This window comes from Salvia splendens, chromosome 10, assembly GCF_004379255.2.
Source record: "Salvia splendens isolate huo1 chromosome 10, SspV2, whole genome shotgun sequence".
In the NCBI taxonomy this organism is placed as follows: Eukaryota; Viridiplantae; Streptophyta; class Magnoliopsida; order Lamiales; family Lamiaceae; genus Salvia; species Salvia splendens.
Window position 1 is genome coordinate 27,695,564 of NC_056041.1, and position 144,179 is coordinate 27,839,742.

Sequence of the window (144,179 nt, forward strand, 5' to 3'; positions counted from 1 at the left end):
TATACTACACTACTGATGATATGGATTTCAATATCCACTAACACTACTTAAACTATCGTTTATCTTTCTCCTTCTCTCTTACTTTAAACTTTATACATTATACATGTGCCGAATAAAATGTTCACACTTTTAACATCGGATGAAGTATTAGTTTTGGCATTCTTAAAATATATTCTCTCCATCTACGACGAAGTAATATAAGTTAATTCGACTCGAGTTTTAAGAAATATAAAAATTATTAATAGAAATAGTTGTTGAATATAGAGAATTTAGTAGGTGGAAAGGCAAAGCCTTTGGCCTTTCATATGACCAAGGTGTTATATGGCCTTTCATAACACCATAAAATGCTTTATGTTTATTTTATCATTATTGTTTTTTATTATGCGTATCTTATTTTTATTATTTTTTATATACAGTTTATTTCTGTATTTCTCATTTTTAATGTCTTTTTAGAAGTTTCATTCAAATCGTCTCTTTGTGTGTTCGATCTCTAAACACTATTTTTGGCATCCTATATGATTATTTGAGATAATCATAAACGGCTTCAAACCGCTATTGCTCGTTTATGATTATTTAATTTTTGCTTTTTGCTTATATGTTATACCTTAAATTCTCAAAAAAGAGCATTGTATTATTCGATCTGTGAACTCCGTCAAGTTTGGTAGTGCCTAACGGGTTTGAGTTGCTTATTGTCTCTTGATTTACCTTCAATGCATAATATTTTTAATGGTATTTGAACATTCAGATGTAATGCATAAGGAACAATTTCGTGACTTATTGATTTACCTTAGTTTATGAGTTTTCATAATTTCATAAATTGTATACAAAATTAGATCTACATATTTTCATATATAAGCGGCACCTTTTATAATTGTGTTAATCTTTTATATTTCCATGCTTTCATATATCATCCTAGTAATTTCATGTTAACAAATCAAATAAGGGTAATTTAGTAAGAAAATAATAATTAATAAAAAACGGTTCAAAATTTAAGGGCATTATGTATATACTTCATTAGTCCTATAAAATTTGGAGACGACAGAATTATTAATGCGAAATTGATAAAGTATGAGAGAAACAGAAAATAAAGGTAATTCTAGTAGTGCTAGTAACAAATGATAAACTGACCTTATAAGGAAGAAAAACCTACCAAATATAGAAAAAATACTATTTTTGTGGACGATCAAAATGGAAAAAAGAGACTATTTATATGGGACGACGAAGTACAATTTATTTATCATTATTCAATCTGGAGATACATATGGTGATTTTGGTTAAAAATAACATCAATGTTGAAAGAGTCGACAATGTCAGGAAGGAACAACAACGTTGTCATAGGACATGTAACTGCAATTAGTAACACTCTTCCTTGTTGACTAAGCATGACAATGCCACATAAAGTACTCCGTGCGTTCCACCCTAAGTGGAACATTTCTATTTTAAGTAATGTGTCAATTAGGCTGGGACATCCCAAAAAACATGTAGTATTGACACATTTTATTAAGTAATGTTAAACTTAGGTTGGGACATTCCAAAAAACATTTTACTAATCGATGGTATGAATTTACTACATTTTACTAATCGGTGGTTTGAATTTAATCAGTAAATATTGTAAAATTTCATCATTAAATAAATGAATTTTTTTTATTATTGTGATACTTAGTTGTCGATAAAAAGTATTTGGACCCCAACAAAAAATTTCTGGCTTTATCACTCCGTGCCCAAATCAAATATGACTCCTATTGTGGGACGGAGTGAGTACCAATTAATTTTTCCATATATATAACTGCTATGATATAAAATTATACAATATTATTTTCAATATTTGGCATCTTCAATCAGAGAACTCGATAATTTCACTGCATATGATAAATAAATAAATTGTAGCGCTCTAACCAATAAGAGGAATTGTTCGAAAAAAACGTGGAATGGGGAAGTGTGATAAGTTGATGAGTCATATGATCAGGGAAGAGATCATAGGAAGATTTTTACGCAGACAGACAAAGAGAGTATATTTCTTAAAACTTGTGGCAGATTAAAAGGTTACAAATTTTAGATAGTGAGAGTATAAAATTTGGACAATATTTGCAATCTAAAACAATAGAGAATAGCTGTAGCACAAGAATATACATTAAATTCAAACCATCGATTAGTAAAATGTAGCAAAATCTCTTTGCTGCCAGTCATCTTCTTCTTCGTAGAATAATTGCAAGGCCATGGTTACAGCCCTGCAGTTCACACGAAAAAGAGAAGTCAGGCTCTTATTATCACATCCACAGACTAAACTGGGGGAACGTGGACAAACTTTCTACAAAAAATAGCAGCAAGAAGTATAAAATGGCTGCCTCTATAGAAACTTGTTATGCGCACACGCAGAACACAGGATTTTGATTGCTAAGATGAGCCAATTGATGGATCCATGCTCTTCATACAATAATACTTGCATAGATTCGGTTTCTCATAGAAAAACTATGCATTTGTTTTTGGAAAAACTTCTTCAACATATGCAAAAGTAACACAGGATGTGTAAGCTAATTAAGATAATGGTAACAGAGCCACATGGTATACAATATCTACATCAACAAAGTAGCCAATTCAGATAATAAGGCGCAAGCCCAACATTTTCTTTACGAACTAACTATTGATGAAAATAGAAAATCCAGGTGCTATAAAATTGACTAAAAATCACCGAACATCCTCACATGTTATCTTTAAAGTAACAGGCATGTAACTTCACATTAGCAAGATCAATAGAAGCGTGTGCATATCTCCACCATATCTTGCCCATAAATTCTAAAAAATATGAAGAAACCAAAAGTAATGACGGCAGGAGCAGTAATTACATTACTGTATTGTAGAGCATATTTAGGTCAGTTAATGTGCTACTTCTATTCACATTTATTTATTGATTTCAAAAGGTTTGGTTTTGTTGGGTTGCTTGAGAAAAGCACGCAAAGGGTTTTCAAATACTTGACAATGAACAGCTAACTACATGTTCAAGACAGCTACATAAGTTCAAAGAATCTATTATGGCTTTAAGATCTATACATCATATGCTCTCAACCAAACACAGCCTCATGAAAATATAAACAATGACAGAAGTTTCTTCACATAATTGTCTCAATTAATAGCAATTTGAATATCTTAGGAAAACAATAACGCTTCTATCATCCAAATTTAATCCAACAGACTATTTTGATGTAATTACAGTAGAACTGAGCAAAATCCTTCCTGCAATGTTGAATGAGTGATTTGAAATCAATAAATAAACCGCAACATTTTTCTTTTTCACTGAATTAATAATGCCAATCATACAAGTAAAAATGATAACTAACATAATCAAACAAAATTAGCAATATATGAACAAACAGCAAAAACAAATTAATTCAGTAATACCTGTCTCGGTGGAGGAAGAAGGAGGTGGCGATTCTCTACGAAGCTCCTTAACAACGGCGGCCAAAGATTCAGGGTTGATGCCCATCTCACAAAGAGCGATCAGAACCGAAAGCGTGTGGCGGTCCAAACCAGTTTCCAGAATGTTAGACATGTGAAACGCTAAGTCGAGAGAATCCCGAGCAGTTCTAGCTGCCTCCGGATCCATTCCCTGCACCAATTGTTTTGCTAATTACATATTTCCACAATCTATCAAAATTAAATTGGGATCCGAGCAATTCCACGAATTGGGGATAGGGTTTTGAGTAAAAAAATCGCAATCAAAAGCAGGTTCATAAAAAAATGAGCTATACATGCGTATTCAACATACTACGGATAAGTTTCGCCGGTGAGTGTGACGGTCTACTTTCAAATCTCCCGAGAGAAAATGATGAATTTGGGAGAAACTGCTGAATTTTCGATTTACAAGCTTTTTGTTAACAATAAATATGACTGTATATTGTTAATTTTTTTTAAAAATTATGGTCTAGCGATATAAAAGTGGAATTTCATTATTTTCTCTCAAAGATATCAACTCCCAAATCATAAAATAGACTTACTTTACCATTTTTAGCTGCCCAGAAATTAGACCAAGTATGAAAATGGACAATTTTAACTAATTTCACACCATTTATTGTGGACCATCCAGTCCATTAACACTATTTTTATTATTTTTTCACTCTATCCTTCTTACGTTTTCTATCTCTTTTTTTATTTTACTAATTGCACATTTAAAATTATGTCATTTAAGTTTGTCAATTTTTTAAAGACGGAAAGAGTATTTTATTACTATTAAGATTACTATAGCCTTGCGAGATTCATACATAGTACATTCCAATCATATTCAAAATATAAATAAAATAGAAGTAGTATTATTAAAATTACTATTGGTTTTTTCTATATAAAATTGTTTTAGAAAAGATAAATAGAGAAAATGGTTAAATTCTGGTCGAAACCACGATTTTCAAAAACGAAATTATAAATAACCAAATTTCTAGGTTTAAAAATCATTCCACTTGTCTTCTCTTTGGTGAAAAAAAGGATAATGTGGGCAACTCATTTTATCCATGTGAACAAAACAACAATATGTACCTAAGCTAGAAATAACATTGTTTTGTTAAAAACCCATTTCAATAAATTAGAGCAAAATTCTTTGTTTATTCCTTCCATCTCCCAACTCATACATTTCTTCCTTCCAACTCCATTTGAAATCTACAATTCTTTTCTTCCAATTTTCATTTCTTTCTTATTCTTCATAAATTATTGCATTGGGTAATGTTGACCCCGTGCTTTTCTTAATGTTCACCCTATTGTCATCATATGGTAGATCATCGAGTAGATGTATAAGGAATGTCCCTCATCTATGAATACATCAATCACTAGTGATATTAAAGATTTCACAGTGTGATTGAGATTTTCTGAATCTAGAATGAATTCTCTCTGACTTCTCTCTAGAGATCCTCTCTCTCTACTTTCGTCTTCCCTCTTCTCGCTTTGAAGCTGATACTCTTTTGGTTGATTAATCTTGGTTGTATTCCTCTTATCTTCAACGGTTTGAGTGATTTTACCTGGAAAAATCCACCTTGTTTGAATATTCGAAACCTGTTCTTATTTCGCTTTTTTCGAATCTGGAAATCGCCGACGCACTTGAAGGGTTCTTCCAGCTTTCCGGCGGCCCCCCTCCACTCCAGTGGCAACGGAAGTCATCCTTTGTGGTGGCTGACGGCGTGAATTCTTTGGAGAGGGGATGAATCAGTTTGGCGGCGGCTCTCTTCGTTTTCCGGCGGTTGTGTGAAGTGTGGTGTTGATAGGATAAACCCCCTATCGGGTAGATCGGCGATCGATAGATGTTTGTCGCGGGCAAGTGCCCGTCGAGCAAGACACGTTTCTCACTTGGAGAAGAGAATGAACGATAATATTGATATTCTTGATTGATTTCTCAAATGATTACAATAACTCCTATATATAATGCTAATAATAACTTAATGAATAAGAAAACAAAGATATGGAAAAGATATGCAAATCCTAATTTATCTAACTAATAATGCTCGTATCAACTCCCCCTCGGTTGAAATCCACCTTGTCCTCAAGGTGGGAACTCGACAACCAAATCTAATGCTGTGCGCGGAACGTCTTCCGTCGGGCAGCGGCACAACTTTGGTTCGAGATGGTGGAATGCATAACTAGTTGCTGTGCGCGGGTGGATTCCCGCCGGGCAGCGCCGTAGCTATGGTTCGATCGGTGTGGCTAGTTGCTGTGCGCGGTGGATTCCCGTCGGGCAGCGACATAGCTGTGATTCGATCGATATTTTGGAGGGTGAGATCTCAATGAAAGCACCAATTTGATAGGATAAACCCCCTATCGGGTAGATCGGCGTCCGTAGATCGGCGATCGATAGATGTTTGTCGCGGGCAAGTGCCCGTCGAGCAAGACAGGTTTCTCACTTGGAGAAGAGAATGAACGATAATATTGATATTCTTGATTGATTTCTCAAATGATTACAATAACTCCTATATATAATGCTAATAATAACTTAATGAATAAGAAAACAAAGATATGGAAAAGATATGCAAATCCTAATATATCTAACTAATAATGCTCGTATCAGGTGTTGAGCTTCAATTGACTCCATTGAGCCTTTCTTTGTCTCCTCCGACGGAAAAGAAGGCAGATTGTTTAAGGCCGGTACTTTGCTCTCACCATGCAACTAGAAATGATTCCTTACTCTCGTGTGTTCGCCCATACAATCAAAAGAAGGTTATTGTGACCGCGGATAATTCGCTACACCCTGTAGTAAATGAAGGCCAATTTTGGGTTCAGAAGGATGCCTCTCTTGAGGATGTCTATCATGTTCCAGACTTGAAGAAGAATCTTGCATCGGTTTCTCAAATTGTGGATTCTGGGAGGACTGTTCTTTTTGGTCCACATGATGTGAAAATTATTTCCAATATAAAACACCTTGATGCTGATGTTTTATTTACTGGAAAGAGAAAAGACTCGCTCTATGTATTGTCTGCAAATGAAGCATATACTGAGAAAACAAGTTAATAAGATAGTGCCACACTTTGGCCTGCTCGATTAGGCCATGTTGGTTTTCAGTTATTGCAGAAAATTTATGAGAAGAAGCTTCTTGAAGGTGTTCATGTGTTCAAGAAAATTTATCTGGATGTGGTTTGTTCCGGCTGCCAATACGGAAAATCACATCGACTCCCTTTCTCAAATTCAAAGGATAAAGCTTTCGCCGTGCTGCAGCTCCTTCATTCGGATTTGATGGGGCGCACAAAAACCCCAAGTTATCGTGGCTATCGTTATGTGATGGTTATTGTGGATGAGGTCTCTTCTTAGAACAAAAAAGTGAGGCATTCTCCTAGTTTGTTCAGTTCAAGGAGCAAGTGGAGAAAGAATTTGGGCAGAAAATTAAATGCCTACGCACTGATAATGGAGGTGAGTTAGTGTCTGATCAGTTTATGAATTATTGTATAGAAAATGGTATTCGACGTCAGATGACTTGCCCCGAAACTCCACAACAAAATGGAGTTGTTGAGCGTAAATTGACTCATCTTACATCCATTTGCTTATCATGAATACATGCAAAGAACCTTCCAAGAGATTTGTGGGAAGCAGCAATTCAGTCAGCGAGTTTTGTCGTGAACCGATTACGTTCGTGGTCAGGTACAGAACCATGTCCATATGAGTTATTATATCATCATAAGCCGAATGTGAGTCTATTTCGAGTTTGTGGTTCGATTTGATATGTCCATGTCTCAAAGTCTAATAGGACTAAGCTTGATCCGAAGGCAAAGCGTTGTATTTTTGTTGGCTATGACACTCACAAGAAAGGATGGAGGTGTATGGATCCAAAAACAAAGAAAGTTGTTGTCTCTCGTGATGTGGTGTTTGATGAATTTTCATCTGATCAAATTGATGCAAAATGACAGAAGTGTCACAACTGATCTTTTGCCTATTCTTGACGATGCTACATCAAGTGATAGGGGGAGTGCTGCTACTTCTCCTGAAGAGGATTTGTAGCAAAATGAGGGGATAGAAGCTGAAACTCGAAGGTCTGATAGACAAAGAAGACCACCTGCTCATTTAGCTGACTATGAAGTCGAGGTAAATCTTTCATCGGTGATTTATGCATTTCTAATGGGAGAGTCATGCGATGATGAACCAAAGTCTTATGATGATGCTAAAGGCGATCCTAAATGGGTCGCAACAATGAAAGTGGAAATTTTGGCTCTAATCAAGAACTGCACATGAGAACTTGTTAAGAGGCCAAAATATATTCAACCTATTACTTGTAAATGGGTATTCAAATTGAAGAAAAAAATTGATGGAACAATTGATCGTTATAAAGCTCGTCCAGATTATTTTTGTCATAATGTTGTTATGTTTTACATTTAATGGATGTTTATTGCATATTTAAATGTATAAGCGAACGTAACAAAGTCTAAGTCTTTGTTTTAGTAGACCGGTTGTGGACCGCGTCCAATTTAAGGTAACACGGTCAGTTCTGAACAAAGAAAAATAAGAATTTCACAACCTAGATAGGCCAAGACTACCTATCGTGAAAGGTTGCAATGTCAGTCCGATTATTTCTAAGCCTTATTGAAATAAGATGACATTGGTGTGGTATAGCACTGAATTGGATCTAAACGGCAAGACGAGTCTTTATGCTATCTACTGAAAGACGAGGTCTTGATAATTAATTTCTTAATCAATGTACGTTAGCATTGAGCATATGATATTGAGTATCTACTACTTTGACTTACCAAAGGTGCGAGTTTTTCGTCACCCAATGATCCAAGTATATTGGGTAGTGGTGATCATTATCTAGCGGTGCTAGGATTGCTATTATGTTGAATCGTGCGCGAGGAGAGTCTCGTTTGATAACATCCATAAGAGGAGCTCGAAACAGTGTTTTATTATTCGGAACCTAGCTAGTTGGAGTTTGATTACTCTATGAATAATAAATAAGAGTTATTGTTGTTAGGGTTTGTAAACTAGAAATCACCTTTCGAGTGATTGAATACTGTAAAACTCTAATTATTATTTTCCAATGAATGCAACAGATTATTTTTGTCATGATGTTGTTATGTTTTACATTTAATGGGTGTTTATTGCATATTTAAATGTACAAGCGAACATAACAAAGTCTAAGTCTTTGTTTTAGTAGACCGGTTGTGGGCTGAGCTCAATTCAAGGTACGCGGTCAGTCCTGAACAAAGAAAAATAATAATTTCACAACCTAGATAGGCCTAGACTACCTATCGTGAAAGGTTGCAATGTCAGTCCGACTATTTCTAAGCCTTATTGAAATAAGATGACGTTGGTGTGGTATAACACTGAATTGGATCTAACAGGAAGACGAGTCTTTATGCTATCTACTGAAAGACGAGGTCTTGATAATTAATTTCTTAATCAATGTACGTTAGCATTGAGCATACGATATTGAGTATCTACTACTTTGACTTACTAAAGGTGCGGGTTTTTCGTCACCCAACGATCCAGGTATATTGGGTAGTGGTGATCATTATCTGGCGGTGCTATGATTGCTATTATGTTGAATCGTGCGCGAGGAGAGTCTCGTTTGATAACATTCACAAGAGGAGCTCGAAACAAGGTTTTATTATTCGAAACCTAGCTAGTTGGAGTTTTATTACTCTATGAATAATAAATAAGAGTTTCTTGCTAAGTCCACTCTTGGAGATTAAAATATGTTAATTAATTAAGTCCATAGCAGACATTGATTAATTAATGGATGTTTCTATCTTAAGCACGGGAAATGAACTACACACACAAAAGGAAACCCGGAATACTTGTAATTTCGGATTTGGAAAGGCAGTGCAATATTACTTCTGTAGTGGCTGCTTGTAATATTCCAGTATAAGCTTGTAATAAATTGTGGGTTCAATTTAATTAGTAAAAAGCTAATTGGGTGAGTCCATGTCCAAATTCTTCCTCAGATCTCTGACTGGGCCCAATATGTGACTTAATATAAATAGGAGAATAAAGGAGACAGAAAATACACCTTTTCCTAATCATAATTTTCGTCTCTCTCCATCTAGAGAGAGAATCGAAAATTGCTCTCCTTCCTTGAGCAGTTTTCTGTCTTCGTTATTTAAGCCCTAGTACACTGGTGAGATTTTCCCACACAAATATCAGTCTACAGTCCGGGACACCAGTCAGAAGATCCGAGGTCGAGTTCTCAAGATCTTCACGTAGACAACACGCAAGCCATCTTCGATTCTCAAGTGAAGCAACGAGGTAAATTGGCTAACTCTGTAGTACGCATATTTAAGGGATATTTTGTGCTAAAGCATGTTTATAATTCAAGTTGCGAGCATGATACATGTGATAATTATGCGAACAGAGTTTGTCTGAATAATCTGCTAAATAGATTAGTTTTGTGTGATCCGTTAGAACGCACGCTTCCGCTGCCAACCCCTTCATTTGGTATCAGAGCCAGTCTTTGGCTCTGATTATTTGGATTTAAATTTTATGAAATTCATGTATGCATGTGTTATTTGATAATGAAGCATGTTCTTGTTGGTTTTTGTTTAATTTTTATGCATGTTGAACGAGAACTGCTGAATCGAACAAGGGCTCGTACGCGCCGCCGACCGAGACCGAACCCTAGGCGGCGCCCGCACCAAGGTCGACACCGAGGCTGGCGCGGTGCGGCAGTTCAACCGAGAACCAGCCGAGACAGCGAGACGCCGAGAGCCCAAACCCTAGGCGGAAGGACCGAGACGAAGCTCCAAACCACTGGGCGAGACGTGCACACCTAGTCGCGTGACGTGTGTCGTTGGAGAGGGAGCATCGTGTCTCGGTTGTGTCGAGACAAACGGTCGAGAGGAGGCGCGCCACCGTGCGCTCGTCTGGCCGAGACGCTCACGACACCCGACGGCGCGGCTGGCCGAGACGCCGCCACGGGCCACATGCCACCCGACGCGACTGCGTAGGCCGAGAGCAGCAGCTCGCTGCTGCCGTCACCGTGTAGGATAGCCTACTGATATGGCTCGTTTCATGCATTTGTTATAGGATAAATTTGTGCATTTTCGGGGAGCTAACATATGTTTCTGAGTTCAGGTGCGTAAGAAATCCGCCAGGCCTAGGAAATTGTGCTAATTGACCTGGTGGATACAATCAAGCAGAATTTGAAGTGAAATAACCGAAGCGTCAAACTGACCTAGGAGAATCAAGAAGATGGCGGCAGAAGCATAAGTGAGAGCAAAAGAGCATATTTTGAAGATCCTTTTCAAGGGCATAATAGTCAAACCAACAAGAAGGCGCCCTAGGGATCAGAGCCTCACCTATATAAAGGGACGAACATCCAAAGGAGAGGCAGCTCCATCCTTTCTTAGCTCACTCTCCTGAAAGTTCACTTCAAAGTCCTGTTTAGTCTCTGTGCGCTTGCTGATGGGGTGAAGTTCCGGTCGTTGTGGTGGTGTTTACCATTTGTTTTAGCTGTGTTCCACCGTCTCAAGTGGGCGAAGAAACAATTACTCCCTCCATCCCACTTTAGGAGTCCCGGTCACTTTTGCACATCCATTTTGTAAAAATCATAATAAATAGTTAAAGTGAAAAAATAGTAAAGTAAAAGAGAGAATAATGTAGACAAAACTCTTCTCTACCTTAATATCTCTCTTACTTTACCATTTGTCTACTTTAACTATTTATTACTCCCTCCGTCCCACTTTAGGAGGCCCGGTTGCACACTCATTTTTTTAAAATCATAATAAATAGTTAAAGTGGAGAAATGATAAAGTAAGAAAGAGATTAATTTAGAGGAGACTCTTCTCTATATTATTCTCTCTCTTACTTTACGATTTCTCCACTTTAACTATTTATTATGATTTTTATAAAACGAGTGTGTAAAAGTGCCTGAGACTCCTAAAGTGGGACAGAGGGAGTATGATTTTTACAAAACGGGTGTGCAAAAGTGACCGGGACTCCTAAAGTGGGGCGGAGGGAGTATTTACTTTTCGTCTTGGATAATCTCTTGTTTTAAGTATTTGCAAGTTTTAACTCCGTAGTTTGTGGATTCTGACGCTAGATCTTGTGTTTGAATTTATATTTGACTGCTATGGAAGTTTTTGTTGTTGTTGTTTCTTAGGATCTCGTGGAGTTGATGTTTGATTTTTACTATTTTGGATGCGTTTAACAATTGTGGGTTGTTTGAGGTTGGAATCAGTTGGATTCAAGTTGGTGTTGTGGATCTGAGTTGAGGAGGATGGATCTGGAAGTGGCAACGTTGAGATCCGTGTTGAATTTAAGTTTGAGTTTGTGGATCTGATATGCTTTGTTCTGAATCTACATGGTTCTTGCTTGTTACTGTTCGTTTTCAATTCTGCTAGGTCAAGTAGATTAGATCTGACAGTTTCATGCTTGATTTTCATGTTTGAGTCTTAATCCGAAGTTTGATATGTTCCATGTGGTGTTTGGTGCCCTGTTATACTCTGTTTCTGCATTGATCTCGTAAAGAAGATGAAGTTTCTTAGTAGTTAGAATCAGATATGCATCTAGAGTTGTTCTTTTCTGCTTTTCGGAGCTTTTCATGTTATTAGGTTAGTTAGAGAAATTGGTCCCCACTTACTTTTGCATATTTTCTGGTTATTTCGTGAAAAACTCAAAATGATCATTTTATTGTAGGTGTTTTCTGTTGCTAGCTTAGATTAGATCGTTCGTTTACGTTTGATGTTCATGCATACGTTCGTATTGTTCTTGTCCGCTAGGTCAGTTAGATAGAATAGTCTTTCAATTTCTTCCAAGTCTAGGAGTTTTAACTTAACCCACTGAGTTGCGTGGCAGCAGCCGAAAAATCCTTTCCAAAACATCTAAAACGCTTTTGTAACACGTTCTTCCTAGTGGGATCGATCCTTGCTTCCCTATACTAGCCAATAATATAGTGGGTTAAGGTTCTGATAGCAGTTCTGAAAGTGCACCCAACAACACCCGAATATGTTTAGTATCCGCTAGACCCGTCGGTTTAGTGAATTTTCTAGACCTATTTGCTTGCTTTAAATTAAGTGTGCACACATAGAATTATTCTGAAGAACGTTAGCTCATCACCGCGCTACCATCTCCTCTTTTAAATTACAAAAACTCGGGAACCCTAGTAAATCGGTGTGCATAAATTTGATAGAATTTTTGTCTTAGAGTTCCCTTCTCACTTCTTCGGTGCAATTGCAGATAAAACTATGAGAGAAGGAGAGAACACGTGGAGGCTCATTCATATGATTGTATAGTATTTTCTTTATTTATATCATACGGTAGTTCATCATTGAAGCGTTTCTTTGTTCACATTCAAAAAAGAGGTGCTTCGGAGAAACTCCCTTGCTCTGGCCGCCGTTCTCAAACCAACAACACGCATCCATCTTCCCCCTCTATCTAAACCAATTTCTTCCCTCTCTTTTGTGCCCATCACCCGTAGCAAAAATGTCTAGGTAAGGAAGTCTAGAATTTTGTTCATCTGTTGAATTTCCTTTGTATTTAAAGCTGTTTCCATTGCCAAAGCAAATGCAAAGATATTTTTCTTCAATTTGTTGTGTCAATTAATTGATTTCTAGAGAAAAACTGTGAAGTTATTTTTTCCATGGTATATCATGGTGATATAATTGATAAAGAGATTTGTCCGATGTAAATTAGGACATATTGAATGCTTGAGGATCCGGATATGAATCTCGTGGGATCGAATATAACAAAGTTTTAATAATATATATAATATTGTATTTAAAAATTACTAAAATAATAAAAATTAAATAGTTCTATTTTTATGGTACATTTCTAAGAGTTTTCATATCTACAAATTACTCCGTATAAAATTGTTGAAGTAAAATCACGGGTTTCAATAATTTAAATATTTATTCATAAATTTATATTTAAATATTTTAAATAATAATTTATTGGTTATTTATCAATAATTTGAATAAAAAAGAATTGAAGTAAAATCATTGGTTTTAAATTATTTTTTATAAATTGATATTTAGATATTTTAAATAATAATTCCTTGGTTATTATCAATAATTTGAATAAAGAATCACAATGGATTGGCCATTAAAAAAAATGAAAATTATGTATAGAATTAGAAGGGGAATGGCCATTAAATAACAATCAAACCAATTTATTTATTCAATTAAATGAGTCAACTTTTTAAGTGTGCCCTCGATTTGGAAAAAAGGAAGAAACGGTTCGTCTTCCTCGACTCATTTAGTGAGCCCTCGATTTGAAAAAAAAGGAAGAACAACGGTTGTCTTCCTCGATTCTAAAAAAGAACCAGATCTGAACTTTTCTGCCTCCGGACTTCCCCATATTCCTCCTCTATTCTTCACAACGATTTTTCTTATTCCTCTCTTGTTAACCTTCAAATACTGAAGGATTCGGAGGGGGTGGACCTTCCGTGGGGTCGGAGGTCAAAGGTCGATTATTCAAGTTTTCCGGCAATGCTCGGTGGCTGGCGGTGGGGTCGGCCGACCCCACGAGACCCCACCTGGGTCCGTCAGTGATTATAGTCCGAGTAGAATGGAGAGTCAACCCGCACAGAGAAGCCTCTCGCTAAACCTCCGCCGCCGTTCCTCTCAACAGCCACCACGTCTTCAGGTAATCAGTTTGTATTTTCTTTTTTTTCTTTGTATAGTTTAGGTCAATTTGTTCATCATTTTGGGGTTTGTGTTTTAAAAGGATTGATTATGTTTTTGCTTAGTTTACATGGTTAAGGTCAGTGTGGCTGAGGGCTGCTGAATCCATAGTAGCATCACCTAATTTAGTATTGTTACATTGTGCATTTAGAGTTGATTTTGAGAAGAAGAAAGGTTGAGTTTGACCAATGAACACAACAAGATCCCCTCTTCTACTTGTAATTACTAAAATAAGGGGAGCATCTTTATCTAGATGAGTAGGGCTGTACCTAGTAGTGCTGCCTTGAGCATTTTCTTTGTGTTGGATAAAGTCCGTCCAACTTTGAGAAGTAAATGAATTTGTGTGCTAATTTGTTAATCCTTGTTCGAATGAGTTTGGCTAGTGGCTAAATTTGCCTAGTTTCTTTGTCAGCTCTTAGAGTGTGACCTGTTCGATTAGAAAATGGTCTTTGCTTCTCCTTGGTGAAATCTGATTTTTTTCACCATCTTTCTGCATTGATAGATGTTTAGGCCAATCTGATCAAATTCTGGAATGTTTAATTGCATAGCCAGTGAAATAACCACACCAGCCGGTGAATATGGATTACAAGACCTATTAATACACCAGCCAGTGAAAAGGTTGTGAAAATGAATTTATGCTGCTTCTAAACAAGACCAAGTGCATTTCTTATATTTCCGTCTTTTACTCTCTCTCTTTGATCTGTTTCTGGAAGAAAAGTTAATTAAGGCTTTCTTGTGACTTTTGTTTCACGGGTAGGTTTCATGATTTAGTTTAAATAAATTTGGAAGCCTTTATCAAGATTAAAGAAATACATAGGCCATGCATGTTTCCGTGTCGTGTAATCATTGATGCCTATCATGTCTGAAAAACATACGTACTTTTAACCAACTGGATGATGAAGTTCCTTCCAGTGTATACTAAGTGGGTCCTAAATGGTAAGGCCTTATGATTTACAGTGTGGAGAGTTACAATGGTCTCTTGATATTTTCTCTGTGCTGAACGTGGATTCTGTTGATGTTTTTTCGGTTGAGTGGGATTTACTTATTAGAGCAATAATACTAGCAAATAACTGATAAAAATTTGTTCAAAGTGTTATGTTAATTTAGTTCATTGTGTATGGGTTTGGAATTCATATTGTTTGTATTTTGTCCTTGTTGCATTGTAACTTTGTTTACATGCAGTCCAAACGATTGATATTTTCTCTGTGCTGAACGTGGATTCTGTTGATGTTTTTTCGGTTGAGTGGGATTTACTTAATAGAGCAATAATACTAGCAAATAACTGATAAAAATTTATTCAAAGTGTTGTGTTAATTTAGTCCATTGTGTATGGGGTTTGGAATTCATATTGTTTGTATTTTGTCCTTGTTGCATTGTAACTTTGTTTACATGCAGTCCAAACGATTGATGGGGAAACAGATAAACAAATTTCTGTTTGGAGAAAGCACAGAGACGTTGTGCCACTTTTTCTTATGCTAGCCTTTATGCGCAAGGTCAAATGAGCTCTTTGTGCTAAGCCAGGCCACTTATCACATTCACAACGAGTTTATGAGGTGATTCTTTGACAAATTCTAGGACATCTAGTTGATTCACGTGGCCAGATATATAGTCTCTAGTTCATCTTTGTGATCTTTATTTGTATCTCATTTAATTTTGTCATTTTATTTGCAATATTTTTCTGTTTTCTAGGCCAGAATCGGTGCACCCACCCAGAGCTCAAATGCATTTCCACTTCTCCCCCCCGCTTAGTCAGGAGGTGGATTTTCCAGGATATTTGCATCTCTACTTCTGACCAAATAAGTGGTAGCATTTACTCATCTGGCCTTGTTAGCACTGGAATTGATGCTATGCCCCAGACACTGGAAATTGGCTGACGATATAGAACCTGTTGGATCCCAGATTCCCATACAAGGTTAGTTTCATTTATGATTTCTTTTGATTTTCATATCATTTATTAATTATTAGTTGTTGTTTTCCTATGAGTAAACCCTGCGAGCAACAAAAACAAAAAGTAATCAAATTAGTGAAATTATGGTAATCATTTTCAGTTCCTTCATCTCACATTTCAATTGGCGATGGTCCACAAACGCTGAAAACGACATCATTTCTTCAGTCTCTCATGCTTTGGCCAGCTACTGATGGAACCTTCCAGTTATGCAAAAGTGAGTACATTCTGTTACATATCAGTCATTGTTTGCTTGTGCACTTTTTTACCAGGCACTTTATTAATGTAGGAACCTGGAAATGCTGATCCTACTAATGCAGCTCTGTCTTCCGAGCATCCTGGGACAAAAGCCACTTATAACCTTTGGTGATGCATTAGATATGTACCGTACCATCTCAGAGAAGGTATATATACTATGTGCCATAACTTTTTAAATGTCAGTTACTTAAATCTAGTGCCCAAAAAATTGCCTCGCTTATGGTTGGACGGAGGGAATAAAAAATTACAAACTACAGCTATAAGTTTATTTTACTATTCTCTTAGTTGGTATCCTCCAATATGTTGATGTCAACTTATTATGTGGTATTTTTTTTTCTAAAATGACATGGTGGATTGAGCCTAAAACTTTTAGAATGCTGACTTTTCCAACTCTTGATATGATCATGCGTTTTACCTAGACTTCAATTGAAGAATCCACATCAACATGGTATCCTCCAGATTGTTCTTGTTTTGCTCAAATTGCGCACTAATTCTCCAATGATGCATTGTATAATTTCATATGCTGGCCTTGGTTTAGATGTGGGAATGATGTCAATCCTACATTGAATGTAAAATTAATGTTCAAAATGTATTTATTATTTTGTTAAGATTTATATGTTTTTCCTTGTTATTAGAATGAGTTGTTTGGATGATAAAACCTCATTTTCATATATTTCTACATATGTGTGCCTGCATTAGATAATGAAGCACTAGTATGAATGAAGCACTAGTATGAATAGCAGCTGCCAAAAAGGTTACAAATTCTGTTGGATTCTTTATCTAGAACTTGCTGTCCAATATATTAGGTTGCATTTAAGTTGATACTTTTGAATATGCACTTATTTGTTACTTATGTTGTGCTTCATTTCTTTATTTTTATTTATCAGCTGATTTATATAATTGAATTTGTTTGTTTTGTATTTGTTGTGTAGGAGTTGAGGAGGAGCTAACTTCTAAAGGGGTTATTAGTGTAGACTTCATTTTTCTCAAGGGTTGATCTGCAAACTTAGTTGTTGCTTACTAACTTCTGGAGTCCTAGGTTTCCCATGCTTCAAATAAGTGATAACAGTGTTCTTTGTTGTCCGATTTCTTGAGCTAAGGAGAGAGAACTATTCCGGTTTTGAAAAATTAATTGAAAAAGTCATAGGGCCGATCGACTGAATGAGAGCTTTATGAGTTGCAATCTTGTTGATATTGGTGCATAAAAATGATTTAGGCAATAGGAATAAAAGCCTCATATCCAAATTATCACATGCCTGACCCAGCATAAACCCCTAGTGAGCCAGTTTGAGCCCAAAAGCCCAATTTCTTTGTTGAAAATTTTAAAGTCACTATATCAGCTTACCTATTATATCCATTTGTTGGCCTATATTTTCTTCCCTAGTCACCAAAATTAAAGTGCTAGCACATCCTTGGGAGGGTATTATGGTGGCAAGATAAAGATGGAAGTTTTGGACCATTCATTGGTGGTATTCATTTGTACTGAGATACAAGGTGAGTGAAAAGCTCTCACTTCAAACGAAAATAGAATCAAAAGGTAGCCTTTCGTGTTTAGAAAAAAGCCAAGGCTAGAAAAAAAAAGAAAAAAGGCAGCCTTTCATGAGTAAAAAAAAAGCCAAGGCTAGAAAAAAATATATAAAAAGGCAGCCTTTCATGTGTAAAAAAAGCCAAGGCTAGAAAAAATAAATAAATAAAAAGGCAGTCTTTCTTGAGTAAAAAAAGCCAAGGCTAGATAAAATAAATAAATAAAAAGGCAGCCTTCTTGAGTAAAAAAAGCCAAGGCTTGAAAAAAAATATTGAGCGAAAAATAGAAATGATAAAAGAATGCTCAAAAGAATAAGTTGACTTGGTTAGATGGTCGAAAAATCTCATGTTTGGGGTGTTGAGCTGTGAGAAATTTGTACGCATTGACTGAGATGTGAAAGATGTTGTGATGGATGTGCTAGTATTTTAAGAATGGTGGTAAGCTACTTAACCATATATTATCCCACCTTTACCAAAAGCCCCTTTACATCCCAATGAATAAGACCTTTTCATTTATGCATCATATTGACTTGTGAGCGATGAATTTTGCTTGAATTTGGGAGAAAGATCTTATGTGCTTAAAATAAAGAATAGCCGGAAGAACTTCTCTTTAGGAATTAGTGACGATGGTTTGAGACTCCCAAGACACAACTCGAGCTTATATTGAAGCATGGGATGCCTAGGTCTTAGGGAATTAGTTCGTGTACAATTCTTGTTCGAAAGTTTTACCCGCGAGTGAATTCATGGTCGACCTAATTTCCCTACGGATTCGTTGGTGTGACTTGAAGGAGAGGATTATCTAATATCTTATGACTGTGCTTTATTGTCTAACTTGCTCGAGGGCTAGCAAGACTTAAGTTATGGGGGTGTTTGATGTGAGTGGGTAATTGTCTAACTTGTTCCTCGGAGTATACAATGGAATGGAGGGTAGCGTATTACTGCTCCAAGTCAGTTTTGCCCACTTTGATATTAAGTGTCTCTCAGTTCATACTAAAGCCATCAATGAAGAACTACTGCAAAATCTTTCTGATGCTCTACATTTTTCTCTACTTGATAAAATTGGAGTTAGCCTTGCTGGGTCCAAAATCTGAAGATCACGATACCAGGATGTGTGGTTAGTCATTCTCTTCGTTGTACATACATTTAGATATAATTTTTTGTTTAGTTGTAGGAAGTGGAATGCATACAACAATTTATTATTTTTATTTCCTTGGATTCTTTCTACATGTTTCATTTAGATATAACCCTTTTCTTGTCTGTATGTAGGAAATAATTTCAGTTTGAGTCAGATTAAAGAGCTGTGTGCCAATCCTATTGTATTTGAGGCGACTGAGATGGCCTCTCTAAGCATTCAGATTCATTCTTGCAAATGTTATCTCTTGGGCAACTAAGGTGCTTTCTGTGATAGTTCCTCGTGCAAAAATAGACTAGAATTTCTTAGTCGATCTGAAGGCCGAAGCCCAACTACGTGGAAATCACTTCTTCAGGTGCTTTCAGTGATACTGCCTGATGCATAAATAGACAAGAATTTATTTTAGAAACTAATTTTTTACCTTTATGCTTGTTTATATTAGCGTTGATAAAAACGCACCGCACTTGGGTGAGCAAGATCTGGGGGCGGCACGGTGGGGGCAAGTCGTGGGGCGGCAGGGGGCGACTGAGTTCTTAACTTAGAAGAAGCGGGGGGAAAGAGTAAGCCTTCTTTGCTTAATCTTCTTCTTCTTGGTTGTAGCGCCTATATTTTCTACTTATTTGATTCAATTTTGCTGCCTTTTGCAGCTTTGTAAATCTATTACATATATTATAGTTTTGGGTATTATATTGTGCATGGTGATTTCCTACTTTTTCTAATCCACTTTTTGCTACCTTGCATCTATAATTAATATATACTACCTATTATCTTATTTTTTTGTGTCATATGCCGTGTACATAAATGTGCTATATTAGTATTTCTTTGATATATAAACCCCATTCATTAAATCTTGGCATCTTAATATACCTGTTAAAATGTTTCACAGGCTCTTTCCCAAGGACCCTACTAGACATGTACTTTGGCATTCGGTTTGCTGTACTTGCATCTAAAAAAGAAATCATGGGCCTTGGAAGCTGGATGAGCACTCAATTAGTGTCAAATATAGATGCTTTCTATGAAGTTAGTGTTTTCTCTTTTTTAAAATCCCTACCTATTAAGATCCCAGGACACAAAGAAAAGCAAGTTAATGTCTGTTGTTGTGTAAAGAAATCATTATGTGAGACTAATTTTAGAATTTGCATCTGCCAGTGCCATCTTATGGTATGTTATGATTGTAATTTCATGCTCCGGGTTATGTGCATGCCTCCAGGAATAGATCAAGTTTCTGAAAGATGTTCAGGACCTCTCTCCTAGTCACATTCAACCTTTGGTTCGCTTTTGAATATCTTTGTGGAAGCTTGTCCCGCTATTTTAAAGGTATCGCGACACACATTTTCATCAATTTTGAATACCTTGTTGGAAACTTGTCCCACTATTTAAATGAACACATCATTGGATGATTCTTGCTTGTAAGAGATCAGTATTTCAAAGTTCTATGTGTTGAATTTTATGGCCAAATACTGATGCTAGATATGATGGAGATTGCCTCTAGCATTTTAGCATTTCGTTAGTAAATGCATAACAGTCTATATACGAGTATATGTTTGCTAATCTTTTGAGGAATACAATTTTTTTTCAAAGTACCCTGAAAGGAAGCAGTACTTTTTGGTTAGATCTTATATACTTATTGTTCTAAATTAATATATCGTAACTATTTTTTCTGTTCAAAATAGTTCGATGTTTTTTCTGGTATGAATCTGGGCATGAAATTATTGAATCCACAGTCTGGTTTTGTTGTTGGATTTGTCATGATGTTTAGCCAAAATTTCATATACTATATATACTGTGACATGTTGTGCCTCTTAGGCTATGATTTCTTTTTCTTATGTATGGTGTTGGATTGACTTAAGCATGAAGTAGCAGGTTCAGAATTTTGAAGTCAATTTCATTGTATGAGAACTTCCAAGAAAACTAAAAATTATGCTATGGATTATGCAATCATAGCAGAGGAGTCATATGTGAGCACTTCCAAGAAAACTACAAATTATCTCTGTTGGTTTTCTATTTATTACATTAACTCTCCACTTCCTCTGATCTTTCTCATGATTTTAATATTTCTTGCGATGCCAGAATGTAAACAGCTTGTTACCACTTCTATGGCTGCTGACTCCAAAAATCATATAAGCTCATGTAGGAAAATCAAATTAATGATTGGACATATGATACATATTGGAGAAGTTTCCTACATTGCTTAACTTTACAAACAATTTTCCTGTAGTAAATAATTTAATTACTCTTTCCGATTCGTTGATGCTGAAGGGTCCTTTTTTTCAGTAGTGTATATAACAATGTAAATACTAAAGAAGTTATGTGATTTTAAATGGCAGGACTAAGCCATGGAGCCTGATGAGAAACTTATACTAAATGCAGCACATTTGATGGTATCAAGGTTGGCAGGAAGTCTTTTGCTAATGTAACCTTTAAGGTATAGATAACCTTTGCTTTATTACTTTCCTGTGTTAAATGTTAATGATCTTGTGAATTTGTCAAAACATCACTTTATATACCTTGCGTGTTGATTGAAGAGGCCCTTACATTAAATTTAGGAACCTTTACTTGGTTCGTTATCAAGGGAGCTTAGAAGGTCACTTCAGGGCTTGGCCGTAGCAACTGATCTTCTAGAGAAGTCATTTCTGCTGGTAACTAATGATAATATCCTTTGCATCAATGTCTTGATTTCCATAATAACTATTAAAGCAAAAGAAGTGAGGCGATAAAGACTTGTTTGCATCAACGAAATTAATTGGTTTTAATTAGAAATAACACCGATGAATGGAATCCATCCACTGATACACATCTTCCTTGATTGATATCCGCTCTGGAAATGTTGTGATACACCCAAAATTTTAATTATTATTCCAGCAATTGTGTTTGTCTACGACAGTTTGATCAACTAGCACGGGACCAAGTTTTCTATAGATTGCAAACTAACTTTCAACGCAAACAAGGGAGTATTTTGTTTTCGCTCACATTCATTTTCTCGTCCTTCACTAAAAGGACAATGTTAGGATTAAGATTTGGGGTAAGGGTGTTTGTGTGCATGCTATATTATGTAGTTGTAAATAATTTGATTAATTTCTCTCCGATTTGTTAATTCTGAAGTTTCCATTTTTCAGTAGTGTATATAACAATGTGAATACTGAAGAAATTATGTGTTTTTAAATGGCAGGACTATGCCACAGATCCTGATCAGAAACTTATAAGAAATGCAACACATTTGATGGTAGCAAGGTTGGCAGGAAGTCTTGGTAATGTAACCTGTAAGGTATTGATAACCTTTGCATTATTAGTTTCTTGTATAATAAGTATTAGCAAGTGATCTTCTAGACAGCTGGTGAATAATGATAATCTCCTTTCCATCTCAGCATGTGATTTCCAAAATAACTATTAAAAATAAAACAAGAGATACGAATAAAGACTTGTTAGAATCAACCAAACTAATTGGTTTTAATTAGAAACACCATACGACTTAGCAGGAATCACGATCAGAGTTGACACTGATGAATGGAATCCATCCACTGACACAAATCTTCCTCGATTGATAACCGCTCTGGAAATGTTGTGATACACTAAAAATTTTAAATAATATTCCAACATTTTTGTTTTTCTAAAACAGTTAGATCAGCTATCGAGGGACCAAATTTGCTTTGGATTGTGTACTTGAGTTTGCTCGTACTGCTCATCTAATTTCTGCTTATGTTCATTCCAGGTTGAGTATAAAGCTGCGTAGCAAGCAGAACTCGGTCCCGTGTTGATAGCTCTACTTCAGTGTTGATCAAGTTCCACAGATGTCCCCTGTTCTTCAGCAATGAGGTGTTATAGCTGTAACCACTACTCGTAGGATTTTTATGCTAGTACACTTTGAGCACACAGTTTTGTAGGGACTAACGCGGAGTTGTCCTAGTTCTCACTTCTGGTATAGGGGGGCACCACCCCTTACTTGCTTTCTACGTAAACAAGGAAGTATTCTATCTCCCTTTATATTTTCTTGTCCTTCACATTGAGGCTAATGTTTAGAATAGTTTTGAGGTGTGGGTGTTTGCGTGCATTCTTTTTTTTGTGGTTGTAATTTATCCTATTTGTGTGTGTATGCAAGGTTTTCTCTATTGATTTTCACCATAAATACTCTTTTATGGGTTATTAGTGTAGACTAGTTTCTCTCAAGGGTTGGAGAACTAAGATTCCCTAATTTAAAAACCTAACTTTTTAATATTTTAATATGTGAAAATAAATTTGTGCTGCTGAACAAGACACGCTGCCGAACAAGACCATGTACATATCTTATAGTATTTTCTATGGTCTCTTGATATTTTCTCTCTGGTGAATGTAGAGTCTGTTGATGTTTTTTCCGATAAATGGGATTTACTTTTTAAAGCAATAATAGTAGCAAATAACTGATATAAAAAATTTGGTAATAGATTGTGTTTATTTAATCCATTGTCTATGGGTTTGGGATTCATATTGTTTTTATTTTGCCCTTGTTGCATTTTAACCTTGTATACATGCAGTCCAAACCATTGATGGGAAACAGATAAACAACTTTCCATTAGGAGAAAGTATAGAGAATGATGTGCAACTATTTTTTATGCTAGCCTTTATGTACAAGGTCAAATGAGCCCTTTGTCCTAAGCTAGACCACCTGCCACATTCACAACAACGAGTTTGTGAGGTTATTCTCTGACAAATTCTAGGACATCTAAGTTGATTCAGGTTGTCAGGTACATATTATCTATTTTCATCTTTGTGATCTTTATTTGTGTCTCATTTCATTTTTTTCATTTAGTTGTATCATTTTGCTCGTTTTCCAGGCAAGAATCGATCCATCCAGAGCTCAAATGCATTTCCAGTTTGACCCTCCGCTTCATCAGTAGGTGGATTTTCCTATCAATTTGCATCTCTACTTCTGACGAAATGAGTATTAGCACTGGAATTGGTGCTATGCCCCACACACCCGAAATTGGCTCTGACGAGATAGAACCTATTGGATCCCCGATACCTCCAAGGTTTGTTTAGTTTATGGTTTCTTTTGATTTTCTATAATTTCTTAATTATTAGTAGTTGTTTTCGTATGAGTAAACCCTGCGAGCAACAAGAACAAAATTAAATCAAGTTAGTAAAATTATGGTGATCGTTTTCAGTTCCTTCACCTCACATTCAATTGGCGATGGTCCACAAACTCCAGAAAATGACATCATTCCTTCATTCCCTCCTGCTTTGGCCAGTTATTGATGAAACCTTTCAGTTATGCAAACGTGAGTACATTCTGTTTATATATCAACAATTATTTTCTTGTGCACTTTTTGACCTGTAAACTCTATTAATGCAGGAACCTGGAAATGCTGCACATCATACTAATGCAACTCTGTCTGCCGAGCATCCTGGGACAAATGTACCATACTATCTCGGAGAAGGTATATATACTATTCGCCTTAACTCTTTAAATATCAATTTCTTAAAATCTCGTGCCCAAAAAATTGCCTAGCTTATGGTTGGACGGAGGGAGTACAAAATTACAAACTATAGCTATAAGTTTATTTTACTATTATCTTAGTTGGTATCCTCCAATATATTGATGTCAACATATTATGTTGTTTTCCTTTTTCTTAAAGACATGGTGGATTGAGCATAAAACTTTTAGAATGCTGTCTTTTCCAACTCTTGATTTGATCATGCGTTTTGTCTAGAATTCAATTGTAGAATCTACATCCAACAAAGTATGAATGATATGTAATGAGCTAATTACTTGTCTAATGCTGCATTGGTTTGCATCATGGACATTAGATTCTTATATAGGTAAATTATTGCTGTTTGCAAAGAACCGAGCTTAAGCAGATTGTTCTTGAGTTGCTCAAAATATGCACTTATTCTCAGGACAATATTTCCGATGATGCACCATATAATTTCATAGGCTGGGCTTGGTCTAGAAGTGGGAATGATCCTACATGGTATGTAAAATTTATGTGCAAAATATATTTATTATGTTGTTAAGATTGATAATGTTTTTCCTTAGATATTAGAATGAGTTGTTTTGATTATACAATCTCATTTTTATATGTTTAAACATATGTTTGCCTGCTTTAGATAATGAAGCACAAGTCCGAATAGCAGCTGCTGAAAAGCTTACAAATTCTGTCGGATTCTTTGTCTAGAACTTGCTGTCCAGCATATTTGGTTGTTTTTAAGTTGATACTTTTGAATATGCACTTTAAGTATTTGTTGCATTTGTTGTGCTTAATTTATTTATTAATATTCACAAGCTGATTTGTATAACTGATTTTGTTTGTTTCTGTGTTTGTATTTTAGGAGCTAAGGAGGAGTTAACTTCTAAATGAGGCAAGATGAGAGAAGAAATACCTAACCCCCATTACCTAACTTTCAACGCAAACAAGGGAGTATTTTGTTTTCGCTCACATTCATTTTTCTTGTCCTTCACAAAAAGGACAATGTTAAGATTAAGATTTGGGGTAAGGGTGTTTGTGTGCATGCTTGATTATGTAGTTGTAAATAATTTGATTAATTTCTCTCCGATTTGTTAATTCTGAAGTTTCCATTTTCAGTAGTGTATATAACAATGTGAATACTGAAGAAATTATGTGTTTTTAAATGGCAGGACTATGCCACAGATCCTGATGAGAAACTTATACGAAATGCAACACATTTGATGGTAGCAAGGTTGGCAGGAAGTCTTGGTAATGTAACCTGTAAGGTATTGATAACCTTTGCATTATTAGTTTCTTGTATAATAAATATTAGCAAGTGATCTTCTAGACAGCTGGTGACTAATGATAATCTCCTTTCCATCTTAGCAAGTGATCTTCTAGACAGCTGGTGACTAATGATAATCTCCTTTCCATCAATGCGTCTTGATTTCCAAAATAACTATTAAAAATAAAACAAGAGATGCGAATAAAGACTTGTTAGAATCAACTAAACTAATTGGTTTTAATTAGAAATACCATACGACTTAGCAGGAATCACTATCAGAAATGACACCGATGAATGGAATCCATCCTCTGATATAAATCTTCCTTGATTGATAACCGCTCTGGAAATGTTGTGATACACTGAAAATTTTAAATATTATTCCACCAATTTTGTTTTTCTACAACAGTTAGATCAGTTATTGAGGGACCAAATTTGCTTTGGATTGTGTACTTGCGTTTGCTCGTACTGCTCATCTAATTTCTGCTTATGTTCATTCCAGGTTGAGTGTAAAGCTGCGTAGCAATAAGAATTCGGTCCGGTGTTGATAGCTTCCAGAGATGTCCCCTGTGCTTCAGAAGTGAGGTGCTATAGCTGTAACCACTACTCGTAGGATTTTTATGCTAGTACACTTTGAGCACACAGTTTTGTAGGGACTAACCCGGAGTTGTCCTGGTTCTCACTTCTGGTATAGGGGGGCACCACCCCTTACTTGCTTTCTACGTAAACAAGGAAGTATTCTATCTCCCTTTACATTTTCTTGTCCTTCACATTGAGGCTAATGTTTAGAATAGTTTTGAGGTGTGGGTGTTTGCGTGCATTTTTTTTGTGGTCGTAATTTATCCTATTTGTGTGTGTATGCAAGGTTTTCTGTATTGATTTTCACCATAAATACTCTTTTATGGGTTATTAGTGTAGACTAGTTTCTCTCAAGGGTTGGAGAACTAAGATTCCCTAATTTAAAACACCTAACTTATTATTATTTTAATATGTGAAAATGAATTTGTGCTGCTGAACAAGACACGCTGCCGAACAAGACCAAGTACATATCTTATAGTATTTTCTATGGTCTCTTGATATTTTCTCTCTGGTGAACGTGGAGTCTGTTGATAATGTTTATTATGTTGTTTAGATTGATATATTTATTATGTTGTTTAGATTGATAATGTTTTTCCTTAGATAATAGAATGAGTTATTTTGATTATACAATCTCATTTTTATATGTTTAAACATATATTTGCCTGCTTTAGATAATGAAGCACAAGTCCGAATAGCAGCTGCTGAAAAGGTTACAAGTTCTGTCGGATTCTTTGTCTAGAACTTGCTGTCCAGCATATTTATGTGCAAAATATATTTATTATGTTGTTTAGATTGATAATGTTTTTCCTTAGATATTAGAATGAGTTATTTTGATTATACAATCTCATTTTTATATGTTTAAACATATATTTGCCTGCTTTAGATAATGAAGCACAAGTCCGAATAGCAGCTGCTGAAAAGGTTACAAGTTCTGTCGGATTCTTTGTCTAGAACTTGCTGTCCAGCATATTTGGTTGTTTTTAAGTTGATACTTTTGAATATGCACTTAAGTATTTGTTGCATTTGTTGTGCTTAATTTATTTATTAATATTCACAAGCTGATTTGTATAACTGATTTTGTTTGTTTCTGTGTTTGTATTGTAGGAGCTAAGGAGGAGTTAACTTCTAAATGAGGCAAGATGAGAGAAGAAATACCTAACCCCCATTACCTAACTTTCAACGCAAACAAGGGAGTATTTTGTTTTCCTCACATTCATTTTCTTTTCCTTCACAAAAAGGACAATGTTAAGATTAAGATTTGGGGTAAGGGTGTTTGTGAGCATGCTTGATTATGTAGTTGTAAATAATTTGATTAATTTCTCTCCGATTTGTTAATTCTGAAGTTTCCATTTTCAGTAGTGTATATAACAATGTGAATACTGGCAGGAAGTCTTGGTAATGTAACCTGTTGTAGTGTTGAGAGCTCTACTTTAATGTTGATCAAGTTCTAAGGATGTCTCATGTTCTTCAGCAGGGAGGTGTTATAGCTGTAACCAATGCTCGTAGGGTTTTTATGCTAGTACACTTTGAGCACACACTTTTGTAAGGACTAACCCGGAGTTGTCCTGGTTCTCACTTCTAAGTGTTTCTACGCAATGGTTTTCGCTCATTGATTTTCACTAGAAACACTTTATTATACGTTATTAGTGGACTTAGTTTCACCAGAAACACTAAGATCTCCTAATTTAAAATACCTAACTTATTAGTATTTTAGTAATATGTGAAAATGAATTTTGATGATAAAATCTCATTTTAAATGTTTCTACATGTATGCCTGCTTTAGATAATGAAGCACAAGTGTGAATAGTAGTTGCCAAAAGGTAACAAATTTGGTTGTGGATTCTTGATCGAGAACTTGCTATCCTACATATTAGGTTATTAGGTTGTATTTATGTTGATACTGATGAATATGCACCTTTAAGTATTTGTTTACTTATGTTGAATTTCATATGTTGATTTACATAGTTTATTCCGTTTTGTAGGAGTCAAGGAGATGTTAACTTCTTTGGAGCCAAGATAAGAAAAGAAATACCTAACTTCCCACACAAACAAGAGAGATCTCGCCTATCACATAAAGGGAAATGTTAAGATTCATTTTGTGGGTGTGGGTGTGGGTGTGGGTGTGGGTGTGGGTGTGGGTGTGGGTGTTTGTGTTTGTGTTTGTGTTTGTGTTTGTGTTTGTGTTTGTGTTTGTGTTTGTACCGTGTGGCCTTTGTATTTTGTGTATAGTAATAGTGTAGTGTGTTAGTGTAGAGTGCGCATTGTTTGTATTTTTTATAGTGTATGAACCGTGTGTATTTTGTGATTTTGCATGTATCTGTATGTGTTTGTAGTTCATGTAATTTTATGTGTGTATGGGTGGGCGTGTGGTGTATGTTGTGTGGATTGTGTTTATATTGTAGTTCAATTTGCCATGATATACCGCCATTACTTCGCTATGGCAGCTATTTGACAACATTGGTGTTTGGTGCGATTATTTTGTCTGCAAGTACGGTGTGTATTTTGATTAGTGTTTGCAGTTTGTGTTTTGAGCATGTGTTTGTATTTTTTGTATATTGTGTGCGTTGTGTAGTGTGGGTGTTTTGTGTATATTATATGTACCACGCGTATTGTGTAGTTGTGTGTATATTGCGTGTAGTATGTATTTTGTGTATAATTGGTATATTGTGTGTAGTTTATATAATTTGTGTATATTTTATTTATAATGTGTGTATTTCTTTTATATGTATTTTTTTTGTATGTGTGCAGTGCATGTATTTTGTGCTTAATGTTTGTTCTATATATGTGTGTTAGCTACCTCTCATTTTGTTCTAGGATTTTTAATTTTTTTATACTGCGTAGTGTGTAGTTGTGTGTATACTGCGCATATATTTTGTGTATAATTTGTATATTGTGTATAGTTTATATAATTTGTGTATGTTTTATTTATAATGTGTGTATTTTTTGATAGTGTGTTTAGTGCGGTGTTTGTATTTTATGTATAGTATAGGTATTTTGTATATAGTGTATTTGTAGCGCAATGTTTGTGTGTATATTGTGAAGTGTATAGTGAGTGTTTGTATGTTTTTGCAGTGCATGTATTTTGTGTATGTGTTGCGCATGTGTGTTTTTTGTGTAGTATGTGCAAAGTGTGTATATTGTATAATGTGTGTTGTGTTTGTATTTTTCCTATTTATTTGTATTTTTGTGTATCCTTTGTGTTTTCTTTTACATTGTATACTTTGTATTTTTATAGTATGTGTGTTTGTATAGTGTGTACATTGTATGGAAACATTGTGTGCAACAGTGAGTGTTAGTGTACGTATTTTGTGTGTAGAGTGTTTATATTATGCGTGTTATATACTTTGTTGTATTTTGTGTGGTGTGTGCAATATTTGACTATTTTGTGTATTGAGTGTGTAACACAGTATATGTATTTTTTGTGGTTGTGTGCAACATATGTAGAGTATGTAGTGTATATGTGATTATTTTGTGTATTGAGTGTGTGCAACATATGTAGGGTATGTAGTGTGTCTACGTTGTGTATGCGTGTGCTCAATGTATGTTTGTGCACGTTTGTGCATCCCACGTATTTTGTGCATCCCACGTATTTTGTGCTTAAAGTGAATATAATGTGTATAATATGTGTACTTTGTGTATAGTTGTGTGTAATGTATGTATTTTTTATATAGCTTGTTTTTAGCATAATGTTTTGCACTTTGTATGGTGAATTTTGTGTATAGTTGTGTGTAATGTATGTATTTTTTATATAGCTTGTTTTTAGCATAATGTTTTGCACTTTGTATTGTGAATTTTGTATGTTGTGTTGTGAAGCTCAATGTTTATATTTTGTGCGGTAGTATGTGTTTATGCATTTGCAGTGCTTGTATTTTGTGTATATGTGTGTGCGCATGTGTAATGTGTGTATTTTGTGTATAATATGTGTAGATTGTGTAATAATGTATTTTGTGCAGTAGAGTGTGTGCGTTTGGAGTACATTATGTGTAATGTGTGTATATGTTGTGTTTTGTGGTTAGTGTGTAGTGTGGGTATAGTGTTTATTTTTTTTATAATGTATTTAGCACAATGTTTGTATTTGAATATAATTTGTATTGTGTGTAATGTATATAGCATGTATAGTGTGTATAGTGCATGAAGTATGTATTTTATGTGCTGTGTAGTGTGTGTAGCATATGTATTTGGCGTGTAGTGTGTACATTGTGTAATAGTGTATGTTTAGCATAGTGTGTGTACATTGTGTAATAGTGTATGTATTTTATGTGCTGTGGTGTAGCATATGTATTTGGCGTGTAGTGTGTGTACATTGTGTAATAGTGTATTTGGTTTATACTTTGTGTTTACTGTGTTTAGCATATGTATTATGTTAGTATTTGGTCTATACTTTGTATTTAGTGTGTTTAGCATATATATAATGTGTGTATTATTTGTATCGTGTATGTTTAGAGAAGTGTTTATGCTGTGTATTATGTGTATGTTGTGTGTTCAGCGCACTGTTGTGTGGTAGTGTGTGTTGTGTGGTAGTGTGTGTGCGCATTTGCAATGTATGTATCTTGTGTATAGTATATGTAGAGAGTGTATACTTATATAATGTATGCAGTGTGTGTTTTGTAAGCGTATTGGGTGTATTGTGAGGGTATTTTGTGCATACTTGTGTTTTTTTCTATTTGTAGTGTGTGTTTGTATATAGTGTGTTGTTTGTGTAGTTTATTGTGCAATACATAGTGTATGTATTTTGTGTAATGCTTAGTAAAGTGTGTGCAATGTGTTGTGTGCGTGTATATGTGTACTTTGTACATTTGTGTGTGAAGTGTGTTCATATTTTATTATAGTGTATGCATTTTATTTATGGTGTGTGTAATGTGTGTATAGTTTATAGTTTTTGGTTAGTTTAGTGTGTGATTTGTGTGTATAGTGTGTGTCATGTGTGTATAATGTATCATGTGTGTGTAGTGTGTTTTTTATGTATAATGTGTTTAGCACATAGTTTGTATTTTGAATAGAATATTCATTGTGTGTAGTGTAGGTAGTGTATACGCGTGCAACTTTTGTGGTTCATTTCTTTGTGTAGTATATGTATCTTGTGTATAGTGTGAGTGTTGTTTGCAATGTGTGTTGTATATGTATTTGGTGTGTAGTGTGTGCATTGTATATATGGATTGTATTTTGTGGAGTTTGTGTAATGTCCCGTATGTGTATTTTGTGTCTAATTTGTGTAATTCGTCTGATTTTGTGTATAGTGTGTGTAGTGTGAAGTTTATTGTGCAATATGTAGTGTATGTATTTTTTTGTAGTGCTTAGTAAAGTGTGTGCAATGTGTTGCATGCGTGTATGTGTGTATTTTGTACATTTGCGTGTGAAGTGTGTTCATAGTTTATTATAGTGTGCATTTTATTTATGGTGTGCGTGATGTGTGTATAGTTTATAGTTTTTGGTTAGTGTGTAGTGTGTGATTTGTATGTAAAGTGTGTGTGTCTCATGTGTGTATAATGTATCCGTATAGAGTGTGTAGTGTGTATTTTTTGTACAGTGTGATTGTTGTTCGCAATGTGTGTTGTATATGCATTTAGTGTGTAGTGTGTGCATTGCATATAGGGATTGAATTTTGAGGAGTTTGTGTAGTGTTCTGTATGTGTATTTTGTGTCTAATTTGTTTAATTTGTGTAATTTGTCTAATTTTGTGTATAGTGTGTAGTGTGAAGTGCTTGTCACGTGTATTTAGTATATAGTGTGTGTCATATGTGTAATGATGTATTGTACGCACTGAATGTATTTTTTGTACATGTGTGTACGTGTATGTATTTTGTGTATAATATGTGCATAGTTCGCATACTTGTAATGTGTGCAGTGTGTGTTGTTTGTTTAATGTGTAGTTTGGTGTGAAGTGTGTAGCATATGTATTTTTTGTTTAGTGTGTATAAAGTGTGTATATTGTGTAGTTTTCGCAATGCATGTAGCATAGTGTGTGTGTAGTGTGTGTTTTGCATGTATGTGTTTAAAGTGTTATTGTGTAGTGTGTGTATAGTGTGTACATTTTGTGTATGAGTGTATCTTGTATATATGTAGGTTTATGTGGTTGTATGTGTATGTGTGTAGGGTGTTTATTTTGTGTTGTGTGTGCTTTGTTGTTTAAACTATGTATATTTTGTATTTAGTGCGTGTATAGTGTGTGTAATGAGTGTTTGTATTTTGTGTATATTGTGTGTAACAGTGTATTTTCTATACGTGAGTTTTGAGTATATTATTGTGTGTAGCACAGTGTATGTATTTTATGTAAATTGTGTGTATTTTGTGCAATATATTGTGTGACTAGTGTGTGTGCGCTTTGCATATGTGTGTGTGCAATGTATATTTTTGTAGGAGAGTGTAGTGTATGTTTTTTGTGTGTTAAGTATACGTATTGTGTATAATGTGTTTATTTTATGTATAGTTGTGTGTAATTTTTTTATATAGTGTGTGTACACTATGTACGGAGTGTGTATATATTGTGTGTGATGTTTGTCGTGCATGTATTATGTATATAAACATGTGTGCATTGTGTGTATTTTTTGTATGTATATATGCATTTTGTATACTTTGTGTATGTGTATTTTGTGTATGGTTTTAGGTGTGGAGTGCTTGTTGTCGGTATATTATATATTAGTGTATTTTGTATGTGTATAATGTGTGTATTTTTTGTATAGTGTGAGTTTAGCAAAGTTTTTGTACTTCTTTGTGTGTTGTGTGTATTTTGGGTATGGTTTGTGTAACACAATGTTTATATTTTATGTATGGTGTGTGTATATGTGAAGTGTATATTGTGTGGTAATGTGTTTGTGCATTTGCATGGCATGTATTTTGTCGGTATATTGTATATACTTTGTGTTTAGTGTGTTTTGTATGTGTATAATGTGTGTATTTTTTGTATAGTGTGAGTTTAGCGAAGTTTTAGTCTACAAAAACATTTGCATGGCATGTATTTTGTGCATGTGTGTTTATATTGTGTGCATTTTGTGCATAGTATGCGTAGAGTGTGTATACTTATGTACTGTTTGTGTTGTGAGCGTATTTTCCCTAAGTGTGTATTTTGTATATACTTGTGTTTTTTCTGTTAGTAGTGTGTGTTTGTATAGTGTGCAATGTGTGTAGTTCGTTGTGCAATGTGTTGTGTAGCTATTTTGTGCAGTGCATAGTAAAAATGTGTGCAAAGTGCTATGTGCATTGCACGTGTATGTGTGTAATTTGAGTATAGTGTGTGTATTTTGTTTACAGTGCGTGTAATGTGTGTAGTTTGTAATTTATGGTTAGTGTGTGGAGTGTATGTATATTCTGCGCGTAGCGCATGTATTTGTGTATGTGTGTATGCGCGTGTTTGTATTTTGTGTACAGTATATGTAGAGTGTGTATACTTGTAACGTGTGCAGTGTGTATTTGGGGGGGGGGGCTGTGTGTAGCATGTGTATTTGGTGTGTTGTGTGTAGCATATGTATTTGGTGTGTAGTGTGTGGCATATGTATTTTTAGTTTAGTGTGCAATGTGTTATGTGTAGTATATATTATGCATAGTGTGTTTATATGTGTTTATATGTTTTTGCAGTGAAAGCATTTTGTGTATATAATGTGTATTTTATTTCAATTGTGTATAATTTGTGTAGTGTGTGTTTAGTGTGTGCATATAAAGTGTGTATATTGTGTATAATTTATGTACGTGATGGGAGATCCTTGGGACCCCCAAAAATTTGGGTTACAAGTATATAGTATATGTGTATGATGCATTACAAATTCATTTGCTAGCTTAGTTGGTTATGGAAGCATACTAGGAACTTTGATGGCACGAGATCGAATCACCTCTAACCCTATCGAATCACCTCTAACCCTAGATTTGTGGATTTATCAGGAGTAGTATATAGTACTCAAAATAGTACTCCCTCCGTCCCAGGGTATTAGACTCGTATACCATTTTGGGGTGTCCCAACATACTTGACCACTTTCTATTTATGGTAAAAAAATTAAAGAATTTAAGTAACACCCTTATTACAATTAGGATTAAAATATTGTTAATTAATCCAATGTTAATTGAATGGAAATCGGTACCCAACCCACCAACATCATTTCATTTTTATGTCTTCTTTCTCTTCCAGACTCAATCCCTCATTCTCTCTCCACGCCTCTTCCAAAAAAAACCTAGATCTAACATTTTCTCTCAAACTCACGCATCCATGGCTTCCAACGACGAAATATGTGAGCCTAATCCAAGCGATGATGGGTGGGTTAATCCCCGACGCCCCCTTACTCGCTCGCCGTGGTGGTCTGCTGGCAGTGGCGGTGGCGGAGGAAAATCACTCGTCGTGGTGCAAGGAAAGAGGAAAGCTCAAAGTTTTTCAACCTCCTGCCCCCCGTTGTGCCGTCTGTTGAGTCCGCCGAGAAAGCTCCGGTTGCCGACGCCACCACCCCTGCCGTAAAGAAGTTCAAGAACGGTCAGCTGAAATTAAAAGATCTGAAAGCTGTGTTTTGAAAATTTCAATTAGGCGCTAAATGTGAATCAAAGTGAATCAAAATTTCAATTTAGTTTTGATCTTTTCCTAGTCATTGATTATTTTAATGTTTGCAATACATATTGTTTGAAATATGCTCAATTTGAACTTGACGTCGTATTTAGCATTCATTAAATATGGATACTTTTAATATGAGTAAAGTTAATTAGAAATATGCTTTGAAATATCAGTAAGTTAAATGCATGCATACAAAAAATTAATTATTCCATTTATTTTAAATTTAAAAATAAAAATACAACATATCACCTAATCTACTTTATTACCAACTTCATTTACACCACTAAACACCACCTCCTAAATTCCTGTGCCCAAAAGAAGTGAGTCTAATACTCTGGGACGGAGGGAGTATTATTTTTATAGATATTTTCGATAGCTAATTCATTTATCTACCCTATTACTTAAAAAGTGAATGATAATTTTGGAGCAACTTTCTAGCTTGATGGATGAACAACTGAAATGAAAAGATTTTGACTATTTTATATAGACAAATGGGGAGTTTGTGGATTTATAGTAGTACTACATATTTTTTGGATTTTCATAATTATTGTTTTTAGATTTTCTCATAGCTAATATATTTATCTACACTAGTACTTCCTCCGTCCCAAGGAAGATGACCTATCTCATAGCTAATATATTTATTTTGTGTGTGAAGTGGAGATTAAAGTAAAAGAGAGGGAATAAAGTAGAGATAAAAGAGAGGGAATAAAGTACTCAAAATAGTATTATTTTTATAGATATTTTCGATAGCTAATTCATTTATCTACCCTATTACTTAAAAAGTGAATGATAATTTTGGAGCAACTTTCTAGCTTGATGGATGAACAACTGAAATGAAAAGATTTTGACTATTTTATATAGACAAATGGGGAGTTTGTGGATTTATAGTAGTACTACATATTTTTTGGATTTTCATAATTATTGTTTTTAGATTTTCTCATAGCTAATATATTTATCTACACTAGTACTTCCTCCGTCCCAAGGAAGATGACCTATCTCATAGCTAATATATTTATTTTGTGTGTGAAGTGGAGATTAAAGTAAAAGAGAGGGAATAAAGTAGAGATAAAGGTGTTTCCATTTCTAGTAATGGATCATCTTAGTAGGGACAAACCAAAAAGAAAAGTAAGTCATCTTCAATGCGACAGAGGGAGTACTTAAAAAGTGAATGATTATTTGAGATTGACTTTCCATTTAGGTGGATGAACGGAAAAAAAAGATGGGACTATTTATTATAGATGGATGAAATTGGAAAGATGAGACTATTTTTTATGGACGGACGAAAATGGAAAGATATACTACTCCCTTCGTCCCAAAGTTGAGTCGTATTCCTTTTATAACAAAAAACAAAATATCTAATCAATCTTATATTATTCCATCATCTACTTTACTCTCTCTTTATCTCTCCTATTTTATTCATTCTCTCTTACTTTTCAACACAATTTCTTAATCTATGTGGCTAAAAGTTTTGTATCTACTTAGTTGAAACAGAGGGAGTACTATTTTCTTGTGGACAGAGGGGTAGTAATTTGGACCCCAGTATCAAAATCCTGTGTCCGCAGTAGTGTGTGCGTTTTGTGTATGTCAGTATTTTGTGTATGTGTAGGTGTCGTGTATATGTATTATATGTGTGTGTATGTGTAGGGCGTTTATATTTTGTGTATCGGGGGTGTATTTTGTTTAAATTGTTTGTATTTTGTGTACAGTATATGTAGCGCAGTTTGTGTATAGTGTTTTTGTAACGAGTGTTATTTTGTGTATATTGTGTGCATGCATGAAGTGTGCTGTGTGTGTATTTCCTGTGTGTTTTGTGTATATTATTGTGTGTAGCGTATTTTATGTAAATTGTGTATTGTGTACAATATATATAGTGAGTATAATGTGTGTACTTTGTGTATATATATTGTGCGCGCAATTTATATTTTGTGTATGGGTGTATAGTGTTGCGTGTGTGTAATGTGTATGATGTGTGTTTATTTTGTATATTGAGTGTGTGTAGTGTATGTATTTTGTGTTTATTGAGTGCAACATATATAGAGTATGTAGTGTGTGTACTTTGTGTATGTGTGCACAACGTATATTTTGTGTATATGTGTGTGTAGTGTGTATATTTCGTGCATCACATGTATTTTGTGAAAGTTATATATGTATTATAATGTGTACACTCTATACAGAGTTGTGTAAATTATGTGTTGTGAATGTAGTGTGTCTATAGTGTATGTATTTTGTGTATGCACATACACTGTGTGTATTTTGTGTACACATATCAGCATTGTGTATACTTTATGTATATATGTTTATTTTTTGCATGTGTGTAGAGTGTGCATACTGTGCGCGTAATGTGTATTTTGTGCATCTTTTGTGTGTAATGTGTGTATTTTGTGTATAATGTGTGTAATGTGTGTATTTTGTGTATAGTATGTGTAGTGTGTATACTTATAGTGTGTGCGTTGTGTACTTTGTAAGAGTAGTGTGTGCATTGTGAGTGTATTTTCCCTATGTGTGTGTATTTTGTGTATACTTGTATTTTTTTTGTATAGTGTGTGTAGATTGTTGTGCAATGTGTAGTGTACGTATTTGTGTAGTGCATACTAAATGTGTGTGCATAGTGTGTGTATTTTGTATATGCGTGTGTGAAGTGTGAGGATTTTGACTGTAGTGTGTATTTTGTTTATAGTGTGTGTATAGTTTGTATTTTGTGGTTAGTGTGGACTGAATGTATAGTGTTGATTACTGTAATTTATTGGTAAGCATGTGTTCAGAAAGTGGTCAACCATTGCTTGAAGTTTGAAGAGAGTACTTTCTTTTACTTTATGTTCGTTTATATAGATCAACTGGATCTATATGTTTTGGTTTGCGTTAGGGTAATACTAATTTACAATAATAACTAATAACTTTCAATTCTGTGTATTAAAATTATCAACACAAAAAAATAATTTTGTCAATACATAAATTTAAATATCAACACAAAGACTTATCTATCAACACAAGAATGTTGATAAAGTTATGTCTTTGTGTTGATATTTTTTAACATACAAAATTGGAATTAGTTAAAAGTTATTACTGTAAATCAGTTAGTATTTGATCACACTCCTGTTTAACTTATGATAATTAATTGTAGTAGCGTCAAACCCATCCATATTTAGAGTAATACATCTTTGAGTTCCATTCTCACTTTCTTATAACAATTTCCATATTAACATCTTGATCAATATTGAACCAATCTTAAAGACCGAACTAGAAATCAAATATTGTCCATCCGCTTTCTTAGTCTTGTGGTTAGGATTAATTTACCATTATTTCAATATTTTATTCTAAAAAAATTGTCGAAGGGTATTTTGGGAAATCAATTTATTAACATCGATCGCGAATCGCACACAATCACAATCTCCTACAATCTTCATTGATCTCCATCGCCGGACAATTTGCTGCCTCAATTCAAGATCGTTTTGCAATTGCGTCATTCACGATTGTTTTGCAATTGCCTCAATTCACGATCTACCTCAATCTCGATCTGCATCAATTTCGTGATCTGCTTCAACTTCGCAATTGCTTGCGCCTTCTCCACATGATGATCTTCAATACTAGACCACGGATCTTCGGATCTTCTGACTGGTTCCCGAACTGTATTTCAAAATCAGTGTGGGCTGATCTTATCAAAATACTATGACTCGAATAAAGAAGACAGAAATTCCTCACGGAGGAGGAGACAGAATTTTGAATTCTCCTAGAGAGAGAACGGGATGAAAATTTTGTCTCAAAATTAAGTCTTTTCTGTCTCCTTTATTCTCCTATTTATATTAAGTTACATATTTGGCCCACTCAGGGATCTATGGAAGGTTTTGGATATGGCCTTCCCAAATTAGATTTTTACTAATTAAATTGAACCCACAATTTAATACAAGCTTATATTGGAATATTAAAATCAGCCACTACAATAATAATATTGCATTGCCCATCCAAATCTGAAATTACCAGTAATTCGGGTTTCTGTTTTGTTTATCGTTCATTTCCTTCGCTTAATTAATTGAAATGTCCATTAATTAATTGAAGTCTACCATGAACTTAATTATTTAACATCTTATTAATTCCAAGAGTGGACTCAACAAGAAACACTTATTTATTATTCTTGGAATAATTAAATTCCAACTGGCTAGTTTTCGAATAATAAAACCTTGTTCGAGCTCAATGCTAGACTCACCAGGTGCGCGATTCAACATAATAGCAATCTTATCACTGCTAGATATTAATTACCACTACCCAATAGGATTATTGGGTTGTGAAAAACCCGCACCATTTGATAAGTCAAAGCAATGCATAATCAATAACGTATGCTCAATGCTAACGTATATTGATTAAGAAATACTCCCTCCGTCCCACTTAAGATGACATGTTTTCTTTTTTAGTTTGTCCCAACTAAGATGACTGATAAGGCTCGTTTCATGCATTGTTTTTTGATAATATTACATATTTTTTGGGGGAGATAATGCGCAAATTTGAGCTTAATTGTGCAGATATTTGCTGGGTCAAGTAGATGCCGCAAATTGACCGAGCAGATGCAAAATGAGCAGAAAATGAGTAAAAAATGTCAAAAATCCGCTAGGTCAAGGAGAATTATCAGGAGACCAGGAGCGTGAAAAATCTGCCGAACCCAGGAACGCACACAATTACCAGGAGCAGGGAAAATGGAGCAGAGCAGATTTAAAAGATCCTATTTTAAGGGTACAAACGTCAAATCATGAAGAGCATACCCTAGGGATTCGAGCTTGAAGCCTCCCTATATAAAGGGACCAACATGAATGAAGAAAATGAGCGCTTAACGCTATGGTAGTTTAGGTAGGGAGCTCTCGGTAGCGCTTAACGCTACCGTTCTCGTAGTTTAGGTAGGAAACTCTCATAGGCGCTTAACGCCACTGCTCTCTTAGCTTAATTTAGTTTGGTTGCTGATTTCTTAGCTTAGTTCAATGGTTTCGACGGTGGAATTGACACCTCCGACGTTGGATCATTGCTTTCTTTACCGTTTTTGAGATGATGTAGTAAGATCTCGAGTTTCATCGGAGGAATTGACGACTCCGCCTTTGGATCTCGACTTATTTCTGGTTTTATTAAGCTTTGGTGTTTACTTTCATGTTGATGATGTTTTTACTTATGTTTCTTGGATGCTTTTCGCAATTGATGGCTTAGATGTTTAGATCCATGATGTTTACATGATTTCCAGTAGTTTAGAGGTTGAGATCTAGTTGTTCTCGTGCTAGATTTCTGAGATCTGTTAGTTTAGGTGATGCATGCAAGGTATATCTGTGTTTATTCTGCTTTCCGCTTGACCCAGGAGAGTAGCTCTGTTAGTTCTAGCTTGAATTTCGTGTTTACGAGAGGTTTTGAAGCATGCTCTGTTTTATTTCGTCAATGGTGTTCAATGCTCTGTTTTCAATCTGTTTTAGCTTAGTTACATGAGGAAGATGAAGTGGGAAGTCGGTTAGAGAATCAGATCTGCTTTGCTTTTGCTTTTTGCTTTTACAGTTTCTGTCAGGCTATTTAGGGAAATCTGTTCTGCTGTTTTTCTTACAATCTGTTGTTTGGCTGTTTTAGGAAATTTATTTGCTTGACCCAGGAAATTCGGAATGTTCCAAAGTTAAATTCAGTTTCGAATCATGCATGCATTTATATTTCAAGCAATTTCCATTCTCTGGACCCCGTAGATAGAATAGATTAGGTTTAATTTCCTAGGTCTAGGAGTTAAAACTCAACTCTCTCGTTGCGTGGCAGCAGCCGATCACTTTTCTGAATGTGTCGTAGAAACAATCTCGAGTAGGTCCCTAGACTCAGTGGTTCGACCCCGCTCTTGCCGCTTATACTTCATAATATTTGTTGCATTAGTGGGAAAATTATAAATCTTGTTGAAAGGGGAACACGTGCACACGACACACGTGCAAAAATCCTATCTTCAATGACACATTTCCTTTTTTCGAAACTTTCTCTCTCCAATTAATATACCCAACCACCTTTTCTCACTCCTATTAAATTATTCATCTTTCATTCTCTCCCTCTCTCTCTATTTTAATACTTACATCCACCTTTTCTCTCTCCAATTAAACACATTAACTCATAACTCCTAAAATCCCGTGCTAGCCAAGGAATGTGTCATCTTAGCCGGGACGGAGGGAGTAGTTGTAAATCAAGTAAGGATTTAATGTTGGGCGGGAGTTGAATCCATACCATTTGGGTTTAGCAATCCATGGGCAAGGTTGTAGTATTGACTCACAAACGAAACCATCACCAATTGCAGGGAGTTAGAATCATTCTCCTAGGGTTTAGCAATCTATGAGGCTAGGACATATTACCAACACATGCTTATAATTTTGCTTTCTAATTTCTATTTTGGATTTTATACAAGAAATAATGTACGAATATAGTTTTATAATGTACATGCCTAATAGTGATGTAGAAAAATAATCATATAATCATATAATGTATACTATTTTGTGTACAGATGCTAGTTGTATGATCTCCCAAAGGGAAAAGGCTATAAAGGAGGCGAGCAGATCGCTTCGAAAGTGTAGGACATGTGGTGCAATGTGCCATCATGATTCGAGATCATGTCCAGAAAAAGATACGGATATAGGCAAAGAGAAGCATAAGGAGAAGAACAAATCTTGATATTATTTCGCTTGTTTCCCAAACATAATGTTTCTAACAATTGCTTTGACATCTACATTATTTTATATTGAATGATTACATTATTAATGAGTTTCCGTACATTATTCACTAGTGAATGACTACATTAATTATGAGTTTTTGTACATCATTCGTTTGGGCAGTGAGTAACCATATTATTTACTATTGATTGACTACATTAGTTATGACTTGTATGTGCCTCTTCCAATTATTCTATTACAATGGTACATTATTATGTCATGATATGTTACATTATCCTTACATGTACATAACCAACACAATTAATAAATAATGTACGTGTTTTTAAACAATTAATGTACTATTCATACAATAAATAATGTACAATTGTGTAATGCAGAAATGCTATCATTAACGTACAAAAGTAAAATTTTACATTAAAACATGAATATTATAAACAATGTAAACGATGTAGCGCTAAAACATGAATATTATAAAAAATGTAAATGATGTAGCGCGACAGCACGCTCGGCCACCCTTTCCGCAACCATTTCCTCCCTAAATTGGTGTATAAATGATAGAGGAATGTCTTCATCAAAGTCATCATCGAAGTCGTCCGCTCTCCACTTTGATTCTAATAAGACAAGCATACATTTATTAGTCTAGATGTAAATTGAATGTCTAAGAACACAACGTATCAATGAATAATAAGGATTGTACAAAACGAAATAATCGATGTAATATAATGCTTTAAATTAGAAGACTTGATGTACACATAAGACTGAATAATGTATCAATGCAATGTAATTAATGTGCACATTAAATCCATACACAGGTACATCACTTGCTATACACATGTACATTAAATGCCACTTTTCGTACATTATGTACTGTATGCAATCTAAAACAAATAAAAAAATGAAATTCAATGCATATGGTGGCACTACAACCTAGCTCTATGGATTGCTAAACCCAAAGGGTATGGATTTAACTCTTGCTAAATATTAAATACTTACACGTGTACATTAAATGCTAATATTCGTACATTATTTACAATATGATATCTAAAGCAGACATAAAAAAAATAAAATCATATAAAATAGAGCATATAAAAACAATAATGTACAACATCATATAGAAATAATGTACGAATTTGATTCAATGATGAAACACAAACAAATAAAGAATGTATTCTAGCTACATGATGTACAGATCTAGCTAAAATAATGTAGAACCAATTAATGTAGAACCTGAGTATGACATAATGTACAAATTGCCCTAAACAATGGGTAAATTTACCAATTAATGTACACATTCGATCACCTATATTTTGAGTTGGGTTTCTCTTGTACGGTCGCCCTCTCTTCACCATGTTGTCAATTTCAATCAGATATAGTATACTACTGTAAATGACATTAAATTTATCAAGATTCAATTTTGAGTAAAAAAGGGTAATCAATAACAATCGATGAACTAATGTTGACGAAAAGCTTGACAACAATGTTAATACGCAATGAAAATCGGTTTCCCTAGGGTAGACAAGACAAATTTTAATCGGCGATTACCTTATTTCAGCCGAAGGGGTCTTCGATTTCGAGATGAGCGATGAGATTTACAGATTGTTTATACCGAAGACACAAAAAATACTGAAGACGATCAGAAATAGAGAGACGACGGACTGATGTCCGTTCAATTTCATCTTTACGACGAGAAACGATGGAGGAAGATGTTTCTCGTTGTGAATGTGGGGTGGCTAGGGAGACGTAGTTGATGAGAGAGAGAGTGGAATGATGGAGTAATTATCGCACTTGCAGTTTTAAAACTGATGATATACCAATGTTTACAATTATACCCTTATAATTACATTATACCCCTAATGATGTAACACGGTCCATCACATTCCATGTACATCTCATCCGTCCAAAATCATAATCCAAGGGCTTATGTTAGTCCTATGCTTTATACTAGGGAGTGATAAGGAGGGTAATGCACCCCTATATATATATATAAATATATATAGGGGTGTGTTAAGGTCCTTCGCAGCTTTTCAGTCCAAGCTTCTTTTTAATCACAACCCTTGGATCCTTGAATTGGATGGTTGTGATGATTTGCATTATTACACTATAATGGTGCATTATTAGTCGGTGTGCATTATTCAACTAAAAATCTGCATTATAAAATGACACGTGGCATCAATCTAACCCTCGGATGACAAAATCGTGGGGCTGAGATTAAAAAGAACAATAGAACAAAAGATACAAAAAGGAAATGAATACATCCATATACATATATATATATATATATATATATATATATATATATATATATATATATAGGGTTTTGATCTATGCAAAACTAGATTTAAATACAGAAACGCAGAACAATATCATAATTAGGTCACTTTTAGGTCATAATTAGGTAATTTTTAGGTCATGCTAACAAAGCATGACCTAAAACGATCTTAGCATGACATTAAACTCAAATATTATAATATGACCTAAAATTGCTTAATTATGACCTTCCGTGTTTTTGGTTAATTATTGACCATTAGATCATCTAATCCTAGGGCCAAGATTTGGTCTGCATTTCTGGATTTAAACACATACTTATTTTGATCATCTCCCTATATATATATATATATATATATATATGGATGTATTCAGGTCATTACACTAAATATTTGTAAAAAAGAAAACTAATTACAGTCATAAGATCTTGTTCATCTAATGGCCGAAATATATGCCACATGTAACTAATTTAATTAATAAAAAAATAAAAAAGGGCATACTTGGCACTCGTATTTTGTATCAGTTATTTCATTCATTGATTTTCTCCTTTATGGATGGAAAATATATTATATGGTTTCTTTTCCTTAATTAAATAGGCATTCTCTTTCATGTATACATTTATTCTTCTTAAAATTTCATTTTTATAATGCAAATATTTGTTTGTGGTTAACGTTTTTTATTCTTGTCAGTTTTTTGAGAAATTAGAAATTTATCTTTCGTAATGTACGAATTTATGGTTTCTTCATTGTTTAAACAATAGTATTTGTTATTTTTATAATGTACAATTTGTTTTAGTTTAATGTACGTAGATATCGTCAGTCATGGAAACAAGATAAGTTTGCAGTGTCTAATGTACGAATTTTGTAGTATAATGTACATTTACCTTATTCTAATGTACGAATATATTCATTTAATGTATCTGTCTTTTACTGAATAATGTAGATTTTTTTTTGTTCGCTGAGGGCAGAAAGTAAGGGTGTAGTACAAACTCAGTAATGAATAATGTAGATTCCCCAAGGGTTTAGCAGTCCATGGGGCTAGGGTGTAGTACAGACTCAGTAACACAACGTTCACTAAGGGAGGGAGTTAGAACCATTCCCCTAGGGTTAATATATCCATTGGGCTAGGGTATAACACCCACAACTTTTTGTAGGTAAGCTAAGTGGTCGGAACTTAATTCTCATTCTGTAGTGTTAAGCTATCCTGGGGTTAGGACATAGTACCAACCTAGTTATTAAAGCTCGTGGTTGACTTAGTGTTCTTTGAATTCATACGGATCATAATGTACAAATATATTCGTTTAATGTATATGAGACTTACATTATTTCATGTGGTGTCTACATTATAATATTATCACATATGATATTGTTATAATTCCACATTACTAATTGCTAATGATCTACATTACTGTGAAGTATAATTACATTACCAAAATATTGGGGCACCAACATATGTATGTTCAATAATAATGTATACGTTTAACATCAAGTAATTTAATATCGGAATCCTCTCTGTCAACATTATTAGATCGTAAATGTACATTATTTGATATATAAATGTTACACTATTTAGATGCGAATATACATCACAACTCTTTTACATCCAAAAAACCTTAGTTAATAGGTAACAGTTTCAAAAGCATTCATTGTTTTCAAAAACTAGGTTACAGCTCATTCATTATTTTCTGTTTCCATCATATTACAACAAATTAAAAAAAGGAAATACAACACAAGCGAACTCCTCATCGTCATCGAATTTGACTGGCGCCCTCTTTCTACCTATTCACAAACAGATAATTGATTAGCCAAAATGTTACATTACTGGCTAATACAGATTTACATTACCACCAATAAGAAATAATAATGTAACATATTAGTTTAAAGTAATGTAAATATTTGATGCAACAATGTGTAAATATTGGTAAATAATGTAACACACAATAATGTAGTACATCAGTATGAATAATGGAAAATTTGAGTAAATAATGTACAGAAAAACTAAAAAAAGTAAAAGATCATACCATAATACAGAATAATGTAGCACATTAGTATGAAGTAATGTAAATATTGGGTTAAATAATGTAAGTTGCACTTAATGTACATTTTTGCAGAAACAATGTAGCATTTAAGTGGTAAATAATGTAGCTATTCGATCACCTGTGTTTTGAGTTGGTTGGCTCTTGTAAGGTGATCCTCTCTTCAACATGTTGTCAGTTTTGTTTTGCTACAGGATGCTAATATAAATGATAAAAATAACTCTATCAAGATTCAATTTTGACAAAAATAATAATTATTAACAACTGATTCTAATCATGAGTCTAAAGAGTAATGAAAGAATTAAAAAAACTAACAGCGATTCACAATTCCACAGAACTGAGTAGATACCATGTAGATTTGACAACCATTTGATTGAATCAATGAATAACTAAAACAAAAACATATACCAGTGCACCGTAACCAACAAGATTCAATGCAATGATCATGAAAAACACATAAAATCACTGATTAACATAAGCCAATCGTCGATTTCTCCTACCTTGTTCTTCAGCCACGATTTCTCGAAATAACGTGGCAAAGGTCGTCGATTTCTCCTACCCTATTCGGCGGCGTCTTCAAATCAGAACAACCAGTGGATCTGATGCATTCAATCGACGCAACACAGCATCGATTTCAACTGCAGTGTCCGGCGGCATCGTCAAATCAGAACAAAACAGTAAAGCTAGGGTTTATTTTTCACAGATTTGGGAGGTTTGGGTTTCGACGAGAGAGAGAAATTGAGGAGGCGAAATTGTGAATTGTTGTGAGAATGATGGAATGTGTATCGTCATTGTAATTAAAGTGGCGGAAATCATGGATATGCAGTTTAAAACTAATCCTTCAAATTTTTTCATTCCGATTTCACCCTCGTAATGTAGCTTACAAATGAATTAATGTAGTGTGGATACTTTAAATCATCACCATCCAAATCTATAATCCAAGGGTAGATATTAGTGTTATATTTAAAACTAAGGGGGTGTAAGGACCTTAATGCACCTCTATGTATATAGGGTTGTGATCAATTGAGATTTTTTTAGCCCAATTGAGAATTGAGATGCATTATCAGCCACTCATTTTTTCATAATGAGTGGTCTAGAAAATGCCACATAGATTTTATTTTTGAATTAATTTATTGCAAAAGGGTAGAATGGTCCCCTTGATCGCCGCCAGATGCAGCGGGGTTCATCTCCAAAAACCCAAACTTGAAATCCTCAATTTTCACCCAGATGATCAATTTTCACCCAATTTTCACCCAGATGCCGCTGGCCGGTGAGAGCGGCGTCACCCCCATAGACCGCTTCGACGCCTCCAAGTTCCCCACGTGGTTCGGCAGCCAGATCAGGGGCTTCCAAGCGGAGGGCTACATCGACGACAAGAGCGACCGGAGTGCGGTACTGCATTGTTGCCGGGAAGAAGGCGCTCGAGAGCGCAGATCTCAGCGGCGAGGGGCCCGACAAGGTAAATTGGAGATCTCCGGTGCTCGATTCGGTTTCAGTTTTGGGGAATTGCGGTTTTAATTGGCCATTTTCTGGTTCGATTTTTCTTGGTTGTGTTTCGAGTGGCTGTTAGATTCGTTCATGAGCAATTGATTGGTTGAATTGGATGAATGCTTATCGAATTGCTTAGCATCATTGATTGAAATTTGAATTGGAAGGTGGAGACAGTAGAAATCCAATTCAAATGCAGCTCAAGGCAGATGAGGAAGGCGACGGCGGCGGAGGCAGAGCGGTAGCGAAAAAGCAAGCGCCATAGGATTGGGAATCGATGAGCTTGAGTGAGAAGGTGGTGGGGCTGTATGTCGGCGAGAAAGGGCTGTTGTTTTTGCTCAACATATTCGCATACGGTTCCATCTTCATAGTGATTGGGGATGGATTCTCTACTGGTTTGTGGGTCCCGCTTTGAACTTGTAGATGAATTTGTGAAATATATAGATGAATTTGAGAAGCCGATTTATTTGACATCCAACAATCATGATTAATTTATGAAATATATGGATGCAGTTTTTAATTCGATTGTGTAGCTGGAATTTGTGAGTTGTGTAGATAAGGTGTTTGTGATATTGCCTAAAATATTATTGTTGACATAAATTATATAAGTTGTTGACATGAAATTGTTTGTTGTTGAGTACGAAAACAATGTCAACTATATATATAATCCATGTCAACTACATATAAAATTTATATCAACTACACACATGTAATGTCAACTGTATATAGAATCCATATCAATTACATATATAATCCATGTCAACTACATGTATACAATGTCAATTATATGTAAAATGTTGTTATGGACATAATTTATACGTAAAATGTTGCTGTTGACATTAATTATATGTAAAACGTTGCTGTTGACATTAATTATATAGGTCGTTGACATGAAAATGTTTATCCTTGACATGAATTATATATCTCATTGACATAATAACGTTTGTTGTTGACATGAATTATATAGGTCGTTGACATAAATTTTATGAAAAATGTTGTTGACATAAATTATATGTAAAACATTGTTGTTGACATGAATTATATGTAAAATGTTGTTGTTGACATAAATAATATAGGCCATTGACATGAAAATATTTGTTGTTGACATTAATTATTCGTAAAATGTTGTTGTTGACATAATAGTTGGCATAAATAACGTTTGGTATTGACATCGTAATTGACATAAATAACATTTGTTGTTGACATCGTAGTTGACATAAATAACGTTTGCTATTGACATCGTAGTTGACATAATGTCTCTGTAGTTGACATCGCGCAAAAATGATAATTATGCCCCCTAGTTGACATAATGTCTCAGTAGTTGACATCGCGCGAAAATTGTGAATGAGTGGCTAAAAATGCATCTTAGTTCTCAATTGGGCCAAAAAATCTCAACTCAACAAGACCATATATATATATATATAGGTCCATGATCAATTGAGATTTTTTAGGCTAATTGAGAAATGAGATGCAACATCAGCCACTCATTTTTATTAAATGAGTGGTCCAGATTTTGCCACACAAAAAATATTTTTAGATTAATTTATTATGAAAGGGTATAATGGTAAATTTATTATGAAAGGGTACAATTTATGCTGATTGAACCTCCGGATGAACGTCTTCCACCTAGGGCCGGCGACCAGCTCCGACCACTCGCGGATCTTCATCACCGCGCCCACGCCGCGAAGCCACAAGGAGTTGCCGCTGGAAGAGATCTCCGCGGGGCGTATCCTCTACCACCACGTGGGGCCCGCGGGGTTCCGATCGAAGCAAGGGAAGCTGAAGCAGCCGCGGCGGCGAAAGAGCGATTAAGATGAATCGTCGAGCGGTTGTATGATCTGGATGGGGGTTTCGCGAGGATCCATTGTATATATAGAGTTGTATAGGCAGGGCGGGGGAGATTGTTATGGTCGGCGAAGTATTTTCTTCTGACTCATATCACATCTCTCTGGATTTGTATGAAATCACCGGAGACGCCGCCGGAGGTGGAATCCCTAGCTCGTCGTCCGACGCCTCGAGCAGATAGTCTAGATCCGGTCGCGATTCGCCGGAATCCGACACCAATTCGACGATTCCTTCCTCAACCTCTCCGGATTTGCCGCAATCCGACGCCGATTCAACGATTCTTTCCTCAGCCGCTCCAGATCTGTGACTGGGAGGAAGGGGAAGCTGGGGATCGCGGCGGATATATTCTCGGTTGTGGTGGTGGAGGTGAAGAAGTCGAGCGGTGATACGTTGGAGTACAACCAGTTCTGCAGCAAAGAGCTGAGACCGGCGCTCAAGGATATTGTTTGGACTGGGAATTTCGTTCCTGCTTGAATTGTTGTTCTTCAATAAAATATTACTGTGTGTGTGTGTGTGTTTATTTGTTGGATTTGAGATTTAGATTTGATTGTGAGAGCATCTGAATTGAATTGAATTGATTTAGATTTTGATTCAGTTTACTTTATTCCTCTCTCAAAACATCAATCCCAATAAAACTAGTCAGCTGGTGACACTATGTCAACTAGGGTGCATATCGTGTCAACGGCACATACATGTCATGTCAACTACGGTACATATCGTGTCAACTACACGTACAAGCCATGTCAACTGTGTTACAAGCCATGTCAACTACACATATAACCATGTCAACTGCACATAGAAACCATGTCAACAACAATTATAAGTCATGTCAACTAGACATACAAGCCATGTCAACAATCCGACACATTAAAACACGAAATGACACTTATACCCCCGTGTTGACATAATGTGATAGCTGTTGACATTTCACAAATCTTGTGGATTAGTGGCTGAGATTGCATCTCATTTCTCAATTTAGCTAAATTATCTCAACCTAACAGCACCCTATATATATATATATATATGTATATATATATATATGGGTGCGTTAAAATGACAACACCTCTTAAAGTGACACTATGACACCACGTAGCCTATAATATTATAAACGCTACACTACAATAGTATAAACGGTACACTGCAATCTATAGATTTTAGTCTAGCATATTGGATATTGCATACGTGCAAAAATTGCAGTCTAGCGTATTGGACATTGCAGGCCGAGAAAATTTACTCTTGATCGTTTTTTATTATTGCCACATGGCAGCTGATTATTCGTCCACGTGTACAAATGATTGGCTAGGAATGGTGGTTTGGTGTCACTTTAAGAGGTGTTGTCATTTTAACACAAACCTATATATATATGTATATATATATATATATATATATATATATATATATATATATATATATATATATATATACAATAATTAGAAAAAGGATATGAATTCATCCCTATATAGGGGAGCATTAACCTCATATTTCCCTCTTGGTGTTAAGTTCCAATATAATATCAACCATTAGATTAAAGGGATGGACGGACTAGATGATACTTTGATATCTGACTCTGTGTTACATTATTAGGAAGAATCGGTACATTATATGGGTATAATTGTAAAACAACAGTGAATCACACACGTTTCTAAACGGAAGCTGCGATAATTAAGCGGGATTTTCATAGACCTTCCATCTACTCACTCTCTCTCTCTCACTCCAACCGTCTACTCCTCAACCCACGATCCAAATTTCGTTTCCCCTAATTCCAACCCTCTGCAAAACCCTAGCCGGTACTCAAATCGAAGAACCAACATCCCTACCATCGATTTTAGCCGTGAAAACAACCGTCGGTCGACGATTCTCAGTTTGTAGTATGATTCAGTTGGCGCGCGACCATTGATTTGCATACAACATCAAGGTAGGTTTAAAAAGTTCCAATTTTTAGTAATAGACACTTTTAATCGCCGATTTTCACCGTCAAAATACCACCTAGTCGACGATTCACTGTGTTCTCCTAAACAATGTCACGATTTTCACAAACGTTTGGTCGACTTTTTCGTAAATTATGAAATCGTGTCCATTTGTGTTTCTGTCCATTATTGAAGTTTGTAGTTAATTACTGCTTTAGAATTGTGTTTTGGTCAATTTTGTAGAGGAAATCTTATTAATTTTTGTTTTTTGGTTTGTCTGACAGAACAAGAATGACGAAAAGAGGTAGACCTTTTAAAAGCCAACCCACCCAGACTACATGTGAGAAATCTCTTGCATTTGCCATTTGTATTCATCGAGTAGTTTAGGGTTTAGGGACTAGGGTTTATTGTAGGCACTAGGCAGTGGTGTACATTATGTTTTTGTTTTAAGCTACAACAATCTTTTCATAGTTTGCTTGTAATTGAGTGGATGTTTTATTCATCTGTGCATTAATTGATTAATTTTGTACATTATGATTATACATGGATGTTTACATTAATTTGGATAACTGTAACACATTATTTATCAAGTAGTATGTATTACATTAGATTAACGCGATACATTATTGATACCGTCGATTATAATCCTGTACTGATGTCTTATTTTGGACAGCAGTGAAGCAGCCTAGGTTGGACTTTGAGGAAGCTATTGATGATGTTATTCCTATTGCAATAGCACAGAAGTTTTGGCAGAGATTGGCCGAGCAAAAGGCAGAGACGAGTACAACACAAGAAGAGGTAGAACAGAGGAAACCTAGAAGGAAGAAAGTCTACCATCTGTACTGCCGACGGACACCAACAGAGTTTCTGAATTGTTTAAAAAGGATAACTCCAAGGCATATAGAAGCCGTTCAAGAATTGGGTTTCAGAGCTATACTAAATTTCAATATAAAGGAGATTCCTAGATATCTAGCGTATTGGGTTCTCACCAGATTTAATCTAGCTCGGTGCCAGATTCCATTATCTGGAGGTGAGAACCTAACCTTGGAAGAGGAGGACGTACATCTTACATTGGGCTTTCCAAGAGGTCCGACACCCATTCTGTCACGACCGCACTTCCTAAGGATAGGAAGCACGGGAAAAATCGTGACTAGTGGGGGAACTAAGAAGCGGGGAAGAAGGGGGAATAATCAATTCAAGGCAATACAACTTAACAATCAAAGAGGAAATTCCGTTTAGATCGATCAACGTTTCAAAACCCAAGTCTCATAATGAAAGATAACAGAGTTCAACCATAAAAGAAGTAACAGAGTTCAACAGTTCAAAGAAAAATAACAGAAATTCTGAAAACATTGAGTAGCGGAAGCGATTTTGAGAGTTTAGCTACTACTATGTATGAAGACATAATAGTAACCGGAACAGTGATTAATACGTTCTTGGATCATCGCTCAACATTCTCCGCCTCCCGACCCCGCTCAACCTGCACATAGGGAAAACATATGCAGGGGCTGAGTACTTGGTGCACCCAGTGAACTCATGCCCAAAAACATTCACTGTTAAGATATGTCAAGCCATCATCGAATGAATCCCGGGTTTTACTTTAAAAAGGCCGAGAGACACTAAAGTTCATTTCCTTAAAAAGTGTCCGCGCGGACCAACATCATCCTCCATCATATACCATATCTGAACCATCATGTGAAACGAGACTGTGGCCACAATCTCGATCACTGGACCGGCCGACCTAGGGGACGGCTCACGATCCCCATCAGTGCACTAGTCTAAGTAGGGTGTAGACCCTAGTTAGACCCGAATTCGTTAACCATCAAAGTCTAGTTGAGTTTTATTCTAGTAGACAAACAGATAGGCAGTTTCAAAACATAAACACGGCATGACATACTTATAGAAACATCCTTATAACACCGTAAACATATTGATTTAAAATAAACGTTAAAGAATAAAGCCCACCTCAAAAGCTTATGATTTCCGTAAGAATTCCTCGTTCCGACTGTTAGAGTGCGTGCGAACCACCTTCTCGGAAAATACATAAAATTCATATCAATTCTCGGTAACGACGATATTTAGAATGCATGCACTCTAATTCAAATCTTTTAATTCTCTTTCTCGATTTCCGTGCATTTTCGGTTATTCGGCGGCCACCCAAGGCGTCGCGTGCGACGCCGGTCGGCCGCTTACGCTCGTTCTTTCCTTCGTTGGCTCCTCGTATTTTCCATAACGTCGAAAATAATTTCTAAAAATTATTCAAGCGTATACTTTAAATTTTCATAATTATTTACCATTAAAAAAAAGGTATCATTTCATACTTAGGTAAATTGTTCATTATTTAAAAAGTCTTCCGGAAATTAATTAAATATATTTTTTTTCCGATTAAATTTTAATTTCCGGCCCATAAGATTAAGCTTAGCCCACCTTATTCCTCCAAAAATTTAATTAGGAAGCCCATCAATTTAAAAGAAGTACTGTAACACCCCTTAACCGGTAGGTAAACCCACCGAATAAGTGATGTCACGTTTCAGTATCGAAAACCCGTGCTGAAATTTTCCTTTTTTCTTTTTAGCTTAAAAGCACAATTAAAAACTTAACATTTATCCAACGGAAGATTAAAGATTAAACTATTACACAACATGCCACGACTACTAAACCAAGTTGACCACCAGTGACTCACCAAAGATGCAAAGCTGCGCAACATCACTGACATAAGATCAACTCCAACCTCCAGGGGGGGAAAAGAGGGGGAGTGAGCTCGAAAGCCCAGTAGCAATATCCAAACTACAGAATCCGACCATCTCATCTAAGACAATAGTAACTACATTATTTCCTTTTTAATCTTTTGCTGGTTTTCATTTTAATTTCACAAATTTCCAAAAATTACTTACAATATCACTATATCAAACTTATATGTATTTTCATCATACAACCTTTTCATATATTCTTACTTATGTCTCTTCAGATATTTCACATATTGTCATATATTATTTCGTATCACATTTTTCTCCTTTTATCATTTATTTTCATATACTATTTTTCCGTGTTAATTACCCCGAGCGGGGACCGATCAACATAATATATCATTTCTTCCGCGTGAGGTCCGATCAACAATCATATCATATATCATATTTCACAAATCACATATCACATATCACAGATCCTTATTCCCGCGTCATCAGATATTATTTTATCCATCACATATTATTATTCACAAGTCATCAGATATTATTTTATCTTGTCTTATAAATATCACAGATCACAAATTACAGATCCTTTATTCAGAAGTCGTCAGATATTATTTTATCTTATCTTATTAAATATCACAGATCACATATTACAGATTCTTTATTCAGAAGTCATCAGATATTATTTCATCTTATCTTATTATATTATCACATATAACAGAACTTTATTCACCAGTCATCAGATATTATTTTATACGTAACAGATTACATATTCTTATTCAGAAGTCATCAGATATTATTTTATATTATCTTATCATATAACCCCTATATCTGCTTGGTTTCAGGTAGGGTACACGGACCAGATCAGAAACAGAATCAGATGCAGACACGGATTTTGTCCTCGAGAGGACTCCGCACAGACCACCCATAGGGTGCATATCAGATAATCAGACCACCCATGAGGGTGCAGACAGATAATTCAGACCACCCATTAGGGTGCAGACAGATAATCAGACCACCCATGAGGGTGCAGATCAGACAGATCAGATAGGGGCCCATCAGATAACAGACAATCCTCGCTTCGGTTATCCAGAAGACGAGTGATCACATATAATGCAGCGCTGCTGTCCTATGGCATGCCAATTGTACCCAACACGTATGACCAAGCAAACGGGACATTTTATTTCATATTCTTATTTCAAATCTCTTTTCTCTCACATTTATTCCATTTCCAAAAATCACTTCAGATAATCGTTCTTATCGAATTCACATACATTCTAAACTTTTAGTATATGCTTTTATAACCTTTATATAACATTCTCTTGTTTCATTTTATTTAGGCTCTACTTATCAGATAACTTCTTTTTCATATACATTCAGATATCTTTTCATAATCTATTCAGACATATATCACACTATTCAGATCTTCATAATTTATTACATTTCATTGCATATCATATCCAATGTCTTTTATTCATATTCAAACCATTTTTCCGCAGATCATTCATATCAAAATGAATTAGTATCATAATAATCCACATATTAAACCATAAAAATATTTAAGCACATTATTTAATTAACATCTCACATATAATCACATTATAGCACACATCATCTCAGCCAAAGGAATAAAAAACCATAGAGATGATACGCTACCTCACAGGCTTATGAATATAAGCCTATTTCACCTTCCTACCCTTCGCTATCTTCTAGGTCCATTCCTTTTGTGTTCAAAACACGCTATAGGATCCTTCGCCTTTATGCATAATATAAATAGCATATCAATCAATAACTCATATTTACCCATGATCATGTTTTCATCATTAAATCATCTAAATAAATTAATTTGCTATATTAACTTAATATCTTCTTATTCTTTAACTTTCTAATATAACAACTGCAATGGACTGATTCGTCATAAAACTTCTATATTCATACGGAAGGATTTAGAGACTTACCCTAATATTTTTAAATACCCAATGAAGTCTGGTTTATAATCCAATAAAATTCATTCAAAGATTCCTAATAGTTTAAGAGATATTCTCGTTTTCCCACAGACTACCAAAAATCAGACCATTTCCGGCAGCAGTTTCTAAACAATTTTTATAAATGATATTTGTACTCTTTAATTCGTCATAAAATTTAGAGAACAACTACACACCTTATAGTTAATTTAGAAATTATGCAATCAAGTTTTCATCGACCTTAAATGCCCTGAATATTTCGGATAACACATACCAATATATGACAAAGTACCAGAATTTTGACAGTTCGCAGCTGTATTGTTATAACAATTTATACACATAGTAAAAGAACTCCAAAATTCTCCATAAAAATCAGGGATCCTCTAGACTCATCATAGTTATTATAGAAATTGTTAAACCAAAGTTTCCACTATATTACTCATGCCAAACAATTCGGAACATGTCACTGAAAAACAGGGGATTAAACCTTGATGATCCAATTCTATTTCAATTCATGTTTAATCATAAATTTCATCTAACTTGAGCATCTAACTACTAAAACCACAAACCCTAAGGTGTATTTTCAATCTCAACATCAAGTTCATACCATGGCAATTTAACTTTGAAATTATCCATCAAACCGTGGCATACGGCGTCTATACGCTACGTATTCGACAATTAATCGAACATAAAACCATTTATGCACCAACACCTATGGAGCTCGAAATTTTCAGATTTTCAACCTTAATATATATATTGAATTTCATGCTATAAAAATAGTATAGGAAGAAAGACCTTACTTGATTTCTTAACGTTTACGCGATTACATGTTCGATTCGCCGATAAACTTAAGAAAATGTGAGAGGAAATAGCCATGGTGATTTGAGAGAGGTGGCTGCCGATTTTTTTTTGTAGAGGAGAAGAATGAGGAAGAAAGATGATATCTCATGTTTTTAGTCTCCCAACATTAGTATTTTTCCATGGCTAAAAATGGAGACATTTGGCAACATTTAGTTAAACTACTTGTAAAGCCTTGTCTCTAGACTTCTCTCTAATATTTAAAATAAAATTTGCAGCCATTTCATTCCTAGTTGATGAGTAAAAATCGGCACTTTCCAAATAAAGAGAAAGAATTGATTTAATTAATGTAAAAAGACCGAAATACCCTTCTATCGAATTCTCTATACGAACATCGATTAAATTTTAATTTCTTGCACAATATTACTTATATTATACTTCTTTTGATCTCTAGATTCCATATAAATTATTTTCCAATGGAAATTCCTAATATTTCTCGGCAAATTCGCCGAAAAACTCTAATCGGCGACTTTTCTAAAAAACGTTCTAAAATTCATTAAAACTCAATTCTTTGCTCACATATCTTTTCTAACACTTATTTAAGACTTGTATTTCAGTATTCCATGATTTATCGAATTATCAGAATTTATTTTGTTATTTATTTTGAATTATTCGCCGAAAACCCTAATTTCGACGATTTACAGCACCGAAAATTCACTTTTCCGTCTAAGGTGGGTTTTGGGGCATTACAACTCAACCCCCCTAAAAAGAATTTCGTCCTCGAAATTCCATCGAATTTTATTACTCCTAGAAGCGTCATGGTTTCTCTTAAGCCATTTCATGGCATAACGTCATTTCCTATTCGTAGCGTATCCTCATTTCTCCACATCAAGTCACAAAATCGCACTTATAATCACATTATCCAACTTTCACATATAATGCCACATAAGTTCATATTTCACCCTAATATATCATATTGATAATATTGGTTCCATCATGTCACATTATCATTTCTTTACATAGTAATTTCCATGTTATTTGCATCTTTTCTTTGCCCACATGGGGCGTACATATCATATTCATCACATATATGTATAATTCACATACTCATCATATACCATATAGCCCTTATTCGGGCGCATATAGCCCATAAGATGGTGCATTTCATTTTCCATATATCATCATAATATTTTCATTACGTTTCCATTCATTATCATTCACAACACATCATACATTCTCTCCTTTCATTTTATTATCACAACTTCGTATTAATTTATCTTATGAACTTCTGTCAAAATTTGGGCAGCATTTCCTCTATAACTACTGCATGCCCAAAAACCAATAAGATACAATATTAATAATAGATTATCACATCAACCCAACAATTCACAACAAAGTTCAAATAACAAGTTAACATTCATCAACAACCATATTTATTTTCGAATCCCATCATGTATCGATCATAAATATTTTCGCTTTCTCATAGTTCGTTTCAAGCATATAATTCATATGAATTTGTTACTTTCAATCATATCATATGTCATCTCATATGACTTAACTTTGAACACGCTCCTTTATCACATGTAGCGCACAAATTTCTCATCATATCACACTATATGCTAATAATTCATTTTTGAGCACCGTATAACCCATTTAGGGCACGCATTCACATATATCACTTCATCCGAAAACATCATATAATTCTATACATTCCTATGCATCATTAAATATCATCAGATATAGCGATTACTAAATAACATCTCTACACTTAAGCTTATTTATTCAAGGTAGCAAACATTGCCTAATAATTTCTACATAGGTCTCGATGAGCCATTTATTGCCCTCACTTGGGCACACATATCAATCATATCACATTTCACATGCATATAGCTAGATCTCGAGCACACAAATGCCCCGTTCAGAACATACATATCCAACTCATATCGCATCACATCACGTATTATACACTTCATCTTCAAGTACACATAGCTCATTTAGAGCACACACATAGTTCTCACAGAGTTCACATTTCTAATCGTATCACATTTCATATCACACAGCTTATTGTAATGCACGATTATTCAGTTCATATTTCCATCACATCACGTCATATTTCATATTGTCCGATTCAGAATACACATATAATCCATATAGGGGCACACGTGTTCAGATTATATCATTTATTTCTTATTCGTCGCATTTGCTCATTCGCACATTTATGGTTTTATTCGTATAATGCCTTATAGTTTCAAAGGTTTTCATTTCAATATTTATCATTTTGCCAAACACATTTCCTTTCACATATTTCTATACTTTTGTTTATCATTATAGGATATTACTTTATGACTCTTAATCCACTTTATATCAGACAATTCACATACCTTTGTGAATTTTCATGTTACACCTTTATATCATAATGGTCACTTAGTCTATAACTTACTTTCTTTCCATATCCTTCCTATAACTCTTTTTCTTCTCTTTTACTTATACTCTTTCATAATTTACATTTATTTATTAGTATATTTCATTAAAACTCACTTTTCATCAACATTTTCAGACACATCATCCCTGCAATTTTTTTTAAAATCGTTTACACATACCGACTCAACCGAGATTCGAGCTATATGGGGTGACCAGTCCCATATAACATCTTTCTCAGTCACACTGGAAACTATGTCCTGTACTTTGCTAACTTCTTTCCACTTTAGACATAGGCAGCTGCATCGAGTCACTGGTACTAACAGACATTTACTTCTACGTGACATGTTTCTACACACTTTATTGACTCACTTTTATCCAGAACCGCCTAAACCTAGGCTCTGATACCAAAACTTGTAACACCCCTTAACTGGTAGGTAAACCCACCGAATAAGTGATGTCACGTTTCAGTATCGAAAACCCGTGCTGAAATTTTCCTTTTTTCTTTTTAGCTTAAAAGCACAATTAAAAACTTAACATTTATCCAACGGAAGATTAAAGATTAAACTATTACACAACATGCCACGACTACTAAACCAAGTTGACCACCAGTGACTCACCAAAGATGCAAAGCTGCGCAACATCACTGACATAAGATCAACTCCAACCTGCAGGGGGGGAAAAGAGGGGGAGTGAACTCGAAAGCCCAGTAGCAATATCCAAACTACAGAATCCGACCATCTCATCTAAGACAATAGTAACTACATTATTTCATTTTTAATCTTTTGCTGGTTTTCTTTTTAATTTCACAAATTTCCAAAAATTACTTACAATATCACTATATCAAACTTATATGTATTTTCATCATACAACCTTTTCATATATTCTTACTTATGTCTCTTCAGATATTTCACATATTGTCATATATTATTTCGTATCACATTTTTCTCCTTTTATCATTTATTTTCATATACTATTTTTCCGTGTTAATTACCCCGAGCGGGGACCGATCAACATAATATATCATTTCTTCCGCGTGAGGTCCGATCAACAATCATATCATATATCATATTTCACAAATCACATATCACATATCACAGATCCTTATTCCCGCGTCATCAGATATTATTTTATCCATCACATATTATTATTCACAAGTCATCAGATATTATTTTATCTTGTCTTATAAATATCACAGATCACAAATTACAGATCCTTTATTCAGAAGTCGTCAGATATTATTTTATCTTATCTTATTAAATATCACAGATCACATATTACAGATTCTTTATTCAGAAGTCATCAGATATTATTTCATCTTATCTTATTATATTATCACATATAACAGAACTTTATTCACCAGTCATCAGATATTATTTTATACGTAACAGATTACATATTCTTATTCAGAAGTCATCAGATATTATTTTATATTATCTTATCATATAACCCCTATATCTGCTTGGTTTCAGGTAGGGTACACGGACCAGATCAGAAACAGAATCAGATGCAGACACGGATTTTGTCCTCGAGAGGACTCCGCACAGACCACCCATAGGGTGCATATCAGATAATCAGACCACCCATGAGGGTGCAGACAGATAATTCAGACCACCCATTAGGGTGCAGACAGATAATCAGACCACCCATGAGGGTGCAGATCAGACAGATCAGATAGGGGCCCATCAGATAACAGACAATCCTCGCTTCGGTTATCCAGAAGACGAGTGATCACATATAATGCAGCGCTGCTGTCCTATGGCATGCCAATTGTACCCAACACATATGACCAAGCAAACGGGACATTTTATTTCATATTCTTATTTCAAATCTCTTTTCTCTCACATTTATTCCATTTCCAAAAATCACTTCAGATAATCGTTCTTATCGAATTCACAGACATTCTAAACTTTTAGTATATGCTTTTATAACCTTTATATAACATTCTCTTGTTTCATTTTATTTAGGCTCTACTTATCAGATAACTTCTTTTTCATATACATTCAGATATCTTTTCATAATCTATTCAGACATATATCACACTATTCAGATCTTCATAATTTATTACATTTCATTGCATATCATATCCAATGTCTTTTATTCATATTCGTACCATTTTTCCGCAGATCATTCATATCAAAATGAATTAGTATCATAATAATCCACATATTAAACCATAAAAATATTTAAGCACATTATTTAATTAACATCTCACATATAATCACATTATAGCACACATCATCTCAGCCAAAGGAATCAAAAACCATAGAGAGGATACGCTACCTCACAGGCTTATGAATATAAGCCTATTTCACCTTCCTACCCTTCGCTATCTTCTAGGTCCATTCCTTTTGTGTTCAAAACACGCTATAGGCTCCTTCGCCTTTATGCATAATATAAATAGCATATCAATCAATAACTCATATTTACCCATGATCATGTTTTCATCATTAAATCATCTAAATAAATTAATTTGCTATATTAACTTAATATCTTCTTATTCTTTAACTTTCTAATATAACAACTGCATTGGACTGATTCGTCATAAAACTTCTATATTCATACGGAAGGATTTAGAGACTTACCCTAATATTTTTAAATACCCAATGAAGTCTGGTTTATAATCCAATAAAATTCATTCAAAGATTCCTAATAGTTTAAGAGATATTCTCGTTTTCCCACAGACTACCAAAAATCAGACCATTTCCGGCAGCAGTTTCTAAACAATTTTTATAAATGATATTTGTACTCTTTAATTCGTCATAAAATTTAGAGAACAACTACACACCTTATAGTTAATTTAGAAATTATGCAATCAAGTTTTCATCGACCTTAAATGCCCTGAATATTTCGGATAACACATACCAATATATGACAAAGTACCAGAATTTTGACAGTTCGTAGCTGTATTGTTATAACAATTTATACACATAGTAAAAGAACTTCAAAATTCTCCATAAAAATCAGGGATCCTCTAGACTCATCATAGTTATTATAGAAATTGTTAAACCAAAGTGTCCACTATTCTACTCATGCCAAACAATTCGGAACATGTCACTGAAAAACAGGGGATTAAACCTTGATGATCCAATTCTATTTCAATTCATGTTTAATCATAAATTTCATCTAACTTGAGCATCTAACTACTAAAACCACAAACCCTAAGGTGTATTTTCAATCTCAACATCAAGTTCATACCATGGCAATTTAACTTTGAAATTATCCATCAAACCGTGGCATACGGCGTCTATACGCTACGTATTCGACAATTAATCGAACATAAAACCATTTATGCACCAACACCTATGGAGCTCGAAATTTTCAGATTTTCAACCTTAATATATATATTGAATTTCATGCTATAAAAATAGTATAGGAAGAAAGACCTTACTTGATTTCTTAACGTTTACGCGATTACATGTTCGATTCGCCGATAAACTTAAGAAAATGTGAGAGGAAATAGCCATGGTGATTTGAGAGAGGTGGCTGCCGATTTTTTTTTGTAGAGGAGAAGAATGACGAAGAAAGATGATATCTCATGTTTTTAGTCTCCCAACATTAGTATTTTTCCATGGCTAAAAATGGAGACATTTGGCAACATTTAGTTAAACTACTTGTAAAGCCTTGTCTCTAGACTTCTCTCTAATATTTAAAATAAAATTTGCAGCCATTTCATTCCTAGTTGATGAGTAAAAATCGGCACTTTCCAAATAAAGAGAAAGAATTGATTTAATTAATGTAAAAAGACCGAAATACCCTTCTATCGAATTCTCTATACGAACATCGATTAAATTTTAATTTCTTGCACAATATTACTTATATTATACTTCTTTTGATCTCTAGATTCCATATAAATTATTTTCCAATGGAAATTCCTAATATTTCTCGGCAAATTCGCCTAAAAACTCTAATCGGCGACTTTTCTAAAAAACGTTCTAAAATTCATTAAAACTCAATTCTTTGCTCACATATCTTTTCTAACACTTATTTAAGACTTGTATTTCAGTATTCCATGATTTATCGAATTATCATAATTTATTTTGTTATTTATTTTGATTTATTCGCCGAAAACCCTAATTTCGACGATTTACAGCACCGAAAATTCACTTTTCCGTCTAAGGTGGGTTTTGGGGCATTACAAGTACATGGCCCAAACTTAATAAAATGTTGGCCCAAAATCATCTCCCTCTCCAACACACTCTCTCTCTCTTCCCTCTTTCTCTCTCCCCGTCGTCCTCTCTCTCTCTCGGCAATCACACAGCAGCCGACCGCCACCACTGCCGTCGTCGTCGTTCTCCCTCCGGCTTGCCACCGTCGCGGCTGGAGCCGCCTGCCGCCGCAGCTGGAGCCGCCGAGGAAGCTGCTGTCTTCGCTGCTCGCCGGCGGGAGCTGCTGCCGCGGAGGAGAGTCCACGTCGCCGCTGCCGTGCGGCTGGGGCTGCTGCCTCGCCACGCCGGGGTTGCTGCCTCACCGTCGCGTCACCGGCCGCCGTCATCCGCACCGAGAACGTCGAGCGCGGCTGCCCGCCGCTGCCCGTCGCCGGCGGCGGCTTCTCCCCCTCCGAAACCACTCCGAACCCGCCCGGAAACACTCCGCTAAGGCTCGTAACACGTGTTATGAACATAAAGCTAAGTTCTTTCTAAGTTTCGGTTACGCGCGGCGATCGTTCGGTTGATTCTTAGTTAGTTTCTTACTTGAATTGGTTATGGAGGATAATCAAAGCTATATGCATGTAAAGCTTAAAACAACACATGCTTTATGATAGGAATGGATTATACCTCCAAGAAGATTGAAAAAGATGGAAGAAAACACAAGATGGATGGCTCAAAGCTTCCTCCTTCTCCTCGGCACTTCCTCTCGCCGCCTCTCTCTCTCTTTTTTTTTTGTTGTGTAATATGAAGGTGGGGGTGGCTTTTGGGGTGTAGATATTGATGGGGAAGTGGGGAGGTGAAAACCGTGAACATCATGGGGGGGGAGAAAGAAAGAACCGTCGGACGTGGTGGGGGGAAAGAAAAATTAATTTGGGCTTAGCTAAATTAAATCCATACTTGGGCTCCCATGATTTAATTTCAATTGGGCAAAAATCAACAATTAAATTACAAGCCCAAGCTAGAATGGATTTAAAGAGTTATTAAAATTCAAGTTATTTCATATTTAATTGGACTTCAAATTTATTTTTGGAAAGTCCAAAATAAATTCATACATTTATATATTTTTCGTATTTTCCTTCATCAATTAAAATTCACGGTCCTTTATTAAATTTTGTTATCTCGTTCTTCATAACCAAAAATTAAAGTACGAGAAATCGTACATAATTTATATTTGGTGTTGTTCCAAATATAATATTCATTCAACCGTTCCTTGCTTTACGTGCGTCGTTATCCATAAAACATATATTTCTTTCCATTTAATTCATTCGTCTTGCTAAAGAATAGCAATTTCATCATCGAACTTTCAACGAGACCTTAAACGTGTCTCCCAACGTTCATTTTAAAAAGAAAACACATTCCTTTTCCCATCAAACCCATAAACCATAATTTTTCCCATATCACATTTATCGAAAAGCATAGCATTTCGAAATAATTTTATCAATTATTCCGTTACATAAAGGTAAATTTCAAACTTAAGGTACGGGTGTTACACATTCAACGCCTAACCGAAAAACAAACCAACTTTGAGTACAATAACTATGTTGCGCTACTATGTAATAACGGACAGTTCAAAATGACCCCTGGTGTCACGACCGCCCTTCTAGGGTATAATAAATACGGGCGATCGCGACTTAAACAGACTTAAATATAACAAGGAAAATAGACTAGGGTTTCATCAATAAGGTTTGACCAACATATTAAACGAGCAATTAAGTATTAAACAAGATGAGGGCTCGGGTTTAATAATGAGTTGGGCCAGACATTAATATTAATGGAAAAGATTAAGAGTTTGACATTATCCAACAAGACTTTAAAATATCCAATAACGGAACAAATTCAAGTTCAAGCCCAATTGCTAATAAGTAAAAGAAATATCGCAGCGGAAAACGACCAAGAGAAAGAGTGAAGTCATGTGTGAAGACACGACGACACTCGGAGTTTCAAGACCATATTATCATTTCGTTTAATTTTCTCAACACCACCAACCGCTCGTCGCCGCTCAACCTGCACATAAGGAAAACATATGCAGGGCTGAGTACTTATAAAATACTCAGTGGACTTATGCCGAAAACATTTTTAATAAAGATATAGTTTATCATGCCATACGTAAGTAACCATCGGGGTTTAGCTTTAGAAAGGCCCGAGGCACTCAAATCATTTCCCATTGTAAAATTCGACTGATCAGTCATTTTCCCATAGACAATAGCCATATCTGCCAATACATGACAAGAAATGCGGCCGCAAACCAGGTCACTAGACCGGCCAGCCCGTACGCTACCACACGATCTCCCATAGGTGTACACTAATCCAAGTAGGGTTTGCGGCCCTACGAGGACCCGAATTCGATTTATATAACAGTGGCAACAGCCACATCAGATAGGCACATTAAAACAAATCACGGCATGATAAATACTTTAAACCACCCTTATAGCTCCACAATCATACGTAAAAGTGTTTAGTAAAAGAAAGCCCACACATAGTGTAGGGTAGAAAAGAATCCCACCTCGACCGTTTAGATACCAACTACTGCCTTTCCTTTGTTATCACGCTTCGCGCACGAGTTATCACCTTTAGATAATGTATATATCTTATCAGTCACAACCATTGACTTAATATTATGCATGTCCCTATCGTTTTCCCTTTTCCCATCTTTGAACAACACATCATGTCATCACATATATCAATCATGTATATCACTTATAACAACATAGTGTTTTTGTAAAGGTAGAAATCTGGCAGCACTGCGCAACCATTTTATAAATATTATTAAAAATTCACCCGACTTCCCTTGGGGCTAAAATTTTACCACAACGCAGTAGACTCATCAAATAACTTCCAGTTTAAAAATCATATTAAAATAACGTTTTTAGGTCAGTCAAATAGAAAACGTAACTCACTGGTCGAGAAAACACTTTCTGCCTGAAATGCGCAGTCAACTTTAAAAATTCACCATAAATTCATCTTTGGTCCAAATGAGTTGACATTTACACACAACACAGAAGACATCCTGAAGTTTACTCAGGAAAAAGAATCGGTCAAATCGGAGTTCATTTGGTCAGTCAAAATCGAGTCGGAACTTACTGTGCGGAATCACAGTTTCTCATACTTTTAGGAATTCGAATTAGGGTTTACCCCCACTTATTCAAAATCAACCTTTTCATGGTTTTAACATACAAGCATGCTCAAAAGGGCCCTTAGACACATATTTTCATGAAATCACATATCATTCACCGAGGATTCATTAAATCATCAACCAATTGAAATCAAAATGCATTCACACATACGATTACACATTCCCACCGATTAAACCCTTAGATCTGCATTCCCTACACTCTCTAGATGCATGAGGGAAATAAAAGAAGAGTTGGGATGGAGAGGATGAAGAATATAGGTTTGAATTTACCTTTCTTGGACGAAACAATCGGTAGAAAGCGAATATAACTCTTGATTCTTCAACAAACTCTTGGCGAATCGAAAGGATCTTGAGTAGAGTAGAAGAACATGTGGGAGAGGTGTGGGGAGGAAAATGGCGTAAACTTCAAGGGAAGGGAGGGGAGCGATTTTTTTGATTCTAGGTTTTAGGGTTGCTCTCTTATTTATAGAGTTCAAGAATAATCTCCACAATTAATTAAAGATTTGGGAGAATATGAGAGAAGGAAAATAGGCGTGATTTTTAGAAAGAATTAAGGAGATTTTCAAAATCTTGGCTATTTAATTAGCCTATGATTAATTTGGTACTTTTACCGAGTGGGATAAAATAATACGGAGCAGAATAAAATAATAAAATCCTCCCACAAGGAAAAATTTCTAAATCTTTAATAGAATAAAGTAAGGCAAGATTTGCTAGGATATTCCAATTCATTTATGGAAAGAAATAAGTAAGGAATCAAGTATATAATAATTAATTTCTCCCCTCCTAAAAGTAGGAGAATTTCGAAATCTTCCTTGGAGTAGTATAGGGATCGAAAAATTTCATGGAGAAATAAAGAATAATTGGCTTTGGACTTAATTTGGATAATTATCCCAAGCAAATAATTAAATCCAAGAAAATAGAATTCCTCTCCATTAATTAATGGTGGTCGAAAATTCCAATAAAAGGGCAAGGTAATTATTGATGATTCTAATTAAAATCTCACTCCCCAAAATAAAAATATAATTTGCGGCTATATTTCATTCCGCATCGATTAATTAAGGCCACATCATCAATTCGACAAGATTGACTATTCCACCTCTCAACTCCAAAACAAAATTAGGTCGCATAGAAATCAAGCAATTAATTCACTCGTCAATTAATCCACATATTTCACGGCATTAAAACATTTAATGCAAAATTTTAGGGTTCGAAAAGTGGGGCGTTACACCTGGAGACGTTGGGCCGTTGATGATGCAGGATGTTAACGGGATCCAGATTTGAAGAAAGTCTTCATGTTTATGCTGGAGAATGCTGTTATAGAGACTCCAACTCACGACAATTGCAAGCCAAAGATTCTGCATTTCATCGACGATGTGGATGAGATTAGGAACATGAATTGGTGTGGGTACTTGTTATAGGTTCTTGAAGTCACTATCCCATTTGGACCTAAGGTCTATGTGCGTCTTTCACCGGGCCTATCCACTTCTTATTGGTGAGTGAAATAATAACTGCATTATATGCCAATATACATACATTACTGACATGGTACAATATGAAATAGTGTGTTAGCTTTTATAAATGCATTATATATACAATTTGGTACATTATTGATCCTTAATTACTTCATTATCTATACCTGCCAATCTTGTTGCAACTATAAACTATGCATTATATTGACTTGTTGGTACACTACTGATTTGCATGGAAAATGTTAATATCTTTTGGTACATTATTGATATGTTTTATTGCATTATTTGTTAAGTTTCATACATTACTGACTTCTTACAATAATCATTACTGTTGTTGATGTGTTACATTATATAGCTATTACACATGCTTTATATATATATATATAGGGTATTGTTAATCTCCTTTTCCTCCCTAAGTGTCTATTTCCTTCTTAATATCATCCATTAGATTAATGGAATGGATGGACTAGATTAAAAGGGGAGAGTTGATCCCGTGTTGCATTATTTGTACTATTCTATGCATTATAAGGGTATTATTGTCATCCAGCAAAAAATGAATCGCCAGAATTTGGTAATTGCGAAATTGTTGGGATATGAAACTTCATTCTCTTCATTCTCTCTCATTAAACGTTGTATAATCACTCTCCACTCTCTCCACTCTCTAAACCCTAGATCCGTCCACCGCTCTGCAACATCGTTAGGCAGTGAAACAATCGACAGCAATCGTCCAAGAGTACGGCACCACCCTCCACCGTTGCTTACACCGAACCCCAACCGGCGACCAGGTTTCTGACTTCGCTGTAATGTTTTGTAGACACGAAAACTATAAATTGGAACTTCCAATATGTCGCGCCTTATGAAATTCAGACAGGTTTTTATTGTTTTGGGTTTAAAAGCATGGATTCTGGTATCCGACGGGTTTTTATTGATTGTTGTGACTCTTCTCTGTTTCCGACGGGTTTTTATTGTTTTGGGTTTAAAAACATGGAAAAATTATGTATGTGCATTATTAATTTTAGACTGTGCATTATGTGCCTAGATTTTTGCGTTATGCTGACTATATTATGCATTCATACGGGCAGTGTCTATGTTGGTTAAGCAGCTCAGTCAAGATTCAATGTGGTTATTATTTGGGTGGGAAGTGCAGTATGAATCTGTAATTATGCATATGTTGGAGTTTATGGTACATTGAGTGGTGTATTTTTATATGGGTTAATAGTCTTTGTGTGTAATACATGTGCATTTTTGGGTGTAGACAATGCATTATGTTCTATGAAGTTTACATTATGTGAAGTATATTATGCATTATGAAAGGGTATTATTAGTATATGTCATGCCATTGTACAACCGGTGTAGGTAAATAGTAGGAGTATATTAAGCACATTATTTGCTTAGTCTAATGCATTATGGGTAAAGTTTTATTCATTATTTGTACTGACTGACGCATTATTTGTTGTGATATATGTGTTAATCCTTCTACAGCTCATATCATGTTGTCTTTTTATTTAGTGATAACTTTATGATGTGTTGTGTTGTTTGGTCCATATCAGAGAAGCAGCTTAGAGTCGAGATAGACGGTGCAGTCGACGACATTATTCCATTTGCGCTGGCCAAAAAATTCAGATATAAGTTGGCTGATGTATTTTTATATGTTCATTACTTGAGTGATTCTGTTCATTATTTGGCTATTTGTGCATTAATTATCCTGTTTTATGCATCATGTGACTGCTGTTGTACATCAGTCAAAGAGTGAATGGAATATCTGTATGTTCATTACTTGACCAGATCTGTACATTATTTAGTTATTTTAGTGCATTATTTATCATGGTTTATGCTTTATGTGACTGTTGTTGGACATGGGACAATGGATGATTGCAATATTCATGGTGCATTTGTTGATTTATTCTGAACATTATTTGATTATTAAAATGCATTACGCATCAGTTTTTAGGCATTATTTTGATGCTTCTGTACTAGAGTGTATAAGTAAATGCAGTATAACTGTCCGCATTATTTTATTCAGTTTGTACATTATGTAACTAATTGTATGTTATTATTCTGTATGTTGTACAACATCAAAGCAGCTAAGATTGGACATTGACGAGGTGGTCGATGATATACTGCCAGTAGGAAATGCCCAGAAATTCTGGGAGTGAGTATTAGAGGCCGGGAATAGTACAGCTCCGAAAGAGACGTAGGATAGGAAACCAAGGGGTAGGAACGTCGACCATCTGTATTGTCGATGAACCCCTACCGAGTTTCTGAATTGTATAAAGAGTTTTACTCCACGGCAGAAGGAAGCCGTCACGGAACTTGTACATGAGTGAATGTAATATTTGTACATTATTTAGCTATGTCTGTGCATTATTTATCATGTTTTATGCATCATTAGATTGTTGTTGTACAAGAGTCTAAGAATGAATGCAATAGTTGTATGTTCATTACTTGAGTGATTTTGTACATTATTTGTCTATTTGAATGCATTATTTATCTTGTTTTATGCATTACGTGGTTGCTGTTGTACATACTAGACCCTAGCCCCTAGCCTTGTTAAATCCTTAGGGAAAACAAGAAACGTGCGCCAAACATCGAAACATGGCACACCTTAAATGAAACGGGGCATGGTAAATGTTCATTACATATCACAAATAATGCATTACAGAAACTAAAATTAAGCATTACACTAAACCCATAGGGAAAACAAGAAACGTTCACCAAACAATGACACACGACACAACTTAAATTAAACGGGTACGGATAAATGTTCATTAAATACCACAAATAATGCATTACAGAAACTAAACTACGCATTATACCATACAAAATGTACATTATGTATATCAGTTTAAAAAAAATTCCTAAGCCCTATGAATGTGCAACCCCAGACGAATTACTGTAGCTCGTGTATTTGGACAACGTTTTTTAGACTAGGAACATACTACACCCTAGCCCCTAGGCTTGTCAAACCCTTAGGGAAAACAAGAAACGTTCGCCAAACAACGACACACGGCACAACTTAAATTAAACGGGTACGAATAAATGTTCATTACATAGCACAAATAATGCATTACAGAAGCTAAACTACGCATTATACTACACAATATACATTGACGAGTACAGGGAGATTATCCGGCAACTTCCCCTTGTCGGCAGCCGTCGCGACCCCAACCACAGCCGCCCATACCCACCTGGGATTGGCATTTGCAGTAGCAATCGCACCCCCAACTGTGCAGATTATGACCGCTGCGACGAAGAAAACAACAGAAATCTTCTGGCAGATTATGACCGCTGCAGCTCGTGTATTTGGACAACGTTTTTAGACTTAAAACATACTACACCATAGCCCCTGGGCTTGTTAAACCCTTAGGGAAAACAAGAAACGTGAACCAAACTTCGAAACACGACACAACTTAAACTAAACGGATCAGGATAAATGTTCATTACATATCACAAATAATGCATTACAGAAACAAAACTGCGCATTATACTATATAATATGTACATTATGTATATCTGTCACGACCGCCATACTAGGGGTACCACAAACACGGCGATCATGACCGACATGCATGGATAACGTTTTTAAAAGAAAATCTTGATTAACTTAAAGGAAGAAAGACATTTTAGTTTAAAGAAGTTTAAGGTTAAAATTTTACTATCAATTAGAAAAGGCTTATAATAAATACTTTTAAAAGAAAAAAACGGAGAAAATAACTTAAAGAAAGCCAATTAACTTCTAAAGTAGACCATTTAATTTAATTCACGAGAACACCATTTTCAAAAGATAACGTAATTACTTGGTTAAAACCTAACACAACCATACATGTTCAAGCACAGTACGAAAAGATTAAAGTCTTGAGACATAGTTTAAAATATAGCAGCGGAAAATAAGGTTTAAAGAGAGTCAAGGATCACGCCTATGTATGAAGACACAACGCGCCCTAAGGCTAGCTCAACATCCTTCGCAACATCCTGCTCAACCTGCAAAATTTTAAAAGAAATTGCAGGGCTGAGTACTTGTTGTACTCAATGGGCTCATGCCGAAAACATTTTATATAGTTATGTCATCCATACCAGTGATCTCGAGTGTTTATATGAGATTAAGAAATTACCACGAGAACACAAAAACATTTCATAGACTGGCCAGTCAAATAATCTCCCCACTTTCTCAACAATCCATCAATCACAATCATCATTCCATGTGCGACGAAAGTGTGGCCACACTATTCGCCCACGAGACCGGCCGACTAGCAAGGACGGCTCACGATCCCACTAGTGTACACAGCCTGATAGGGTTTGCGGCCCTACTCAGACCCGAATTCGTTTCACAACACAGCCATATAGCCTAACGGAGTAAACTCAGACGAACTAGGCATCAGGCACACAATCTCAATCAAAACAAACCATGGTATGACATAACAAGTTAAACCACCCTTATAACGCCACATAGTATTTTCGGAAAAATAAAGAGATTTGAAAAGAAAGCCCACCTCGTTCGCTTAACAATTCACAATCCAACTTATGGCAACTCTCGTTCCTCGAGTTCACGAATACACAATCACCCTTGTCAACGACAATACAAGTCAGCCTTCTACAAAAATCATACTACTATGCATGTCCTATCGTTTCTCTCTCATCGTTTTTCTCAATTAACCCAACCCAACGTTCGTCACAAAGACGGAAAAACACACCGTAATATATTTCAACTTATCACACGTGATCACATCATTAGGCACGTTCCTTGGACATACATACATCATATAATACTTTTAAACTTGAAAATAAGTGTCATTTTATCAAGGCAGAAAACTGGCAGAACTGCGCGACCGTTTTGTAAAAATCACCATAAATTCACCCGACCTCAAAAGATGCTAAATTTTGGTCACAATACAGAGGACACATTCAAGTTCATCCATGAAAATTTTCACACTGAAATCACGTCATTTAGTCAGTCATGTCATATATTGAACTCTCTGGTCGGAATATACAATTTCTGATAGTAGTACGCAGTTCATTTGAAAAATTCACCATAAATTCATACAATGCCCAAAAAGGCTGAAAATTTAACACAACACAGAAGACACTTCAAATTTTCATATAGTTTAAGAATCATATCGATCGGAGGTCATTTGGTCAGTCAAACAGAAAACGAAACATTCATGGCGAGAACTCACATTTCTGGCAGATTTGCGCAGTAAACTTAAAAAATTTATTAAAAATTCATTTTTCGATAAAACGGGCTGAAATTCACACGAGACACAGAAAACACCTTGAAGTTTACTGAGTAAAAGTTTTGTAGCAAAATTCATTCGTTTGATGGGTCGAATACAGATCATAAGTCACTGGTCGTGCATCACAGATTTCTGGTTCAAATTCGAAAATAGGGTTTTTAAAACTTCCACAACACAACCACCGATTTTCCATGCTCGAAAACACCAGATCATGCTTACACGTTCCTCATACACATATTTGCATACAACTCATATTATTCACCAATTAATTCAATCCAACACACATGATTTCAATCAACAACGCAAAACCAAACAAGTTCTTACGAAACACACTTTCCCTCCCGTTAAAACTTGCGATCTATTGGACCTACACCCTCTACATGCATGTAGGACTCAAGAACATGGTCAAAACGGATAGGATGAGAAAAAAGTGAGCAATATACCTTCTTTGACACAAAACGAATCGGTAGAAACGATGAACGAAGCGATTCGTCGGAGGCTCTCGAAAATAACTTCAACGGATTGCAAGAACAAGAGTTGGATGGAGGATTTTTGGAGAGAAGATGAGTGGGAGAGAAAAATCGTGTGGGAGTGAGGGAGAAGGGAGGGAGGAATTTTTTTTTTTGTGCTAGGGTTAGAGTTTCTCTAGCATTTAATTAATAATTATTCTCACACTTAATTAAAATAATTGTGGAGGAATAAAATAGAGGTCAATAAATAAATCCCACAATTAAAATGAGAAATAGGCGTGTATGAGGAAATGAGATTTTTCGAAAATTAGGCATTATTTGGAGAGAGATATATTCACAAATTTGATAAAAAGATATTGGGTATTTCATAAATAAGGTAACAAGCTAAATTAAAAGGAATCTCCAAGAATGAAATAAAGTGGGCGTGTGTTTTAAGGGGGTAGCAAGGAAATATTTAAATCCTCCAATAAAATAGAAATAAGATTTAAATTTGGTAATTTTTTTTGTAGGAAAAGACCCCACAAAATAGGTAACAAATAAATTAATTCCCCAAGGAAAATCATGTAGGATAAATTAGAGATAATTTGGTTTGGATTTAATTTGGATAAACATCCCAAAACAATTTATTAAATCCAATAAAGAAAATACTATTTCCAATACTTTGAAGAGGCCGAAAATTCCAACTAGCATGGCTAGAACAAAATGCATAATCCCATTTAATTAATTTCCCCACATTGGAAAAATATAAAATATCAAGCACTTCATTCCACATCACTCACGACAATTATTTCACGCAATTCACTTAATCACATAGAAACAAAAGTTTCACAATCCAAATTTCAAATAACCATATAAAAAGAGTCACAGATTTTTGGGATGTTACAATATCAGTAAAAAAAACCTACACGCTATGAATGTGCGACCCCAGATGAATTACTGCAGCGCGTGTATTTGGACAATGTTATTTAGACTTAGAACGTACTACACCCTAGCCCCTAGGCTTGTTAAACCCTTAGGGAAAACAAGAAACATGAACCAAACATCGAAACACTGCATAAGTTAAATTAAACGGGTCAAGATAAATGTTCATTACATATCACATATAATGCATTACAGAAACTAAACTGCGCATTATACTCACAATATCATAATTCAACAAAGTATCGCATCTCCTTTCACGCTCTCTCTTAAAAAATTCTTCGTCGCCGTCAGCCATTGTCTAGGTCTGCTCTCCCTCCTTCGTCGGCGTTCCGTCGCTGAACTGCTGCACGGCTGCTGTCCTTCGTGCAGCTACTGCCTCTGTTCCTAACCTCACTTTCTCTGCCCTCCGATCTGTACTCCGTCGTCACCGCCGGCGAGCTCGAAAGCTCAGCTCTCCGCCTATCTTCTTCTCTCATCGCCGCTACGATTCGTCGCAGTGTTGTGAGTGTGGCAAAATTCAAGTCTGAAACTTGTTACAGGGATGAATAACCGTCCAAATCTTCATAGCATAAATTAAGGAACTTCCATAACCAACCCACAAATTGATTTCCAAGTTAGTCCTTTTCGCCTATTTTAATCATTAAATTTATTGTTAATACAAAAAAAATCGACCATAGGATTTCGAAAATCAATGGCTAGGATCAAGAAGGAAATAGGAGGAAAATTAGGAAAATGATTTGAATACAACCATATATATATATATATATATATATATATATATATATATATATATATATATATATTAAGTTTTATTATTGAACTGTTACATTATATGGCTATATGGTTACATTAATGATCTGTTACATCACTGATGCACCCGGGTAAAATACATGATTTAAGTTAGACATATGAACCTGTTTTGTTGCAAATTAATATGACACAATTATGTGGTTATTGTCATTGTGCATATTTTGACCGTGTTGTTCACTGCCGGAGGCGAGTGATCCGTGCCTGGCCCACAATAAAAGGTTGGACGGCTGAGGCGCTTAAGCAAACGTAGGATGCAGAGCGTGACCAGTTCGGATTAGGGAGGTTGGAGGGCCGGATTGACAAGGAGAAGTGTCTTCAGGAAGAGGAATAGGGGAGAAGGAGGAGCGCCCAACAGGTATAGAGCTAAGCGAATCAGAGATCAGTTTATCGCTTCAAGCTCGCACATGGGCCCGCAATTTCGACGTAGGTTGATGATTTTAAAAGAATGCCTGTTGAGTTGCTTGACGATGAGTGCTTCAGAGTTGGCAGTCAGATTGGAAAGAAATTGTTAAGAGTGGAAGATGACAATGTGGTGGAAGATGATGAAATTGTAACAACATTGACGCATGTAAGGGAGGATGAAGAAGAGTACAGTCTTTAATGGATTGAAGAAATGGAGAAGATGATGGCGGCGTACGGCAAGAAGAAAACGATAAATAGCAGCTTCGCTAGGCCATCGTTTGGTTTAGATGGGTTCGATTATCCTGACCCCTTTGCTTCACAACAAACACATGTGGCAGAGGGTGGTGGTGGTGGAGAGGAAAACAATAATGATGAGACAGTACAAGATGCCCCAATTGTTGATCAGCATGTAGATGATCAGCCGGGAGATGATGATCAGCCAAGATTTATTCCAATGCACGAGACAAAAGCTGATGATATCCCCAATATCATATCAAACGATGATGGTGGAGCAGAACTTGAAGACCCATCTAAAAAGCATAGTTCAGTAGGTGCATGATAAGGCTCATTTCATCGCTACTTGATCGGTTTTATCGCGCAAAACAAGTGTTAAATGTGCAGGAATGCCGCTTGACCAAGGCAACAAGGCCAAACTGATCAAGCTAGTACAATAGGTGAAAAGGCCAGATTTCGGGGGAAGTTGATCAAGGGGGGTAATCAAGCAGTTAAGGAGGGGACCGCTGGGTGTCTGAAGAAGGACACGCGAGGCTATGAGCTGGATGGTGCACAACATTCTGTTATCAAGGACAACGTTCTAGTAGGGGACACGTGTTGATATATGAGACGCAAGGACGGAGCTGAGTCACGAATTTGTTACTAAAAAGCGTCAAAGAAGAGCACATAGCAATCAATGAGTCGCTCACTCTTAGCGTGAGCGAATATTCCCTGCCAAGATCGTTATCCAGCTGGAGGTCGTGCCGAGCCTATAAATAGAGGATGTGCCACCACATAAAAAATTGGATCTTTTACTTTCCATCTTAGTTTAGTTTAGTTTTCTAGCTTAGTTAAGTTCTCTAGATAGCTTAGCTTAGATAAAGTACTGCTTAGTTAGAAAGGGCGATCGAAGGAGCGCTGCAGAATACTTGATTTCTGTAGGCGTATTCTTAAGTCTCCCGCTGAGAATCTCCTCGGTTTTACTTGCTTTCGTATTTTCCAAAGTGATAGCTTAGTTTAAATTTCACGCTGTATTGTTCTGAGTTTAGTTTTAATCGAAGCTGTTTCGTTTTCATCACGGTGTTTACTGTTTATGTAGTTAAATTTTCATTCCTGTCTGAAATGCACTTGACCCTGTAGTTAAAATTACCTTGATCAAGTAGTTAGTTACTTTTCTGTCTAAGTTAAAATCAGTAGTTAAAAACTCCCAAAGTTAAAGCATGGTAGCAGCCAACCCCCTGTTCACTACTCACACACTTGATACACCAGCTTCTCTGTGGGATCGACCCCGAACTTGCCGCTTTACTGTTAAAGTATTGCAAAATTGGGAGTTTACAAATTACATTGGTAGGAAACGAGTGAGAGCGAGTTTGCATCGATCAAGTGACAACGACATTTGCTAACTGATCCAATCGGTTTGGTTGTATTCAATATAACTTGGTCCGAATTCGCCTCCCCTCTCGAGAGTCTTCCAAAATGGCGCCGTTGCCGGGGAAGCATGGTGTTATTTTATGTCTGTGCGTAGTGCGTAGGTGTATATAATTTTATTTCTCTCTTTTCGCATTTGTTTTTCTGCTGTTGATGAGAAGGTACCACCGCAGCGGACACTGGAATCACCCTCTTATATACAGAGGCGTTAACGCTCATTGGAGAGTCCAGGAAGCCGACGTTGTCACCACTCGTTACAGAGCAGCATTAGAAGCAGTAGCAGCCGCTGAACAGAACACACAACCACCACCACCAGAACGAACAAAAGCAGAGACTGCCCTCGCCGATAACGACTCAGGAATCGGTTCTCTACACGCTCATGACGATAGGGAGCCCACACATGCCATCGCCGCTACTCCTGGGATGCGGACCATCGTGATTAAGTCAGGAGTGTTGGCCGTTTTGTCCCACTTCTACGGTCTTTCGAATGAGTGTCCGTACGCTTTTCTGGAGGAGTTCTGCCGATACTGTGATATTCAGCCCTTGCCAGATGGATCCAGATCCGAAGATTACAGGCTCAAAGCTATTCCCTTCGTTTTGAAGGGCGAAGCGGGTGTCTGACTGTCAAGGCTGCCAGAAGGATCCATTAGGACATGGGCCGAGTTCCGCATGATATTTCTCGATCGTTTCTTTCCAGCATCGAAGACAAGTGCCCTGAAAAGGGAGATTACAGAAGCCAGACAGGAGTACGATGAGCCCCTCGGCCAGTACTGGGACAGATTCCAAGGGCTGCTTCAAGCATGCCCTAACCACAAGCTGGGAGAGCGAGAGATCTACTCGATCTTTTATGGCGGACTCACAGTAGACATCAAGAACGACCTCAACCTCGCAGCTCAAGGGGATTTCTCGAAAACCACATTTAGCCAAGCCAAGAATATACTGGAGAGGCTGATCGAGGCCAAGGGGTCGTACGAGACATCTCGAGGGCAGTATAGGAGGGGAACTGTGCACGCAGCAGAGGCGCGCAACGATGAAAAATTGGAGGCTCGATTCGAGCAAATGGAGAAGAAGCTGTTGGAAGCAGTGGAGAAGGCCAGGCCGCCACCACCACCAGCACCAAAGGAGACACAGTATGTGCCGCAACCGTCCCCACCAGAAGAACATCATTATTATTACTGTGAATTCCCCCGCTGAGGTAGAACCGTAAGCCCAAGTGAATGCCATTGGCCACTGGAATGCAAATGGCAACTGGATCCAGGGAAAGCAGATAGATGCTCCATGGAGGGACCACCCAAACTTTAGGTGGACCGATCAGAATCAAATCCAACCACCCTCGATACAGCAGATACAACCCTCTGACGGGCAGCCCAACTGGCCTCTTGAATCCATGATAGGCCAAACACTGGAGGAAACAGAATGCAGGGAGGTCAGACAGGGTGGTCAAGTGGACCTCAAGGGAACTGGTCAAGTGGAGAACATTCTACTGGTCAAGCCGACAACAGGAAGGAGAATGGGGGTACCAACACCAAGTCCCTCAGTTTAGCAATCAGGGAAGACAGCCGACTAGTCAAATGGTGAGTTATGTCCCGCAGTACCAAAGAGGAAACCAGCAAACCCAAGGGAACACACAATACTTCCAAGGAAACCAACAGAATCACTTTCCCCAGAACCAACCAGAGCAGTATGGACCTTCCGGCTACTACCAGCAAGGCCATGGAGGAGGTCGTTTCAATCAAAGGTATAACAAGCAGTAAAATGAAAGTCCAGGGGATGTGATGACCCCGCATCAGCCCCATGATGCAATGCGAGAAATACAAGAAGCCCAGAAGGAAGATAGGGCTGCACTCGATATGCTTACAAAACAGTTATCTCAGGTCGCCATGTCACTAGGCGACCTGAGGGGAAATGAAGGGAAGATTCCAGCTACTGTGCAGCCACCTATTGGGCGAGAGAATGTCAATGTAGTCACTCTGAAATCAGAAGGGGTTTATCAAAACCCATCTGCAAATTCTCTAGCACCCGCAGACGGACCCAATCATAAAGAAGGTTCTGAGCCCAGCGCCCTCGATCAAGCCAAAAAGGAAGGAGAGTGTAGTACCCTTGAACAAGTCACTGAGAATGGAAGGATGATCGAAGCAGAAAATGATGTCGTGGAGATCCAACCTTGTGATCTTCCACCCAAAAAGACTAACCCGGGGGTATTCACCCTCCCAATTTCCATCAGAGGCATTCTAACGGAGCAAGCAATGTGCGACTTAGGGGATTCCATCAATATTATGATGTATTCTATATACGAGAAGCTGGAAGATACTAAGCTTGTCAAAACCGATATGGTGATACAGCTACCAGATGGGTCTTGCATTTACCCCGAGGGAGTTCTGGAAGATGAAATCGTCAAGGTGAACAAATTCATGTACCCCGCCGACTTCTTCGTCATAAAAACGACAGAGCCAGGAGCGGAAGAATCTGTTGGAGTCCTTTTGGGAAGGCCCTTCCTATCTACGACTAGGACAGTCATCGACGTTCGCCATGGGACGATGCATCTGAGTTTTAAAGAAGAACAACTTACATTCGAAATTGATAAAGCTGTGAGGAAGCCGCAGGACAACGAGAGCATTCAATCGGCAGACACTATCAGACCTTGAGAGCAAAAGTGCCTAGAAAAGGAACCCTTCAAAAAACCACCCTCTAGTCCCACTGAAGATGAACAACTTAAGAGGGAAGCAGCTGAATGGTTCGATACAACGATAACTGGGGAAATGGATGATCAGGCCATTGAAAGGGCAATTATGGAATTCTGCCAAACATCACAACCAGCCGAGTCAAAAGAAATCACTCAACATGGGAGGGTCGAGAAACCACCTGATCAAGCCTCCCCATTGAGAGGAATGCTGGAGGGATATCCCTCGCCTACAAGGCAAATACTGTCTTTACCCACATCGCAAGTTACCATCAAGAACCTGCCCAACCAGACTCGTCAAAAACCAGTCGAGCCAAATCTGCAAGGAGAAAGAGGACAAATGATAGAAGAACTGAGGCTAGGCCGAGAGGTGGTCAAGTGGAAAACAACAGACTTGATAGAGATTGACCCAGATCCGTGCATACATTCCGCCATGTTAGAAGAAGGAGTGACACCCCACCTTAATCGACAACGCAGACTCAACCCCACTTTGAGAAAAGAAGAGCTCATAGTGGGGCAAAAAGAGCTACTCTTTCAGTTAAGGAGGGGAACGCTGGATGTCAGAAGAAGGACACGCGAGGCTATGAGCTGGATGGTGCGCAGTATTCTGTTATCAAGGACAACGTTCTAGAAGGGGACACGTGCTGATATATGAGACGCAAGGACGGAGCTGAGTCACGAATTTGTTACTGAAAAGCGTCGAAGAAGAGCACGTAGCAATCAATGAGTCGCTCACTCTCAGCATGAGCAAATATTCCCTGCCAAGATCGTTATCCAGCTGGAGGTCGTGCCGAGCCTATAAATAGAGGATGTGCCACCACATAAAAAAGGGGATCTTTTACTTTCCGTCTTAGTTTAGTTTAGTTTTCTAGCTTAGTTAAGTTCTCTAGATAGCTTAGCTTAGATAAAGTAGTGCTTAGTTAGAAAGGGCGATCGAAGGAGCGCTGCAGAATACTTGATTTCAGTAGGCGTATTCTTAAGTCTCCCGCTGAGAATCTCCTCGTTTTTACTTGCTTTCGTATTTTCCGAAGTGAAAGCTTAGTTTAAATTTCACGTTGTATTGTTTTGAGTTTAGTTTTAATTGAAGCTGTTTCGTTTTGATCACGGTGTTTACTGTTTACGTAGTTAAATTTTCATTCCTGTCTGAAATGCACTTGACCCAGTAGTTAAAATTACCTTGAGCTAGTATTTAGTTACTTTTCTGTCTAAGTTAAAATCAGTAGTTAAAAACTCCCAAATTTAAAGCGTGACAGCAGCCAACCCCCTGTTCTCTACTCACACACTTGATACACCAGCTTCTCTGTGGGATCGACCCGAACTTGCCACTTTACTGTTAAAGTAGTGCAAAATTGGGAGTTTACAAATTGCATTGGTAGGAAACGAGTGAGAGCGAGTTTGTATCGATCAAGTGGCAACGACATTTGGTAACTGATCCAATCGGTTCGTTTATCTTCAATATAACTTGGTCCCAATTCGCCTCTCCTCTCGAGAGCCTTCCAAAATGGCGCCGTTGCCGGGGAAGCATGGTGTTATTTTATGTTTGTGCGTAGTGCGTAGGTGTATATAATTTTATTTCTCTCTTTTCTCATTTGTGTTTCTTGCTAATGATGAGAAGGTACCACCAGGAGTGAGCGTCTGGATGACGAATGGATACGCTGATTTTATTGATTTTAAACTCATTTTTTTATAATTTATGTTGGAATCAGAATAGCCGCCTTGTTACTTGTTTTGTGTTGGACAATATCTACTGTGCTAAACTTGTTGGAATCGTTATTATATTTTTGGTATTAATTTTTGAGATCATTCACTCTTAACATATAATGGATGTAAATAACCGAATAATGTACAGAAAGTGAATAATAATGTACTATGCTCGAGTAATAATGTACAATAAGTTAAGTGGTTCTTAATAATAATATACACCTAACTGAATAATAATGTATATTAATTTATGGGATCATTAACTCTCAACATATAATGGTTGTAAATAACCGAATAATGTATAGAAAGTGAATAATAATGTACTATACTCGAGTTATAATGTACAATAAGTTAAGTGCTTTTTAATAATAATGTACACCTAACTGAATAATGATTTAAAATAACTAAATAATAATGTACAATATGTAAAGATTAATGTAACAGATGTCAATGTCAACCTCTTAGTGTACTTTACTTGAATATTAATGTACAATATGTTTAGTGCTTGTTGATAATAATGTAAAACTAACTGAATAATAATGTAATATTATTATATATAAACTGTTGACGGTGATTAATCATTATGAATGGAATGTACGTGATATGAATCCATGTAGATCATGATCCATTAACCCAAGAATTATACCCTTGATGATATTTGATCTAACAATTTTTGTCGAATAAGTTTTCAATTTTATCAAAATAAACAAAGACAATCATAGATCCGACAACAACTAGTGAATCTAAGATGAAACAAGAATGATTAACATTAGATAGTGTGGAAATTGGAATACAAAGTCATTGATGAAGTAAGCTAAGGCACTTACAACATAACTAACATGCATTCATGGTTAGACCTTCAAGGCAACCACAATCCTCAAAGCATACATCTACTTGATCCATGCTTGAACTAGCAATTGATGGAAATTCCATACTTGAACTTGCAATTGATGGGAAAAACAACCTAGAAACTAGGAATTGGATAGAAAACCCTCTTCAAGAGGAACAAATCACTCAAGCATCTAATTTCATCAAAAACTTAGGAATAAAATGTGAAAAGGTGGCAATTATAGTTTATGCCCAAATCCCAAGGAAAAGGCCCACAAAATCTATCCTGTGCTACTCTACCCGACCGGGTGGATATTAGGGTGCTAAATCACCCGGCCTGGGTGAAAGTCTCTGGACTCCAGCTTCCTTCCGTGCACTACTCGACCGGGTGGACGAGATGACCAAAAGTCACCCGGCCGGGTGGAACTCTCTAACCCTTTCACGCCTTGGACGGGCCACCCGGACGGGTAGCAGCGTGGGTACCCGGCCGGGTGGGGAATTTTGGCCGCAGCTCCTCCAGAAGGTTTAACCCGGCCGGGTGGTTTGGTGCGTCAATTCCCACCCGGTCGGGTGGAATGCTTCTGCACTGCGCAACTTCTGTAAAACTGCCATAATTCCCTCCTCCGAACTCTGATTGGGACGTGTAAGATACTCACGCAAAACTCTTTTGAAGAAGAAGACAATGGTGGCAATTTCAGAGCTTTTAGACGTCATCCCGATAGGTGGAATATTGATTGAAGCCAACTGCAGGTACAAACTTTGATGCACGACTTCCATGGTCATATCATCCACCCTTTCTTGGAAAGGATTTGTCCTCAAATCCGATCCTTCTCTATTCATCACATCCTCGGAAGGTCCTCTAAATTTATTGGATCCTTGGCATGTCTTCTCACTCATCCTTGGACCCCAATCAATCCATGGCTCACGTCGAAGTGAAGACTCTTGACGTCTAGCTCTCGTGGTCATATCACCCTCCCCTCCTTGGAAAGGATTTGTCCTCAAATCCGGATTCCGCAAATCTAGAGAATAGAAAGAGGGAAAATCAAATATCAAAGTATGATGACAAACATTAAGACCACTAACGACTCTCAAAGATGTTATCACACCAAGACGATCGGCATGCTCTAACAAGTTCAAAACCAATACATAAGCTATTGGGAAATAAAAATCTAAGCATCCTTTAACATTGAAGCCCTAAACAAAACCATATGATGCAAAGTTTTTGACAAAAAAACAACAAAACATGCCAACACCATTGAACGGCTTGATTGTCATGCAATGAAAGCATAGATTATGCCAAGACAAATATGCATCAAACACTTTGACTCTTTTTGTCTCAAGCATTCCCACACTACCTATTCCCATGTTCTTCAATATCTTCACAAAAAGTTTGGCATTCTCATTAGAGCTATGTGTATATAAGAAAGGGTCCTCGTAGTGTGCAAAATGGAAAGTTATCAAGAGATGCCTAAGCACAAATATCTTATTTCATGATCATGGAACGAAGAATCATTTTCAATCATTAACACACCAATCTTGCTCAAAAAGGAATACCCTTCCACAACTTGACAAACTCTTGTTCAACATATAGAGGAGGTTCATGACAATTCACATCAAGTTTGCATGAAAATATATCAACCAACAAGCCAAGTTTACTACAACTGTCCCAACAACTTCAATAAATGATCAAAAATATATGAGCAATGATTCCATATACCTTCATGAACAACATGTGGAATAAGAACAACACGATGTATAAGAAACTTGTGAAAAGCATCAAGTATCATAAGATTCTCATCAAAATAGGCCTTACACGATTCCTCAAACAATTTTAAAACAAGATCACAAATAAGAGAACAATGCATTCTCATACGAAAGCACGAAGCACATCAATGTCTGTTTCAAATCGTCAACGATGGATCTGGTAGGTTGAGTGTCATCAAACTGACCATGGACAACCTTGGCTAATGGAGTCTTCATCCATCGGCTTTCGCCGTATTTTTTGGGAATTTTTTTCACTTCATTGTTCCTGAACAAAAAATAGATATGGCTGCACAAATATCCCTCCCTACCGAACAGCTTGCATTCGCACGAGTATGAGTCATCAGTCTTATCGTGTCTCACAAAATACGAATTGTGTTTGTTATCCCCAAGTTTGTAGGTGTCAACCATATGTGTAGATGAAAAACCCAAAACACGACATCTATCATTACCATCAACAATTTCTTCTTGTATTTTCTTGAACATACTATCGGTGTACAACGTCGAAGCATGTTTCTCGAATGGCAAGGTAGTGGCGAATATGGGAAGGGCAGTTGCATCGTGGTAGTCCAGCTTTGTTCTAGCGTTCCGTTGAAAGTCCACAGGATTGTTGATATTCAAGTAGAATTCGGCAATGTTGGCTTGGGGTTTCAAATAATTTTTGTAGAAGTTGTTCTCCGATTCAGATATGGACATATTCCTAATCATCGAACCAAGTGAAAATCTCTTAAGTACGCAGGTATCCAGAATTGCCTATATTCGTACAATGTGTTGAACCAGTCAACGTCTTCCAGCCCATGATGTTCCACTACTCCATTCCACTCTTCTTCGAATTCGTCAGGTTCAAGCATGTCCGACCAAACACATGCATTGAATTCTTTCTTGAAATCTTCGTCCCTCAGCAACTTGTTTGGAACCTTGGTGGCCAACTTATGCAAAATATGCCACATACACCATCGGTGTCGAGTGCCAACAAGAACGTCTTCCATAGCTGATCTCATCCCCAAGTCTTGATCTGTTACGATCATTTTGGGTGCAACACCCATGCATTCAACGAAATGTTTAAACAACCAAGCAAATGCCCATGTTTTCTCGTTGCACACCAATCCAGCGGCGAAGGTTACATGTCTTCCATGATTGTCCTTTCCCGTGAATGGTGTGAAGATCATACAATACCTTCGTATCACAAGCAAAGAAATGCATCATTAGGTACGAATAATGTATAGGACAAGCGTTGTAATGCAGAGAGTAATGTACAATATCATTGCGTTGTAATGTAACTGTGAGTAGTAGGTTAATAAGAAAATAATGTATACCTGTTTATGTTGTACGTAGAGTCAAATGCCACAATATCACCAAACATATGGTAATTCTTCGCCATCAAACCATCGCACCAAAAGAGAGCAACCAACTGGTTACTAGCGTTAACTTCATAGTGATATGTGAACGCCTAGGACAGTTCCTTCTTCTTAGCCATATCATCCAACATCATTTGCACGTCGAACCCATGTGCGTATGCTTTGATGTCTCGAGAAGCGTTCCTGATATCCCCGACAGTGCAACCAACAAGATCAAACCCACCGAGAATTTCCTTCAACACCTTAAAGTTAAGTGTGGGGCCTATATTAGCTTTCGAACAATCAAGAATGAATTTGTGATGTATATCATCCAACTTTCGATTAAGTGCCATAAAATGTTGATGCTCAACCTCAACCATATAATGGTTATGAACCTCGTTGAACTCCTGAATAATATAACCTGGAAGTCCTCCTTCGGATAAGAACTTGAACGATATACTCGCTTTACAACCATAACGCTTGGATAACCGTATGCGTTTCATAGAAAAACCAAAATGTGCATTCAATTGGTCATCCTCGTTGGACTTCTTGTTGCCTTCCCTGTTGCATACAACATAATACCAAGTAGTAACACCGTCCATCTTCCTTATTCCTTGTTTACGAGTATCAAATCCAACAACGCGGGCATACACATCGTAAAACGAGAAATCGGAATCTAGTGATTGGAATGTAACACCCCGACTTTTTGTTTATTCTCCAAAGGACGTCGTTAAGCATCTGAAAATTTTTTCGCCTTCACTTATTTGTCGAGAGAACTATTTCACTTTTTGAGACCAATTTGAAGAAGCCCAAAATATTTATTATTTCTTCCAATCCTGCAGTCAAATCCTTAGTCAACATGAAATCCTTCTCCTAACCTTATTCTACACGGTTTATTCATCAATATCCATTTTCCCTAAAATCTCTCCAACCACCAAATCCATCAATATCTATCAGTTTTGCCTATATATATCCAATCAATCCCACAATCTTTCTACACATAAATTCAATAACAAGAAAACAACGAGTTAGAGAGTTAGAGAAGAAAACCGAGAGAGTTAGAAAGGAGAGAAGCGGCAGCACCGATTGCCACTGAGATAGGAGGGAGAAGGCGAACGGCGACGAGCCGGCGGGGAGCAGCAGCAACTGTTCGGTAGTTCCGGGCGGCTTCGAATGGCAGCAACGGTGTTTCTGACATCGCTGATGGCACCGCCGGCAGTCAACGAAAGAGAAAGAAGAGGAGACAGTGGCGGATGCCACTACACGAGCAGCAGACAGCAGCGGCGTCACGAAGGATGGACAGCAGCAGCGCGAGGAAGGCATTGACGTAGACTCGCGGTGAGGTAGAAGGAGATGAGGGAAAGATAGGGTGGTGACGGCGGTGCTTGATGCAGCAGCTCGCGTCGGCGAAGAACGGTGGCAGCGGCGGTGCCGAGTTTTACCGGAGAGAAGGAGCTTTTGAGAGAGAATTGGAGTGGAGAGGGAGAGTGATGGAAGGAGTGCCGAGATGGAGGAAAAAGAAACAGCAGGCGGTGGTACAGGAGCTTCAAATTAAAGTCAACTTAGGAATATGAAATTGTGGAAGAATGGATTTGACGTAAGAGTAGGAGAGTTGTTTTGGGCCTAAAGTATAATTGGGCTGGATAGATATGTTTATTCTAATTTAGGTTGAGCCTACAGTTGGAGAATTAGGATTAGTTGGCTGATACGAAAAATAAAATGAAGAAGGGAACTAGTTGTCTTGGGTCGAGCCGAATATGTTTTGGGCCTGAAGTAATTATATTTGTTGGGCCAAAGGGGATAATTGAAAGTAGGGAAGCGTGGACTCAAGAACGGATTTTCTCCACTAACAAAATTGAAGTCGAAGTATGGAATCCAAATTCAAAAAATTAAACGAACGAGGTGGGCTTTCTTTTTAAATAAGGACTATGTCCTAATCAGTTTATTTCAAGTATTAGTTATGTGCTTAAATTCCAAATATGTTGTGTCATGCCGTATTTTGTTTTCGAGGATGTGCCTATCTGGTCGCCCTAGTGGGGAGTGAGTCCCTACTAGAAGTTATGAGTTTAATCGAATCCGGGTTTGTCTAGGGAGTGAGTCCCTATTCAAGCTAGAGTACACAGAGGGGATCGTGCGCTATCTTTCGAGTTGGCCGGTCCAGTGATCGAGAATGTGGCCACGTTCTCGTTTAACATATGAGGTACATATATGGTACAAGGAGAGAGAAAAAGGGCTGCGCGGCCATACTTTTGAGCGAGAAAATGTTTTGGTGACTTGGTCTTTTGTAAAACCCCGAGTTCACTTTTAAATGCTGACACAATATTTTATGAAAATTATTTTGGCATGTGTCCACTGAGTGAATCAAGTACTCAGCCCTGCATTTCTTTTTAAAAATGTGCAGGTTGAGCGTGACGGGTGCGGTGGGTGTTGAGCAAGACCGTTGAAGAAATTTAAGTATCTAGAATGTGTCATCACTTCACACGTGGCATATTCCTTCTCTCAAATGCTTCCGCTGAGTAGTTGTTCTTCTTTTGAGTTCTTGTATCCCTGGGATAATATTCATTTTTGAGTTATTGATTTTTGAGATACTCTGATTTTATTCGAGCTATTCCATTTGTTTCGAGCTATGGTCGATTTTTGTTTTTTCCCCTTTCTTCCCCGCTTCTTTAATCCTCCCCTAGTCGCGATCAACCGTGTTTTTTATCCTTAGAAAATGCGGGCGTGACAGGAACTTTTGACCGACGACGGGCTTCAATTCTGGAGAACATTCACGTACAACCAACACTGAATAAAATCATAACAAAAACGGCTCAGAAAAATATACATTACAGTACACACATCGTCTATTACTAAGTAAATAAAATACATTACACTGAAATATTTGTACATTATAACTATCAGTTAAAACTACTCCCTAGCCGAGATGATATCTAAACCCTAGAGGAATGACTGAAACTCGTGGACTTTGGCGACGATTGTGTTACTTACTCCATACTACACCATAGCCCCAAGGATTTCTAAACCATAGGGGAGTAAATTAAACTTGCGCCATACAATCAAACACTGCAAATCTTAAACTACTCATGAAATTGTATAACACAACCAAACAAAAGATACAGTAAGTTTTTGCAATGAATGATTACTCCAACAAATCGGTATTTAAGTGTACAAATCAGTTTAATAATCAATAAAGGAACAAATTAAATTACCTTCTTCCATTGTTGAAGAAAACGAAAACAATGCACAACAAGTGCTCCAACAAAACGATTTTTTACGAGCAAAAAAAAAAGAAATAAGTTTAGAGAGAATGTCTTCAACAGCGTTTGTCTTCAACGGAGAAAAAACGATGAAAGTTTAAGAGAGATGAAAGATTGTATCGTGTAATCCATAGAAAAACTGTCGTGATATTTGATAGAAATAATCAAGGAACTTACCGTAACCAACTGATTTGTGTATACCAACAATGCCCTTTTCAAATTTTTTTAATATTTTAATTAAATACAAGTGGCCCTATTTTTGGTCATTAGATCTTCAAATTGTGGGGCTGAGATTTAAGGAGAAGGTTGAACAATAATTAGAAAAAAGGATATGAATACCTCCCTATATATGTTTGTGTTAAAATGACAACACCTCTTAAAGTGACACTGTGACACCACGTATCCAGCAATATTATAAACGCTACATAGCAATAGTATATTGTTGTCTAGCGTATTGGATATTGCTGGCCGAGAAAAATTGTTGTATAGTGTATTGGATATTGCTGGCAGAGAAAATTAGCCCTTGAGCATTTTTTATGATTGCCACATGGCAGCTGATTATTCGTCCACGTGTACAAATGATTGGCTAGGAACGGTGGTATGGTGTTACTTTAAGAGGTGTTGTCATTTTAACGCGCCTCTCTCTCTCTCTCAAAATAAAAATGCATTAAAATCCAGAAATGCAGCCCAAATCTTGGCCCTAGGATTAGATGATCTAATGGTCAATAATTAACCAAAAACACGGAAGGTCATAATTAAGCAATTTTAGGTCATATTATAATATTTGGGTTTAATGTCATGCTAAGATCATTTTAGGTCATGCTTTGTTAGCATGACCTAAAAATTAACTAACTATGACCTAAAAGTAAAAGTGCCCTACGTATGATATTGTTCTGCGTTTCTGTATTTAAATCTAGTTTTGCATAGATCAAAACCCTATATATAGGGATGTATTCATTTCCTTTTTGTATCTTTTGTTCTATTGTTCTTTTTAATCTCAGCCCCACGATTTTGTCATCTGACGGTTATATTGATGCCACGTGTCATTTAATAATGCATATTTTTAGTTGAATAATGCACACCTACTAATAGTGCACCATTATAGTGTAATAATGCAGATCATCACAACCATCCAATTCAAGGATCCAAGGGTTGTGATTAAAAAGAAGCTTGGACTGAAAAGCTGCGAAGGACCTTAACACACCCCTATTATCTATATATATATATATATATATAGGAATGGGGGAGCATTAAGGTCCTTATACCTCTTTAGTGTTATACACAAAACAAATATCAGCCATAGAATAGATGGATTAGATGGATCTGATTTAAATCATTCGAGCTACATTATTCGGTCATTTTCGTACATTATCGGGGCAAAATTGGTATCACATAAAAATCTGTAGCAGTTTCAAAACTGCATATCCGAGATTTTAGCGTTATACTTATTTGCGACTTTTCACAACCCACTCTATCTCTATCAATTCAATTCTCGTTCACTCTCTCTCCCCCCAATTCAAACCTCTCCCTAAACCCTAGCCACCGCAAAAGCTCACCAAGAAATCGAAACCACTTCCATTTTTCGCTATCAACATGAAGGAAATTGTATATTTTTAGAACATACGACAACTTTTCAGCATTAGACGATCGATTTTGGTGATTTTCACGTCGGTGAACAATAGATTCTCGATTTCAGGTAATTTTTGAAAATAATTTATTAGGTTTTGGCAAATGGGTTTATGTTCATTAGATATTGTTTTGATTTTTGGTGATTATCGAATCCATTTGTTTGTGTTTCCGTTCATTACAGATATTTGGTTTTATGTTGATTATCTATTCCAATTTGTATGTTTTTGTTAGTAGGGTAATTGTTTGGGTTTTCGGTTTTTGGTGATTATCGATTCCAATTATTTATGTTTCTGTTCAATTCTGATATTTTGGTTTTATGTTCATTATCGATTCCAATTTCTAGGTTTGTGTTTAGAGGGTAATTGTTTGGGTTTCTAGTTTAGGTTTCTGTTCAGTAGGTAATGAAGCGTGAGTAATTGCTTGAGTTTTTGTGTTCAAAGGGAAATTGTTTGTGTTTCTGTTCACAATTACACTTGCCATCTAATGATTCTTTGGGCTATGTCACGTGCATAAATATGTTACATTATGTCCATACACAATGTTACATTAACGAAATGCTATACGTACATTAACACAATAAAGTTAAGTTTTCTGAACTAGTAATCTACACGGGGTTCTGTAGTAAGTTAGATTCAATTCATTCTCCATAGTGCATCACTGTTGTATATTATTAGATTATTCCCGGTTATGTTTTTACATTATGTTTTTTAGTGTACATTGTTTTCCTTAGTAATGTAAAGCTGACTACATTATGTTACTACATAATAGTACATTATTAATGTTCATTATTTTGATATATACTGCTACATTATACAGTCCCGGATGTACATTATTTACCTCTGAACTTGTACACTATTATGTGGATAGTTTTCAGAAGTACATTGATGGAAAACATTAGATTAGTCATTGATATCTGCTACATTAATATATGTTATGGTAGTTTGAGTTACACTGGTGATCATGTTTTGTACATTACGTACAATTTATTATCTACATTATTATCTGATGTACTTTTGTTGATGTTGCTTATAGTGAATCTCCTCGTACTTTGGTTTGATATTATTTGTAGTCTAATCTCCTCAATGTCAATATTTTTGAATAGGTACAAAGCACCCAAAAAATCTTGGTGATGAGGACTTTGAGGAGGAGATGCAACATTCCCCAACCCATGATACATTATATGTGCATAATTGTACATGAATTCAAAATATCATTCACTGCGACAAGATGTAGCTATATATGTACATACATTATTCAGTAATTTAGTTATATTAATGTCTGGGATTCATATTCAAATTACCATTTTCATACATTAACATCGACATGAAACTAATTCTTTTGTAAATTAAACTATGTCTTTCGTACATTACAAAACCATATTCGTGCATCAACTTCCGTATGAAACCAAAACCAAAGGATAAAAGCAGAAATTATAAGAAAGTGTTGGTAGTATGCCCTAGCCAAATAGATTGCTAAACCATATGGAAAAAGAGTTATCTCCTTGCACTTGGTGAAGTTTTCATTAGCCTTTCGAACATTACAAAACCATATTTGTACATCAACTTTTGTATGAAACCAAAACCAAAGGATAAAAGTGGAAATTATAGGAAAGTGTTGGTAATATGCCCTAGCTAAATAGATTGATAAACCCTATGGGAAAAGAGTGATCTCCTTGCACTTGGTGAAGTTTTCATTAGTCTGTCGGTACACTACAACCTAGCCCGATAGATTGCTAAACCCAAAGGGTATGGGTGCAACGTGCTGCAAGACATTAAACTAAGCCTTTTGTACATTAAACTAAGTCGTTCGTACATTACGAAGCCATATTCGTACATCATGTAGTCATTTATTGCCTAAACAAATGATGTACATGAAATACATAACTAATGTAGTCATTCGCTAGTGAATAATGTACGAAAATTTATTAATAATGTAATTGATAAGGCTCGTTTCATGCATCTATTTTGGATCTAAATTCTGTGTTTTCTATGGTGCTGACGTGTAATTGTAAGTCCAGATGCGTAAATTATCTGCCGGACCCAGGAACGTGTATCAATTACCATGGCAGAAGAAAAAGGAACAAAAAGAGTGAAGAAAAGGAGCGAAATTCTCAGGGGCACAAACGTCAAATCGCAAAGACCGTTGCCCTAGGGATTGGATCCATGCCTATAAATACGAGGAAAAATATTAAAGGGGGGGTCGCAAGCTCTTTTTTTAGTTAGAAAATTCCTTAGCCGTTTTCGGCTCACTCTTCATCTCCACTCACTTAGCTCACGCGTTTGGTTTCATATGGGGAATCCTGGGTAGTGTAGCGTGGTGTGTTTGCTCAGTTGGAAGTGTAACACCGTCCTGATAAGGGCGAAGAAACAATTTTAATTTTCTGCACGTACTTATTCTCGCCGACTTCCATGCCGGAAGTTCGGCTACTGTTTTAAGGCTACATTTGTAGTTTGATGCTTAATCTAGTTCCATTTCTCGCTTTCACTCTGATTTGTGATGTTCTGTGTTTACTTTACTGATTTGGATGCTTTTCGCAATTGAATGTTCGTTTGAAATTGAGATCGGAGATATCTGAGTTGATTTGTGGTTGTTGGATTGATTCGGAGTTGAATCGGGAGTTGGAGGTTATGGATCTGAGTTTTGTTGGTGTTGAATCTGATGGATCTAGTGTAGATTTCCTTTTTAATGTTTAAATCTGAGTATGTACTTTTGGAACTGCATGGAATTTTCTGTTATTGTTGATTTGCTTGACCTGGTAGATTAGATCTGGTGATATTTAGCTTAATCGTTTTGTTTAGCATTCGATTTGAAGTATGCTCTGTTCTACGCTCTGTTTTGTTCTAGTTCGTGTTTGCTTACTGAAAAAGATGAAGGTAATCGGTAGTTAGAATTAGATCCGCTTTAGTTTGTTAGTTGCAGATTTCTTGTCAGTAGCTATTTAGGGAAATCTGTTCTGTTACTTTTTCTTATGCTCTGTTGTCTAGCTGTTTTAGGAAACTTATTTTGCTTGACCCAGGAAATGTGGCGAATGATCTAAAGTTAATTTTCAATTTCAAATCATGATTGCAATTACATTTGAAGTACTTTCAGTTCTCTGGATCCAGTAGATAGAATAGATTAGTTTTAATGTCCCTGGTCTAGAAGTTAAAACTCAACCCTCTTGTTGCGTGGCAGCAGCCAAACCCTCCCAAGTTCTCTTTATGCATTCCAAACCCTTCTGTCCTCGTGAATTCGATCCCAACTTCCCTATACTAGCCAATAGTATAGAGGGCTGAGGTTTTGAAGTGGGATGGTTGTGACAACGACTGAATTCTGAGAGTTCATGATCCCCTAGACCCTGTGCTCTAGTGAATTCTCTAGACCTAAGAGTTTAATTTTACATAGCAGCAACGATCACGCAGCTTCAAATGGCACCGCTGCCGGGGATGGATGGCGTTATTAGTGTTTGCATTTAGGGATTTTGGTGTATATAGTTTTAATTTGTTGTTTATTTTTTCCTTTCTTTTTAGTTTATGAGCAGAGGCACAAGGTCTGGACACTGGAATAGCTCATTTGGTTGGAGAGACACTCAAGCTAGTTGGCAGATCAAGAAAACAGTCTCCCCTGTTACTACCCGATCTGGGTTGACAACAGGAGATCCAGTCCGGTTCAAGGAGTGGAAGAACATCGATAACTTTGATAAGAGTGACAAGAGCATAATGCTCCTCATTTGGAACCGAAGGCATGTGGAGCTCGATGTGATCAACCGGGATGCCCAAACAATCCACACTAAAATCAGGTGATTGGCTTCCAATAATTGCTTTCAATTTTTTTAAACACACAATATCTGATAGGCGTCCTCTATGGGACTCGTTGATTGAAAATGTTCAACAGGGGGAACCGACGCTCGTTAGTGAGGATTTCAACAATGTTATGGCAGAAGATGAACGTGTAGGAGGCAATGTCCCATCAGAATATGAAGTCAAGAACATGGTGGACACGTGTGCCCTACTTGGACTAGAAGATGTTATGGCAACAGGATGTTAGTTCATATACACCACCAACCGAGGGCTGATAAGCAAAATTGATAGGGCAATGGTGAATGATGCGTGGTACGCAAATGGATCCCTTACCTCAATTGAGATCATGCCACCGGGGATATACTCGGACCATTCACCAGTGGTCACTACGTTGTTCGGTAACATTGTGTCCTACCCTAAGCCTTTCAAGTTCTTTAACTTTTGTCTTAAGCATGAAAAGTTTAACGAGATTATGAACGAGAAGTGGCTCGTCCCCCTCCAACGATCGGGCTAATTTGTGCAAGCTGAACGAGGCAAACAATTCAAATCCCACCTCAAAGCCTTCAATTTCAAAGAATTCAGCGAGCTATTCAAGAGGGCTAAAGAAGCAGCTGAGTTTTCGGTGGAGCTTCAAAAATAGTAAGACACGGATACTTCGAACTTGATGTTGAGAGAGCAGATCAAGAACCAGCGACAAGTAGCCGCTTACCTAGAGTAGTCCGAGAGGGAGTTCTATGAACAAAAGGCCAAACTCAAATACTCCCCGCTTAGTGATCGTGGCATGGAATTTTTCCACTCTCTAGTTAAGAGAAACAACTCAAGAAATTACATCTCTTTCTTGTACAGAAGCGACGGCTCGATCACAAGGGATCAGGATGAGATTATTCATGATTTTGTCGAACACTTTACAGCTCTTTTAGGAACAAAGAAATAGGCCACACCAATTGATACCGAGGTACTGCAACAAGGGCCACTAGCGAGTGACGATGACTGTAGAGAAATGGTGAAAACCAGTCACCAACGAAGAGATCAAAGCCGCTCTATTTGACATCGGAAACGACAAGGCCCCGGGACCTGATGGGTACACTCCGGCCTTTCACAAGAAGCAATGGGACAAGATAGGAGAGAATGTGGTCCAAGCAGTCAAAGAGTTTTTCACTACGGGCCAGATGCTTAGAAATCTCAACACAACAGTGCTCAGCCAGATCCCAAAGACAACAACCAACCCAAAAGTAGGGGACTTCAGGCCGATTTCGTGCTGCAACGTGATTTACAAAGTCATCACCAAGCTTATCAATGGTGCACAATCGGCCTTCAGGAGCACCATGGACAACATACATCTAGCACAGGATCTGATGTGGGGATATGCAAATAAGAAGAACTCCCCACGATGCACAATCAAAATTGACCTGCGCAAAGCATATGACATAGTGGGTTGGGATTTCATCAGACAGTCCTCCTCGGGCTCAACTTCCACCCAAAGTTTGTTTACTGGGTGATGAAATGTGTCTCCTCGCCAAGGTTCTCAATTGCTATCAATGGCAGCTCCCATGGTTTCTTTGAAGGCAAGAGGGGAATCCGGCAAGGAGATCCCATGTCTCCAACTCTATCCCATATCTGTCCCGATTGCTTGCCGACCGGACACCAGATACCAACTTCAACTACCATGGGAGATGTGCCATGCAAAGAATTACACACCTTTCGTTTGCTGATGATCTCATGTTATTTGGCAGGGGCGATGTGATGTCCATGGCCATCCTTGTAGACACAATGCAAGAGTTCGGTGAGCGTTCTGGCCTAGAGATCAATAGGGACAAGTCCATCCTGTTCACATGTGGGATAGCCCGAATAAGGGACTTCGAGGAGATTAGAGACATCTTTGGCTTCCCAATCGGCACCCTCCCTGTACGATACCTAGGGTTCCCCTCGACTCCAAGAAACTCAATATCATGCATTACTCCCCGATGATAGAAAAGATTGCTTCGACAACTAACAGGTGGACAAGTACAAACCTATCATATGCGGGCAAGGCCGAGCTCATACGGTCAGTATTGCAAGGAGTCGAATGATATTGGATTCAAATCTTCCCTCTCCCAAAAAATGTGAAAGACCGCATCAAATCAATTTGTCGAGAGTTCTTATGGGGCACAAAACACCCTCTCATCGCATGGAAAGATCTTTGCTTGCCAAAGGAGGAGTGCGGGTTAGGGTTCCGGGATCTCAGAGCATGGAACAAAGCATTGTTGGCTCGAAACTTATGGAACATCCATAACAAGAAAGACTCGTAATGGATAAAGTGGATCCACAGTGAATTTCTCCCGACCGGGATGATCTGGGAATGAACACCACGAAAGCGGGACTTGCCGCTATTTAATAGAATACTGGAGATCAGGGACGAAATGCTTAGCGTTGTGTCGCAAAGTGTAGCTCTATGCGCCAAGTGGTAAGAAGTAAGGAGCACCCTGGCATCATATGACTTGTTCTGCCCAAAAGTTGAGCGCAAACTCTAGCCGAGATTCGTTTGGAAAGACTTTGTGCCTCCAATGTATTCCTTTATTACATGGCAAACCGTGAAAGGCCGTCTGGCAACTAGGGACAGACTTGGATACAGGGGCATGGATCAACGTTGCCCTCTTTGCATGTCCAACATTGAGTCGGTCGACCACCTCTTTTTTAAATGCACCAAGACAAGAGAAGTGTGGACAGCTATCAAGGATGGCTTGGTTTGCGTAGAACGATTAGTTCCATCCCAAGTGCCATCAAGTGGATGACCAAAGAAAAAGGCATAACTGTGATCCGAAAAGCTAGAAGGCTAGCTCTCATGGCAGTACTAGGTCTCACTTGGAGTGCCCGAAACGCCCTGGTCCATGAAGCTACTTCATTCGAGCCCAAACACATCATTTTTTAAGTGAAAAAGTTAACGTATGCTACTCTTTACACCATGTATCCACATGACTATGTCCAAATGTACATTGGTGTATTAGGCTCATATGATTCTTTTGAAATAAATTGGGAACCAAGGGTTTGTCTTGGTTGGGTGGGTTCACCACTGCCACTAGAATGTCTTCCATGGTAGGATGGTTGGTATTAGTGCACCTCTTTTTGGTATCCCGCTGTTTAGGTATCACCCTCGCCGTTATGGATTACCAGCACGGTGGCCGAGATCCAGTCCCGGCTGAGTCCTCTTTAGCAACACCCACTTTCTTGTCTCCGTCAATTCATACAAATAAGTCCTTGGTATTCCCTGTTCAGCAGTATGAGAATAATTTGTGTGATAAACAAATGTTTTTACAAGCCCAGGCTAGCTCACGAACAAGCTTTCGGGCGAACGGCTTCGGCCGATCTCCCCATCCGTGCATGGCCCGCGACGATGACCACCCTGATGCAGTTCTCTCGAGCCATTTCAAAGCCTCGACCACCTCAACATATTTGAGCTCTTAATTCCCCATGGCTGTTGGTATAGTAGTGTTTTGTATGATAAACAACAAGCGATTCCCCACCCCCCTTTTTCCCCAATCAGGGTACTATTTTTCCTCTTGGGGATTTTTCCCATTTGGGTTTTGCCCCAAGCGGTTTTAATGAGGCCCGCCCTCCACCATCGGAGGATCTTTGTTTGTGGTTCGAGATAGACCCGGACTATCCCACATGGGTATGCCCATGTTTGCGTGTAAAATACATGGTAAAGACGTTTGTCTAAGCCATTACGCTGGCTAGGGTACTTTACTTAACCTTAGGAGTAGCGTGTTTGATATTGTAATCTGGCTTAGTACAAGCCCTTGGGTATACCCAAGTTTGGTTATATTCTGTTACTTCCCCCTCCCTGGCTCACTAGCCAAGGCTAGTTGGATGTTTTCCTCGGGCATACCCGAGTTTTGGTTGTATGTTTCCTTTCATGTTATAATATTCATTTATTCATAAAAAAAAGTCTAAGTTAACTTAAAATGTGTAGTTTGATTGTTCATGTAATGTCTTAACTCAACAACAATCTACGCAAATGAACAAAGATCTAAATCAAACTACCAAAACACAATCGCAAACATGGTTCGGCTAGGTGCATACATCCATGGAAAAACTCGAGCCATTCTTTATTACTGCTACAACCAAATGTATCACCAGTCACATATAGTTCATTTGCATTCAGTGCACTTAATGTTATGGAAATTAAATGTAGATTAATGTTGGTTTAGGTGAATGAATGATTAATTTGAGGTTTCTATAATGAAATTCCAACAGATTTGATGCAGTGAACAGGGAAGCAGGCCCGCCCTTCTTCACCGAGAAAAAATTCAGGGATATTTCTTTCATCATTGTTGTTATTTATCATTAATGTTTAACAAATTTCTATTCATTCTTTGTTGGTTAATGATTGTAGTAGTTGATAGAAAAATAAAGTTATTGCACAATATTGAAAAATCCATTCGCCCTTGCCCATTATCTTCTGGATTAGATAATCAGCACAAGAACAATATTGAATTATTGAATGCTTTAAATCAAAAGTATTCTATCATCAAATTATTATGTAGTACTAGTACCTAGGAAATTGTTAAGGATCGTCCTCCTTAACGTTGAATCCCACACGTAATCAAGAAACAATTGCCATCGTTGTCGAGCGCCCAAACATTGGGTCGGCGACGAGAACAGCGAAAGGGAGGTGGCTGGGCGCGAGTTTACTCATCGGCAACCTAATTGAGGATTTCTTGATGCACAATTTATGTGAGCCAAATAATTGATTTCATAGCTTGATTGAATAAAATGATAACAATCTATTCATCTTTACAATACTAGAATACTAGCTTATAGAACAAGAAAACAATATATGAAAAGATACTATGAATCAAAAGATAACTAAATAAAAGATATGGAAGATATGGCATTAATGTCTCGTATCAACTCCCCCACGGTTAAAATCCACCTTGTCCTCAAGGTGGTAACCACGAAGCAACGATGACAGTTGAAAGCAACACTTTGGCGAGGCTTCTCCTCCTGGATCAAACGCAAAACAAATAGGCGAACGTCTCCCATCATCTCCATAAAAAAATCAACAAAGGAGACCCAATGTGGTCGGGAAAATTCCACGCCACAACGACAAGCTTGTCCACGCCTCCAAGAATGTTCGAATCCAACATGTCATTGCGTGGAGGGATCAACCTTGCATCGGTATCGAGCGATGATGATCGATGATTCATACTTGTAACATCACTGATATTCAAATCCACATAGGCACCAGCAATTATGAGCGAACCGGTGTAAGCACCATCTCCTTTCTTGCCCCAACAATTCTCAACAATAGATTTTGATTGCACTTGAACAACAGGGAATGAGGCGATGACCTTCGGCACTTCCTCAATGGAATCGTCCTCCTCTACATCGTCTAACGATGCCTCTTCCTCATTCTCTTTACTCATATCGGGGCTGCGCGGTAGGTAGATTTCCACAAAAGATGAAACTCGCTGGTCTTCGGGTCTGCCATCTCTACCTTCCCTAGATCCATGATTCTCACTAGGCAATCTAATCGCAACATTTGATACAGATTATGTATCCCAACTGTCGGTATCACGATCCGTGGTCTTCTTTGCTGCTGTCTCTAATACTGAGTCCTCAAAATCACCAAGCTCTTCTTTGCCCGTACCACGATCATAAACGTAGTCGAAAACTCTGGCTTCCATACATAAATATGCAATCTTCTCATCTAGACTCGAGGAATCAAAAGTTTCATATCCTTCTTGCTCCCTCAATCCAACACTAACTTGGTAATCTGGTTCACACCGACTCCCAAGTGAACAAAGACCAAGAGTAGCTTTCTTCTTCGTCGCTGGACTTGGCATTGAGCACTCAATATACCTATTATGAGAGAGAGACGACCTTCTCCCCCAACATAGATCATCACTTCCAAATCTCTCAAAAGATATGTCGTCTGTCGGGTATCCCTGTTGCTTGCGCAATCCCGACGGGTCTTGCATCGGTATCGAGCGATGATGATCGATGATTCATACTTGTAACATCACTGATATTCAAATCCACATAGGCACCAGCAATTATGAGCGAACCGGTGTAAGCACCATCTCCTTTCTTGCCCCAACAATTCTCAACAATAGATTTTGATTGCACTTGAACAACAGGGAATGAGGCGATGACCTTCGGCACTTCCTCAATGGAATCGTCCTCCTCTACATCGTCTAACGATGCCTCTTCCTCATTCTCTTTACTCATATCGGGGCTGCGCGGTAGGTAGATTTCCACAAAAGATGAAACTCGCTGGTCTTCGGGTCTGCCATCTCTACCTTCCCTAGATCCATGATTCTCACTAGGCAATCTAATCGCAACATTTGATACAGATTATGTATCCCAACTGTCGGTATCACGATCCGTGGTCTTCTTTGCTGCTGTCTCTAATACTGAGTCCTCAAAATCACCAAGCTCTTCTTTGCCCGTACCACGATCATAAACGTAGTCGAAAACTCTGGCTTCCATACATAAATATGCAATCTTCTCATCTAGACTCGAGGAATCAAAAGTTTCATATCCTTCTTGCTCCCTCAATCCAACACTAACTTGGTAATCTGGTTCACACCGACTCCCAAGTGAACAAAGACCAAGAGTAGCTTTCTTCTTCGTCGCTGGACTTGGCATTGAGCACTCAATATACCTATTATGAGAGAGAGACGACCTTCTCCCCCAACATAGATCATCACTTCCAAATCTCTCAAAAGATATGTCGTCTGTCGGGTATCCCTGTTGCTTGCGCAATCCCGACGGGTCCCAACAGTTAGGCGAGCGCGGAGGCTGGTACGGGGTCTGATTGGTCACACGTATAGGCTGACCGTACAGGTTCCGCGGCGGGAGGATAAAGCGCGGTGGTTGATCGACAGCGTGGCGGGGCTGGTGGGAGGCGGACTGGCCTCGCGGCGCTCGCACCTCCTCCTGATGGTGAGGTCGGTCCCAGCACGTCTCCGTGCATCGGGCCGGTGATCAAAGGCCGGGTAACCGCGATCCTGCTGCTGCGTCGGAGGGTCCCAACACGTCGGGCGGTGCGGCTGCGTTGCGTGAACCTGGTGGCGATCGAACCCTAATTGGATTCGTTGATCTCTGTGATCAAATAGGTGGCCCCTCTCGCGTAGCCGCTGCGGTGTCGAGGCCACGCATCCTGCGCGCGATCGCGGTACCCGACGGGCGAGTATCCCTTCCGTGGGCGACAATCATGAGGATCCAAGCGGTGTGCGACGTATGGTGGTTTTGGCTCGGTCTGAGTGGGTGGACGGAGGTTGTCAATGCGCCGATCTACCGCGTCCATACGGGATTCCATCATGTCCAATAGGCGATCAAATTTTACAATAATAGGGTGCATCTGGTGCGTGGGCTGATATTGGTGGTGAATAGGCATAATTAATTACGGAAAGAATGAAGTTGGAGTGGAGGGGTTTGGGAATTTCTTGTTGTTCGGTGGTTTTTTTTTTTTGATTGGTGAGTTTCTGGATGAAAGAAAATGGAGGGTTGATGAGATTTGTGGTGTCGGACAGAGGTGGATGATAAGGGGTGAGGGTGGTTCCCTTACCGGCAGCGGCTAGTTGCTGTGCGCGGGTGGATTCCCGTCGGGCAGCAACATAGATGTGGCTCGATCGATGTGGCTAGTTGCTGTGCGCGGTGGTTTCCCGTCGGGCAGCGACGTAGTTATGGTTCGATCGGTGTTGTGGAGGGTGAGATCACGATGAAAGCACCAATTGTTATGATTCTACTTCCTCAACGTGTAAACTTTACACGCAATCAAGAAACGATTGTCGTCGTCGTCGAGCGCCCAAGCGTTTGGGTCGGCGGCGAGTCCGGCTAAGGGATGGCTTAGGGCGAGTGCAGACTCGTCGGCAGCCTGAGATGGTGTTTCTTGTTTGCTACTCAATTGAGCCAAAATACGATAATTTCATAGATTAATTGAATAAAATGATAACAACCTATCCATATTTATAATACTATAATACTAGCTTATGGAACAAGAAAACAATATATGAAAAGATAACTAAATAAAAGATATGGCATTAAGGTCTCATATCATAAATGCAACAGGATACATCAAGTTGCACATTCCGTTTGAATAGTATAGTACTAAAAAAATTCTGATTGTGGGTTTGTAATTTTATGTTTCCTGGATCATTTCTTTCTGAATTTATTTTTTCCTATTATATAATCTCGAGAAATCAGCAATTGTCCTCCTGCTATAAAGAAAAAACAAAATTACTTCTACATGTGCTCATCACTCATGAATCATGATATCCGAACATTTCAATATATAATTCCATGATTCAAAACAAATATAATTGGCACACGCATAAATATAAATATATACGTACATTTAAAAAAAAGACCCTTTATTTTCAATAAAATTATCACATATTTTGAATGGTATTGGGAAAAAGTACTACTCTCTGTTCCGCGGTAGTAGAGTCATTTTGCCATTTTGGTACGTTCGGTAATAGTAAAATTATAATTTCCTTTTCAAGTAAAACTCAACACATTTCTTCTCTTTCATACTTTATTTTCTCTTTATCTCTTTACCCTTTTTATTTCCTCATTTATTCTTCATTTACTTAACTCACTTAACATAATATTGTATTAAATCGTGTGCTGAAATGAAACGTCTCCACTACCGCGAAACGGAGGGAGCACTATTCAAGAAATTTCCATAGATTCACAGTTTTAATATGGGAACACTTCTTTATATTACATCCATTTATTAATATATGATCTTCTACAGTTAAAAATATTAAATTCATCACTATTTTCGCCAAAACTTCAGAACAGAAAGGAAAGCATCTTTTTCAGATATCAAACCTATGAATTGTATCCAAAAATTTAATTCTATATATACTGCTTAGGCAGAAACATATGTACACAAAAGTGAGTGGTATAACCTTTCACATATAAGGGGAAAAAAAACTTTTCCCCCTCAAAACAAATAGCCACTCTCCAACAAACCAAGAAAATAAGCCAACAAAATGATTGATCTTACATGACCCAATATTAGTAAACTTTGTATGAAAATATCAATATTTTATTGAGCTTTTGATGTGTGTCATCCCAACTCCCCCTTTCCCCGATTTTCTGCATGTGTGGAAAACTAAAAAAACTTATCTTTTATGGAGATACAAATTGAAACGCAATCACTTGCATTGGAATATTTTAAAAACTACTATCTCCGTCTCACATTAAGTGTCACATTTAGTGTGGGCGCGAATTTTAAGAAATATAAAAAAAGTGGGTTGAATAAGTTAGTGGACTATGGATCCCACTTATATATATTAGTTTTATAAAAAAATGTGAGTATAATTGGTTGGTGGAATGTGGAGTCTACTTACTATTTATGGTAAAAGTGAAATGTGATACTTATTGTGGGACGGATCGAAATAGCAAAATGTGACACTTAATGTGGGACGGAGGTATAGGACGCAAAAGAAAGTAAGGACAAATTAACTTTATTTTTAAATTTTTTAGGACGCTTCCATTTGAGTCATCTAATTTTAGTTAGGACAACAATAATGACTATTTTGAAGTGTTAGTGGTATATTTAGAATTTCAAATTAGCATCTGTATTAAAAAATGTCCTTGCAGCAAATGCCAAGCAAATTTGTCATTCTCTCCGTACCATTGTGACTTAAGCTACCACTTTAATATTCTTACACAACTCCTTTTTTGGTTTCAGCTAAGTAAGAGGAGAGAGAGAAGTTTGAGATGGGAAGTGGAAGATAATTGTGCCTTCTTCTACTGCTGATACTTTTACTGTTGGAGAATCCATGTTTTGCAGATGGGAGCAACAGATTCATCCAAGGTAATAAAAAGGGTTTATCATCAACAACCTCAAATCCTTCAAGAATCCATCCAAATCACTACAAAGGAGATAATGTCGGAGATGAAAAGAGAAGAGTATACACTGGTCCAAATCCTCTACACAACAGGTAATTAGCAGTTGTGGAAATTCTCCCAAAATAAAAAAAAATTTAAAAAATTGTGAGATATAAATCTTGATTTTCTCATTCAGCAACATGTATATTAGCTTCTTTTTCTTGTTTTATTTGTTAGGTTTCTATTTGTTTTCTAGTTTAATCAAGGGTTTCGATGCTTTGCCTCAATATAGAAGGAATTTTGTTTTTGAAGACAGAGATTGGATTTGTAGATGAAACTTGTGTTTTCTCACTTTTGTTTAGTTTAAGAATAAATTACAACTACTATATGGAATTGCACAAAACCTGAAATGTTTCATTTACCATTGATTCTGAATAATCAATGCCATTAATGTGTGGTTGTTGGCGTAATAGAGAAAAATGTCTATCTCCTCGCCCATAACATTTTTATGTGTGATGATATAAGAAGGAATATTATTTGAAGAAATCCATATTTGTTTGTTCTTGTATATAGTCAATTCATTTTTTATATATCACTTTAAAAATTACAAAAATGCAAAATTCTTTATGCATTTTCGTGATTGTATAGTTATTGGCGACTACATACTCCGTCCCTTAGTATATGTCTAACTTTGATATGACACGATTTTAAAATATATATAATAAAACATGAATTGAAAAAGTTAGAGAAATATGAGTTATACATTAGTTTTACTATCTCTTCTTATTTTATTTCTTTTACATTAATTTCTTCACTCAATTTATAAAGCAAATTGAATAAAATTTCATGCCGAATAAGAAATGCTTGCTTAGAGTGGGATGGAAAAATTTAAATAATGCATATAAACATATATAAACAGCTAATACAAAATAATAATAAAAAGATATGTCACGCAAACGATTGACACAGTGCATTATTATGAAAAATTTAGAAAGTTGGTTTAGTCTGAAACTGGTGTTTGAATCCAAAGAAGTACTTCCTCGGTACATTTTTTCTTTTCCATTAAAAATAAAATATTTCATAAAATAAAAATATCACCATTTTTATTTTTTCCTCTCTCGTACTTTATTCTATTTTTATTAACTCACAAAATACAACTACATAAAATGATAAGCTGTAACGGCCGCCTTTTTCCTTTCTTTTTGTGGTACTTTTTTTAATTTTATCGTCCTTGTTTTGCTTCGACAATCAATGGATATGTTTTCTTTATTCGAAGGATCGACGAGTATTTTGAATCGTGTTATTTGGAATCTCGATAAATGCTATGGATTATGTTATTGAGAAGTTAGAAGTTACTTTCGCGAGTACTTGGAATAACACACCAAAGTACTAAAAACAAAATACTACCAATCAATAAATTTTCGTAAGGACAAGATAAAAAAGAAAGAAACTCAATGTTTGGGCCTATAATTTTTGTTTATCTTGTTATAGTCATTGTATTTATTTTTAGTTGGGACCAATTTGGAGAAGCCCAAAATATTTATTATATCTTCCAATCCTGCAGTCAAATCCTTAGACAACACAAATTCCTTCTCCTAATTTAATTCTACACGGTGTCTTCATCAAAATCCCCACTCCCCAATAATCTCTCCAACAAACCGATCAAATCTCTACATTATATATCTCTTCCCATCTCTCACATTCCATACGAATATTTCGATAATCTCTCACAAACAAAAATGAACCACGACGACGACTGGAGTACCTCGGAGGGCGTTAGTCGGACCTTGACGCGAGCCTTATTCGATGTCGTCAATGACGCAATTGCGGATTGCTTAGCAGAAATGCAGCGCGAGGAGGAGGCGGCGGCGGCGGAGCAGATCCCCAGGCATATTCGACGTCGAACATTTGTCCGCTGCGAACACGCCGTAGCTCACGAACGTCTATTAGCAGACTATTTTGCCTAGCAACCACGGTGGGGCCCGACTGTTTTCACCGCCAGTTTAGAATGCATCGTTATCTTTTTCTCAGCATTGTCCAGACGTTGGAGTCATGTGATGAATACTTCCAGTATCGAGAAGATGGCCTCGATAGACCCGGACTTACGCCATTACAGAAGTGCATGGTTGCACTCCGACAGTTGGCCTACGGCACCACGATGGACATGTTCGACGAGTACCTTCACGTCGGGGAGACAACTGGCCGCGAGAGCTTGAAGAGATTTTGTAGGGGAGTTGTGGAGGCTTACAGCGACACATATTTGCGAAAGCCCACTGCTGTGGAATGCCAGGGCCTGATGAAGATGCACGAGACGGCGCACGGCTTTCTTGGGATGCTAGGGAGCATCGATTGTATGCATTGGGAGTGGAAGAATTGTCCGAGGGAGTGGAGAGGCCAATTTACTAGTGGATACGATGATCCTTGAAGCCGTCACTGACTATCGGCTCTGGATCTGGCATGCTTACTTCTGTGTAGCGGGGTCGAACAACGACATCAACGTCCTCAACTCGTCCACCCTCTTCACCGAGTAATGCAATGGCAACTGCCCGGCCATCGAGTTCACTGCCAACAGGCGCCAATATCACATGGGGTACTACTTGGCCGATGGCATATACCCAAGGTGGCCTGTTTTTCTGAAGACGATCAGCTGCCCAATGGGTGAGAAGAGAGTTTTATTTGCGCAAAAGCAGGAGGCGGCGAGGAAGGATGTGGAGCAGGCATTTGGTGTGCTCCAATCACGGTGGGCAATAGTGAAAGGGCAACGCGTCTCTGGTTCAAGGAAGTCATCGCCGATGTCATGTATGCGTGCATAATCTTGCACAACATGATAGTCGAACACGAAGGTGGAAGCGTCACCGATTGGGCCGATGATGAAGGTGGATCTAGCTCCAGCATGGCGACCGCGCCCCACGCTCGAGGATTATCGACGGGCTTCAATGAGGTTCTGTCTAGACATGCCTCAATGCGCAACCAACAAGACCATGCTCAGCTCATGAACGACATGGTTGAAGAAGTTTGGGCCCGTAACCGACGTCGTTGAGAATGCGTATTTTTTTAATTCGTATTGTAATGTATTAATTTTAAATGAAATGAAGGTTTTTTTTCAATTTTTATAGTTATTTAAATATTCAAATAAAGAATATGCTTAGGGCGGCCTTTAGGGCGGCTTATAGGGTGCCCCACTACAGGTGGAAGGGTAGGAGGATAAAATGCTGACGTGGCGGTGTATAGGGCGGGCTTTAGGGCGCTCCTTAGGGTGCCCCCATTGCTAATGCTCTTAATGTTATTAGAGGCTGCCATTTTGTTTTCTCTATACTTGTGCCTGCCATTAATATTTGAATTTCGAATAATTAGAGAACTTAACAAAAGTTTAGAATGGGAAAAGGGGACTTACCTGGTGCTGCTAGGCGACGGAGAGGCTGGACGGCAGTTAGTGAACGGAGACAACAGACGGTGAGAGAGAGTTGAGGGTATGCGCTGATTTGGGATCTGTAATTTCTATTTTGTGTGGGAAATTGTGAATTGGGTGTATGTGTTTGTAGAATTTAGAGAGAAAGCTACGGTGGGAGCCGAGTTTGGTGTTTCTGGGGAGCACGTTAGAAAGGAGAGGAAATTTGAGAGAGAGAAAGTGAGTGAGTGAGTGAGTGAGTGAGTGAGTGAGTGAGTGAGTGAGAGAGAGAGAGTTATGAGAATGAAGGAAAAAGAGAGACAAATGTGTTTGTGATGGCTACTTTTCTTTTCTTTTCTTTTACTCCCTCTGTTCCACAAAGATAGTCTAACTTTGACCGGACACGGGTTTTAAGAAATGTAATAAAAAGTGAATTGAAAAAGTTAGTGGAATGTGGGTCCTATTTTTATATATTAGTTTTATAATAAAATATGAGTATGAATGAGTTAGTAGAATATGGGGTCCACTACCAAAAATAGTAAAAAGTGAAATGGGACAAACTTTATGGGACGAACGGAAATGGAAAAATGGGACAATCTTTGTGGGACGGAGGGAGTAATTGTCTTGCAATGTGTTGGATAAGGACTTAAGGAGTATATTCGTTGATGGCTTGGAGTATAATATGTACTTTCTGTTTCTTTATCTTGTTGGATTAGACTATCTTCATCTCAACCCCAATCAATTTTTTAATAAAATATTCATTTCTTTATGCTCCACATACACAACACCCGCTCAATTTAACTCCCATCAACTTTTTTACTTCCATCAGTGACCCCAACCCAACCCAATTAAATATTTTCTTTTTCATATATTTTATATTAATATTTTGATTTATAATTAATTTAAATATATTAAATAATATCTAAAAATTCAAGGTTTACTGAATACACTGGATTTGAAAAAAATTGGGAGTTTGGATATTCTGATAATTGTTGATAATTTTGCCCAAACCATCAAAAAATGAAGTTAGTTTGAATAATTTGGATCCATGAAACCAAATTTATCAAAACAAGAACGAAATGAAAGTTAGTTTGTTTGTGAAGAGTTTTGCATGCTTAGTGGGATATATATAAAAAAAAATGAAGAACAATCAAAAAGTAGCAAATAATAAAGAAATAATAAAAAATAATAATTAATCATAAATAAAATGAACTAGTTCACGTTAATTTTTCACAAATGGGGCTTACATGAATGTTTGGAAGAATAATTCACATGAATTTTGAAATAATATATAAAGACAAATATAATAATAATTAAATTAATAACTAAAAGTAATAAAAATATCATAGTTCTAAATATTCAAAATGTGATTATCTAAAATATTTACATTTCATATTTATAGTATACAATTCTAAAACATGTACATAAATAAAGTAGTGAATCAATAATTAATAGTAAATAAAAAAAGTAAAAATAATAATACATTGAGCCAATAGAAAATGGACTTGTGACCTTTGCCCTCCACTTTATGTTGGGCCGGCTGACAAGACCCCAAATTGGAGGTTGGATTGGGTTATTTAACTTTTACTTTATTTTTATTTCTTTCTATTTTATCTTATGTGTTTGCCCCATCTCAAAGTCACCGATGGGGTGGTCTTACAATTGTGTTGCAACGGCAGTTTGGAGTTTTAGTAATGGGTTGGACTTTTGGGTTGTTTAGTGGAGTTATTTATTTCCTCCAGCCCGAGAACATGAATAATTTTTGGAACTGATGTTGAATCGATATTTTTCTTGCAGAAGTATATTTAGTTGTAGTAATGATGAAAGATAATTTGAGCACACACGTAGGATTAATGCATTGTTTAATAGTATTAAGTTATTTTACAAAGTCTAATTTTAGCATATCATATTATTTCATAAAGGGTGAACTTTTGCACGTTGTTTGTGGTTGGAGCAGAAAGTGATTGAGGAGTTAAGCTAAGCGTTTGAGGTGGACTTTCTTTTTAAATAAGGACTATGTCCTAAGTATATTTTGATGTGAAAAATGATGTTGTGAATATTTGTCGTGCCGTGTTTTGTTTTTTTCTATGGAACCTATCTGATGTGGCTTTTGCCATCTATGGATAATCGAATTCGGGTCTGACTAGGGAGTGAGTCCCTATTCAGGCTAGTGTACACCTATGGAGATCATGCGCCATCTTTCGAGTTGGCCAGTCTAGTGACTTGGAATTTGGCCACATTTTTTGTCATCAATCGATCAGATATGGTAGACATATATGAGAACTTTGACTGCAGTCATTCTTTTACAATGGAAATGATTTTAGTGTCTCGGGCATTTTCTTTAATGTTAAAACCCCGATGTCACTCAATGTTGGCATGATAAATACTTTTTATAAAATGTTTTCGGCATGAGTCCACTGAGTGCATCAAGTACTCAGCCATGCATGTGTTTTTCCTATGTGCAGGTTGAGCTGTAACGAGAAGTGAATGAAGATAGTAAATAGAATGTTCTGAATATATTATGTCTTCATACATAATATTATTCTTCTCTCGAATGCTTCCGCTGAATGTTGTTTATTTTGATTTCAAGTATTGTTGAGATACTATTCGTTTTGAGTTGTTAATTGTTGATTGCGACTGAGGGAGGATATAAGAAGTAGGGAAGGAAAGGGGGATTGAAGCAAAACTTTACCTTGACAGAAATAGACAAAATAACAATTTATTAAGTCATCAAAATATGTATCAGAGTAAACTAGTTTAATGTATCTCGACGCAAAATGCATCATTCAAAGCAGTAAATAGTCTTAGCGGAAGCATTCAAGAGAAAAGAATGGCGTCATGTGTGAAGACACGACTCACTTGGTACAAGATAACGAGCAGATTTCAGAGGCTCCAGTCAACACCCACCACGACTCGTCATAGCTCAACCTGCACATAGGGAAAACACATGTAGGGTTGAGTACATGATATACTCAGTGGACTGGGAAGTATGGAAAATGGATGTCAAGACCGCATTCTTACATGGCCGTCTTGAAGAAACCATTTACAGGAAACAACCCGAGGGCTATGAGGTTAAGGGTAAAGAGCAAATGGTCTGGAAGCTTAAAAGATTCATTTATGGACTCAAGCAAGCATAGAGCATGGAACATGTGCTTTGATAAAACTGTAAAATCTTTTGTTTTGATCAGTGCCCAGAAGAAAGCTGCATGTATAAGAAAGTTGAAGGTGCAAATGTGGTGTTCTTGGTACTTTACGTGGATGGTATCTTATTGATTGGAAACAACAACAAGATGTTGTCCGTGAGAGACTAGTTGTCTACCCAGTTTGAGATGAAGGACTTGGGAGATGCGGGACACATTCTAAGAATCAAAGTGATTAGAAATCGCAAGAAAAGAATGTTGTGCTTATCTCAAGAATCCCACATCGATACCATACTACAACGCTTTAACATGGAAAATTCCAAGAAGGGTTTTGTACCCTTCAGACATGGAATTCATCTATCTAAGGAGATGTGTCCTAAGACACCCACAGAGATAGAGGACATGAAGAAGGTTTTATATGCTTCGGCAGTTGAAAGTCTCATGTATGCTATGTTGTGTACACGACCTGATATATGCTTTGCCATAGGCATGGTAGCTAGGTATCAGTCGAACCCTGACCAAGGACATTGGACTGCAGTAAAGAATATACTCAAGTATGGGGTACACGGATTCAGATTTTCAATCTGATCGTGATTCGAGGAAGTCTACTTCTGGCTATGTGTTCACCTTGGGAGGTGGAGCCATTATATGGAAGAGTGCGAAGCAGAAATGCATTGCAGACTCGACCATGGAACCTGAATATGTAGCTGCTTCTGAAGCTGCAAATGAAGTTGTATGGCTTAAGAACTTTCTCAAGGAGTTGGGCGTGATTCGGAATTTGCCAAAGAGTATCACGGTTTATTGTGATAACTCTGGAGCTGTTGCGAACTCAAAGGAACCACGATCCCATAAAGCAAGCAAACACATAGAGAGGAAGTATCATATCATTTGAGAGATTGTACAGAGAGGAGACATACAAGTAGTCAAGATTGCAACAGAAAACAACCTTGTAGATCCTTTCACAAAAGCCCTATCGGGTGGGACGTTTAATCGTCATATGGAAGGCATAGGTGTTAGATGCATTAAAGACTTAGACTGCTTTCTCTATAAGTAGGAGAAATTGAAGAAAATTGACAGTAGTATACTCGAAAGCATGTTTTGAGTATAAGTGGGAGATTGTTGGAACATATATATTAAAAAGCATTTTTCGAGTTTATTATGAATTTGATAAATTGCTTTTATATTGTAAAACTCTCCTCATTTAATGAGAATAATAAATGTTTTCTTCATGCTGTGTATTTTAATTTAATGGGTGATCGTCTTTAATTATATAATTAAAACGCCTGAAAGTAAAATCAGTCTAAGTCTTCTAAATTGAAGGCTGGGTCGTGGAACAGGTCATCACAGTAGGTGACCCAGCCGAAACCTTGTAGAAGTAAAACTTTTTCACAACCTATATAGGCTTTGGCTACCTATCGCGAAAGGTTGCAGTGTCCAACTGAAAGTCGTCTTTACCTTGAGAATGACTAGTGACACTGGTGTGGTATAGCATTGAAAGGATTTAAAGTATAGACACGTCTTTATTGCTATCTACTGAAAGAGGATGTCTTGGAGATTTAATATTTCTTAATCTTTGTAATAATATAGGACACACGTTATTTAATCATACGTTGCTTTGGCTTATCAGTAGGTGCGGGTTTTTCTTAACTCAATATTCCTGATATCTTGGGTAGTAGTAATTAATAACTAGTATGGTGTCAGTGTTATTATTACATTGAATCGTGTGCCTTCACGGTTTGACTATATCCCCAAGAGGTGTTCGAGAGAAGTTCTATTTTTCAAAAACCCGGCCGGTTTCGATTTAATCCAAGAATAATAGAAAAGCAAAGTATATTTTAATATACATTTCATACTAGACAAACTCTTGGAAATAAAAAGATGTTAATAAGTTTAAAGTCTGTAGCAGACTACAAATTAATTAATGGATATAGAATGTCTTAAACACGAGAAATAATATATTTAAAAGGTTAACCCGGATTGCTTGTAATCACCGATTGGATGGGCGGTCAGTATTTCTTTGATAGTGGCACAAGAAATATTCCATTGTTCTTATATTGAATTACGAGTTATAATTTAATTAGTAAAGAAGGTCCAATAGGGGAGGCCCAATCCAAGCCCCATAGATCCCTAACCTAGCCCATCACAAACTCTATAAATAGGGATGAAGGCGGTGTGACAAAAATACACAACATATGAAATACCCTAGCCTCAACACTTGGAATTTTCGGCCCTCTCTCTCATAGGGGAATTCAAAATTCCTCTTATGTGTGTATTATTTCTAAGAGATTCCTCCCACAAGAAATTTATATCAAGAGTTGGGTCATAGGTTAGAAGATCTTTAGTCTTACAATCAGAATCATGCTTCAAGATCTACACGTGGAGAAGTAGCAAGCCACTTCGATTCTTTGGAGAATCATAATTGTAAGTATTCAACGTCATAATTTAATTCTAAATTATGTGATTAATTGCGCAATAATTCTTTTGTGGATTTATTTAATTTGCAATTTCCGCATTTCCGCTGCGATATCCCCAACACCAAATGCGTGACAAATAGCTCACGGTCCCCACATGGTGTACACTAGCCTAAGCAGGGTTTGTGGCCCATACTCAGACCCGAATTCGAGTTAAACATCTGGCAAAGCCAGACAACCAGCAAAAAGCCAGGGCAGATAGGTACTCCACAAAATCCAAAACATGGCATGACAATCATTCATTTCACGTCAAAACATTTAAGCATAATTAATCTAATATCGCTGATAAACTTTGTGGGACGGAGGGAGTACTATGGTTGTTTTACTTTTTACTTTTCAAATTTAAAAATTTAAACTAATATTAATTGCTTAATTTTATTAATCATAAAAGAATTGAATTAGAATATTTTATATTTTATATTTAATCATAATAAAATTATAATTACAATATCATTATAAATTTATTATACCAAACACACTTCAATAGGAGTTGAGAAACTGAAGAAGAGAATTCAAAGATATTATTTCTTATATCCTTTAAAAGTATGAATATTTGATTTGACATAAATATTAATGTAAAAGTATGAACATTTGATTTGACATAAGTTTTAATGTAGTCAAAGTGAGAGAGATATATAGAAAAAGTTTTGAAGGTATTGTCAATGGAGAATGAATCTCACCTCATTAGAGATAAAAGAATTTCTGGTTGGTTTCATCACTGCCAGGAGATGTGCATAGGCTGAAATTCAAAGTTATGGATATTGTGATATGAATCGTGAATATTACATGACAAAAAGAATTTGGCCGTGTTCTTCCTCTGTTTCTGTCGCTGAAAAATTTGTGAATTTCCATTTGTATAGCTTTTAGGAGAGAACAAATTGATTATCAATTGGGAGAATCGAGTGGAACATATGAAATTTACCTTCTCTGACTCTCGGTTTTCACATGCTTGTGATGGCAGAGTTGAGTGCAGATTGTGATGGCAGAGAGAGTGTACCGTGAATATGAGGGAGCCAAATTCAGGGGAATTTAATTGGGATTAATTAGATAAATTAAGGATAATTAGTGGTTGGTTTAAGGATTTAGGATTAATTTGGTGTTTAATTTCTCGCAGGTAACGGCTAAGGAGTGAGGAAATCTGCGTGAAGTCACAAAAAGGGGAAAAGAAATATTCATTTGGGCTCAAGGATTTATATGGTCGTCATTTATTTATTTATTAGTTTACAGGCCCAAAACCATTATTTATTTACCTGGACTCTTTTATTTCTCATGGCCCAAAGCCATCTTGTAAGTAAAGATTGGACATTGATATTCCATCCGTCGCATAAAAATACGTGCACTTTCCATTTTCGTCTGTCCCACAAAATATGTGCATTCCATTTTTGGAATGTTATGTCAATTTAATAACTATCCACTAACACTACTTTAACTATCATTCTATCCATCTCTCTTACTTTACCATATCATTCTCATTATCTCTCTTACTTTACTAATTTTGTATTAATTCCCGTGCCATACACATTACCCATATTTTCATGGGACGGAAGGAGTACTATTTATTTGGGAAGCCCAAGTATATTAGTACTTTATATTTTGAATTCCTTTTTATTAATTAAAGTTTACGAAAAACTTTAACTAATCTCACTGTACCGTTCCCAACAAAAATTACTCCGCACTACGCAAGTTAATTAACATTTTGTGTTGTTCCAAATGTTAACTCCATAATCGATGCTATGCCGAATTTCCAATTCCTAAGCCACTAGTAGGATGGTGAAGTTTGGTGAACATAGGCTGATCTTACTGTAATTTTTTAGGTGAGTAATTTGATGTCACTCACATGTGTGCGGAGGGGACAACAAATTACTCTCTACGTGGGCTCTATGTCACTTTTTGGCATAAAGCGTGTAAATGGTCTTTTATGATATGAAGGGATGAGGGACCTACGAACCCTCCACCACAATGGTGTTAAAAAAAAACTCCATAATCGATGCTGGATCCATTCCACAACGTATTGTGCATAGTACTTTAATATATTCCAAAGAAGATAGAATACTCCCATCAACATGTAATTCACACTAAGTACTTGAAAGTCACTCCATGATGGAGATTATCCTAATAGTGGGACATGTAAAGGCTTGCTTCAAAAGATGGAACAATATGGTTTTGTGTTTCTCATAATGTTGATGAGACGTTTATTGGGTATGATTGATGCATTATCTTGTGCACTGCAATATAGAGATCAAAATATTTTGAATGCAATAAATCTGATTGGGACTGTGAAACAAGACTTGCAATCATTCTGAAAATCTGGATGGGATGATTTCTTGCAAGAAATTGATATGTACATTTTTTTTTGGGTAAATGAAATAGATGTTACTAACATGGATGACATTATCCCAAAAAGTATTCGCAAGAAGAAAGATGGAAAAATGTTACAAACTATCATTATTATCGCTTTGAAATTTTTTGCCAAGTATTTTGATGATTTACATTCTTATTTATTTAAACTTTTATATTGACTCGTAACGTAACTTTTTTTTGTTTACAATTAGATTATTGACTCAATTATTCAAGAAATGAGGAATCGTTTTTCTGAGTCTAACATAGAGTTTCTCAAATGTATGGCATGTCTTGATCCAAGAAATCATTTCTTTAATTTCAGTGTCGATAAACTTATTCAAATGATTCTAACTTATAGTGCATCAAACAGACATTCTTGACTTTCAATCTATTCAACAAACTAGTTGTTAAAATCTTGATATTAGATCAGTTTGAACAATTACTAAGTATTTTCTTGGCCTTATGAATAAGAGCCATAAATACTTTATTATTCGTTGTTTTAAGAAGTTGATGTGTTGTTTAATACTCAATCTTGTTGCATTTGTATTGTTTAGATATTATGATGTTTTTCTATGGTACAAGAAAAAGTTGCATCGTCGTGGAAGTCATTGTCTTTCTTTGAAAGAAGTCAATCTAGTTTACAAAACATCTCTTCTTTGCTTTAAACAAATGTTAATGACAATTCTGGCTCTTTCATCTTCCATTCTAGTATTTTGTTCAAAAGAACTAGGACTTAAGAAAAATGCAGCCTTTATGAATTTGTCATCTATCATTTTACTTTCCTCTAATAGTAATATAACGACTATTATCGTAAGAGTTTTCTACTTTTCAGTTAAACCTTCTTGTAGTCATATCTTATTGCTTTAGGCGATGAATTGAGTCAGAAACTATTTTAGTGATCAAAAGATTCCTCAAAACATTTCATCCCTCTAGGATGTTCCAATCGAATTATCTTGACAGATTCTATTAATATCCATCTTTCATCGTCATTAACCAAGACTTGTCTTGCTATTTTAAAGAAAATAGTTAGACCTTATTCCTCAAAGAGCTTGTCAAGTACATGTATAACGTATTCTCGAACATTTTTCGTGGAATTATGTCGAGAAAATGGAGGACATGAATCGGTGAGTACGAACAATAAGTTTTCAGCGTTGAGAATCTTATCCATTTAAGTTTCTAGTCTACATAATTTTGGCCTTGGAATTTGTTTTCTTTAAGGATTGTAGACAAATATTATTAAATGACATTATTAAGATTTGACTAATAAACTAATTATCACCTACTATGCTTAATACATAATTGCAAATAACCACAAAATAATTATGTATCTTACAAATATAAAATTGAAAATAGGTACCCTCCATAAGAGGTTAATACTTATTTAAAACTTTAAAATTTTTACTAGTCACAACACTGACGAATAGTTCAGAGACCACATAATGGCATGGCCGCTAATGTTGCCTAAGTACGACCATCAGATTTCGCATTACAAAATTTTATTTGTATAGCATACTCCCTTAACAAAGCTAGCATGCTAATAATAAAATCAAGCTATCTCATATATTATGCTTGAACTCTTTAAACTTATAATTTCGTAGGATTCTTATCCCCACATAATGGGTGGCAATAATATTAGAAATCACTATCTAGTTCATACTACTATTTATTATTGAGAAGTTTGTCTTTATGAACTTGCTATTTCTTAGGATTATTGTCCTCACATAATGGGTGTCGATAATATTAGAAACTAGCTTCATAATTATACAAACCAATCGATGGGGACCATATACAACGCATTGTTGAAATTATCGCTTAGATATTTTATATGATTCAAATCTACCGTGCTTAACTAAAGATAAAGTTAATGCAGTTCTTTAAAAGAAATTAATATTTATTTTTAAAAATAATAAATTTTTATAAGTATATTATTAATTTTTTACTATGTCCAATCCATCAGCTTTATATATTTGAATCAGCATTAATATTTAGACAATAAAGGTTACAAGTGGAGAGCCAAAAGGCTCCCCCGTGAATGCTAACAAACCCCAACATTAGTTAGACTCCTATAAGTTCAACAAATAAAAAAAAATATACGTATTCATGCAAACTCTTTGCTCGATTATCAAAATTATTTGAAGAAGTAATTAAACATTTCGTAGTCATCTTCATTAGACATACCGAGGGGTTAATGAGCTCGATGCCTTAAATTATTCCTAATTGCATTTAGACACTTTCATCATACCGTTTAAAAACAAAGAACTTATAAATTAAGTTATAATATTATATTTCAGTATTATCAATTATTTTAAATATGTATATTATAATATCTGCATTGAGTAAGATACTATATTAATTATATTTTTTATACAGGTGTTACGTGTGTATAACTAATCAATATATAAACTATAGTACAGTGGAGTGAATAGTACTTAAATTGAGAATTTGTTTATAGTAACAATAAGACTTCCTTGCAATTTTGTAGTGGAAGTTTATTGAATCACACCTAATAATATTTATAAATAAAATGTATCACACTTTTGAAATTATTAATCATATTATTTATATTCAAAATATTTTAAAATTTGTTCATATATCAATTTAGATACTTATGGTTTTTGAGCTTATAAAATTATAACTTATGTTTATCATGGTTTTTGACCCTTGACCATCTCCAATCATACACTAAATCTCATTTTTTATGTAAAAATTTTTCCAAACATATTGCAAACTCAAACTCAATTTTGTTTTTCTACGGAACACCATTAAATATATATGGAGCTACTGCAAAAATATTTTGAGACAGATACTCAAAAATGATGTAAATGATTGAAGTAAAAATCACTTTTGGTGTGACATATACTCAAAAATGGATTCGGAGTTTGGTATAAATAGTTGAAGATGCCTTTATCGATTTTATTTTTCAAGTTGTGTAAATTTTTTTAATAAATGACACTATGTATAGATATTAATAAGTAAATTTCATTATATTATTTAATTTTATATAAATTTTGATAAAATCTTGTGAGATCAATGATTTTAATATATTTTAGATTTAATTATTACTTCCTCCGTCCCAGATAATTTGGGACACTTTGACCGGACACTGGTTTTAAGAAATGTAATGAAAATTGAGTTGAAAAAGTTAGTGGAATGTGGGTCCTAATTTTATATATTAGTTTTATAATAAAATGTGAGTAAGAATGAGTTAGTGGAATATGAGGTCCACTACCAAAAATGGTAAAAAGTGAAATGAGACAAATTATGTGGGACGGATCAAAATGGAAAACTGGGACAAATTATCTGGGACAGAGGGAATAATTTTATGTACCATAAGGCCACCCGCAACGCGTCACGCGGGTGGCCCATATTCCGTCACAAAGGGACGGGACGGGACGACGGCGTGACGCGTTGCAGCGCCCCGTCTCGTCCCCAGCCCGTTCCGCGTTCCGTCACACCGTGACGGCTGGCGAGACTTCTCGCCACGCGCCGAGGCGACGTGGCGCGCTCCGGCGCCATGCGTGATGCCCACTCGCTGGCCCGCGAGTGGGCATCGTCACGCTGACGCAATAATTCATTTAAAAAAAATTGAATTAAATAAAAATAAATAAATAAATAAATAATAAAAAAACGGTAATATTACAGTTATATTACCATTTTTTCAATTTTTTTTTGTTTTTATTTTTTTTACTCTATAAATACTCCTATTTCATCCTCATTTCACACACAAATACACATCTATTCTTCCCAAATCATCTCTATTTCCTCTCCAATTTTCATCTAACCTCTCATCACAAAATGTCCAGCGACGGAAACTCTGACGGTGGCGGCTCCGGCGGGTTCGACATCAACGCGTTCGGCGACTGGGGGGGCATGTACAATGTCCTCGGTGGTGGTTCCGGTTGTCGACGCCGGACACCCAGGGTTCGTCGACGCCGGGAGGGTACCAACCACCCAATTTTGATGTGGATGCATACACCCGTCCCTCCGCCCCGAGGTATTCGCAGGGATTATCCCAGATTCGAGAGGATTATTCCTTTGATCCCACTCCGGAAGAAGGCCGAGGCGGTGGAAGCTCTAGGGTGGAGGCGGACAAGGAGGATCTAGGCCGACCTCCGTACGGCCCCAAAGAAACGCTAGCGGTGTACAACGCCTGGATCAGCGTCTCGTACGATCCCATCATCGTGAATCAACAACCCCGTAAGTGCTTCTGGGAAAAGGTCACCAAGGCCTACCACGAGATTAAGCCGAAGGGGTCCCGCCGCCGCACATATAAGATGCTCCGTGCTCACTTTGACCGAGTCGATAGAGAGGTCAAACGATTCTGCGCCATCCACAAGAATGAAGCGGCTCATTACCAAAGCGGAGCCACAAGAGCCGATATTCTGAGGTCAGCTTTGCGGGTCTACTTCGACGACACCGGCAAACAATTCAAATATGTCGATGTTTGGGGGGTCGTCAAGGACGAGGAAAGGTGGGCTGACAGTGTCCGGTCCAGCTCGGGCTCGACCTCGAAGCGCACGAAGCACACGGCGGGTGGCCAATACTCGTCTGGTGAGGGCAGTTCGGGCAGCGGGCCACAAGAGTTTGCCTCGCAGGAGGTTGAGGCCCGGCAGACGATGCCGGTGGGTCCTCCCGTGGGCGCCGTCGGCCGCAAGGGAGAAATGCGACGAAGGCGGCTAGAGGGAGGATGAGCCGAGCCGAATCAAGACAGGCGGGCTCGGCCTCGGGGGGACCCTCGAACTCCCTTATATATGTCATGTACATGACCGCCACAATGGCGGACACTTCCCGCGTGACGCCTCCCCAATACCAAGCCTATCTTAACGGAATTGCGTTTATGGCGGCACAACTTGGCATTCCGCCTCCTCACGGCTTCAGTGCACCTCCACCGGCTTCGGGGGATGATTCGCCGGCGGAGTAGTTTTTTTATTTTCTATAAAATTGTATTTTAAATTATGTCATTTTTATTTTTTTAGGATTTTAATTATATTTTTTTATTTTTTTGAATTTTAGGTTGTATTTTTATTTTATGTTGTAATTTTATTTTATTTTTAATGATGTGTGTTTTTTTTAATTGAATTTGGTTGGAAATAAAAATAAAAAATGAAATTGAATGAATAGTAATTTAAGGGACGGAGGGTTGCAGGTTCCATCCCTTAGTTAAGTGATGGAGTAAAAAAGTACAGTGGGGCCCATTAATAGTAATTTAAGGGACGATTAAGTGACAGCGTTGCAGATGGCCTAACATATTATGGTATAGCATATTTAGGAATAAAGAGGGAGAAATTAGTGAGTAGGCTGTGATGACTATGTGGAATTACGTTTCCTTATTAGTGAGTAGTCTGTGATATAGTAACACCAAGGTTACATGTATATATATTATATTTAAAATTAATTATAAATTTTAAAATATAGTAAATAATTAAATTTGAATTATTTTGACAAATTATTATTATTATTATTGTTATTATCATTATTATAGTATCAATTTCACTATAATTAAACAGTAAATTATCTATAGTATAACTATTTGAATTGATTTTATATCAATACACTGGTATATTTACATGTAGTACTAGTTTTACCACTCGTGCTATGCACGGGACAGAAGATTTTTAAATAATAAAGATATATTAATAGCTAAATATATTAAAATAAAGTATATAGAGTTAATAATCACTAATAAAGTATATAGAGTAAATATTCCTGCTGCCTTATAGAGTAAATAATATATAGTACAATTAAATTATTTTATTAAACAAGTGAATTTAAACGTAAATAATCACTAATAATAGAATTGAAATATCAGGAATATATTTTATTATGATTCAAATTTAATTATTCAGTACATACTATTAAATAATCTGAATAATTTTTATTTCCTCGTTTTGAATAATCAAAATATGTACGTGTTTGATTACAAATAAGTGCATGTTGATTACTAAATAATTTTATAATAATTAAAGATTAGAATAGTTCAAATTGATCAAAATAATTAAATTATGTAACTAAAGTGTATGGTTAAATATAATATATTCTACTACTACATAATATATTCTACTACTACATAAGTAAATACTCCATATTCTACTACAAAAGTGTTTAATATTTGAGGATAGATTAGTCTTTAAAAAATTGTTACTCTCTAGATGCATAAATTTCAATTATTAAGCATTAATTGCACAAATGTTTAATAATATTTTAAGATTATGGCCGGCCAAAATATGGCCATTTAGCATCACTCTTTGATTAAACAAAAATGAAGAAATTTGAATAAGTAATTCAATTTCAGAATATTTTCAAATCATTAAATAAAACATAAATAATAGAGCAGTGATCTAGGGAAACCACTACTTAAATGCATAACTAGAGAACACGAATTTAGTTCATTATAAGAGCGATTTAGTTCACTAGTTCACTATAGGAAGGAGTAAACCACAATGCATTTACAGTGAACTAAATCATTCACGAAATAAATATTTCACTATAATGGTGTTTTGGTTCACTCCTTCCTGTAGTGAACTAAATCACTTTTATAGTGAACTAAATCGTTCATATAGTGAACTAGATCATTTTGATCTAATGGCTGAGATTTGTTCTCTAGTTATACACTTAATATTAGTTATACTTTGTTCATCTCCGTGGTCCAGATATACTGCAATTCGAATAAGTAATTCACTTTGGAATATTTTCAAATCATTAAATAAAACATAAATAATATACTACTCCTTTCGTCTCACTAAAGATGACCAACTTTCTTTTTGTGTTTGTCCTAATTAAAATGATCCATTACTAAAATTAGAATTACCTTTTATTTCAACTCTATCTCTCTCTCTGTATCTCTCTCTCTGTATCTCTCTCTACTTAATATACAAAATAAAGGTGCATAAAATCTCGTGCCGCCCAAGAAAGGGGCTATCTTCCTTGAGACGGAGGGAGTACATGTTACACCTTAAATATAAATATATGTGAAAATAGTGTTTGATTGCAATGCTACAATATAATATGATGTACACTTGATAAATCCAACATCACTAAACTAACTAGTATGTGACCAAAGTATTCTGATATGTTAAATGTTTTGAGACAATTTTCTTTGCACATGTATGATTGATTATATGAAGTCCTTTTGTCCATAGGTTCCGCAGTTTAATTTATTCCAAATTTATATAATTTGTGAGATTTTCTATACGAGTATGGCTCATTTGGAACTGTAATCGAATAATGCATATGAATCTCTTTTCATAATATCCAATTGGAAAGAAAACATGTCTTATTAAAATGTTAAAAGAAATAATATGTGTATTAATGATGTTTCATATTTCCTCTATCCCAACGGAATTGAGAAACTTTTGGGCATGGAGATTAAGAAATTATATGAAAAATAAGAGAGACGAATAAAGTAGGAAAGATAAAAGAGTGACTAAAATAGATGGTGGAATACAATAAGAGTGATTGGATATTTTGTTTTTGTTACAAAAGGAAAATGACTCAACTTAGTTTGGACGGAGGGAGTACTATATACTTATAATTTTATAATATACTTGTCAAATTAGTTAGATGCTTGACAGGCAAATCATGCAAAACTCTTAAAAAAATTCAATTTAAAGTAGATAAAGTGCTCTTTAAATATGAATGATTATGGAGTATTACGGCATCAGCAGTGGGGCGCCCTAAGGGGAGCCCTAAAGCCCGCCCTATGTATCGTCACGTCAGCATTTTATCCTCCTATCCTTCCACCTGCAGTGGGGCGCCCTAAGGCGCGCCCTATAGGTTTTGCTATTGTTTTGTTAATTAATTTAAATGTTTTCAAATATATAAATGCAAACTAATTAAAAAACACAACGAGTAAATGAAAAACGACAAATACTACATTGATTAAAAAAAGTTACACGGGTTAGAAATAAAAAAAAAAGTTCTACTCTACAAAATTCTCAACTTCCGTCGCAGCTCATCGATCAACCCCTGGAGGTATTCGGCACTGACCGGATCCGTACACTTCATGAGGGCGTTGTGCGTGTCTAACAACGTCCACGCCATCGAGGTCGTTGCCAACTCCAAGTAGGCAAGTGCCGCCGGGGTCGGGGTAGGGGTCGGGGTCGGGGTCGGTGATGGGGAGGCGGCTTGCGAGGAGGATGTCGCCTTCGCCTTCCCCCTGTTCTTCGCAGCCTTGACGCCTATGGGACGTCGGAAAGACATCTGTGTGCCGGAACTCTCTTCCTCCGTGTACATCCAGTTGAGGTCCACCGGACGAGTTCCACTTTCGCTGCTTGTGTCACCACCAGCGTCGGTGGTCTTCGTCCTCTTCGTCGCACCGGTGTGCAGAATCCCGCCTTGGAACTTCTGCTTGTCCCTCAAGAGCGCCCAGATGCCGAAATGCTTGAAGTCGCCGTACAGGGACTGGTACGACAACAGCGCTCTATCGCGCACATCGCTCAAGATCTCGCCGCTTCCCTGCTCCCTCGAGCACTTCTCGTACTCCCTTGCGAACAGGTTGACTTGGTTCTTCACCTAATCCCAGTGCTTGCGGAACTGCTCCCTATGGCGCTTATATGCGGTCGGCGGCTTCGCCTCATTGTAGCGCTCCGAGTACGCGAGCTGCTATTGGTTGTTCGTGAATATCAGATCCTTCGATATATCCACCCAACACCTTGCCACGATGAGGGTTTCATCCGGTTGATAGTTTGTACGTCCGGGGGTGTACTCTTCATTCGTTGCCGGAGGTGGCAACTTGTACGCCCTGTGGGCGGCAGCTGACGGCGCGTCGGCGGAGGGGCGGCGGTGGCGGCCCGACGGGAAGGGGCGGCAGGGCGAGTTGGAGAAGGCTCCATGTCAGAGAGACCGTTTGAATCCGTACTGAAATCGGGATCGTACTGCGTGTTGGGGTCAAAAGACAGATATTCGTCAGGTTGTGTACCCGGCCAACGTGCACCGTCTCCAACATTGGGACTTGAGTATTCACCGCAATCCATTTTATAGCGTAAGTTGAGAGTGGAAAACTGAATCGAAAGGTTACAAATGAAATGTGGGTAGGGGTATTTATATAAACACAATTTTTGAATTTTAAAAATAAAAAACGCGTTGCATCGTCCGCGTCGCCCACAGTGCGGGGCCGATGCCCCATCGTCCGCGCTTCGTCCGCGGACTAAGCTTAGGGCGAGGACGACGCATCGTCCATCGTCCGCGCACCCACAATGGCGGACTATGGCGCGCCCGAGGCATCGGGCGGCCTATCGTCCGCCCCACTGTGGATGCCCTTATTAAACTACACTTTTAAAACAAAGGACAAAATGGTAATCTTCTCCAAAGAAAAAAATGACAAATAATTATTGTGTGTCAACGTTCTTGATAGGCGGCGGGGAAAGGGCAACTCAATCTTAATTATTGTTCCATTAAAAGCCAAATATCATAAATTAGAAACGAGCCCCCACTACATTTTAAAATTTCAATACCACCCACAAAGTCTCTTTTCTTATACTATTAACTTGCGACAAAATTGTTTTTTTGGTATTTCTCATATCTATGATCTATAAATAATTGGAATTCGGACAAACTTTGTTAAGGACGTTACTGGCAACCTGGAATCGAGAGCTTAAAAAATTCAGATATTTAACAGTTTTCATTTTCCTACAAATTATATGCTGACACACATAATACATATCGGCTAGGATCCCTTCTTGTGCTCAATTGCACAACATGCCATGTTGTTCCCCTAAGGGCATCGCCAACAATACTGCAAATCCCATTTTTGCTGCTAAAAATACCTCCAATCATACTACAAATCGCATCCTATTTTGTCCTTTTTTTGCGTTTATGTAAAGCAATGACTCAAATATGGCGTTGCACTGTAGCAAACGCAAAATTGCTTTTACAGTTTCTGATATTGCAGTTATATCCCCATCTGTTTGTGTATTTTTAAATCAAGCAAAAGAAATGCGTACCTGGTCCAATTTTGGCGACAAACATAGTTTGGGAGGAAGAACTTGCAGTCTGACGAGAAATGCAGAATATTTGGGGAAGAAGATAGATCTTAGAACGGCGGTTTTAAACTTTAATTGGGGATGTAAATGGGCTTCATAAGTAAATAAACTTGGGCTAATAATTTTATTTAAAATGTTCAAATAGGTAAACGGATTAATTTCATAATTAAGTACAATAATTAGCTACAACTTTTTTATATTTCTATAAATATGCCCATGTAAAATTTGAAATCATTACTTCAATTAATAACTATAATCGTAAATTTTCCACTTTTCGATATTTTTTTATTTTAGATAATTATTACGGTATATTTTAAGCAATTGTGATATTTTTAAATACATTTTAATTTATACTATAATGTTTTCATAGTATAATTAATGTATGTTAATTTTTGAAGTTAGTGTATTTTTTAATAAATATGTTAGTATATTTATAATATATCAATAAGTCTATTTTATTTTATTAAATCATTATGTTGTGAGGTTAATATATAATTTAAATAAATATGTAGGTAAGATTGAAAATAATTTATTGAGTATTAGTTATTTTATTGAGTATGAATTGTAATAATAGTATTTAATATTATAATACAATAAATTAAATAATAGTACAATATTTAGTAATAAAAGTACTCCTATTACATAACACGTCCGACAAATGGAAATGTTCGATTTCAAGAGTACTTGGCTCGGTATGCCGCAATAAGAAATAAAAATGCACATCTAGAACTTCGAAATGCAATAGTTGATCATTTGTGGGAAAATTTCTCAAATACGCAGTCTTGAATTTTAGCTACTTTTTCTGTATTGTCCTATGTTTTATATAATCATGATGTCTTTTAATGTATTTTAATTTATATTTGAATGTTATTATAATACGTTTGATGTATTATAATTTGAAGTTAGTGAATATTTTATTGAATGCATAATATATTTAATATATATATATATAAATATTATTATAAATAATTGTATCAAATTATTTAAATATATTTAGAAAATTATTGACAAAGTGTTGTGGGTTGAATGTGTAATTTGAATAAATATGTAGTTAAGATTGAAAAAGAAAAAAAAGTAGATGAATATGGAATATTCTTTTGGGTTTTGAATTTGGTGTAAATGGTTGGAGATGACCTAAAGAATCAAATTGAAAAATTTGATTGCTATGTTTTATGACTTAAATGCGTTTTTCTGTACAGTATGGCCTACTATGTAATTGAGCACAACAGGAGATCCCAGCTCAAAACATAGACATACACTACACTAATATACTCTCTCTATCCACTATTAGGAGTCTCGTTTCTTGGCGGTACGAGTATTAAGAAATGTTAAGAAAAGTTGTTGAAAAAAAGCTAGTGGAATAAGGGTTCTACTTATATATATTAGTTTTAAATAAAATGTGAGTAAAATGAGTTAATGGAATGTGAGACTCTATTACCATTTATAGTAAAATTGAACCAGGACTCCTATTCGCGAACGGAGGGAGTTCAAAGTTACAAACGCACTCTTGCAGTCCTCTTCGAAGTTTATTTTTTTATCTCCTCGTTTATTTATTTTTCTCCTTTATTCTTTTTTTCCCTTTCCAAGTTTATGTTTAAATGTAAATTTTTGTAATCTTTCATTTTCTTTAAATTATTATAATTGTTTTCATTTTTATTTTTTATATTTAAAATGTTAAATATTATATTACTTGCTTAATTTAACAAAAAAAAATAGAATTGAATTAGTATTTAAATTTTAAATTTAATTTCGATAAAATTATAATTACAAAATCATTATAAATTTATTATACCAAACAAACTTCAATAGAAATTGAGAATGTGATTCCAGGACATATGACTCATGGTTGATTATATTCCTGTGTTTGAAATATTATAAAATTGTTAGGTTTTGAACCTATATTACTTTGTTAAGTTTAATGTAACTGAAATAACAAATTAACATAATAATGACAATGAAAATATTTATTAATTAGATAATGATATTAAGTAATTAAGTACTTCCTTAGTTCCACCGAAGATGATCCATTTTCCTTTTTAGTTTGCCCTACTCTAAATGACACACAAAATAAAACTACATAAAATCTCGTGCCGTCCAAGGTAGGCTCATCTTACTTAGGACGGAGGGAGTATGATTCATAATTTTGAAATATATTAAAAATTTTAATTATTAATTAATTAATAATTATATACTACTATTATTATAGTTGTATAAATAATAAAAATCATATTAATTATCTAAATACGTGAGAATCCTACTTCAGAAAAGTAGGGATCAGAATTCTAGAAAGTTGCACTATTTTCCTTATTTTTCATGATTCTGATCACTTTTCTTTTCCGATTAAAAATCTAAACAAATATAGGAATTTAAAAATCAAGGAATCGGATTAGTTTTCCAGATAGAATCCTGACAAACAAACTTAGACAAAAAATAATGCAAAAAGAAATAAAATCAAAAGTCATAATTTCAAATGGATTCAAATATTAAAATTTATCGGTTAGTTAATTTTATCAGGCTTTGGGTTCAAAATAAAATCTGTAAACTGATCATTACTACTGTGAAAATACATGGTTAAGTATTGATATGCAATTATTTTTTCAAGAATACATCACTATGTATATAGCCTTTTTATTAGTACTCCATCCGTCCTTTTCCTTTTTAATTTGTCTCATAAAATATGTCATATTTTATTTTTTGTAAAAAGTTATACCTCACATTAATATAAATATATTAATTTCTCTCTTCACTTAACACACAAAATAACTTCTCCTAAAATCCTGTATCAATCCCCAAGTGTGTCATCTATCATGAGATGGAGGGAGTACAAGATAGGGAAGAGCCCCGGAGGAATTACCACAACCTATTAAGCCTGAACATATTTAAATCTCAAATGATCGTTCAATAACAAGTTTCGTACCCCTATGGATGGCTCATCATGAAAATGCAAACTCGTATCCCGACTCGAAGACCGGTTTGCCAAATAATCTGCAACCGAATTAGCCTCATAATATACGTGTTTCACTACCACAGTCCAATTCCTAGCACACATACCCCAAATATTTCAAACGAGACTAAAGCAATTTCCATCTTCTCTATTCGAGGCGATCATATAGACCGCAACTTGGTTGTCACTTTCGGCTTTAATACTTTGTATGTCGTTGTCCCAAGCAAGCTACAAACCATCACATATGAGAGCATATGACCCATGACTCAGCCAAGATTACCGATCCATGACCTAAGCTCTTGGAGTATCCTTAAACCAGACCCAACATCATTTGTAAAATCATCTTCGACTGATGCCACTTGAGATATTTCCTTTACTGCCCCATCCTTGTTGAGTTTTCCAGCTACCTGATGCTGGAGGGGACCAACTAACGAACTTGCTTACTGGAAGTTTGGTCTTGGCTTTGCATGTAGCAGAATTATGCACGGTTCCTGTCCAAACCTTACTCTAGATTATTGTGCCATCCACTAACCACGTCTCACCCCCAAACACTTAGCATTTATGTGGATTTCAACCATCTATTTGTCCTTGAGGCATCATGTGGGTTTCGCTAATTAGTTTGATTGACGAAATTAAAATAGTTGAGATTGTAAATAGTGAAATATTTTTTAGTATTGCCTCAATCCCAAGGTAATTAAGTGTTATTTCTTTTTGAATTGTCCCAAGTTAATTGAGTCATTTCTTTTTTTTTAGTAAAAACTTGATCATCTATCTATTTTGCTCTCTTACTTTATTCCCTCTTTTACTTTTACTCTCTTTACTTTAACCTTTAAGAGTGTCCACAATAATTTGGATATGCCCCAAGGCATAGCCACAAAAACTTGTCCACAGCCACAAAAACTTGTCCAGCCCAATAGTGGACACGTCACAGCCACAGCCACAAATCACATTATTTTATCAATTGTTGGCATATTATAATTGGAATAGAACAAAATTAATTGGACAAAAATAAATAGAATAGAATGTAATGAAAATAATGATTTGGAATAGATTATTTATAGATAAAGATTTTATTTATTTTTTTAAAAAATAAAAAATTTGAACGGCGGTGCCGTGCAATAGGGCGCCGCGGCGGTCGCCGCACCTAGGAACCCACCGCCCCGTCCTCGCCGAGTGCTCGGCGCACGCCTTTCCTCCCCCCACCGCCCCGGCCGCCCTTGTCCTTCGTTATACGCGGCTCCCTTATTGTGGACACTCTAACTCATCAACTTCTTAAATCCGGTGCCCAAATGAAACGACCCAACTACCTTGAGATGGAGAAAAAATTAAATATGTGAGCTGTATATGAGTAATTTTATTTTTTTTTTATAAGAGTGAACTATTCCTGAATAAAAGAAGTCCATGAACGCTTTTGCAAAAAAAAATTCAGTTTTTTAAATTAAAATTCTCACATTCTGAAGGACATTTTGATACTTTTCCATATTTCAATATTAATGAAGTTACTGAATAAGGTTTAATACGATAAATTTCGAAATTAATAAACATATGTGTACTCAGTTATAAATACAGAAAACTTGAGGACCACAATGAGTATGAATTTAGAAAGTGTCAAAAGGCATTAAAAATTAGTGGAAGGCTTTGAAAAGTGGAAAATATGCTTCCGATGAAAATGACGCCTAGCTTGGATGATCTGAACGTCACGTCTCTGAATCGCCATAAACAAATGCTCAATATCATTAAACAACCACAACTGGGCCCTGGAATTTTGTGCTCCTACAGAAATTTCTAGATACACCAAATACTAATCCATTTACTTAACACTAAACAATTGTAAGTTTCAGCATCAAGATTCTGGTTTTCTCGAGATTTGACTTAAATATACGCATCTGGGTTGCGTTTCCGTGAAGAGGGTTTATGTTGTATTGTGATTTATTGAAAAAGAATCGATTTTTACTTTTTTTTTTAGTTTGAGTTTGAGTTTGAGCTGCTGGGGTTTGAGGTCTTTTAAGTTTTGATAGGAAATAAACTGGCGCTTTAATTTGTGGTCCAAAACTAGATTTGGGTGTTTTTTTTTCTCTTATGAGTTTTTAAGGGGGTGATGGTGATTTATGGGAACCATCAAATTTAGTGCAGAGGATAACAGAGCAGGGATGCCCAGCTTCATTTCTCAGACTCCTGCTGCCAATCCCATGTAATCTCTCTCTCTCTCTCTCTCTCTCTCTCTCTCTCCCTCTGTTTTTTTATTGTATTGTGGCTATTGGTGGTGGAGGTCTAACATCTTCTTTGAAGATTCCTTCTGACCTGTTTTTATGTTAAAAAAGTTAGGAACTTACAGAGGAGAGCTGATTGATTGTTTACATTAGTTAGGATGAATAGGGAACAAAGTGAAAAGGTTCTGTACTTGCAGTACTTGATTATCTGCTATTTATTGCTTTGGACTTCATTTGGAATCACCAAGTTGTAGTTGTGTTGGTTCAATTAAGTTTTGCCATTTCAACAAGTGCTCTCTCTTATCTTGACTAGTGTGGTTGGATGTTCCCTTTCTTGCTATTAGTTCAAACTATATCTCATTCAGTGTTTGTAATTGAGCAGTAAATATAGGCTGAGGTAGATTTCAAGGGGGTGAACTTGATAAGATTAGACAGGCAATTGGTGATTAGCTATTGGTTTGGATCTGCAAATGAGCTAGGCTTAGGATTCCGGAAGACAAAAAAAGTTATAAAAATATCCTCGGAGAGAACCATCGTGCAATAAAGAAACCTTCTCTCTTCAAGAGTTATAAAAATATCTAATGCCACTTTTCGGTAGCTTAAGTAAAGCTAAAATGTTTTATACTGCAGGGGTACAGAAGCCAATGCAACTCAATCCCCGCAAGTTCCAAATTTTGGGGTCCTCGAGCAATATCTTGGTTTCCGGATTGAAGATCCTGCTAATAATGTTGGACGAAGTAAGTCTCCTAACTTTTTTCGGTGGTATAGACCTTACATTTCTGTATCCTCATTCATCAAGCTTCTACCATATATTGTTGGACTAATCTGTTAGAACATATATGCTGTCAAGAAAATAAGGTAGTTTGTGGATTCTTATAATGATCTAGCATATAATGGCATGATGATTTTTCAAGCATTTTAGATGTTTGCCCATGCCTTAATCTATGAATAAGCTAGTTCTAAATATCCTTAGTTTTAGCCTTTGAAGAGATGAGGGAATCGATCAAATCAGCAGATACTTAACTCTCGAGCAAGCACTTCTAACCATTCTTTAAGATGGTATGTGGTGATATTGCACTTCTCTGATGTATGCCTAATCCAGGTCCCGTATTTAATCAAAGTATGAATAGCCAATCTGTAGGCCCCGATCTCCAGTCTGGTGCATTCAATAAGGTAATCATCACTTCATTTGGGATTCGTATCTCATCTCATGTTCAAGTGTTCGCAGTTTCTGATATCTATTTGCTGTACAGACGTATGCCTCGGCCAGCACAAATTTTTCAGCAGCTCTAATGGGCTCTCGACCAGTTCAATTGCAAAAGGGACCACAGACAAATCTACTTTCTACTTCCAGTGGCCAACATGAAACCTGGGGAGAATCCAACATGGAAGAATCCAGTTCCCGGACGGACACTTCAACTGATTTGGACCCGGATGACAAAAACCAGAAGGTTCTTTCTGTCCCTTCTTCCTATCTTTGGCATTCTATGAGTCCAGCAATATAGTTTGCCTCTGGCTGTAAATTACAAGTTTCTCATCCCTTCTGCAGTTTGATGGTCAATCTGCTGGTGTTGGGGTTTCAGATTCCAGTGACAAATCAAAAGAAAAAACCTCGGATCAGAAGGTTGTGCCTTTAGTACTAGTCGTCAAGTCCTCGTCTTTCTCTAAAGATTCCTTTTTTCTGATGTGACATGATACGGTATGCAGACATTGCGAAGGCTTGCCCAAAATCGTGAAGCTGCCAGGAAAAGCAGACTGAGAAAGAAAGTAGGTTTTCTCGTAACTGCTGAAGCTCGACTCCTGCTGTTGGTTCTGTTAAGAAATCTTGATTTTGATCGTTAGAACTTTAATTACTGGAGATAACCCTTACTGGCTTCGTTTACTATCCAGGCCTATGTACAGCAGCTAGAAAACAGCAGGCTGAAGCTAACTCAACTTGAGCAGGAACTACAACGTGCACGTCAGCAGGGTGTCTTCATTTCGAACTCGGGAGATCAGTCCCATGTGGGGAGTGCCAACGGTTTGATTTTTTGCTACTGCATAGCCTTCATTACTTGACTTTGCACTTTGATTCTTGATCTCGATTATTCACATGGTGTAGGGGCGTTGGCTTTTGACGCCGAGTATGCACGGTGGACGGAAGAACAGAACAAACTAATCAATGAGTTGAGAGCAGCAGTCAATTCGCATGCAAGTGACACCGAACTTCGTACTCTCGTGGATAACGTGACGACGCATTTCAACGATGTTTTCAGGCTGAAGACCAATGCAGCCAAGGCTGATGTATTCCACATCTTATCAGGAATGTGGAAAACACCCGCGGAGAGGTGTTTCATGTGGCTTGGTGGCTTCCGCCCCTCGGAGCTTCTCAAGGTGCGTCCCCTAGTTATAGGTCGGTCCTCTCTTGGCTTCTCTGCTGCTTATGGCATACGGTGATACGTGTGCAGCTTCTTGCGAACCAGCTGGAGCCGCTCACAGAGCAGCAGTTGACGGGGATCTACAATCTGCGGGAATCCTCTCAGCAAGCGGAGGATGCCCTGTCACAGGGTATGGATGCATTGCAGCAATCACTAGCTGAGACGCTAGCCAATGGCACTTCAAGGCCCGAAGGCTCGTCTGGAAATGTTGCCAATTATATGGGCCAGATGGCGATGGCGATGGGGAAGTTGGGTACTCTCGAAGGCTTCCTTCGCCAGGTAATCTTTTTTTCAGTTTACTTTTGAGCGAGTTGTAAAAATACGCCAGCTGTATTTACACGTGTGCCAAGTTAAAATCCGATGAAATTAGTTTTTTTACATACCTCGAAGGTTGGTTGATGTGATAACGCCTTTAATTCCGTTGTCTAGGCCGACAACCTACGACAACAAACTCTGCAACAGATGCACCGAGTACTGACGACCAGACAATCAGCTCGGGGGCTGCTCTTGATACATGACTACTTTTCGAGGCTCCGAGCTCTTAGCTCTCTTTGGCTAGCTAGGCCGCGCGAATGAGGTATGCCTCAATATGGAATAACATGCGGCTCGGCTGAACCGGCCGCATGTTGTAAAATGTGGTGTGTTTTATTATGCTTGCTGTTGTCAAAGGGTAGAGATAGCAATAATGTTATTATGGTTGCTTGTAATTGCATTACAATTTACTCCAACTCAAAGATAAATGTAAAATCATTCTACATTTGTGGATTTAGAATTCAAATTGATTTCCTTTTAGAGCACTCCTGTTACAGGTGAGCCTCTTTTCTTGAAAAAGTACTCCCACTTTTATTTATTACTCATAGTTACTTTTATATATAAGAATAGTTACTTTTAACTCAGTTATCTATATTCATAGTAAATTTTATTGATAATAAAATAACTTTTATCTATAAAGCCATTCACAACCTGGTGGCCGGAAGCGGCAATTTTTGGGGCTCTATTGCAGGTGAAGAAGAGAGAGTGTCGGGTAGGCGGGTTTTCCGGCCGTATTCTGGCCGGTTCCCTCCGTGGAATCCGTCGTGGGACTTTTGAAAAGTGCTATGTTTATAAGTATAGTAGTGAGTTTTGGTCATTGAATGGGTTTGCTTTGGATTTGTACTAGGTTGGGAGTTAGGGCAGTGGCGGATCAGAAGCCAGAAAATGGAGTGGGCGGAACGATAATTTAAAGAATTAATATAAACTCTAAATTGTTTGTTATTTTAAAATAAATACTCCCTCCGTTATCAAAAAATATACTTCCTTCGTCCCAATTAAGTTAAGTCAAAATTTGTTGGCACGTGGATTAAGAAATTGTATTGAAAAGTAGAAGAGAAGAATAAAGTAAGAAAGATAAAGAGAGTAAAGTAGGTGATGACAGGGGCGACTAACTGAGAGAGTGGGTGGGGTTTAAGTTAAGCCCTTACCCAAATGTCTTTTTTGCTAATTTTTCTTTTCACAAAATTTTTGAAACTTTGGAAAAGTAAGTACCATGGAAGATTAAATGGATAAAAATTGGAGGATAAGAAGGGCTGAGTTTAAATTTCTCAAGTTGCAGAGACAACAACGGAGTTAGTTTCCAATGTACTTAAAGAAGACGAAGATACTTGCCCAATCAAAATGAATTAAGAATATTATAATATTGTCATTATTAAATTTAACTTGTTTGAGTTTTGATTTCAGTAAAACTATTTTATAGGAGTATTGAAACTTTCTTAATATTATTTCAAATTATAATTCTTTATTTTCATTTCTATTACCATTGGAACCTCTTTTTACTTAATTTTATTTCAAATTATAATTCTTTAACCTCTTTTTTTGGCCGCTGATTTTTGTCGTTGATTTCAATTTTCTAATGCTTCTTTTATAATATATCTATGTTCATATTAGAGCTAATGAAAATATTAGTACAGAGTAAAACAATTGAATACATAAAAGAACATTAGAATAGTTCATAACTTAACTGAACTGGGATGTGCGGTCTGTATTTGTGCACAATATTTCAATAATTTTCTCATTTAAGCACTTCTCCAAAATTTCCCAGAAAACTGCAAACAAAGCTAAATCACTTGAAAAATAGGGAAAAACAATAAGTTTGGAAAAAAATGAAATGTAGTGCGTGAACAAAATTGTGTGCTTTAATATTCATTAATAAAATATAAAACCTTTTAAGTTCCACAAAATCTCACAATAACCAATAAAACCTTTCAAATTCACCAATCTTGGAGTCCCTAAAAACCGTATCTACCACTTAGGCCACCCGCAAAGCGTCACGTGGGTGGCCCGTGTTCCGTCACGAAGGAACGAGACGGCGGCGTGACGCGTCGCGGCGCCCCGTCTCGTCCCCAGCCCGTTCTGCGTTCCGTCCCTCCGAGACCCGTTGCGAGACGTCTCGCCACGCGCTTCCGCGAAGTGGCGAGCTCCCTGGCCATGCGTGATGCCCACTCGCCGACCCGCGAGTGGGATTCGTGTCACGCTGACGCAATAAATATTTTTTAAAAAATTTGAATTAAAATAAATAAATAAAAAATTAAAAATTGGCAAATGGTAATATTACCGTTTTATAGTTGTTTTCCATTTTTTTATATTTTATTTTTTTACTCTATAAATACTCATAATTCATCCTCATTTCACACACAACTACACATATATTCTTCCCAAATCATCTCCATTTCCTCTCCAATTTTCATCTCAAATCATCTCTCTTTTATTCTTCCCCCAAATTTAATCGATCTCATGGATCGTATGAGCAAATGCGTCGAATAATGGAAGAATCACTTGAAGAAGATCGACTCCGGGAGGCGCAGGAAGCCGCGCCAGCCCAAAGACGCTCCCAGACTTACATCCATCGTAACCGGGAGGAAGCCGCCGCAAGGTTAATCCGCGACTACTTCTGCGAAAACCCGGTGTAGGGAGATACCTACTTTCGTCGCCGTTTTTGCATGCGGCGACTGCTATTTCTCCACATCTCAAATACATTGGCGGCCCGGGAAGAATTCTTCCGAGAAAGGTTCGACGCCGTCCGCCGTCCCAGCCACACGACGATGTAGAAATGTACTGCAGCAATCCGTCAGCTTGCAACTGGACAAACGACGGATGTGTTCGACGAATACCTCCACATTGGAGACATCACTGGGAGAATGTGCTCGCTCCAATTCTGCAAAGGCGTCCGGACAGCCTTACAGACGAATTTCTCCGGAAGCCAAACATGACCGATTGCCAATTTCTGCTCAGCCTTCACGAACAAGTGCACGGATTCCCCGGAATGCTTGGCAGCGTCGATTGCATGCACTAGCAATGGAAGAATTGCCCGGTGGCGTGGAGGGGGTCGTACACGAGCGGCCACAAAGGCACCCACCCCACTGTTATGCTCGAGGCCGTCGCCGACTACCGGCTATGGATCTGGCATGCGTACTTCGGGGTCCCCGACTCGAACAACGACATAAACGTGCTCCACCAATCCGACCTCTTCGCCGAAGTTTTGGATGGTAAAGCGCCGACCATTAACTTCACCGCTAATAACCGGCGCTATAAAATGGGGTACTATCTTGCCGACAGCATCTACCCGAAGTGGCCAACCTTCGTGAAGACGTGCACTAGGCCTGTGAACGCAAAGCAGACGCTTTTTGCGCAGAAGCAGGAGGCTGCTCGAAAGGATGTGGAGCGGGCGTTCGGGGTTCTCCAAGCGCGCTTCAACATTATCAAAGCCCCGGCTCGTACGTTGTTCATGGAGAGCATGGTCGACATCATGTATACGTGCATAATCTTGCACAACATGATTGTCCAAGACGAAGGACCCGAGACGGGAAATTGGTTCGATCCTGAAGCCCCCGGAAGCTCAACCACAAGTAGTCCGCCTCGAAGTGGAGTGCATCCGTCTATACAAGAATGGTTGTCTATTCGGGCAAGGAGACGTAACTCTACCGCCCACGCCCAACTCCAAGATGATCTAATGGAGCACATTTGAGCAAACTTTGGCGGAGAAAATTAAATTATGTATTTTTAATTTTTTTAAGATTTTTAATTATGTTTTTTTAATTTTTTTCAAATTTTATGTTGTAATGTTATTTTATTTTTAATGAATTGTGTTTTTTATTAATTGAATTTGGTTGGAAATAAAAATAAAAAATGAAATTGAATGAATAGTAATTTAAGGGACGGTTAAGGGACGGAGGGTTGCAGGTTCTGTCCCTTAGTTAAGAGATGGAGTAAAAAAGTACAGTGGAGCCCGCGAATAGTAATTTAAGGGAAGATTAAGGGACGGTTTAATGGCAGCGTTGTGGATGACCTTAAACATTGTGTTGGGTTGGGACTTGGAAGAATAAAATTACTACAACGTCGATAAAGAAATTCAGTTGTTCTCAAGATTATAAAATTGGATTTGGGTGAAAAAATAGTAGTAGTACATCAGCTTACAAAAGCATTTCATTCCTCTCTTTAATAAAAAAGGGATTTTACCAAGTAAGTTTTTCATTTATATAAATTTTATACTCTCATAAAAGATGTTACATTTCTTTTTTTTTAAAAAAAAACTCTATCTCACATTAATAAAATATACTCCCTCCGTCCCATAAAAATATAGGAATGGATATGGTACGGGAATTAAGACAAAATTGGTAAAGCACGAGAGAGTAGGAGAATGGTATGATAAAGTAAGAGAAATGAGAAGAATGATAGTTAAAGTAGTGTTAGTGTATAGTGAGACCTACATTATTAATTAATACTCCCTCCGTCCCATTAAATATGCAACATTTGGGAATCGGCACGGGTTTTTATGTAGGGTTGTTTTGTGAGTTAATGAAGAGAGAGTAAAGTAAGAGAGATGAAAAAGTTGAGATAGAAATATTTCCATTTTAGGAAACGTTTCATTTTTAATGGGACAAACTAAAAAGGAAAACGTTTCATTTCTAATGGGACAGAGGGAGTATAACTTTTCAAAAATAAAATGCACATATTTTTGTGGGACGGGCGAAAATGAAAAGTGCGCGTATTTTTATAGCACAGAGGAGTACTATTTTCTCTTTCCATCTAACCTACAAAACCGCATCAAAATTCCCATGCCATTTTCCAAATATATAATATATTAGTAGTATTTCTTTAGTCAATTAGTTTAGTTTTATAATTATTGTTTTATCAATTGCAGTCAATAGTATTTCTTTAGTCAATTAATTTAGTGTTATAATTATTGTTTATCATTTGCGGTCAATAATTTTATCAAATGAGGCTTCCACCTTCCATATTAAGCCTAATCCCATGTTCTCAACTATCATTATTAAGACGAACAATGTTCTAGAGTAAATATATAACTCATACAAAATATTTCACTTTTACTTTATATTAATATAAAAAGTTTAAAATTTATGTAAATCATATAAAAAGTTTCATTCGTATTTCATTTTATACATTCCATCATATGTGTTTAAACGGCGTTAACATTTTATTTATGTGACAGATAAATCATAAAACAATGGTGAATTTTTTTGCAACAATATAAAATACTCCCTCTGTCCCATAAAATGTGCACTTTTTATTTTCGTCCGTCCCACAAAAATATGTGCATTCCATTTTTGGAAAGTTATACTGATATCAAAACTTTTTTATCAACATGAAACAATTATGAAATATTCAGTATTTTATATAGACAAAGAATTAGTGAAATATTCAGTATGTTATAAATAAATGAGGAGTGTACTAAATTAAATCACAAATGAAATTTTTTATATAATATATATATAAATTTCAAACTTTTTTTATCTATGGAACAAAAAAGGAAACATTTTGTATGAATTATATACTATATTTAACCCTCCAAAAACATCAAAAGTCACTGAAAAGAGCGGGAAAATTAGGGTACAGATTAATCCCTGAAGAAGGAAAATAATTAGAGCATCAGCAATGGCGCTCGTCCCGGCGGAATTCCGACCGGCGTGCCGCCATTGTGCATGGTATGCACGGATACGGAATTCCGCCGAGGACACCGCAGTTCCGCGGGGTTACGCGGAACTCCGTCGCGACGGGCGTGCGGACGTCCCCCATTGCGTTGACTCCCACGGACGTCCGCGCGGAATTCCCGTTTATTGCATTAATTTTTTTAAAATTTCTATATATACGGCTCGTTGAACTGCATTTCATTCGCACCACTTGTTTTAACAAGTTTCTCTCTCTACATTTATTTAATATATCCGGAATGGCTGGTAGTGGTAGTGGTAGTGGTGGGCATTATGAACACATGCGCCAAAGACAAGCCCATGTTCGGCTCCAGAACGATATTATTGAAGAAGTATGGCAGCAGAGGTGTCCTTGTTGAAGTAGTTTTTAATTATTAAAATCATTTTTTTAATTTAGTGAAATGTACTTTTTTTAATGGAATTTTTTCCCTATTTGTGTCGAAATTTTAATTTCGTAAATTGTTTAATTCCGGAAATTGTTTAATTTGTGAATTTGTGGTTTTTTTAATTGTGGGAAGTCCTTCGGAAAGTCCTTGGGGATGTCTGCCACTGTGCGGTGGGAAGTCCTTATGATGTGGCAATGTAGTGGGAAGTCCGTATGATGTGGCAGGAGGTGTTTTTGGGAATTTCGCGGGGAATTCCACTCGGAATTCCGTGCCACTGTTGATGCTCTTATCACCACTTTCAACTTTAAAAAAATGGAGGCGGATGTTGCACTTGAGCAGCTCCTAGGCATGGGCTTCGCCGCCCATGCCCTCTTCTCCTCCTCAATAACAACCACCACCACCTTCCTCTCAATCCCCACCTCCACCCCTCAATTCCACCCCTCCCAATATCCAGCCCAAAAATCAACCGATTCTTCAATCTCAATCCCAAATCAGATCCCAAAAACCCCCAAATAACCCTAATTTAGAAAATCCAACACTCCCCAGATTCGATCCACCCCCAAAAGCGCCCCAGATCCCCTAAAATTCAATCAAAACCGCCGCGCGCCTCTGTCCGAGCGTATGCGGCCGCGCTCTCTCGACGAGGTGTTGGGCCAGGACCACCTCCTCTCCGGCGACTCCCTCCTCCTCTCCGCCTCCGCCTGCGGCCGCCTCCCCTTCATCATCCTCTGGGGCCCTCCCGGCACTGGCAAGACCTCCATTGCCCGCGCCCTAGTCTCCTCCTGTCCCCCTTCCGCCTCCTACCGCTTCGTCTCCCTCTTCGCCGTCACCGCCGGCGTCAAAGAGGTCCGCGACGTCGCCCGCTGCCGCAGCGCCAAAAGAACCCTCCTCTTCCTCGACGAAGTCCACCGCTTCAACAAAGCTCAGCAAGACTCCTTCCTCCCCATTGAAAGAAAGTTGCGGAAGCCATGAACACACACACACTGGAGATATATTTGGAGAGTTCTCTCAAATCGGCATTTTTCATTGCTTCAAATGTAACCAGATGCAATACATATATACTACATTCAAAAGACTTAAAATATTGTACTAATCTACTTTAACAAACTCTGCAAGACATGTTTCCTCTTTAAACCGCGCAGCACCACGTCGCGCCAAGTACACATGTGGTTCTCCATCTTAGCTGGCTTGTCCGCGGTTTCAACACGTGCGAGGTTGATCATTGGCTCCTTTTGTGCCGCCCACTCCTTACTCTTCTTTGTCTCATTCTCAGCTTCAGCTCTCATGGAGTTCGTGGTTGTTCTGGCTTGCGCACAACGCATTGCAGCTTAACCAACTTGACGGTCCAGTGACTTGAGATCACAGATCGCGGCTTGTTGATCAACTCGGCAGGTGGCGGCTTGATCAACTTGGTTAGCAGCGGTTTGATCAACATGGCTAGCAGCGGCTTGACCAACTTTGTTATCTCTTTCAACTTGACCAACTTGACATGCAGCGGCTTGACCAATAGCTTGATCAACTTGGCATGCAGCTGCTTGACCAACTTTGTTATCTCTTTCATCACGTCCCCTCAATCCGATTGAGGCTAGAGATATTATTCTCAACCTTTCTCACAGTTTCACGAAGGGTTGATGACTCAAGGGTTTAGTGAATATATCTGTTTGATCCCCCGTTGGAACATGCCTCGCCTCAATCTCCCTGCTCAGAACCTTATCTCGAACAAAGTGGATATCTATCTCAATGTGCTTAGTTCTTGCATGTACGACAGGGTTAGAAGCCAGTGCAATTGCACTCAAGTTGTCCACCCAAATCACTTGACTTCATTTCTTCTTAATCTTCAATTCACTAAGCATAGAAGACAACCAACTCACTTCAGCAGCTGCTTGAGCCAGGCTCCTATACGCAGCTTCTGTGCTGGATTTAGCAACCACAATTTGCTTTTTAACACACCATGAGACAAGGTTCCTTCCATGATAGGAACACACTCCTGTGGTGGATCTCCTATCATCTAGGCATGCTGCCCAATCTGAGTCAGAGAACGCACAAACCTCACCAGTAGACTTTCTAATTTGAATTCCATAATCTAAAGTCCCTGAAAGATATCTTAAGATCCTCTTTACAGCCCTCCAATGTGTGTCTAATGGTTCAGCCATGTACTGACTCACCTTGTTGACAGCAAAATTGATGTCTGGTCTGGTAATAGAAGCATATTGCAGAGCTCCTACAATGCTTCTGTAGAGTTTTGCATCAGAAACTGGTTCTCCAGAGTTTTTGCTCAATTCTGAGGTGGAAATCATTGGAGTTGGACAGCCTTTAGCTCCTGTCATGTTAGCTTTCTTTAAAAGATCTTTGATGTAGTTGGATTGGCATAGATGTAGACCTCCATCAGTAGTCTTGACAACTTCAACTCCCAAGAACAGGCTCACCTCCCCAAGATCTTTTAATGAAAAACAAGAGTTAAGCTGAAATATCACCTTCTGAATGGAGTCTTGAGAAGTCCATGTGATGAGCATATCATCTACATATATAAGCAAGTAGATAACCTCCCCAAATCTCTGTCTAATGAACATGGAAGCATCAGATTTACTCTAGGAGAAGCCAAGCTTGATCAGGACAGAATGAACTGTGAAGAACCATGCTCTGGAAGCTTGTTTTAGTCCATAGATTGCTTTGTTGAGTTTGCATACCAAGTGAGGACCCCCTTGTTCAAAACCAACTGGTTGCTTCATGTAGATGTCATCCTTAAGCTCACCATTAAGAAAGACATTATTCACATCAAGGTGAGTCACTGTCCAGCCGAGAGACACAACAAGACTAAGGATACTTCTGATTGTAGTAGGCTTCACCACAGGGCTGAAAGTCTCATTAAAATCAAAACCAGACTGTTGAGAGAAGCCTTGAGCCACTAATCTTGCTTTATATCTAGCAATAACACCAGACAAGTGAAGCTTAATCTTGAAAACCCAAGTGCAGCCTATAAGATTCTTGCCTTCTAGAGCTGATTTAGGAAGATGAGATGACACAGAAAGAGTGAAGACTCTGGGCTTAAAGATTCCAGATTTTGATATGGTTGTCATTGAGTGAGTTGCCTGAGTGACTGCTGGAATGATTGGATGGACATCATGAGGTGAGGAATCAGGTTACTGAACATCAGGTGATAACAGTGATGAGGGACTGTTGACAGAATCTGTACCAGATGAGTGATCTGGTGCAGTATTGCCTCTATGAGGAGAAACAATAGGTGCAAGGATTGGAGACAACAATGGTAGTAGGAGATGTAGAATTTTGAAATGGAAAAACAATTTCATCAAAGATGACATCTCTAGTCACCATGACCTTCCCTTCAGGCAGAAGAACTTTGTATCCTTTGTGAGAGGAGCTATATCCTAGGAAAACCCCTTTAACAGACCTAAATTGAAGTTTGTGGTTGTTATAGGGTCTAGTATAAGGAAAACACAAACAGCCAAAGACTTTGAGTACTGAGTAGTCAGGTTTGGAGTGAAAAAGAGCCTCATATGGGGAAATGTTATTGATGATTTTGGATGGCATAAGATTAATGAGATAAACAGCTGTGACAAAGGAATCATCCCAGAATTTCTGTGGAAGATAAGATTGAGCTAACAAGGCTAGACCAGTTTCCACTATGTGTCTGTGCTTTCTCTCAGCCAAACCGTTTTGTTGTGGTGTGTATGGACAGGATACTCTATGAACTACCCCACTCTCTTTCAGAAAAAAGGAACTAATCCCTGATACTCACCTCCCCAGTCTGATTGGAGAATCTTAATTCTTGATTCTAGGAGGTTTTCACTCATAAGCTTGAACTGTTTGAAAACAGTAGTGAGATCACTTTTATTTTTTAGTAAGTAAATCCAGGTGAATCTAGAAAAATGGTCAACAAATGAGACATAGTAAGAATATCCATTTCTAGATTTAACTGGAGAAGGCCCCCAAAGATCACTATGGACAAGTTCCAGAGGAGCATTGTGTTGTGAGGCAGAGTGTGGATATGGTAATCTGTGAGCTTTAGACACACAACAAGGATAGCAAAGTGAAGTAGTTTCCATTGAATTATAAGGAATATTACAGCTGTTGAGAGCATGTTTAACATCTAGAGTAGGATGTCCTAGTCTGCTATGCCATAAAGACAAGACTGAACTAGAAACTTGACTGGAACTACTGCTGAATTGTTTGCTCAAGTTCAGGGATACACAGCTGGACTTTCTGGAGTGGAGGAAGAAAAGGGGACAGGGCCACACTTGATTGGAGTATGATCTACTAGGAAATGATATAGGCCCCTTTCAAGAGTTCCTTTGAGCAATACCTACCTAGTGCTCAGGTCCTTGACAAAACAGAAACCTGGATGAAATTCAAAAAAGACAGAATTGTCTTGAGAAAATTTGGGAACACTCAGTAGATTCTTGGTGATATTAGGTACATGCAAAAGATTTTTGAGATGAAGCTTTCTAGAGAATTTAGTTGAGTGAGATTTAAATGCACTTTCTCCAATATTTGCAATATTAACAGCAGATCCATTATCAAGCAAAAGATTCTTACCTCCTGTGTATTCAGTGCTTATGTTGAGATTGTTCAAGTCATTGGACACATGGTGTGTTGCTCCTGAGTCTGGATACCAGCTGGATGACGCATTTGATCCATAGCTGAACTCTAATGGAGTCCCAACAGAGAATGATGCTGAAGGAGACCTAGGCACTGACTGCACAAGATGAGCTGAAGGATTGAAGAATCCTTCATTGTGTTGTTGTGGAGAACTTCCTCTGAACTGGATTTGAGGTGGTGTGAAGTTTTGCTCGAACCTATGCCAACATTTTGCTGCTGAATGGCCAGGTTTCTCACATAGCTGACAGACAATCTTGTTGTTTCCTCGGCCAAAACCTCTGCCACCTCTTCCTCTTCTCTGAAATCTTCTTCCAAAACCTCTTCTATTCGTTGCTTCAAATCTGTTGTTGTTGAAATTTGGAGACTCCCTCTTCTACCCCGACTGTTGTTGGATAAGATTCAATGATGGTTGTGATCCATCTGAGCTAACGGAATTGGCTATAGTTGACTCCATTCTTGACTCAAAGCTGAG

The 144,179-nt window shown here is 37.0% G+C and overlaps 2 protein-coding genes and 4 long non-coding RNA genes across 10 annotated transcripts; 4 read left to right on the plus strand and 2 right to left on the minus strand.

The window, feature by feature from the left end:
• Positions 1-1,985: 1,985 nt before the first annotated feature.
• Positions 1,986-3,900, minus strand: LOC121750349 (mitotic-spindle organizing protein 1B-like). The gene is made up of 3 exons (XM_042144870.1): positions 3,747-3,900; positions 3,397-3,604; positions 1,986-2,228 (listed from the first exon to the last, which is right to left on the minus strand). Exons 1-3 carry the CDS (start codon positions 3,759-3,761, stop codon positions 2,221-2,223), a joined length of 231 nt encoding a protein of 76 aa, XP_042000804.1. The 5' UTR covers positions 3,762-3,900; the 3' UTR covers positions 1,986-2,220.
• Positions 3,901-13,645: 9,745 nt separating this feature from the next.
• Positions 13,646-17,913, plus strand: LOC121751199. Its single transcript, XR_006040020.1, has 6 exons — positions 13,646-14,034; positions 15,468-15,625; positions 15,762-15,984; positions 16,121-16,234; positions 16,307-16,421; positions 17,208-17,913. It is a non-coding gene; the product is annotated as an uncharacterized LOC121751199 (long non-coding RNA).
• A 111-nt stretch (positions 17,914-18,024) lies between these two features.
• Positions 18,025-19,415, plus strand: LOC121751375. The gene is made up of 3 exons (XR_006040068.1): positions 18,025-18,913; positions 19,066-19,286; positions 19,374-19,415. It is a non-coding gene; the product is annotated as an uncharacterized LOC121751375 (long non-coding RNA).
• A 726-nt stretch (positions 19,416-20,141) lies between these two features.
• On the plus strand, positions 20,142-28,285 carry LOC121751101. The gene is made up of 14 exons (XR_006039995.1): positions 20,142-20,248; positions 21,259-21,356; positions 21,478-21,570; positions 22,101-22,196; positions 22,641-23,649; positions 23,740-23,934; positions 24,070-24,183; positions 24,258-24,342; positions 24,803-24,876; positions 25,235-25,395; positions 25,542-25,637; positions 26,136-26,218; positions 27,317-27,475; positions 28,195-28,285. It is a non-coding gene; the product is annotated as an uncharacterized LOC121751101 (long non-coding RNA).
• A 16,969-nt stretch (positions 28,286-45,254) lies between these two features.
• LOC121750446 lies at positions 45,255-62,304 on the minus strand. Of its 3 annotated transcripts, XR_006039866.1 has the most exons (8): positions 62,197-62,304; positions 61,089-61,188; positions 59,426-59,473; positions 55,282-55,381; positions 53,619-53,744; positions 52,901-52,963; positions 45,817-45,893; positions 45,255-45,438 (listed from the first exon to the last, which is right to left on the minus strand). It is a non-coding gene; the product is annotated as an uncharacterized LOC121750446 (long non-coding RNA). The 3 variants fall into 3 exon arrangements; XR_006039864.1 differs by lacking the exons at positions 59,426-59,473; positions 61,089-61,188; positions 62,197-62,304 and adding an exon at positions 56,390-58,821; XR_006039865.1 differs by lacking the exons at positions 52,901-52,963; positions 53,619-53,744; positions 55,282-55,381; ... (1 more) ...; positions 61,089-61,188; positions 62,197-62,304 and adding an exon at positions 46,196-48,005.
• Positions 62,305-129,777: 67,473 nt separating this feature from the next.
• On the plus strand, positions 129,778-133,520 carry LOC121752530 (transcription factor TGA2.2-like). Of its 3 annotated transcripts, none has more exons than XM_042147655.1 (11): positions 129,778-129,926; positions 130,225-130,287; positions 130,937-131,043; positions 131,409-131,479; positions 131,560-131,757; positions 131,856-131,930; positions 132,014-132,073; positions 132,197-132,326; positions 132,408-132,679; positions 132,754-133,002; positions 133,153-133,520. In XM_042147655.1, the coding sequence occupies exons 2-11, from the start codon at positions 130,247-130,249 to the stop codon at positions 133,297-133,299; spliced, it is 1,350 nt and encodes a 449-aa protein (XP_042003589.1). In that variant the 5' UTR covers positions 129,778-129,926; positions 130,225-130,246; the 3' UTR covers positions 133,300-133,520. The 3 variants fall into 3 exon arrangements, with proteins under 3 accessions (XP_042003589.1, XP_042003590.1, XP_042003585.1); XM_042147656.1 differs by having other exon boundaries at positions 130,230-130,287; XM_042147651.1 differs by having other exon boundaries at positions 129,778-130,287.
• The last annotated feature ends 10,659 nt before the right edge of the window (positions 133,521-144,179 follow it).

Excerpts from the sequence above, each read along its gene's own strand:
- LOC121752530 (XM_042147651.1), top strand. The coding sequence starts at position 130,205 with ATGGGAACCATCAAATTTAGTGCAGAGGATAACAGAGCAGGGATGCCC. Across the intron at positions 131,931-132,013 it reads AAAAAACCTCGGATCAGAAG|ACATTGCGAAGGCTTGCCCA; the intron begins GTTGTGCCTTTA and ends TACGGTATGCAG. Across the intron at positions 132,680-132,753 it reads GCCCCTCGGAGCTTCTCAAG|CTTCTTGCGAACCAGCTGGA; the intron begins GTGCGTCCCCTA and ends ATACGTGTGCAG.